The 124472-nt window shown below is 50.8% G+C and overlaps 6 protein-coding genes across 10 annotated transcripts; 3 read left to right on the plus strand and 3 right to left on the minus strand.

The window, feature by feature from the left end:
* Positions 1–18541: 18541 nt before the first annotated feature.
* Positions 18542–34504, minus strand: ANAPC2 (anaphase promoting complex subunit 2). Its single transcript, XM_014600102.3, has 13 exons — positions 34402–34504; positions 32967–33589; positions 29436–29568; positions 27593–27767; positions 27283–27402; positions 26582–26699; positions 26317–26498; positions 25961–26102; positions 24890–24965; positions 23693–23896; positions 21497–21626; positions 20470–20705; positions 18542–19082 (listed from the first exon to the last, which is right to left on the minus strand). The coding sequence occupies exons 1-13, from the start codon at positions 34486–34488 to the stop codon at positions 18870–18872; spliced, it is 2439 nt and encodes an 812-aa protein (XP_014455588.2). The 5' UTR covers positions 34489–34504; the 3' UTR covers positions 18542–18869.
* Positions 34505–34524: 20 nt separating this feature from the next.
* On the plus strand, positions 34525–38699 carry SSNA1 (SS nuclear autoantigen 1). The gene is made up of 3 exons (XM_014600117.2): positions 34525–34631; positions 34729–34928; positions 38485–38699. The coding sequence occupies exons 1-3, from the start codon at positions 34580–34582 to the stop codon at positions 38584–38586; spliced, it is 354 nt and encodes a 117-aa protein (XP_014455603.1). The 5' UTR covers positions 34525–34579; the 3' UTR covers positions 38587–38699.
* A 3736-nt stretch (positions 38700–42435) lies between these two features.
* Positions 42436–60786, minus strand: TPRN (taperin). Its single transcript, XM_019475722.2, has 4 exons — positions 58969–60786; positions 45127–45316; positions 44665–44792; positions 42436–43977 (listed from the first exon to the last, which is right to left on the minus strand). The coding sequence occupies exons 1-4, from the start codon at positions 60742–60744 to the stop codon at positions 43915–43917; spliced, it is 2157 nt and encodes a 718-aa protein (XP_019331267.2). The 5' UTR covers positions 60745–60786; the 3' UTR covers positions 42436–43914.
* Positions 60787–65066: 4280 nt separating this feature from the next.
* Positions 65067–69172, minus strand: TMEM203 (transmembrane protein 203). The gene has a single exon (XM_059715434.1). It carries the CDS (start codon positions 69097–69099, stop codon positions 68683–68685), a length of 417 nt encoding a protein of 138 aa, XP_059571417.1. The 5' UTR covers positions 69100–69172; the 3' UTR covers positions 65067–68682.
* Positions 69173–69215: 43 nt separating this feature from the next.
* On the plus strand, positions 69216–100064 carry NDOR1 (NADPH dependent diflavin oxidoreductase 1). Of its 5 annotated transcripts, none has more exons than XM_014600151.3 (15): positions 69217–69298; positions 71898–72032; positions 73482–73559; positions 76486–76583; positions 78507–78605; positions 79470–79571; positions 80859–81059; positions 82236–82357; positions 86134–86354; positions 88081–88188; positions 89311–89425; positions 90389–90535; positions 91985–92103; positions 97789–97883; positions 99291–100064. In XM_014600151.3, exons 1-15 carry the CDS (start codon positions 69284–69286, stop codon positions 99433–99435), a joined length of 1800 nt encoding a protein of 599 aa, XP_014455637.1. In that variant the 5' UTR covers positions 69217–69283; the 3' UTR covers positions 99436–100064. The 5 variants fall into 5 exon arrangements, with proteins under 5 accessions (XP_019331446.1, XP_014455637.1, XP_014455638.1 ...); XM_014600152.3 differs by lacking the exon at positions 69217–69298 and adding an exon at positions 69305–69458; XM_006269107.4 differs by lacking the exon at positions 69217–69298 and adding an exon at positions 69305–69443.
* Positions 100065–102715: 2651 nt separating this feature from the next.
* On the plus strand, positions 102716–105499 carry LOC132244464 (uncharacterized). The gene has a single exon (XM_059715433.1). The coding sequence runs from the start codon at positions 103312–103314 to the stop codon at positions 104362–104364; it is 1053 nt and encodes a 350-aa protein (XP_059571416.1). The 5' UTR covers positions 102716–103311; the 3' UTR covers positions 104365–105499.
* The last annotated feature ends 18973 nt before the right edge of the window (positions 105500–124472 follow it).

Genomic DNA, 124472 nt, shown 5'->3' on the forward strand with positions numbered 1-124472 from the left:
GGATCACTGCCGACTCGCACAGGCCTAGTAACTAAGGGACCACTTTCTCCCTTATCTCTCATGATAATCCCTAAGGTTAGCTAAGAGCGATCTCTTGCAAATACCTTCAATGAGCCAAGCTTTCTTGGCAAAAACATGTGGGATGTCATTCTTAGTAGTCACCCCTCAGCTCTGGAACTCCCTTCCCTTTGAGGCCTGCCAGAGGCTGACCCTGATTATCTTCAGGAAGACCTTCCTGTTGAGGCAAGCATGTAGCAGGCAAGGTTCAACTGTGATATAGGTTTGGGGAGTTGCTATGTAGTTTATCTTAGTGCTCTGTTGGCTTTTATAAGTTGCTTTATCTTGCTTGCTTGTTTTCTCAGTTGTTTCACTTCCTTTTGTTTGGGCAGCAAATACATCAAATCAATAAACAAACAAACCCATAAAAGCAGATAAACGAATTGTGAAACTTCCTAATTGTACACACCCTCTACTTCGCCACTCAAGGTACCAAGCCATGTCTTGGCTTCTTGTACAAAATTCAAACTATGAAATGACACGGACATCGTTGGGTTCCAAATCATGCAGTATAGCTATGTGTGCATAGAGCTGCTCCGGTGGCTTCTGCAATAGTAAACCAAGGGCTGCTATAGGGCTCCCAAACTATGAACACTACATGGTTTTACCACGTCAAATTTTACCCAAAATACAACTGCCAGGCACAGATCTACAGAACTGTTCATACCTTGAATTAAAATTGTTTCAGCCAAAACACCTTGGGATTAAGGAAGTGGGGTCCTGAGAGACTGCCCCATGGCCAAGGACCCAGCAACTTCAGAGGTCAAGACTCTGGGATAGACCCACCAAATGAACTGCCCCAGGACTGCTGCTTAAAGAGCAGCCCACCACCAGGGCAGCCAGCCATGCCCAGGATCCCTGGATCTCCTTCATGCAACTGGAAGTTTAAAAGCTGCAAGAGTCCTGTCTCAAACTAGAGGAACAGGGCCTGGGATCCCTGGCCTCTGCTCTGTGAAGTTAATATTCACTGAAACTGTGAAATTGAGATGAATATGTTTTTGAATGAGCTACCACAGGGTTGGGGACCATATTTTGCCTCAGAAACTCTGTGCTTCAGTGTTTCCAAAACTTTTTTTTTTAATTTCCACTTCCTCAGGGATTGCAAACATTGCTGGTTTCTCCTGGATTCAGAATAAAACCTAATTTAAAAAAAAGAGATTCCCCATAAAACGGAAATCCTGTTTCTCAGCCAGCTCTGACTATGCAGGACAGACCAGCTATCAGACTTGCCTCTGCCCCTTTCACCTGTCTGAACACACCCCTTCCCAAATCATTTCCCCTCACTGCTGGCAGGTGAAGATGCAGGTCCTGGGAAAAGAAAGGATTTTCCTCTCCCTTCTCCAGTTATACTTACTGCCAAAAACATTTTGACACTTACGGGATTGGGGGAGCTTCTTTCTTTTTCTTGTGAAATAGCCTTAACAATAAGAAAAATTTGTTAGCAGAAGGGCTACAGGGAGAGGGCAATGCTCTTTCCCACAGGAACGTGGGTCTTGCTGGTGTGAAGGAAGCATCCAGCCTGGGGATGACTCTGGGCTATCAACCACTTTCTTTTCAGGTTGGCCTGGGACTCCAGCTCCTCTAAGGGGCATGTGTGTTGGCTGGGGCGGGGGGCTGGCGGGACTGTTATTAGGGATTTTCTGTCTTGCCTTGTGAAGGAGCTTTCAGCTGCTGCAACATCAAGCATCATATCAAATGTCCCCGAGCTCCAGCCTCCCCCATCCTCCCAAGTACCCCAAGGAGAGGAAGGAGGGTATCTTTAACAGCTCTGCCCTTCTGCTAGAGAAGTCCCAAACTATGAACACTACACCATGGGTTTTAACCTAAATACAGCTGCCATGCACAGAGCTGCAGAATTTTTCATCCCTTGAATTCAAATTGTTTAGCCAAAACACCTTGGCCTTGAGGAAGGGGTCTCCAGATAGACTGCCCCATGGGCAAGGACCCAGCAATTTCAGATGTTGAGACTCTGGGAGAGACTCAGCAGGTGGACTGCCCCAGGACCGCTGCTTCCAGAGCAGCCCACCACCAGGGCAGCCAGCCATGCCCAAACTCCCTGGCTCTGTCATGGAAATGGAGGTTTAAAAGCCGTGGGATCCCTCATCCTAACCAGACAGAGCAACAGGGCCTGGGATTTTTGGCCTCTGCTCTGTGAAGTTAATGTTCCTGTCATCTTCACTGATGCTCTGAAACTGAGATGAATATATTTTTCACTGTGCCACCTCCAAATCAGGGACAATTTTTGCCTTAGAAACTCTGTGCTTTAGTGTTTTCAAAACAATTTTTAAAAAAATCCACTTCTTCAGGATGGCAAACATTACTGGTTTCTCACGGGTTCAGAATAAAACCAAATTTCAAAAAAGGAGATTCCCCATAAAATGGAAATCCTGTTTCTCAGCCAGTTCTGACTATGCAGGACAGACAAGCTTTCAGACTTGCCTCTGCCCCTTTCCCCTGTCTGAGCACACCCCTCCCTAATTATTTCCTCTCAGTGCTAGCAATAGAAGATGCAAATCCTGGACAATCAAAGGATTCTCCTTTCCCTGTCCCAGTTATCTTTACAGCTAAAAACACTGATTCTGTGACACTTACTGGAAGGGATTGGCTTCTTTTACTTTCTTTTTAAATTTCCTTAAAAAAATAAGAAAAGTTTGTTAGCAGAGGGACTGCAGGGAGGGAATGATGCTCTTTTCCACAGGAACATGCATCTTGCTGGTGTAAAGGAAGCACCCAGCCTGGGGATGGCTCTGGGTTACCAACCATTTTCCTTTCAGGTTGGCCTGGGAGTCCAGCCCCTCCAAGGGATGTGTGTGTGTGGCGGGGGGATGGACGGACCATCAGGAATTGTCATTAGTGACCCTCTGTCTTAACCATCAGGCAACAAACAGATCAACTCTCCTTGGGATTCAGCCTCCCCCATCTTCCCCAATGACCCCAAGGAGGGGAAGGAGTGTACCTGGCTTTATCAGCTCTGCCCTCCTTCTGCAATAGTAAACCAGGAAGCTGCTTGAGGGCTCCCAAACTATGAGCACCACACCACAAGTTTTACCCTACATACAGCTGCCACACAGAGCTGCAGAAATGTTCACCCATTGAATTCAAATTGTTTCAGTCAGAACACCTCGGCCGTGAGGAAGGGGGCTCCTTAGAGACTGCCCCATGGCCAAGGACCTAGCAATTTCAGAGGTCAAGTGCACTGTCAGGTGGCCTGGCTCTGGGGACCAACTCTGGGGCAGCCAACTCTGACTGCACAGGACAGACCAGCTACCAGACTTACCCCTGCCCCTTTCACCCATCTGAATGAACACACCCCATCCCACAGCATTTCCCTCAATGCTGACAATTGAAGATACAGATCCTGGGCAAAGAGAGGATTCTCCTTTTCCTGCTCCAGCTACGCTTACTGCCAAAAATATTGTGACACTTACGGGATAGAAGCAGCTGCTTTTGCTTTCTTTCCATTTAGCCTTAAAATAAGAAAAGGTTGTTAGCAAAGGGGCTGCAGGGAGGGGATGATGCTCTTTCTCACAGGAACATGGGTCTTGAAAGAAGCACCCAGCTTGGGGATGGTTCTGGGTCATCGACCGCTTTCCTTGCAGGTAGGCAAAGGAGTCCAGCTCCTTTAAGGGATGTGAACGTATTGCGGGTGGGGGCAGCACAGGGGGATTGTTGTTAGGGACCTTCTAATCTGCCTTACTTTGAGAAGGAGCTTTCATCTGCTGCCACATCAGGCATCAGACAAACTCTCCTTTGGATACAGCCTCCCCCATCTTCTCTAATCACCCCAGAAAGTGAGGGAGGGTACCTGGGTTTATTACCTCTGCTCTTGCTCGGGGGCGGGGCAGGAGTATTGCATCTGTTACTCACTTTTTCCACCAGTCTCTGCACCAGAAAAAAGCTGCTACAAGCAGGAGGGCAGTGAGAGAACACACATTGAGGATGGCCAAGGCGATCATGAACACTGCTAAAGATCCCTGGATCACCACACCGGGGCTGTTGCATTCCTCTAACGTTGCACAAAAACACAGGACTCATATCACCTTCCAGGTAGGTGCCGTGCAGCCAGCACCCATTTCGCACAGAGGAGGATAAACCATGTAGGCTCCACAGCACGCTCAGCCTGACACCCATAATAAACCCTCCTTGCATGGAGCCCAGGAAGGAACTTCATAGTCCCTCTACTCTTCCACATGTGAATTATATCTGGCTTGTCCTGAAGATAACCCCCACCCCCTCCCATGATAAACCATCCCACCTCCATGCAATGTAGCCAGATGAGTCCCTCACAACAACAGGTCCCCAGCCTCTCTCCTTGCCTGCCTGGCCCCTTTAGTCAACCCTCTTATCCCATGCATTGTACACAATCTAGCGACAACTATTCCGTGTCCCTTGCCCCATACCCTCCCAGCAGCCCTGCACACCATCCCTACTGTACCCTCCTGGCATTTCACAACACACTGTTGATGAATTTGTGATTTTGTCCTAACCATTCAAGGGACCTTTTCAGTTCCTACCAGAATTAAGCGCTAAGGATTTACTAGCTTTAAAGATGCAGGTCACTTTACTATGTTGAATATTTGCTTAATTGTCTAATGACTTTTCAGACAGTTCTGTAAGGTCTCTCTAAAGACATCTAGCAGCTTCCTGATGTTTATTTGGCAAATTTCTAGTCTTAAGGCTTGGCTACACTGAATACCCCTCTATGTATCCTGTACTATACCAAGCCTGGGCTTTCACAAACCCCTCCCTGCCCCTGCCCACACTCAACCTGACACCTCATGAGAACTCAGGTCCTTTACAGTGGCAGTAGAGACCTCACAGTAACCAACGCTTGGTGAATATACGGTGACTGAATCTGCCCCAGGCATTCACCTGCAGAGGACATCTCAGAATAACACACTCCATACACCTACCCCAGGGCTCCCACACTCCACACTGATGCCATCACTTGCATACAGTAACACTACCTCCTTTCACCATTTTTCAGATGCACAAACTGACACTGGGCACAGACAGAAGTGCAGCTCCCCTCCCCACTGTAACTGAGAGCGCTTTGCAGGAAATGCTATGAGGGTTACAACAGACACAACCATCCCCTGGAACAAACAGAAGTTCACTGTTGGTTTCGGGGGGGGGAAGATGGCTGTTGGCTGCAGCCTGCAGCTAGTTTCCCCTAGCAATGTCCCCTCCTCTCTCCCAGCTAGTCCTTGTTTCAGAATGGGGGGGTGGGGAGGGGGCAGGGGGAGCTCATTCTAGGGGTTTCCCAGCCAGCATTGGAGGGTGGGGTGGGTGAATTTGAGCCCCTCCCCACCTCATGGTGGGGGGGGGGGGGAACGACTCCAATACAGCCACCCAGAGATGACCGTAGGGTGTGGGCCCTGGGGCAAATCAGCCTGTGCAGGACCTGAACGTGGCAGTGGGGGGTGGTGGTGAGCATCTAGATGCAAAGCCAGCCTGACTCCCTGGGCCCCACAAAGCGCACGGCCTGGGGCAGTGCCCCGATTCGTACCCCCTTAGGGATGGCCCTAGAGCCACCCCACCCTTCAGAAAGGGCTGAACTCCCTCCCCCCCCCCCCCAACTGAACTCCCTCCACTCCTTTTCCCCCCTCCCATTCTGAGAACAGCCACAGACTGCCAGGCAGCACAGACAGAAGTTACAGAACATGCTCTGTTTTGAAATGTCTTCATCTACCCAGCATGCAGATTTTCACCCAATTGGCCATTTTTAAAGCTATATGCAGCTGTGCACTTATGTTTGATCATGCCTATAGGTCACTTTTTGTGGCCCAATTGGGTGAAAATTGTCACTTCTACCAACATGTCCCACAACAAAACTGATGCACTGGCACTGACTACTTGCATGATCCCCCACTTCCCCACTCCTGCTCAACTCCCATAGTCACCCACATGGTGGTAACAACGTGGAAAACAATAGGAACCAAGTGACACAGCTGTGTCTCATGCCACACACAGCACATGGGCACTTCCCAATGACCCTGGACACACAAATACACCAACATCTTGCACTAACCCTCCATACGCAGATTCTGGCACACCTTATCCCACAATGAATATCTCCAGGGACACAGACATGTACACTGATAAACTATCTCAGAATACTTCTTATATGCAGTGACATAGTGATATGTCACAATAAACTTCTCCCCACTCATGTTGCCATGTCATAATGTCCTCCTCCTCCCCCACCCATTGGCATGTATCACAATAATCCTGGTTTCCTGGCCACACACTCCCTCCTGCCCCATGTCATAATAACCCCCTCCCTCTACACACCAACCACAGCACCATGTCAGTAGACACCACTCTGGCACACATGCACCCCAAAGATAGGGTTTTTAGGCTATTCTATAGTGCCTCTCATATCCTTCTAATATCTATACTCCTTCTAGTTATGCACTGAATGGCATAACTATAATACCTGTGCTATGTAGTTTATTTTGCTCATCTCCCTGGGAGGTAATTGTGTCTGTGGGGCAGTGTTTGGGCAAGGGCTATTGTTGCTGTCATTTAGAAATACACCTGTGCTGCTCTGTGTTTCTGTTACCGAAGGCAGATTGGAAAAGTATACCTGCCAACTGTAGAGGCAGAGTAAAGTCTGTGGTAGCCATACAATCCCAGGCAGGTTCATTGCTCAATCTGGGACCAGCCCCTAGGGGAAAATGGACTTACCTTACAGTGCCTAATGTTCTTTGAGATGTGCTGCCGTATACAGGCACTGCAGGGGCACCTGCACCTCATGCCCCAGGCCTTAAAGATCTGTCAGTCAGCTGTGCTGTACCTTGCCCCTGCTTGGGCTTCAACTTTTCCTAGAGTGCAGAATGCAGGTGTGCAGGACACATGAGAAAGAGGAGACGGGAGGGTGAGCTGTGGAATTTGAACACAAGCAGTCCGTCTGTGTAGGAGGCCACACGCACACAAAAACTACAGACAGGCAGATATGAATCATAGAATCATAGAAAATTAGGGTTGGAAGGGACGTCAGGAGGCCATCTAGTACAACTCCCTGCTCAAAGCAGGACCAGCCTCAACTAAATCATCCCACCCAAGACTTTGTCTACCCAGGTATTAAAAACCTCCAAGGATGCAGATTCCACCACCTCTCCCAGTGCTTTACTACTCAGCACTTTACTACTGTCCCAGTGAGAAAGTTCTTCCTAATATCTAACCTAAACTTCCCTTACTGCAACTGGAGACCACTGCTCTTTGTTCTGTCATCTGTCACCACAGAGAACAGTCTAGCTCCATCCTCTTTGAAACCCCCCTTCAGGTAGTCGAAGGCTGTTTAAATCCCCCCTCAGTCTTCCCTTCTCTAGACTAAAGAAGCTCAGTTCCCCCAGCCTCTTCTCAGAAGTCATGTGCCTCAGCCCCTGGACCATTTTCGTTGCCCTCCGCTGGACTCTCTCCAATTTGTCCACATTTTTTCTGTAGTTGGGGGCCCAGAACTAGATACAGTACTTCAAATGTGGCCTCACCTATGCTGAATAGAGAGGAGTAAATACTTCCCTCGATCTGCTAGCAACCATTCTACCAGTGCAGCCCGGTATGCTGATAGCCTTCTTCACAACAAGGGCACACTGTTGGCTCATATTGAGGTTATTGTGCATTGTAACTCCCAGGTCCTTTTCTGTAGGGCTGCTGCTTAGCCTGTTGGCCCCAGCCTGTACCAGTGCATGGGATTGTTCCATCCTAAACACAGGACTTTGCACTTCTCCTTATGCGGTTTCTTTTAGTCCAATCCTCTGATTTGTCTAGGTCTCTCTGAATCCTAGCCCTACCCTCCAGCATATTTACTACTTTCTCCAGCTTTGTGTCATCTGCAAACCTGCTGAGGGTGCACTCCATCCCATCTTCCAAGTCATTGTTGAAAATGTGATGTACCAGTTCCACAATGTGATCCTTTCCCAGTACGTGGGGTCAGGGGGAGACTTTCCCCTATTTACTGATGTAAAAAATGGCTGTGCTGCTGTCCATCATGTTTTATAAAGGGCTGTTTAGAAATCTGCTTCAGGAAGGAGTCACAAGCTTTACAGAGCACCCTGAGTTACATGATATCAAAAAGCATCTGCGTCTCTTCCTGGGACCACAGACCTTGGATACACAGACAGAATATTCTATCCTACTTGCTTAGGGCTCCTCAATTTGGCAAGGTAAGGGACTGGAAGTATAATGTGACACTTCTTCTTCTTCTTCTTCTTCTGTCCTTGTCACAAACTAGATGTTTTTCCAGAATCATGTACAAGTAACAACCCTTTCAGTTGCTGCAGTGAGGTCCTCCTTCATACAGGTCTCATTCACCAAGGAGTTGGCAAATGAGCATATGCTCAATAGTTTGTACTTCACTGCACTTGCATATGTTCATGTCGTTAGAGCAGCTTCATGTTTGTTTCTGATTTTCCAGTTTGTGTGTGCAGGTGATCCATGCACCACCATGTTGGCCAATCTAGATCTGCCCCTCTTGGAAGGTCCTCCTGGGGCTCCAGGTCCATTTCAGAACACCTGATTGCATATAATCTTCCCTACCATAACCTCAGTCGTGCCCCGTCAGCCATCGTGTCCCACTTCACAACATTGGTCACAAAACTTGTTCATGTTTTAAACCATTTAGTTACTTCTGTGTAACCACAGAGTGGATGCAGGGGGTCTTCCATCTGCTGTGATCTTTCTTTTTGGCTTGTTACCTTTCTTCTGATATCAGATAGTGCAATGCCAGCTAGTAAGTATAAGCAATCCTTTGCTGTTGGCTTTAGACATCCTGTTATTTCATGACAGCTGTCATTTAGAATAGGATCTATTTTCTTGGCATGAACTGATCGTACCCATACTGGACATGCATACTCCACAGTGGAGTAATGCAAGGCAATAGCAGTGGTTCATAATGTAGCTGGGTTTGCTCCCCATTTTGAGGTGACCAACTTCTGAAGTATGTTGTTGCAAGCGCTGACTTTCCCTTTCGTCTTCTCTACATGTGCTTTGCAAGTAAGTCTCTGAGGACATCAAGAGGATGGGTGTGTAGGGTTAAAAGCTACTTCAGCAAAATGCTTATGTAGCAAGCTCACTTTTCAGAGTTTGGGTTGAGTCCCAGGCTTGAGAGCCTGCTGTTTTGATTGGTGGAGCCCATCCACCCATCAGGAGGCAGCAGGAGAAATAAAGTCACACCCCTTTCCTAAGGGGAGGGGGAGAACAGCCCTCCTGGACCTGATTGAAGACTGTAAACTGTCAGGTCCAGAAGACTTCAGGGGCGGAGCCCTGGAGCGTATAAAAGGAGCAGCATGCCCAGCAGGAGGGGAGATGCAGGAGGGACTCAAGAAAAGTGGTGTTAAGAAAAGCTGGGGAGCTTTCCCCCAGCTGTTGATGGCACACAGGGCGGTGCACAGAGACTTGGCTCTGGGAGTGGTGTGAGACCGTTCAGGCCCATCATGGTGTGCGGTTCAGTGCACGGAGCCTAGGCTTTGGGAGCCGCAAATGGCAGCTCGAGCCTACAAACCCGGGAGGGCCAGCGGGCCCCACAGTGCATGGGACAAAGGCCTTGGGGCTGCAGTGAGGCGGCTCAGGTCCCACTGTTTGGGCTAGCCACCCGGCGTGAGGATGGCTGGCTGGAGCCTGAAGGGCCTGGCCTCTGCTAAGAGAGCCCTCAGTGCCAAGCCAGGGCATGGGGAAATAGTAATGCTGCAGCGTGAGGCCCAGCACCCAGGAGCCAGCAGCAGTGGTGCAGCAGCTGAGAGGAGCTGAGCCCTTGGTGCCCAGAGTGGGACACAGGGTGGGGAGGAAACCAGCAGCACGGGAGAGGCCTGGAGAGGTGCTCCAGCAGAGGAGACCCCATTGAGCTGCGCTCGGAGCACCACCACGTGAGGGAGCGAGAGTCATTGGGCCCTTGGGTCCCACAGGGGAAAGACATTTGGGGCAGGCAAACCCAGAGAAGGGGCTGGGTGAGCAGTCCCCTGCCTAGTGAAGGCCCTAAGGGTCCGGGCCCTAAGGGTCAAGCCCCAAGGCCTGGTGCTTCCTGGACACCACTCAAGGGACCCCATTGGAAGAAGGACTGTCTCTTGCCATGGGTCAGGGACTATATTAAGGAATAGATATTAAGATTGTTCATGTTTGCGCCTTATATTTTGTAATTGATGTGTTGTATTGTGATTGTACATAGTGTTATTTAGGGTTTGACCTTGGTTAGTGGTTAGTGTTCACTGTAAATATATGTATGTGATATTTAGTTTTATGTTTATGTATATTATAACTTAATAAACTGTATATAGTTAAGAACTTTGGGCTTGGGTAACTCTATAGAGAAAAGAGGGACCTGCTTGAAATTCTGGCATCCCTCTCACGACACCCCCCTCCTGCCTATCCATCCCATTCAATTAAGAATAGAGCACACTCTTGGGTGCACCTGGGTTACACTTAGCATACGCAATGCTATTCTGTGCCTCAATATAATTATAGGAAACTGAAAACTGAGGTGCCCCATTTTGTGACCTATGTAATGCCTGGCAGTGAGCAGGTTGTAAGAGGATGTGGTTTGACACTTTAGACCTTAGCGAACAGTGTGAGGCAGGAGGATGCAGTTAATACGTAAATAAGCAAAATGACTGGATGCTGGTAAAGTACAGCTGGCTGCTGCAATGGTATGTTTTTTCAGGCCAGTAAACCACACACAAAATTCAGCTGTATCAAGAATAAGTTGTAAAACATGACTGGTTCACTCTCGAAACCACAGTAACACTCCTCTGATACAGTGCCTAAGCAACTACAGCAAATTTGAAGTGTCAGTCATCTGACAGCACTTAACACCTTGCCAAACGTTTCTCACAGGACCTCTGGGATGCCTGGCCAGCGGATTCTGGGGATCTTGACACTGAAGTCCTCCACAGCTTGCAACTGTGCATCTGCAGTATATTACATTATGTGTAAGTGAAGCAAGCTTGTAGTTTGGTAATAAGTCAAGCCAATTACTGCAATGGTTCCTTGGTCTTAATCACCACCTCACCCATCAATTCCAAAATTATTCCCAATAATCCCAACAGGTGGACTGGAAGGAATGAGCTTTACCATCATGACTGTCATCCCCACCATCACCTGGGATCTGAGGACCCACCATAAGACTACTGGCCTTTCCTCATCCAGATCCTATAATGTCCCAATAAGATGACATTGAAACCTGCAACCCACAGCAGGGCCAGTAGAAGAACAATATCAGCAGCTCCATTCTTAAGACAGGTGTTGGGGAGTGGGGAAGCACAATGGTCAAGTGTTTAGCTTTGGCAGTCAAATGCCAGGGGGTGGAGATGTGCTGGGTGGAAATCAGTTTAGACTGAACTGAAACTTAAACTATGTTGTATTTTCTTGCTGTATCAAAAAACCCAACAAACCCAAAACAACCCCCCCTCCCCCCACCCCACACACACACACTCCCCCTCTTCCCCCTTTGGAAGTTTTGCTTGGTTTAACATCCACAAGGGAAACCAGAAGCCATTTCTCCTGCTGCCTGCCTCCGTTATTTTGTGTACAAACCTTCCAAAGGCTGTGGAGGAGAAGCTGATCTCTATCCCCACAGCACTAACATTTTGATGAGGATGAGAAAGAAAGGACTCTGAGACACACATTGCTTTAATTTCTAGACCCAAAAGCTTTCCATTCTGTATCACATGGGGTGCTGCTCTCACAGACACCCTGATGAAGGCTTTCCTGGCAGTTGTACCGCAGTGCTCTGTTCAGTCTGTTGAGTTCACTGTCATTTCATTTTTTCATAAATGGGTTCTTCTTTCACACTGGGGAAAAAATACACATCACTTGCCCCCAGCACTCTGCAACATGCCTGCCCTCTGCTACAGTGGGTGGTTAGCACTTACAGAAAAGCCCCTTCAACCTAGTAACCAAACTCAGGATATGACGCACTTCGAGGCCAGCATGAGGCAAGGTACAGAACCAGCAGGCATAGAGCCAGGTCAGAAACCTCTAATCATTTCTGCAGAATCATCTATGATGTAAGCCTCCTACATATGGCTCCCTCCTCCTCACAAAGGTCTGCAAGGCAGGGGTGCAGGCATCCTGCTGATATACCCTCCGCACCTGTAAGGGTGAAACCTTGCAGAGCCACAGATGGAGATCAGTCCTCTGTGTACACTACCTTCCATTTTGGAGCTGTAGCGAGTGGCATGGACTCAGTGACCCCATAAGACAATGGTAAAGGGACTCAAAGGGCAAAAGTGCTCCTCCAAAACAGGGGGACAAAATGCCTTTTCTAGACTAAAAGAAAACAGGATATTACCAAGAAATAAGGGAAGCTAAGAAGAATGAAGGCCATTCTGAGACATGAAATTCATGCTGAAATGCTGCCAGAAGCCTAGTAGCTTTGGAGCTTATAAGAAAGATTGGTTCTGTCTGTCTCCGGCACAGGGAATGGTGCCTGCCAGAAAAACTATCTAGCCCAGTAAGTTTGTACAGCCCCATGTTAAATACACTTGGACTTTTATTTAACATACCCATGAAGGGGTCTGTTGCTCGGTACAAGGTACACGTCACTAGGATTCTCAGACACTGACTTACGAAGGGCTCCAAACCTGATGGGAAAAGGAGAGAGGACCACATCAAACTCCACTCTGGTGGCACTGGAAATCCAGGAACAGGAAAGCTCCACACCTCCCCCAGGGAATCAGCAGCACTGCACTCTAACACCCAGAGCTTTCTCCGTGGTACCAACTCTGAGTGTGACAGACTGGAAGAACATATGGGGACCTCGCTGCAATGCAGGAGCAGGCACAGCTGAATCACCACCCGCTCAAATGTACCATGGAAGCCACAGAAAGCCCCTGCGAGACACTATGAGGGGCGGTGTTTACACTGTTATCTGGAGAATTAATTGTGATAACCCAGCAGTGTGAATGGATACCACAGCATGACTGGTAAAGAAATGAGAAGCACAGCTGTAGTGCTGCATGAACAGGGACCAACTTCCTGTGATGATCACCAATGGATTAGATCAGTGGTTTTCAACCTTTTGAGACTCAAGGCACCCCTCACTACACCAAGAAACACCCTGGAAAATGCCAGCTCTTAGTTCTCACTTGATTTTGGACTACAGAAAAATAATAGAGCATCGTTCTGTCCTACAGAACTCAGAAAGACCAGCAGAGCATTACCACTATGGATTCCTGTTTCCAATCCCTTGTAAATCATACACTGAACAGCACTAATACTGTGTGGCACTGTGGCACCCCTGAAAAGATCTTAAGGCAACTCAGGGTGCAGCAGATCCCAGGTTGAGAATCACTGGTCTAAAAAGGTTTCTCCCTCCTTTCTGTCAGATACATCACACAACAACTGGCAGGGGAAGGATCTAAGGGAATGGGCACTTCTGTAGCTTCCTCTTAAGAAGCTCTACTTTGGGACCAGAAGAGTTGCCATTTGCTACAATGCCTGACCCTCCACAGTACAGGCCACCTGCCTCTCCTCAATACCCCCTGCTTGTCCCAAATGTACAGGCCACCTTCCCCTCTTCAGTCCCTCCCCTTCCCTGCCACCATGCCTATTTCTGTAGCCCTGTCTGGGCGAGCTGAAAGCAGTGAAGCCTTTAGTCAGAAGGAACGTATGGTGAAATAATTCAGTAACAAACTTAGCTCAGCACCAGCTGGAAGTAATTTGAGAGGTCCTGAATCAAATGTTAGGCCTGAACTGCCTGATTGACTAGATACCAGACAGGATAATTTAGGAGAGTGATTAATAAGTTCTGTTAATGATACATTAGAATGTGGGAAGTGAAAACAGTTTAGGTATTGGGTATAGCCTAGTTACCTATGCATGCAGTAGCCCACAACTGGATTAGTCAATGAGCACTGCCTGTATAAAGCATGCATCCTTTTAAAGAAATTTGAATCTGTCTGCCCCTGCACCTATTCCCTCTGTCGGTTGGCTCGATTAACTGGCCAATAGCATATAATGGGCGTCCCGGTGTAGATGTGCAGTGCATGTGTTCAAGTCTGCCATAGTGAGATGGAAAAAAGTGCCCCTGGGGGCTACAACATCACTCCCAGTTCCTCCTATCCCCAAGTGAATGGTCCCTGTGCACCCTGTTCCCAATTCACAAGGATGCAGGTTTTGCTCATTCTGTTGGCTGCTGTAGGCTACTTTCCCTGCTCCAACTATACTTACTGCCAACAACAGTGAATCTGTGACACTTACGGGATGGGAAGGGCATCTTCCTCTTTCTTTCCAAAAAGCCTTAAAAATAAGAAACACTGCTTAGCAGAGAGGGACTGCAGGAAGGGGATGATGGTGTGTACAACTGGAGCATGCATCTTGCTGATGGGACAGAAGCACCCACCCGGCTCTGAGGAATTGACTGGGTACTTTTCAGGTTGGCTGAGGGGTCCAGGCCCTCTAAGGCAGTGGTTCACAACCATTTTTGTACCAGGACCCATTTGTAAACGTTGATGGCCAGTCCTGACCCAGTGCCCCCCACCCCTAACATGTGGGGCTGGGGGTGGGGGGCAGCCTGCAAGGGAAAAGCCACAGTTTCCCACATTTTTCTCCTTTAAAGGAAAATCCATTTTTCAAGTTTGTTCGTGACCTTTTCATAGATTCTTGCAATGCACTTTTGGGTCGCAACTTATGCGTTGAGAAATGTTGCTCTAAGGGATGTTAGTGGGGATTATTATTAGAAACCCACCTGCCTTAACCTATAAAGAAGCTTTCAGCTGCTGCCAAATTGGGCATCAGACCAGCTCTCCCAGGGATTCAGCCTCCCCCATCTTCCCTAGTGACCCCAAGGAGGGGAGGGAGGATACATGGCTTTATCAACTCTGCCCTTCCTCTGGGGGACAGGAGTATTGCACTTGTCACTCACCTTTGCCCCCAGTCTGTACATCGGATAAGGGCTGCTGCAAGCAGGAGAGCAATGATGGAGAACACATTGAGGATGGCCAGGGTGATGTTGATTGCTGCCACAGATCCGTGGCTCGGCCCATCTGGGCATTTGCATTCCCCTGACATTGCACAGAAATAAGGCTTGTATCACCCACCAGGTAAACCATACAGAGAGAACCCATCACAATGGGGGATAAATGTGTAGGATCTACAGCATACTCAAACTGACACCCCATAACCCATGGAGCGCAGGAAGGAACCTCAAAATCTCTCGCACTCCTCCTTACATCAAACATATTCAGCCCAGCCTCAAGATAACTCTCAACCCTCTCCATGTGCCCAGTCCTGCCTCCCATGATAGATCATCCCAACCCCATGCAGTATGGCCAGACCAGCCCCACACCTAAACAGTGGACGTAGCACTTCTCACACTAACCCGCCATACACGACCACTGACACACTGCAGCGAATGACACACCCAAAGACTGCACTCTCTAAGGCATCGATGCATACACTGGCCAAGTCCCATCTCAGAATACACCCCTCATCTGCACAGTGACGCTACAATATGTCACAATACACTTCTCCCCATTCACACTGCCATGTCATAATGACCTCCTCCCTGACCCACTGCCATGTGTCAGAATAACCCTGCTTCCCTGGGCACACACTCCCTTGTGTTGCCATGTCACAACAACCCCCTCCCTCTGCACACAACCACAGCACCATGTCACAGTAGACATTGTGCTGACACACGTGGGACTCCAAGATGAGGTATCTAGGCTGCTCAGTAGAGGTTCTTGTTCCACTCTTATCCCTAAAGTAGCTGAACTCCTGCTAGTCATGCACTGAGTGGCATGACTAATCCCTGTCCTGTGTGGTTCCCTTCTCTTCTTATCTCCCCAAGGGGAACTGTGTCTACAGGGTAGTGTTTGGGCAGGGAGTGCTCAATTGTTGCTGTCATTTAGAAAAACACTTGTGCTGCTCTGTGTCTCTGAAATTAAAGGCAGGTCAGAAATATGCATCTGGCAGTAGAGAGGCAGTTAGGCCTGTGGTGGATCATCCAGTGTCCTGAGCAGGTTTATTTCACAGTCTGGGACCAACTGACAATGGACTTACCTTACAGTGCCTAACTTTTTTTGTGATATTCTGCCATTGCAGGGGCATCTATGCTTCATGCCCCCAGCCACAAAGACCTATCAGTCAGCTGTGCCTGTACAGCATGCATGCACCCTGCACCTGCTTGGACCACAACTCCTTCACAAGTGCAGAATACAAATGTGCAGGGCACCTTCATTTGGCAAGGCTAGCAAATGGAAGTATAATGTGACACTGATGCTAGGATGGGTGGATTGGAAGGAACCAATTTACCATCCTAACTGCCAATGCCTCCCCAGCACATGGACTTTAGGACTCACCATAACATCAGCAGCCCTTCATCATCCTGATCCAAAGATGTCTCTATTAGGTGACACCTCCTGTAGGTTAGCCCACACAACCACCGAACTGTGAGATTCATGTTCCTGTTGTCACTCCAGCCCTTGAATATTCTTTTCCTTCCACAGCTTCCTTCTTTTTATTTCTATTGCTCTTTTGGCCTTCTGTTTAAAAGTCTGGCTTAGCCAGCCATGGCTATGTCTTATGCAACTATGGATGAGCCAATGACCAGAAGGGATGCCTGAGAAGACTGGTAAGCAGTCAACTTGGTTTAGCATAAGGCATCTGGTAATAGTCCTCAGGATGCTGTTTTAAGGCTGTACTCCACTAACTTAATGTGTGCGCTCCAGCCCCACACTGGTGCACAGTACTCAGCAGGAGCATACACAAGTGGCAAAATGGAGATGCAAAGTGTTTGGAAATTTGCACCCCAGATGGTGCCAGCAAGACAAGGGCTAAGAGCTCCCCTGCTGTTAACCAGAAGAGCTTACACTGTGAAACTATGGTATAAAATACCTAGAAAACAGCAGCCCTGGTACCCTTAAAGGAGCATGCCAAATCACTGTTGCACATGCTGAGAGACCCAGTACCTTGGCAGACAAGTCTTCTTAATGTATTCTGCATTTCCTTGAAGAACATCAGAGACCTGGAGCCATAATGCCCTTCCCAGAGTTACTGCAGTGGTAATGGATTTAGTGTCTAAGCAAGGTGCATCCACAACTGCGTATAAAAACGTTTTTAGCAACAGTTCTTTGAGGACAATGGTACCTGAGGAAGCACAGGTAGAAGGGGGGATATCTTTCCTGGAGATGAGGAAGTTCAGCTACAGAGAGTTGCAAGATGTTGCAAGGTGGACACTGTGTTAAGATAGGGCTGAAAATCACCATTTTAAAGTTAAAGCACTCAGGATAGTGTTGTGGCTGGGTGTGGGTGTCTGATTTTGCAAAAAAATTAAAATAAAAAAGATTTGTTGTGACAAATCTGAATAAATACATGAGGAACTTGCAAGATGTTTCCACTAGGGGGCAGCAGGCAGACATCATTCCATCAGTCTGTCATGGGTAGTTAGGAGTGAAGGGACTTATTTATTTTAAGGAAAATTTGTCATGTTCCAAGTCAAATCAGCCAAATCAATGCCAAATCCGTGAGTCATTCAAGAACCATTAGTGACCATACTACTGGTAAACATTTTCTACCCACACCTGGGGCTTCAGATGCTTCCAAATCCTTTGGCATGTGTCTTATGTGCAGACCCAAGCCTGGAGGCTTGGGGTTCAGACACCCCCGAGTTTCGCTTGCCCTCAGCTGTATGGCCGCAGAAGCAAACTAGGAAGGAGTCTCGCATTTCCATAAAGTGGACATAAAGCCAAGACCTTCCCACTGGAAGTGAAAGTGGGAGGCTAACTATCCCTTACTTCAGGTACTACCCCCTGCCAAGGAAGTGGCTTTCCCCTGTAACTAGGAAAATCGCCTTAGTGGTCATGGTATTTCCCCTGCCAGATGCACCTGTCCCAATTTTTGTTCTTGAATGAGGGGCATGAGGACATGCCTGGCTCAGGTGCAGCCCAGTGGACAACCCCTTCAAAGACTGCCATCTTACAGGCTTGCACACACCTGCAGTGGGATCCATGCACACTGTGCAGGATTCCAAGCAGCTATTTTAACGGCTTGAGGTTTGCTTCTCCCCCTAAAGGATCAGCACTGCTAGGCCTGCAGAGACTAGTCTGGCTTATTATTGCCTGGCCCTTGAGCCTGGCCTTGAGGTTCAACAGCTGGTGGAGACTGAAAAGGCCATATCCCTCTGAATGGTCAGCTCCACATCTGAGAGAGGCCTGTACAGGGGTGAGCAGGGCCTATGGCTTTTCCTGTACTTTTGCCAAGGTGAGCATAGCATAAAGAATCCTCTACCTCTGGCCATCTGCAAAAGACTGTTTTGTCCATGCTGCAGGGACCTGACTAGTACTTGCAGCCAGGAGCCTCCTCCCTGAACACAGCTCCAGCATCTCTGCTTGTTAGTACAGGCTGTGTGGAGGTCCTGGAAGGGCACCTTGCCCTGCCTGTAGACACTGGAATCTAGGCCCTTGCTGATATTTCAAACTAGGAAGAGCTGATCCCAGAGTGCTCTGCTGAGGACAGTAGATGGAAAAGAAAGGAAATCAATTCAGCCTGAGAAACAAGGCTGTTTTTATTGACCAGCAAAATGCACATGGACATGCAAGACCCAAAACTTTACCAGGACCAGCCCTCTGCTTGCTGCAGCACCACCATGCTCTCCAGGGTGCTCTGTTCTACAGCTCAGAGAGCTATGGGGCTATCTCCATGCGGGAATGGGAAGACAATGGAGAGAAGATGCACTCCAGAACCATGATTTCCTAGTGATGAGATGGGGACTATGTTTATCAGGGCTGGCAGATGCCACCTGAAGGAAGTATGACTGAAGATCTGAATGCAGGCAGGAAGGAAGCAGTGCCAAGGGATCAGGGAGTGCTCCTTCTTTAGCTGCAGTTCTTGGGCAGGCGATAGACACCCCCAGAATAGATTAGCTGCTGGTCCCGGACTTTCTTTTGGAGGAAGCCCTGCAGTTCCTGGATGTCAATCTCTGTCACCACTGGGCCCGTCATCACAAACATCTTCAGCATGCTGTGAATCCGCTCCAAAGACAGGCTCTCCAGGTTAGTCAGCATTGCTTGGATATATGTCCAGAACAGCTGCAGGGGGACACACAAAGGCATGGTTAAATTCCAGCCCCTCCCCTGACCCCTAGCAGCCACATTCTTACAAAAAACAAAGGGAAACTTTGGGAGTACCAAAGACTGACATAGAACCCCAAGGGGCTCTGTCAGTGTCAGCTGAGGTGTACACACCCAGCCTCTGCACACTAGATGCCTAACAGGACCACTGGGCATTGGGGACAGGCTGGAGGGCAGGCTCTGCCATGTAGTGCATTAACAACTCCCTATGGCTAAGCTCCTTCACACTGCACTGCAGTGCTACATGCTTTACCAGTCCCCATCTGCCCTTGGCTGGTTGTGTTACTAACTCAGTGATTAGAAGAGAATAGCCACATTCAGAGAAGGCATTTACCAAAAAAAGGCAGTTTCAGTCAACCCTGAATAACCTGTAAATTCATAGCATCATAGTGCTTAGGGCTGGAAGGGACCTAAACAGATCATCAGGTCCGACCTCCTGCCCTGGCAGGAATGGGTGCTGGGGTCATATCACCCCAGCCAAATATCTGTCCAGCCTCCTCTTGAAGACCCCCAGGGTAGGAGAGAGTACCATCTCACTTGGAAGCCCATTCCAGAGCCTGGCAGCCCTAACTGTAAAGTAATGTCCCCTGATGTCCAGCCTGAACCTTCTAACAATTTGTGGCCATTATTCCTAGTAACCCCGGGTGGTGTCTGGGGGAACGGAGCCTCCCCCAATTCCTTCTGGTCCCCCTGGTGAGTTTGTAAATTCAGTTCAAATTCAGAAACCACCTTTAGCCAAACAAAAAGAACAACTAAAAAATGCTCAAACTGTTTGTGGGGATGAGCACAGCTCACAAGGACAACTCTGCAAGGCTGCAGGTGGGGCACTCTCCTGAGAGGAGGAAGGCAGTGGTTCTAGTCCAATGGTAGAAACATCAACCAGGGAGATGGAGATATTACCCTTTCAGAGGGTTTTACTGCCTGGATTCAGGTATTCTTCCAGGACAGGGGAGATTTCAGATTAAGGCCCTCCGTGGAATCAGCCACAGCCAAGATGGGAACTCAGCTCTTCCATATCCTAGACAAGGGTCTGTCCTGCTGGGCTCCTGGGTGAAGAGGGGGAGTGTCGCAACTGCTTGCCTCATGAATGGCACCTCAGGCCCCTGGCAAAGCCCTCCGTGTCTACTGAAAATACCCCCAAATCAAGCTATTTATTTTGTCCAACTCCAAATGACTTTTTTCAATGTCCCTTCTACAATTCAGAGCAGGTTCAAAAAAAACAAAAAACATAAACCAACCCTAAAACTAAAGGTTGCTTCCTCGTCTACCTGCCAAGCCAGAACTGTTGTTTTTTTGCCCAACTCTCCTTGCTGTTCCATAGGCACCCAAAGCACATGGCAAGTACCTGCAGCTCTTCCTCTTTCTGGTCAGCCTGAGAAGCCATGGCAGAGTCACCCTCTTCGTCACTGTCTATCAGAACGACCTTCTCTGCCTGATCCTTCTGCTCCTCCTCGATCACTGTGAATGTACCCTGTGGTTCCTCGCGGAGAACGCCCTGCTGCAGCCACAGTGTCATCTTACGCCTGAGCGACATCACAGGCACTTTGAGCACTTCACTCAGCTCTGTCAGTGTCCATGTACCTGTAGGATCCCACATAAAAAAAACCCACCCGGGGAGGCACAGTCAGGTCTTGGTGTAGCAGCTGGACCCTCAGCACAACCCATGTCCAGACCAGTCCAGCCAGTAATGATACAGCCTGTGTGCTGGCTCTTCTTACTGAACCTCCACACTAATAGCTCAGGGATAATCGGGTTCATACCCATGCTTCACCTTATCCAGTGTCCTACCTCTAAGACCAGCTTCTGTTGGAGGAAAGACAAGACTCCCCCATGCTGGGAGTGAACCTGCAAGTGAGGGGTAGCTTTGGGACTTGGGTACAAAGGTTCTAGCCCTTCTCTTCTAGCCCATCTAATGAACCCTGAATGTTCCTCTTATACAAGCAGCCAGACCCTTCCTGAGCCTGCTTAGCTACTGGCTTCTAGGTCATTATTTACTGATGAGCTCCTTGAGCTATTGGGTGAGGCAAGAAAAGGATTTTTCTTTTGCCCCTGCCAACTCAGCAGTTGCAATGAATCACCTCCTGTATCATGTGCCAGTAAGTGCCAAGCATCCAAGCATCTGCCGCTTCAGAATGGGCTACTCTGAGGAACTACTGTAGGATCATTTTGATCTCAAGATAGACCTGAATGGGAGCTAGTGGTGGGAACAAGCAGGGAAGGGGGAAAAAGGTTGGGACTGAAGGAGAGACAGGCTTCCCAGGGCTATTGAATGGCTGTATACCAGAAATGGTGGAGGCAGCTAGTCATGCCAAGAACAAGGAAAAGCCAGCAGGCAAGAGCAACATCCAGCTGGGCTGCATGGTCCCACTCACTCTTGGTCTGGAAGTGCAGGATGATGGCAGCATGCACAGGAGTGACAGAGAGGGAGAGTGTGCGGTCTGCCAGCTCCACATCCAAGTTCACCAGGCCCAGGTGATATTTCCAGTTCAGAGTCCTCATGGCCTGAAAAGAGAGAGGCAGGTGCTTACACCCCATATACAGGGCAGGGCCTTCACCTGACAGACCCCACCCCAAATGCCACCCCCACTCACAGCTGGAACAGTCACTCTTGATGGCCAGCACTGTACTCAACCCCCCCAGTACACACCATTTTCCCCAGACACAAGCCATCACCCAGGCCCCAGGCACTGCCCCACCCATAGGTGCTAACTTTTATTCTTTTTTTTTTGCTAGTAGGTGCTTGCAGATGTAAAAAACAAAACAAAACAAAACAAAAAAATGGCACATTACTTTTAAGTCAGCTGTTCCCATGCTGAGCTCCATGCATGCCTGGAAGAGCCAGCATGCTACTTCTGGCTCTGCAGCATCTGTAAAGATCGGGCACTTTAGTGGGGCTTTTTTGGCACTTATCTAATAGCTGATTGAATCAGTTTTAGCCAACAGCACCAAAAAGCCCCACTGAAGTGCCCAGTCTTTACAGATGCTGTAGAGCTGGGCTGAAGTCACATGCTGCTTCCTCTGGTAAAGTATTTTTTGGTGTTTTTTTTAAACATCTGCAAGTGTGGCTCCATGGGTGCTGAGCCCCAAAGCATCCATGGAGTTGGCACCTATGTCCCCATCTGACACAGCCTAACCCCAGCTGCAGGGCTACTGTCCCACCATCATAACAGGTTGCCCAGAACCACCCTCCTCCTATGCAGTAAGGCCAATCTAGGAAGGAAGCTTTGTAGGCAAATGGGGGTAGAGGGTGATGGGGAAAAGTGAAAAGACTCCTTTTTCCCTAGGAGCAATGTTCAGTCTGGAGCAGGGTTACCACAGGAGAGAAGCAGCCTCTAAATGCAGAGGTAGGATCAGGTGTCGCCCACAAAAGATAAGAGCCCTCTGCTCACTGGGTCAGCAGGTTAAATGATTAAATGGAAGCTTCTGGTATTCCCTCCCTACCCAATGTCATGGAGGTGAAAAGATTAACTGGTGTCCCACACTTTGTGCCCATATCTATGAATAGATGTCTTCCAGGGGAAAAGGTGGGACACAGACATGGGCTGCTTGGCCTGCAAGAGTCCTGGAAACCCTCAGGATTGGGAAAGGACATGGTAATCCCCGGTCCCAGACAGATGAGGAGACTTGGACAGCAGGGCAGAGGGCACTGATTTTAAGAGATGCCAGGTTTATAATTTGCTGAGGATCCTAGGTTAAGGTTAACATTTGGGAACCACCTGTGCTTGCCAGCAGAGACTTTGTACTAGTTTGCCCTTGATTACTTTGGTTGGTCTGCTGAAGCGTCTGAGTGTGAGGACTTTCAAACTGGTTCTACTGGCCTGGCTTGCACCTGCACATTTATTGACATAAGCTACCTGGCTGCAAGCCAGGGTGAAACCAATATGGAAGCATCCAGAACTGCCTCAGGTTAACCAAACATGTATCAAATCACCCCTCTGGCTAAACAGGCCTCAGCCAGGTGTCCTGCAAATTAGCTCACTATCTCACTAACATCTACCCCTCTCTCCCACACAGAGTAGACCAGGCCAGGAAATCCATGCTGCCTGCCCCACTCTGACATGAACCTCTCACTGGTGAGGGGAAAAGCCTTCTGGAGCTTCATCCTCCAGGCATGGTTTAGCCAAAAGGCAGGGACAGAGGTGTCCTCTGCCACTGAAGCATGCTGCAAAGGAGCACAACCAGGCAAAAATGAGGAGCAAAGTCTAAGAGTCAATGAGAGGATGTAAATTGGAAGGGATGAAGGGGTATGACTGCAACCAGACAAGAAGCTAGAGTACCTTGGGAGGGCTGAGATCATGGGTCTGGCAGCAACAGGAAGTCTCTCTCCTGCTGTCCAGGCGCCAATTCTCCCTCTTGCTCCCTGACTACAAGCCCTTGCTAGAGCACAGCAAATGGGGCTCTCCCAAGGCAGGAGTTGTGGGGAGGGAGTGGGGCAGGGGGAGCGCGGCAGGGGGAGCCCCCATGTTTCACTGCTTTTCACTTCCTCTGCTGGCTACAGTTGATTCTATGCCAATTCCAAGGAGGCCCCTACCCCCACCCTTACGAGATGGACACCAGAGATACCTCACCTTCAGTTTCTCATACTTCTTGGAGTAGGCATCCATAGCTTCCTTAACCTGGTCTGGGAGCTCCAGCTTCTCCTCTTTCAGTGGGGGCCAAAACTCGCTGGACAGGATAACAGCAACAAGACTGAAAGGGGGTTTCTCCTCCTCTGGGAGCTTCTCCTCCTCATCACGGATGTTGGTATTAATGCGTCGTGAGTCAGCCATATCCTAGCAAGAGAGGCAGGATATGGCATCCAGTGTGAAGTGCCTGCTCTTCTCCCAGGCAAGCCCCTAGAGCAGGACCAATACCAACCCCCTGCAGGGCTGGAGAGCTCCCAGGGCACATCCCAAAGGAGAACAGGCTCAAGCTGCAGAAGGGGTCATGACAACAGTTTGCAGGGGAAGATGAGGCTACAACCTCTAGTCATCACCAAGCACCCAAAAGGAGAGCCAGAGTGATGTTGAGAAAGGATCTGAGAACACCAGCAACAAAAGAGAAGCTGAGATGGCTCTGTGCCTAGAGACATGCAAAAGGAGACTGGGTTTCATCTAGCAGAGGGGGTCAGAAATCAGGAGAATCTCTTGTGCTGGGACCCAGGTGTGGCACTGATCAGCCTGAGGAAAGGCCCCTACATGGCTTCTCCTGCCCTAGGTAGAAGGCAGGACAGGAAAGGCCTACAGGCCCAACCTGTACACCCATGCATCAGACCATCAGACTGCTGAGCAGGGAGAAGGGGGTGGCTCTGGCTGAAATGTCAAGCAATTAGGGGACCAGAAGTGCTCGGGAAACAGCTGATCAGGAAGACTGGAAACAGGCAAGGCAATCCACTCCTAGAGGGCCCTGGATCCAACCTGGTAGTGTCTATCACCTGCCCTAAATACGCCGAGGCAGAGCCCAAAGCACTGTTGCTCATGGTCTTCATAGAGACTTCTGGGGATGCAGCTCCTGCTCCAGAAGGAGCTTAGCCCAGTGGCAGGCAGAGCTGGCCAGATAGCTGTGAGGACAACAGCTCCAGAGCCAAGGCAGCCCTACCTCAGATCAAATGGCCAACCCACAGGATTCAGAACAGGGAAGGATTTTGAGCATGGTTACGGTAGCTTTTGACTACCCTCACAAGGCCCCTTTCCCACAGCCCTGCAGGGTCTTCTGTCCCCTCCCACCAAAGCTCCAATCTCTCTGGCACACCCAAACCACTGGGGCTGGAAAAACCAAGAGCCTACCTTTAACATGACCTCACAATAGTGCATCTGGGCTTCTCCAAATCGCAGCTTCAGCAGCTCCACATTGCGAATTTCCCTAATGCCAAGAGACAGAGAATAGGATACAAATCCTGGCAAGGGGTAGCCCTTCCATCCTAGCAGAGCAAAGTAGGGATGGCAGCAGCCCTGGAGGCGCACTTACTTGAGCATGCTGCCCTGCAGTCTACACTCCCCAAGGGAAGCTACAGGATCCCAGGGAGAAGGGATCCAGATGCATCTCCTGCACTCTCCTGGCCAGGCAGTGCTGGAGCCGTGTAAGCCATTTGCACCACTTCCAGGTGGGATAGCAGTTTGCCCAACTACTCCATCCACTCCCCCTGCTAAGCCAAGAGTAGCCCCCAGTGTCCTTGCCAACCACTCATGCCAAACTACCCAGAAAGGGGGCAGGTTTAATTAGCCCCATGTCAGATATGGAAAACCATCATCTGGCTTGTGGTCAGCAAGTAAGTTAGAAACAGAGATGGGTCTCATGACTCCCCAATCCTGAACCCTAGTTCCTGTCACAGGCTGTTCTCCCACACGAAGCAACCTGGAGGGTGTCAGTACCACCAGAACAGGCATGACTGAGCCCAGGGGGTACCTGGGGAACTGCAAAGCTACTTGGCTAGTAGAGGCCTACTTTCTTCCACTGTTTCTTCACTTAGTCGGCAGACAGCAGTGTGTCACTGCCTCAGAGCCCCACAGCACAAGCCAGGTCTGCAAGATTCCTAATTCAGCTCTGTGGCTCAAATTACCCCAAATCCCTTTGAATTACCCAAGCCCAAAGAACTAGGTCCCCTGCCTTTGATGGCCCCTGCTACCTTCCTGGCCCATGCCAAATGAAGCCAGGAGCTATTTGACTTCATTCTCCCCAGAGAGTGCCCAAGTCCATAGCAATGGGCCAAAGGGGTTGGCATGTGGATCTCAGGCTGTGAGCACAGAGATGCAGAGGAAACAAAGCAAGGCAAACCCTTTCTAGGACTGTCTGGGCCCAAGGCAAAGCCTTGCCAAGGGACTTCCTCTACACAGCCTCAGGGCTTGGGCTGGCCTCACCTTTCCGCGCTGTAGTTGAATTGGTGCAGCAGCCGGTCAGCAAGCAATGTGCGATATTCATTGATGAACAGGTCTTTGCTGCCATAGATGCTCACCAGCAGGCTGATAATGTCTGAGGAGCGGCGTTTGGAGCTCGACTTCCCTAACAAGACATGTCAGACCACACTGTGAGGGAGATGCCCAATTGTCTCATCCCTGGCAATTGGGAGATGCCCAACTGTCTCATCTCAAGCTCTGGCTCATTTAGGGCTGGGGACTACCAGCACTCACAGAGCATCCCAAAGGGGAAATAACAGGTAGTGGGACATTTGTGGAAGGATGCTTGCAGCTAGGGCCTCCTGATCCTCATGTCTAACCTGGGTCTGCATCAACTGGATCAGGCACCCAATCTTCTGGCTCTGAGATGTCATCATCACTCTCCTGGCCATTTTCCAGCGTCACTGGGTCAGCTTTGGAGAGCTCGTTTGCTAAGTCACCAGATCCTTCAGCATCACCTGTGAGACCTGCCACAATCTGTCGTACTGTGTCCTCCCTGGTCCTGTCCGAAAGCAGAAAATAAATTGTGAGCAGGATGGATGGGAGAGGAAGTAAACATGGCAGAGCCACCTCAGAGCTCCTTACCTCAGGTACTTCCTGATAGGCTCACAAGCCACCTCCAGAATAACCATGGAAGGGTCCAGCTCCCTCAATGCCTTGATGGCCGAGATGTAGAGAGTAATGATGTCTGAGGTGTTGACCCCTGGAGCAAAAGGGGAAGGGCAGGTAGAATCTCAGAGAAGAGGACAAATACTTGGATGTAAAAAGGGCCCAAAGGGAGTCTCCCAGGGCTTGTCCACACTGCGGAGGTGGAGTGTATCAGCCAGACTGGACCTGAATATACCTTGCCCATCCATACGCAGGCACATTTCACACGTGAAAAATACATTGGTGAGGCTGCTTGGGGATCTCTCTCCATTACCTGAAGCAAGAGAGACCTGTGGGCTCAAGCCACGCAGCACTTTGGAGAGGTCCTCACTCAGACAAGCACAGTTGGGCTGGAGCTGGGCCACCCTTCTAGCTCCAATTCCTTACCACAGTGCAGAGTATATGTAAGAAGCAGAGATGCTTGGGCTCAATGTTTGGGACAAGAAACACCCGCAACACAGCACTGAGCACCAGGAAGAACATAGCATGGCAGGGACCTGACAGCATGCTGCCCCACTCTCACATTGTCATGCTCCTCTGCACAGTGCCAGAGCTGCTCTGCAGAAGATACCTACTCACTTGTACAAAGCCCCGTCACAGTCCCTTCATAGAGACTCATATGAGGTGGAAATACCTACCTGGGTGAAGAAGTCGCATTTCCAGAGCACTTTTCAGGGAACTGAGCAGTTGCTGCCTCTGATTAGTCCTTTCCAAGCAGAACTTGAGATCCTCCACAGCTGGCTTTGACTCTGGAAAATCTACAGGCAAATAAGCAATCAGAAAGGTGCCAGACTGCATAAAGAAGAGGAGTGGAAGACATGGCATCATGGACAGCACCTTGTGCATTCCAGGGAGGGGTAAGTGGGGCCTGCACAACCAAGGAGAAGGCATGGGCTGGTAAACAAGGGGAGAGCAAGCTAGCATGGTATGGGCAGAGATCACCATTACCTCGTATAATGCTGAAGAGCTCTTCAATACGCATGCTGGCATAGATACGGTAGAAGAACCTCTGGACATGGCACCGCCAGCGCTTCAGGGTACTGCTGGCCTCCAGGTCAGGGTGGGCAACAGGGTTGTCCTGGAGGAACACTCTGCTGAGCCAGCCAATCACCTTCTCAATCCACTACAAGAGACAGAAAATAAAGAGGATAAGAATGTAATTAATGCCAATCATCGTGGTTTTAGGGAAAACATCTCCCATCCAACACATTATATTTCATTTTTTTTGGTAAGATTACAGGCTTGGTTGATACTATACCTAGGCAGATACCTTTAAATAAAGTGCATGTTACATGTCGTACGAACCGAGTCACCAACAGATAGCACTGAGTTATTGTCATTTGGGAATCACCATTGAAAAAAGGTGCTTCTAGTGAGGTTCAAAAAGGCTGGTACCTCGACCTGGTGCTATAAAACATTTTCATCAGTTACTTGTAAGCAAATAATAATAACATATCACTGCTGATAATATTTGCAGATTATGCAAAGATTGGAGGGGTGGTAATGAGAAGGCCACAGCAGTCATGCAGAGCCAGGCCCATTCAAACAACATGCTTTTTAATACAAGAAAATTCAAGATCATTCATCTAGGAATAAGGAATGCAGGTCCTGCCAACAGAACAGGGAGTCTGTGTTCTGGAAAGCAGTGACTCGGAAAAGGATTTAGAGCTGACAATAGATAAACAACTCCACATGTGTTCCCCATAAGCTGCTGGCAAAAATGGCTAGCATGATCCTTGCAGCCAGGGAAGCCATGAGGTGATTTCGCTTCTGTGTATGGCACCGGTGAGACAGACACTGGACTAAAGCAGCATCCAGCCTGGGATAGGGCCAGCATTTGTAAAAAGATGCTGAAAAACTGGAAAAGGTACAAAAAAACGATGAAAGTTATTTGAGAGCTGGAGAAAATGCCTGTCAAGAGAGCCTTAAAAACTCAGTCTTTATATTGACAAAGCCAGCAGATTGCCATGTGACTCCGCAGGGCTGCTTCAGTACATTTCTTGAGGCGTTGGATAATGGATACTAAAGGGCTCCTTACTCTCATAGAGAAAAACATAACAGGACATGATGACTGAGAGTGGAACCTAAGCAATGAGGGTGAGCAACCATTGGAATAAACCACCAAAAGACATGGTAGATTCTCCATCCTTAGTTGCCTTCAAATCCAAGACTGCCAGCTCCTGGGAAGATATGCTTTATCCCAACATGTTCCTGGATTCTTTCCTTAGATTCAGTGACAAAAGAAGGGGCAGCTGGGATCACCCTGTATAACCTGGGCTGTCCCTGAATGAATTCTTAATTAATATGGGTGAAACCGAGTGAAATATTATTACTTCCTGTAATACACAGGGAATCAGGTTAGATCAGGGATCAGCAATGGTTTTTGGCAGAGTGCCAAAAATAGTTTCAACCTCAACTTGTAAGATGTTGGTGTGCCAGGAGTGGACGTCAGGGAACTGCAAGGGGCTCAATCTTTGTTGTGGTAGTACAGCCCTGGCTACTTCCCTACCATCCACCCCAAGATGTGCATGCCAAGCAAAATGCCTTCACAAGCCACACTGGCACATGTGCTGGGGGCTGCCTACCCCTGGGTTAGATAATCTAATGGTGCTTTCTGGCTTTAAACAGAAATGCAGAGCTTTCGCTATCTCTTCTACCAGCCACTGGGGATCCTGGATGATCAGACAAGGCCTTTTCCAAATAAGCTGATATGAAAATAAGCCTCTTTAACTTGCAACTGAAGTGGGCACATGTTGCCTTAGTGACAGTCCCTAGTCAGTGTGGGGCTTACCTCCTGGAACTCGTTCAGAAAAGAGCGCTCGTATTCACCCCTGCATCTCCGCTCCATCCTCTCCTCAATCATCTTGTGCAGGATAGTTGTCACAGCATCAGAACTCACCCTTTCCAACAGGTTCAGCCTGTGGCTGCAGATATAGAGAGGGGGCTTCGTTTACAGCACACAGAGAAAAGCACAAAGCAAATGCCTAATAATGGAGCCTGGGAAGAAGGGAAGATGATCCCCACCTAGAAGAGGGTAAAATTGTGTGTCTACTTCAGGGCAACCGTCATGGTGTACATTTCTAGCTGGATCACCTGGCTTCTAGTCTGTGAAGAGAATTGGTTTTTCTCAGTCAGCAGGATGGCTATTTGGGGAGGATTGTCATCCAATAGGAAGCAAAAATAAAAATGAGGCAACTGGACCCAAATTTATATCATCAATAATTAATCAGCTAGGACTAATTAAAGAGCATAAGCATTTTGCAAGATCTAGGCAGGAAAGAAACTCCTTTCCAAAAACTTACAAACACACTGCTTTTTCAAAGATTTTTCAAGCAGTGCAGAGGAAGTAAGGAGTCATAGCTTTAAACATTTCATTTATTTCTAACATATGATATTGTAAAGAGCTAAATGTTTAACAGTTCCAGGTACATTTTAATTTCGGCTATTTGTGTTACGTGTTCATAGCACATGCTACTATTGGGCCCCAGATTGCAGCTATGCAAGAAGGAAAAAAAACCTAGGAGTCAAACATCACCTGCAAAGCAAGTGCATAAACAGGTTTACTCTTTAGGAGTAATCTTCAGGACATACAAAATCATAAGCCATTGCTTCCAGTCCATGCTGATGGATTGGAGAACTGGAGAGATAGCTCTCACCCCTCAAGTAAAGAGAGGAGGGCTAGATTTTCAGCAAAGGGACTATCTGGAGCTTGTATAAAGTTGATATAAAAAATAAAAAGCCAGAGGTTTTAAACAGAATAGGAATCCCTGAACCTTTCCAGAGTTCAGGATCCACTTTTGCTTGCTGTTTTATATCCAGGGATCCTGGTTTTCCCCAATAAAAAAACCTGCAAATTGTCTGATAAAAAACCCGCAAAATTTCTTATTAAAACTCCATGATTAAAATGAAAGGGCACTAATAGAGAGAGAGAGAGAGAGAGCGAGAGAGAGGTATCAGTTGAACACAATACTTTCTTGATAATATTTATCATTTAAAGGAATTTGGAAGCCTACCTGTGCCTCAATCATTATAATTAAATAAGTTCTAAACACCTATAAATTTTGGTATTTGATTTTGGGTTATCATGGAAAATCAGAGCTCCCTCTGCCCCCTTAGCTCACAGAACACAGGTCCAGGTCCCTCACTCCCAAGCCACAGCCCCCCCAGCCCTGCTGGTGCTCCTCAATGCTCACCCACAGCCCGCTGGACCTTGCCAGTGCCCCTCACTCCTCCGCACAGCTCCCCCAGCCCTGCTGGTGTCCCTCACCCCCCACCCACAGCCCCCTGCCCCCCTAGCCATACCAGAGTGGGCCCCCAGCTGGCAGGGTTACAGGGCCAGGGGTCCAGGTCCGCAGCGCTCTGCCCCTTGCAGCAGCTCCACAGCCCCAGCTGCCACCCACAGGAGGTGGCAGCTGCTGCAGCGGAGTGAAGCGGAGCACACCCCCTCCCCTGCCAGCTGTGGGCTTGGGTGGGGCCAGCTACCCATCGCTGCGCTCACTCGTGCCCCCTGATCTGTGCATGGCGCAGGGATGGGCTGCCTGCTGCGGGCTTGGGCTCCCCACCCTACTGCCCCCCCCCAGGCTCTCCGCAGCCCAGCAGGTGTGACCCAGTGTGGCAAAAAAGAGCGGGGCTACACACGGAAGCTCACTGCTGCTGCAAGCTCTGGGCTGCCCTGGCAAGGCACCCCCTGCCTGCATGGCAGCAACGAGGGCAGTGGTGTAGGGTTGTACCCCTCTTTGCTGCCATGTGGGCAGGGGATGCCTTGCCAGGGCAGTGTGGAGCTCTCAGCAGCAACGAACTTCCCCACGAGGCCCTGCTCTGCCCTGCCCTGCCCTGCTGGATCACACCCACCAGGCTGTGGAGGTCCCAGGGGAGGGCAGCAGGGTGGGGAACCCAAGCCCACAGCAGGCAGCCCGCCCCTGCCCAAATCCCCTACCCTGAGCACAGATCTGGGGGGTATGGGAGCCTCCTGTCTTGCAAGGAGCGCGCACAGTGGTGGGGAGCTGGCCCCACCCCCTGAACGAAGTGCCCACAGGCCCTGTCCCGCTTCTCGCCAGGGCCCTGAAGCTGCGCGTTCTGACCCCAGGCCACACACCCCACACACCCTCCTGGCTGGGCAACAGCTTCAGCCCCAGCCTCACCCCCACCCAACTCCCCCCTTCCCTATGGGGGCTTCAATCCCCCTCCGCTCTTCCCTGCCCCTGCTGCTGCCAGACCTACCTGCAGAGCAGCTCTCCAGGCTGCCTGGTGGCCATGTGTGTATACATACACATGACACCCCCTGCCTGAGCACCCTCCTGCTGCTCCCCCCAGCCCCTTGCAGGCTGGAACTCTACCAGCCTGCAGAGAGCTCTTTGCAAAAGTGCAAAATCTGTGGGTTTCTCCATTAAAATGAAAAATCCATGTTTTCCTTGGGTAAAGGGGGAAACTGCATTTTTCTGTTTTTCCATGGGAAACGGAAAACCCGGATCCCTGGTTATATTCACACGAGCTCTCCAGTTGCTTGTAATATCCTCTAGCTAACACACTGCAGATAAGAACTGCTTTCTAATGGAAAAACAAGCAAATATTTTCTAAACTCCTGTTCAGGCCTTATGTAGTGCCTCTTACATATCATCCTTAAGGTCCCAACAGAAGCATTAACGAGGCCACACTACACACGCAGGGTATGTGTGCACTATTTAGTACCTTGAAATTTGGCCAACTTCTTCAAGATCTTTAGTAGGCAAACGTGGACCCTTCTGGATCCCAGTGTATGCGCAAGAGGTCACAAGGACCTTCAATGCATTTGGCTACAAGTATGGAGAAGTGGGGGGGTGCCCAGACCTTCTATTCCCCCTTTAGCCCATTGAGACAGTATCCAAAGGCCAGACAGTATGGACATTTGGTGCCTCGACAGCTGTAGTTATAGGTGCATCCAAGAATCAAATCCAGGTCTCTCATGTGGCAGACAAGGATTCAACCACTGAACCACAACAGCAGGTTCAAGATCTTTAGCATCTGGGGAAAAGAAAATATTTCGCCTAGAATCATTGTCCCCAAAGGGAATACAAGCCTAAAGGGAGGTGATAATCTCACAGCAGTTACCAGGACCACTCTCCTGTTTGTCAAAGATCTGCTGTAGCTCAGCCACAGGTTATGGGCTAGATGCAGAAATCACTGGGCAAGATTTTCTGGACAATGCCTTGCAAGAAGCAGACTAGGTTAGGATGGACCTTTCTGACTTTCATACCCATGACAGGCCTGTAGACAGTCTACTTTCTAAATGGTATATTGATTCTGTCCAACAAATCCCTTTCCTCCCTCCCTCCAGGATACATACAGGATCTCACTGAGCTGCTGAAATTGCTCCATGGCTGTGGGACACCAGCACTGGTCTTTCTTACTGTTGCAGCCTGCACACTGCTGGCTGTCTCCTCCTCCCTCTTCTGTATCACTCTCTTGATCATTTTCACTCATACTGCTCTCACACTCATTCATTCCATCTTCTCCTTTCTTCCACTGCTGCATATATATCCTGAAGGTGCGGCTGTAGAACTGCTGGATCATCTCCTGGAAGGTCTTTGTAGTGGAGAAGAAGAGGATGGCTTTAAACATGGTGTACACTTTCTCTCGTAGCATCTGGGAACCCGTTCCAAGGAGCAAGCCTGCTTTGGTCCATTTTTCCAGAAGATCTAGACTGTTTAGATAAGGGTCTAGGCGGCACTTGAGCAGACAAAAAGCATCCAGGAGGAGTAAGGAGCACTGGGGCTCCTCAGCTGTGTTTTCATACTGGCCAATGCAGTTCCAGAATTCAGGAGCTATATTTGTCTGAAGATCTGTCTGTAAAACTTGAATGAACCATTCCTCTATGACACAGTGCAAGTCATAGCTCCGCAGCACTTCCAAAGCGGCCTGCAAGTCGCTGTCCTTCAGCGGTTCCACTGGTCCAGACCTGGGTGCTGCCTAGAGAGAGACACCAAGGTAAACGAAAGCAGGGACTCCTGAAGGGTGACTGAGGCTGGAGAGACAACCGGACTCAGGGGGCAGTCTACAGATGGAGCCACTCACCAGCCGACCCTTTGCTCTTGTCCACAGTAGGGCATAGCAGGGACTGAAAGCTACCAACTAACTGGCATCCGGCATCCCTCCTGGGCAGAGGGGCGGAGGTCTCAGCCCCACTCCTAATGGGTCGCTGTTCACATCACAAGGGCGACTGCTGTTGTGGTATTAATGCCGACTGCATCCCCAGCTGACATGGGAGCCGTGACCCGAACGGGCCCCGCTCCATCCCCTCTGCGGGTCACGGGCCACTGCCAGGCTCTCTCCAGCCTGAGCCAGCACACGAGGATGTCCTGCGCCAGGGCCGTCAGGGCGAGGCCTTCCACGGCATCGCTGCACTTCGAGGGCGATTACAGAGCACAAGGAGTGGGGCACCCTCCTTACGTACCCGTGAGCAGGAGGCCGGAACGGCGGCCACGTCGGAGACGACCGCGCGCGCACCTGCTACGCGCCCCCCTCGCGCCCCCGCGGAAATCCCGTGACAAATGTCAACGCTGGGAGCTGTGACTTGCCGCAAGGGGCCTTTTCCTAAGACATCCCCAGGCCCCAAGAGACTGCGCCCCCCCGCCCCCTCGAGGCCTGCGGGCCCGCTCGCCCCTCTCTGGGAGCCGGGGCATCGCCCCACAGCCGCCCGGCGGGGCTCAAAACAAAACCCCCGAGACCAGGCGCGGGGAAGGAGCGGGGCTGCGCTCCGCCGCCCCCCGGCCCGCACTCACCAGCCCCAGCGCGGCGGGCGGCACGAGGCCGGCGCCCAGCGCGTGCCAGCCCGCCGAGAGCCCCGCGCCGGGGGCCGCCGCCGCCATGGGCCGAGCGGAGCGGGGCGGGACGGGGCGGGGCGGCGCGGGCGCAGGAGGCCGTTGGTGGCGCGGGGCCGGGGCCGGGGCCGGGGCGGCGATGGCGCAGCAGGGGGCGGCGCTGCAGAGCTACAACAACGAGCTGGTCAAGTGTGAGGGCCGGGTGCGGGGCTGGGGCTGGGGCCGGGGCGCGGCGCGGCGGTGGCGGGGGCCGCGGGCGCTGAGCGCCGTGCCCCCCGTGTGGCGCAGGCATCGAGGAGCTGTGCGCGCGGCGGGACGAGCTGGGCCGGCAGATCGCGCGCGAGGAGGAGGAGAAGGGCAAGCTGCAGAGCGACATCCGGCTGCTGACCGAGCGCCTGGCCCGCCTCAACGAGGGGCTGGCCCGCAAGATGGCCACGCGCAACGAGTTCGAGCGCACCATCGCCGAGACCGAGGCGGCCTACGGCAAGGTAGCGCCTCGGCCCCGCGGGGCGCGGGAAACCGCCCTGAGCCGGCTGCAAACACGCCTCCTCCTGCAGAAGCGGCACCTGGGGACTTTCCCTTTGCAGCCCGCCCCGCACGCCGGGGTCCCGGCCTGGGGAGAGGGCGCCGGGTCGGGACGGGCCACTGATGTTTACAAATGGGGCCTGGTACAAAAAAGGTTGAGAAGCACCGTGATATTCTGGGGGGGCTGCAGCATGTAGTTTTGGGGCCCCCCCATCCGTGGGAAAATCACAGCTGCGGTAGAAACTGGCTGAAATGAAATGGGCCGGGCTGCGAGGTGGGTGCGGGGGGCTGGGGCGGGAGTGGGGCTGGGCGGGGAAGGGGCTCCCTGCCTGCATGGAGCCCTTTCAGGGTGGCGCAGGCGGCAAGCGGGCACGGCCCCTTGGCCGCAGGGTAGGACAGGCCGGCCTGGAGAGCCGCTGCTCTAGAGTAGTGCGGGGCCAACCTTTCTTATGCCGCAGATTAGCCCCGTGCCCTCCCTGGGTGTCACTGATCCCCTTTCCCTGCCCTATCTGCAGCTCTGCCTTCTGCTCCCTGCCCTTTGCTCCCAGTGCCCAGTCTCTTCCTCTGCTTTCAGCCAGCTCTCTGCTTTGTGATCCCAGTCTGATCTGCTCCCTGCTCCATCTACTGCTGTGCTGCCTGACCCCTCCGCCGGCACAGGCCGCACAAAGGATGCCCATGCAACTTGCAGTACTCGTGCCGTAGGTTGGCCACCCCCGCTGTAGATAGCCATAATTCGGCACACTGTCAAGAAGAGCTGGCAGCAGCAAGTGTAGCTGTGCATCCCTTCTTTAGCCTTGTGCACCAAATGGCTCAGTCAGCTAAAGGGTACTTGGGCATCTTGTAATGGACAGGGCTTAGAGGAGGATCTTGTGAGCTCACCCTAGGGAGTGCTGTCTCACAACTGTGAATGTAGAGAGTCAATTCTTGAAGACCCACAGTTACCAGGAATTAATGGTTCTGTCTAGCCCAGGGTACAAGCATGGATCATGGTCAATAATAAGGGTTGTGAAGGAAATCAAAATAGTGGAGGAAGAAGAAACTTGAACTTGTCTTCACTGCTGTGGGATTTTGTGCTGGGGTCTGTCTTTCTCTCTATGTTTGCCTCGCCCCTCTCCCAGTGGCCTTCCAGGCACGACTCTTAGTAGCTTACCCATTCTTAATCTCTTATCTCCTCTGAGCCTTCCCCTCTTTAGATGAGGACTACTGATCATAGTGACCTTCACTGTGCTCAAGGCAGCATTATGGCTTCAGAGAGCATTTGCTGCTGATTGTCCTAGATCAGTGTTTCTCACTCTGTTGGTTGTGACCCAAAAGTTGGTCACAAGACTATATAAAAGGGTTGTGAACAAACTTTAAAAATTGATCAACAAACTTAAAAAATGGATTCTCTTTTAGAGGAGAAAAACGTGGAAAACCGAGGCTCTTCCCTTGCAGACTGGCAGAGTTCCAGCTTCCAAGGGGCTACTTAGGGGCCCCCATGCCCCACGTACTGGGGGCCTGGGGGTGGGGGGCAGTGGGTTGGGCCTGGCCATTGATGTTTACAAATGGGTCCTTGTCCAAAAAAGGTAGAGAACCACTGTCCTAGATCACAAGGGACAAAGAGCTTTGGGAGGAGTAAGCTCTGTGTTGTCCCCAGGGGAACCCTTAAGGCTGTTGCGTTGTCATGGCAGAAGCGCTGCCTTGCATTGTTTCTCCAGTGTTGCCATGTTTGAGTTATGGGAAGACTGGAAGGGTGTGAAAAGCTCATGGCACTTGCAGTTGTCACGGCACAATCATGTTGTGGCTTGTGTGTGAACTGTGCTTTAGTCCCTTAGTACTTAGTGTATGAGTGTAACGAATGGAGCTTGGAAAAACTATGTAGCAGGGCAAGGAGACATTTCCCTTTCCAGATATGTGGGTTGTGGGGCAAAGAGGATAGTGTCTGCAGAAAGTGGGTCAAGCAGGTACTGCTACTCTGGCAGGAAGGAGGGATAAGTAAACTGCAAAATCCCATGGGGGTCCAAGACCCATGCAGCTGCCAGATACAAGTTTATTTATGTAGAAATTAAAAAACAGGTCTCACTGGCAAGCCATGAAAGAGCATTCGTTATTGGCCATTAGGCCTGTGTGAAGTGGCCAGCATTCGCTTCGGATTTGGCCAATTCGGGGGACAGTGTTTCGATTTGGTGATTTGAATCACTGTCCCGAATTGATTTGCCCGAAATCGATTCAGAGATTTGGCTCCTGTCAAATCTCTGAATGGCCCAGGCCCATCCCCTGTCCGCTCTCCCAGCCCACCCCAGCTCCCGGCATTTTGAAAAAAAAGAAGCCCCGACTCAGCAGGTGCTGCCAGTTGGGGAAGCAATCCCCACTGCTCCCCACTGCCCCGTGGGGGGCTCTGCACGAAACCTCTGCCCCCCTTTGCCCCCCAGCTTCCCTGTGGCTGCTCTACTCGCTGTGGTTCTGGCCCTTTAAGAAGAAAAAAAAAAATGAGAAAAACCCCAGACTCACCTTCCTGCTGGCGGGGCAATCCCTGCTGCCCTATGCCACGTGGGGGGGCTCTTCCAAGGAGATTTGGAGAGCTTTGAATTGATTCAGACCTTTAATGTTAATTGGTCCCCTGATTCAATTCAGATTCAGTGATTGGGCCACTGAATCGGGCCAAATCTCCTCTGAATCAAATCACCACCCGAAGCTTTGCACAGCCCTATTGGCCACGGTGGGAACTGGCTGAATGTGTACTAGCCCAGTGCTGTGCCTAACAGATCTAATGCAAGCCTTAGCCATATGTTCCTGTGAAAGCTGAGTTGAGGTAGAGATGGTATTGCCCTTGTGTACAGCATCAGTGAGACAACTACTGAGTATTGCCTCCTCCGTACCAAGAAAAAAATGTCCACGTACAGGAAAGTCATCAGAAGAGAGTTACAAGAATGATCCAAGCTCTGGAAATCCTAGCTTGCAAAAGACTAAGGAACTTATAATAAAGAGAAAAGTGAGAGAGAACTTGAGACAAAATATCTGGCTAGGGAAAAGATTTAGCAGAGTGCCCTTCACTGGAGCAGACAAGGCGGAACATAATCCAAAAGCCTGGTACACTTTTTTTAGTAGTGAGAGTACTTAGCAGCTGACCATGGGATGTGACAGATTCTGTCACTTGGCATCCTTAAATCAAGGATTTGTGCATCTTTCTAAAAAACCTCCTGTTCATCCCCTTGTTGCTGGTTTAATGCAGGAGTCACAGGGGGAGGTTCTCCGGTAGGAAGCCACAATGGTCCCTCCCAGCCTTAACATCTGTGAATATTAATAAATGGCCATTGCAATCATTCCATTTGACTTCCTCCAAAACACAGGCAAAATAACCCTTCCCTAACAATTCCAGCATCAAACCACTAGCTTGCTCTTCCTAGAAGTTTTAAAGACTGCAGTGGTAGAAAATTCCTCTTGACTATAAAGGACTCAGTTGAATGGTTAATTTAAGAGCAGCCTGTGATGAGAGAGTTTGTGTAGGAGGTAAGTAACTTCTTTTTCTTTCCCCCTTAGATCCTGGAAAGTTCCCAGACACTGCTAAATGTCCTAAAGAAGGAAGCGGGGAATCTGAGCAGAGCCACAGAGCCAAAAGGCAGTGTTGTAAAAGAGAGCTGAGCACATGGACTCACACATTCCTAAAGTCTCTCTCTTCTTGGACTGAGAGGAGCTGCTATCATTTTGGTATATGTAGAGGAAACAATGTCCAGTAAAATCTTCATTTTGCACAAGTGTGTTTTCCTTTCAGAAGGGCCTTGGCACAAGGTGAAGAAAAGTAAAATTTGACCTTCACTTAGCAAAGGTCAGTAGCAAATGCCATTAGAGTTCAGCCAGAATGCCAAGCAGCAGCTGTGCACAGCCCAGCCTGAGGGAGAAAGGAAACTCAGCAATTTAGTGCTTTCCCCTTCTGAGAGAAAGATGCTTCATTTTGGCAAGAGCAGTTTGAAGCCTATATGCTTACCCAATGTAGAGAAGAGCTCATCTCCCAGGAGCCAGTGTAGTGCAGTAGCACTCATTAGGAAACAAGGTGCAGAAACCTGGTCCTTGTGCTGTTTGTAGTCAACTCTGCCAAGGGAGCAGTAGAGCAGATAGAAAGGACTTCTTTGTACAGGAGTGGTTTATCTCCATGGAAGTGCCTGCCTGGCTGGGTAGAGGCAGAAGAGAAAAAGTGTGGGAGGCACAAGTTGCTTGTGTGCATATGTGATGGAAGAGGGGCAGGGGACTAAGGAGAGGTACCAGCAGCAGAGCTGGGCTTTGGCATAGAGTACACGGAGCTTTTGCCCTTGACTACCACACACCCCTTTGCTGATAAGGAGTGAAGACTACTGCTAGGGAAGGCTAGTAGTCCATGCAAGCTGCATATTGAGACAAAATCTACTCTGAATTGACTCTGAATCTAATTGACTCTGAATTGTAGCCCTACCCTCCAATGTCTCTACTGCTTCCTCCAGCTTCGTGTCATCTGCAGACTTGCCAAGGGTGCACTCTATGCCATCTTCCAGGTCATTGATGAAGACATTGAACAAAACCAGCCCCAGGACCAACCCCTGCGGCACTCCACTTGATACTGGCTGTCAACCAGACATTGAGCCATTGATTACTACCCTCCAAGCCTGATGCTCCAGCCAGTTTTCTATCCCCCTTACAGTCCATTTATCCAACCTATGCTTCCTTAGCTTGCCTGTGAGGATGTTGGAAAAAGTACCAAAAAACCTTGCTAAAATCAAGATATATCACATCCACCCGTCTCCCCACATCCACAGAGCCAGTCACCTCATCGCAGAAGGTAATCAGGTTGGTCATGCCTGACTTTCCCCTGATGAATCCTGACTGTTCCTAATCACCATTTTCTCCAAGTGCTTAGGAATGGATTTCTTGAGGTTCTTCTCCATGATTTTTCCAGGGACTGAGATGAGGCTGACTGGTGTGTAGTTCCCTGGATTCTCCTTTTTCCCTTTCTTAAATATGGGCACTATGTTTGCCCCTTTCCAATCTGGGACCTCTCCTGATTGCCATGAGTTTTCAAAGATGATGGTCAGTGGCTCTGCAATCACATCAGCCCACTTCACCACTGAGGGAAGAGGTGAGCAGCCTTCAATGGTGAAAGAACAGGTAAGGGACTGTTTAGAAAATATGGACATGTATAAGTCCATGGGGCAGGATGGGATGTACCCGAGGGTGCTGGGTGGGCTGATGTGATTGCAGAGCCACTGGCCATCATCTTTGAAAACTTACGGCAATCAGGAGAGGTCCCAGATGACTGAAAAGGGGCAAACATAGTGCCCATATTTAAGAAAGGGAAAAAGGAGGATCCAGGGAACTACAGACCAGTAAGCCTCATCTCAGTCCCTGGCAATATCATGGAGGAGGTCCTCCTCAAGGAATCCATTCCTAAGCACTTGGAGGACAAAATGGTGATTAGGAACAGTCAGCATGGATTCACCAGGGGAAAGTCATGCCTGACCAACCTGACTGCCTTCTATAATGAAATGACTGGCTCTGCTGGGAGACCGGTGGATGTGATACCTTGATTTTAGTAAGGCTTTTGATGCAGTCTCCCACAATATTCTCAAAGGAAAGCTAAGGAAATATAGGTTGGATGAATGGACTGTAAGGCGGATAGAAAACTGGCTGGAACATCAGGCTCAGAGGGTAGTAATTAATGGCTCAATGTCTAGTTGGCAGCCGGTATCAAGTATACTGCCCCAGGAATCAGTCCTGGGGCCAGTTTTGTTCACTATCTTCATCTACAATTTGGAAGATGGCATAGAGTGCACCCTCAGCAAGTTTGCAGATGACATCAAGCTTGTAGGGGGAGTAGTAGATATGCTGGAGAGTGGGGCTAGGATTCAGAGAGACCTAGACACATTGGAGGATTGGGCCAAAAGGAAGCTCGTGAGGTTCAAAAAGAACAAGTGCAAAGCCTTGCACTTAGGACAGAGCAATCCCATACACAGGTACAGCCTGGGGGCTGACTGACTGGACAGCAGCTCTGCAGAAAAAGACCTGGGGGTTACAGTGGACAAGAAGCTTGAATATGAGCCATCAGTCTGCCCCTTTTTGCCAAGAAGGCTAACAGCATAATGAGCTGCATTGGTAGGTGTGTGGCCAGTAGGTCAAGGGAAGTAATTATTCCCCTCTATTCAGCACTGCTGAGGTCACATCTGGAGTACTGTGTTCAGTTTTGGGCTCCCCACTACAGAAAGGATGTAGACAAATTGGAGAGTCCAGTGGAGGGCAACAACAATGGTGAGGGGGCTGGGGGACATGACTTAGGAGAGGCTGAGGGAACTGGGCTTTTTTAGTGTAGAGAATAGGAGACTGAGAGGGAATTTAATAGCAGCCTTCAGCTACCTTAAGTGGGATTCCAAGGAGGATGGAGCTATACTGTTCTCACTGGTGGCAGATGATAAAGAACAATGGTCTGAAGTTGCAGCAAGGGAAGTTTAAGTTAGATATTAGGAAGAATTTTCTCACTTAGAGGGTAGTAAAGCACTGGAACAGGTTACCCAGAGAGGTGGAATTTCCATCCTTGGAGGTTTTCAATACCTGGCTAGATAAAACTTTGGCTGGGATGATCTAGTTGGGATGGTCCTGCTCTGAGCAGGGGGTTGAAGTAGATGACTTCCTGAGGTCCCTTACAACCCTAATTTTCTATGATTTTTCTAAAACTTTGGGGGATGGATAGCTAGACATGGAGACTGTCAGTCTGCTCTCACATGCACATTAGTCAATGACAATTGTCACCACAAAGGAACAAGCCTATTTCACAAGCCTTTGGTTTTTCTTGTTCTGTTCTCTAAGAGCTCTGACTGCATTCACCGATCATCTTCCACCTTTACCAATCACCCCAGTGGGGGATGGATCATAATTCCTGTTCTGCTTCCCCTAAATGCAGGGGTGGAGGGTGGTTTTAGCAGTCATTCTCTATCTTGCACACACATGCTGGGGATAAATACAAGTCTCAGATTGGGTCTTAAATACTCTTCTAGGTTTGTTTCATGGAATGTCTCCTTAGTGCTGGCAGAAACATCAGCACAGAGGATTAATTGCCACACTATTAATGGCTCCCATTCAAAGTTATCTTGAATCAGCTGTAATTCTCCAGTACCGTGAATCACTAGCCAAACACCACTCCTGGGAGATCACATGGGTACTTTAATCAGCTTTGAAAGCACAAAGCAGTATAGTTGCAGAGTAGAGATGTGGTGCGTGTCTGTGGTTGGCCCCTCCAGCCAGGTCAAGTGAACATTTGAGTTTATGGGTCATGTTTTAAGAAGTTTGCAGCAGCTCCCACCTCAGTCACTGGTGCCAGGGGGCACTGGACACCTCCCAAAGTCTTTCCATAAAGTATGTCATGTATAGAAAACTTCTCCTTTTGCTTTTTCTGTATTCGTATTAAGGTAAGTGCAGGAGATGCAGAACATTTTCAGTTCACACACAGCAAAACTGACACATTCAGACAAATGAACAAATGCACCAGGTTTAATCAGAAATAGGACAGGTTGAGCCTCTAGAGGCAGCCACGATGTGGTATCTCTCCCATTCACAACACCCAAGAGGCCATCTGTTTCAGCTACATGTTTAATCCCTGGAGTACAAATCACATGAGCAGCAACATACAATTCCAAAACATTAGTCTTCTCCAGAGTGAAGTATTGATCCAAGTCTACAGTACTAGTAACATCCATGATCAGTGAGAAAACCTAGCAGATTCCTTTCTGTATTGGCTACATTAATTACAAAAGAGAATTATAAAAACCTAGAAAAAACAGCATATTCCTTGCTTAGGTTGCTGTTAAAGAAGGGAGTGAGAAATGGCCCTTTTGCATCTTGAAATTGAAGCAAGAAAGCCCAGGTGCAAGTATTCTGACCCAAAGCAAGCGAGCTCTCCAATTCAAGGGCAGCCATGGGGCAGGGAGTGCAGCTAGTGGATAAGTCTGGGCCAGCTGGATCAAACTCTAGGATAAAGACCAGCTACAGCAATGTTCAGAATAGGGACAACCATGACATGAGTGATAGTGATTGGAGACAGATCAAGAGACAAAAGGTAGGACTTGTTACACCTATTGCCAGTGCATTGGAACTACTTCAAAGAGAGGCCTAGTCAGGTAGCTCCAGTTGCCCAGAGGGAGCAACCAGCATCAATCTGGGGACCCTCCAGCTTTCCTTCTCCTACTGATCTGCCACAGAGGATGAGTCATTTATTTCCCCTCCCATCATCCTTCACCCCTCTAGTGCATCCCACCCCAGGGAATCCCTTCCCAGCCAACACAGCCTTGACTGAATGATTCATCAGCTTTACAGGAGCAGAAACTAGTCAGACCCCAAAGTGTGCCTCGGTTTGGACTTGGACCTGAGATAGCCCCCCATCCTGAGCACAAGAAGTGGACCCCATTATAGTGCAGTTATCAAACCACAGCCACCTTCCCTGGACCTGGCCTGCCAAGCTCTAGGCTGATTCACCAGATGGTCCTGGAGATCCCTCAATGCTCAAACTGCAGATATATTTTTCAATGGGAGCCTCCACGAGAGGCTTTTGAGACTCTCTTTCCTTGAGTCCACCATCAGTGGATTCAGCTGAGCACCCTCAGTCTGTGCCCCTGGCAGACTTCAGATTTGCTCTTATTTAATCAGACAGCTGTTCTAGAACAAGGAACACGTGAAGGTCACAAACCAAACAGTTCTGCCTGCTACTGTAAAAAGGTGGCTGGTCCCAGAATCCATTGCTAACATCCAAGATGTCCAACAACAGTAGTGCCTCAGGCACAGGATCCAGCTCAGGGTTTGTGTTAAGGCAGAGCTGGAAGCCCATTTCTGTAGCACTTCAGAGACGCTCCATCCCAGGAAGTGCATCCAAGGACGTTCAGAGAGCAGGATGGATGGCATGCCAAGCTTCCTGCTCGGCTGTAGCTGCTGCAGGCTGGAGGCTGCAGGGTTCGGTGATCAGAAATACAAGGCAGGCTCGCTGCTGAAGTCAGAAAGACAACTCCTATCTGCTGGGGTAAGCTGTGGGGAGAGAAAAGGGAGTTGGAACAGAAGCCACACAGGGTTTAAGTGAGCTTTGAGAAGGTAAGGGCTGCACTGGGACCTTGCCAGGGGCTGACTGCACCTCCATATTCATACTGAATGTGCCTGCAGTGCACACAGGACAACTTGAAACTAGCAGCTGTCTGGAGAGATGTCCACACTCGGGCAGCAGCACATCCTGGCATTAGAAGGGGACCTCACACATGCCCCCTCCCTCCTGCCCAAGTGCACAAGCAAACTCCAAACTGGAAATACGTTAGTGAAGTTTCTCTAGTCTTGCCAGTCTACACCCACTCGATCCCCGTCTCTCGTGGGCCTGAAAGCAGGCACTGAGGATGAGCCTGGTGAAGACACTGCCATCTTTCTGGTGCAGTGTGGCTACTAAATTGGAGGCCAAAGCATGTCCTATCCCTCCATCTCCTGGTGCCAGGACTCATTACTGTTGCAGTATAGACAAGTCCTTAATCTCCTCCTCAAAGAAGGATGCTGGCTGCAGTGGAGGCTTCTCTTAGCCCCCAGGGTCCAGGCAGATGCCCTGCTCCCTTCAAGTGTGGCATTCTACTATGGAAAGACTCTCCTCACTTCAGGTCTCAGTATTTCCACACTAGCCTGAAGATCAGAGCAGAGTGAAAAGGAAATAAGCAAGGCACTGCTGTAAAGACTCACCATGACCTGGTTCCCCAGGGTATCCACCTCCTTTGGAACGGTCCCCATTGCACCAGGCTGATCCTCATATTTCTGTTCCTGCCACTTGCCAAACTCCACAGAGTGCTTTGGTGTATAGCTGGACAAGCCTGAAGAGAGGACACATGCAGATACAGAGCAGGACCCCAGCCGGTGGCCGACTTGTCCCAGCAGGACTGCATGCTTTACCAGCTACAGCCATTCCTCTGGGCCGTGTCACTTAGCCCAGGGAGGGGCTCACAGAAGCAAATTGTCCCCACTGCCCATTTCCTAAATCGGCCTTGGACCGAGCTAACATCCCTCCCAAGTGCTTGCTGAGGATTCAGTATCAAACAACCGCTGCCAGAAACCCTTCATAGAACCAAGTACCAGCAGTCCTTGCCTAGCCCTTCTGTAGGATGACTTTGGAGTAGAAAGAGACCAGCAGCAGATCAAGCAGCTCACCTGGGTTGGGCACGTTAGGGTGCAAGGTGCTGTTTGGGTGTGGAATGAAGAAGGAGGAAGGCTTGTCATCCTCCATTTCTGAGCTAAATTCTTCTTCTTCCTCCTCCTCCTCATCTTCCTCTGCCAGGGAGCTCTCAGAGGGGTACTCGAACATGGTCTGCAGGCTCATCTCGTTGAAAGAGATTTTCATCTAGAGGACAGCAAGGAGAGTCAGTGGAAGCCATGGACACCAACCCTCCCTCTTCCACCGCTCCCTCCCCCAACAGGGACTCCAGTAACTGATAGCAAGTGTCAGGACACATTACCAACCTCAATCCACTGTAAGTTGCACCTGCCCATCACACCATCTCACCAACACAGTACCTCAGACCTCAACATTGCCTGGTGGGCTTTGCTGGCCACCAGTTGTTTCTAGTACTCATTTGCCCCTCATCCTACCTGAGGCCAGTCTATCATTACCATATTTATTTACGTATCACAGGCACCCCCCCCCCCCCAAAAAAAAAAAAAGTTCTCTAAAACTGGGGTGCATGTCTTAAGTGGAGAGGCTGATTTCTGCACTGGAAGAGAAGTGTGGAGATGCTGTAATGTCTACCAGGGGCCGTCCTTTTCTCTAGCCAGCATACAGCGGGTACAGAGTCCACTCTTCAGTGAGAGCAAGACTTAACCCCCTCACAGCTACTGCCAAATTTATAGCACCTTCTGGCTGAGCAGCAAGCTTGCTGTGGGTGTGAGAGCTGCTCCATGCAGTTAATCTGCAGCCAGGACTCTGGAAAAACAAGTTTTTCCTTCATTCTGCCTTTCCAAAACAAACGTCTCATTTGTTGGTATACTATACGCAAGAAAATACAGTATTTATTCTACTGCCTGTTCTAACTTGCAGACTGCCCCCAAAGTAGGGCTTATACCAAGACAGGTAATTTTCATCTAGTAACACACTGAAGTTAGTTGTCCTGGTACACATCCGTCTCTAGCTAGTGCAGTCAGGAGTGAGGGCCGACACCAAGTAACTGCAGCCATGTGCTTACACCAATGAGAGACATAAGGCTGACTCCACTTGACACTGGGTTCATTCCCACCTGGTTTACAGCAAACAGTAGCTGAGCTATGAGCAGGGAGGAGCCCTGCAGCTCACAGAAGGAACAAGCAAGCTGCAATAAAGTGCTCCAGGACTCACCCATGCAAGACAAACACTAGAAGAATAGCCCCTTGGTTGCAAAGGCCTGGGCTTCTGGGAACCAGCAGCTTACCGGATACAGGACTAGTATAAACAGGCTCTTCCTCTTTTGCTCAGCAATCTCCATGAGATCAGCCTCCCTAGCTACACTGGGAAACAGTGCTGTAATCCTTGACCTGCTTACTCCAGCCGCCATGAGGGAAATGCAGGAAAGATTTATCGGCTTCACACACATACAAGCATTTTTCCCCTTGGCAACTGTGGGGCTGTCTCAGCAGTAGCACAGAGGCAGAGAGCACTGCCCAAACAGGAACTAAAGGACAGTTACCAACAGCACAATAACACAAGATGGCGTTTGGCCAAGGCACCTGGTTAACGCCCGAGGAAGAATGCCAGGGAATCGTAGCCACCACAGGGAGCCAGGCCCACAGAGAGATGGCACTTCTGGCAAGCACATCACAAAGCATACCAACTCCCAACATCTACAAGTCTGCCTAGCTGTTTTCCTTTGATGCTTCTCTTCCCAGCCCTTCCCTTGCCCTATTCAGGGGATAAGAGCCTAAATGGACCATCCATTAAAGATGGGCCTGCAGGAACGCTGCTCACTACCGGGGTCTATTTGGTGCCTGACAGGATGCTCCAGGAATCCTGCAGGAAGCCGATGGGCATTTGTGAGCAACCTGCAACTGAGGGAAATATGGATTCTTTGCAGTTGTGATCAAAGGATGCTGGGAGGGTTGGTTCAGGTCATGCTGAACCCAGTCAAAGCACTGCCAAAATCCCCATATAGCGTAATCCAACCAAAACAGCAACACAGGAATCAGGCTCCAACTTGTACAGTCAGAAGGAAGGAAGCCAGCTCCTCTTAGCCAGTGCCTAAGCTCTGTGCGGGTTTTGGCAGGAAAGCACTGAAAGCACCAGCAGCCCATTAGCCCTAGCAGATTTCTTCGTTCCACAGAGTGAGTATGCTTGAGACCAAGACAAAAAGGATTTGCCTGCCTGACGCTGGCCGACCATAACTGACCCTTCTCCCCGCAACGCCAAGATGCCATTAGCAGTGAGAAAACAGCCACGCCACACTGGCTGCATCTTGAATGCTTAGACTGACTTCTCGTTGTTTTATTCAACCAACTTGCTTTAGCTAAAGCCATCCCATGCAAAACACTGCATCCAAGCCAAGAAACATGCCCAGGCATTCATGCTTTGCCCTGCAACCCACAGAGAGGGGAGAACGAAGGCACACTGTGTGCTCTTGAGCCACATGATGCCTGTCACCATGGTAAACATCCTCTGTTTATGTGCAATGGTTTACAGAGGAGAACACCCTAGTCTAACGCAAAGGGAGGAAAGACCAGGATGCAGATTAGACCCCCCAGGCAGCAGCAACAGCTGCCATATGTGGATCACTCAGATAAGATTCTTGATTTCTGTACCAAGCCCCTGGTATCGGGCTGCATGGAATGAATGGCAACACCCAGTACAAAGTACAGGCCGTGCCTCACTGCAAATTGTAGACAGAGTAAGTCACAGAGGCCCTGCCAAGACCCAGCTATATGGGGCTATGCTAGCATTCCCCAGCACACACGGCTGCCACAAAGTGCAAGCCTCCAGTACATTAATGATACAAGCCACATTTCCAGGAAGTATTCTGTCTCTAAGCCAGAGCAGGAGCTGGTCTGTTGCAGACAGGGAACTACAAAGATTCCCTTATACCTGAACAGCCTTCAGTGTTGTTTTGAACCACAGTCAGCTAGATTGCTTATTTCCAGTCTGTACCCATAGCTCAAATATGGGGTTTAAGCTAAACTACTTACTACAGCGAGCCAGCTGAACTTTGCAGGCAGCCTTACTTTTGAGGAACCATGTAGGGAAATTCAAGAGAGATTTCTGAAGTCATGAACTGTACTGTTCCCTGAACTGTTCTTCCCGCACAGATCACATCTTCTTGGCCTCCACATTGTGGGGAGAGGATGTCAGTGTCTCCTGAAAGCACTGTGAGCACACCCTCAGCTTCAGAGGAACCATCTTCTTTACTGATGGGCTGGGATGGAACAAAACCATATTCATCTCACAGTGTGCTGGGAGCAGGGGAGCTCATGCCAGGCAGGAGAAGATGCAACAGAACTAGCCAGAGGCATTTCACACGAAGGCTGCTAAAGCATCTCCATCAGCTGAATTCCTCCCTTCCCTTAACCCCAGTCAGTTGATCTGCACTGAATCTAGAGGCAAGAAAGAGACTGTACCACCGTGCATGAATCGGTTTGACAGTGAGCAGAGATGGGGATGATAGCAATTCACCAGCAGCCTTAGTTGCTGATCACTATGAAGTTCAGATGAGGTCAGTGGTAGCTGGACTTCCTCATGTGCCAACGATGCAGCAGTGACCCAAAGTTCTCCTCTGACGCAGACCTGGCAAGTTACCGACAGCTGCCTAATAATCCTGAAGATCCAGCCACAGGGCCATACTGAAGCCAAGGCTTATGCAGAATGGCACGGCTCTGTGGCCCATACGGGATACAAGCTGACTTCTGGGTGCACCTTCATGGTGTGTTTTACCCTCTATAGTGCCCTCCATGGTTTCAGGCCAAGAAAGAGAGAAATCAGTTGACCACCTCCTCATGAAACCCATCACCGTGAGCACAAATAACAGGATACGTGGGAGGTGTCCACCTGAAGCCAACAAACTCTGCCAAGCCTTCTTCATTCATTTCTAAGGGGTTATAACCTTACTGAACCAAATTCCAAGCTTTTTCACCAGCTTCTAACCAGAAGACTGGCAACCTGAACAGCAGGTAAAATAATGGCAGGCTGTAGGCCTCAGCACTAGCAGCTTTATCACGGAGCTGACTGGACAAATGCCCACATGGGAACTTTCACTAACTAGTCCAGAGCCAGCAATCTATACCACTTGCATGCACTACAGCCACTTCCAGTGCAAGGATTTTCATGCAGCCTAAAGGCAGTGTGATTAGTCCCACTAGGGTTATTAGCTGAAAGCTGGCAATGAGCTTATCCTTAGGTGAGAGGTGTTGGGCAGAGTCATGTTGCTCAGGGCACATTCCTGGGTGGCCAAGGACTGAAAATATCATGCTTGGGAGCCAGCACAGCCCTAGGGAAGCTGGGGGTTTACAACCCTAGATCAGCATTGTGATAGAGAATTTAACAGGGTCCTGAGAGACCCTGTCCAGACAGTGATCCAACAGATCTTCTGAACAGGGCATTTTACCAGAAAAAAAAAGCACAAGAGCTTTCATAATCCTGGAGTCCTTCTTCTCCGATGCGGGCATCTCATGACAGTTTGATGTATTTAGACAAAAAGGCTCTCTGTCATGGGTAGCAGAAGCTACCAAAACAAAGGAACCTGTTAGTCACTCCATCACAGAGGTGATGTATTGCAACATAAGGGCTACATCTACAGCAGAGGTCTTATGGGTGCCAGGAGGGCCTCATGCAGGATTTGACCCATCATGCTGGGTAATGTCTAAATTCCTGCTGTACTTTTTGCTGAAGCAGGGGAAAACACTGTGGATGTGGACACTAGTTACTTCATGCTGCACTTATCTGATGCCCTTCCAAGGGCAACACTGAGTTTTTTTCAGCAGCAGTTGCCATTGGTTGAGCCTCCACTTCTGTTTGCCTTTGGTAACTCCATGGGTTTGCACTGGATGGAGTACACTAGGGAATGCCGCACTACCGGAAGGAGACTGATCACCTTCAGGATTGCACTGCCGCTCCCATGTCATGCAACTGAACAAGAAAGTCTCCCCTTACAAAGGCAACCCATGAAGCCTGCTCTGTGTAATCAATACACCAAAGCACATGGTAGATGGGAGCGATGCATGGGGACTCGAAATATTAAACTCCATGTACAAGACACAGGGAAGAGTTTCAAATTCCTGGTGAGCAGAGATGGTGTAGCGAGAAGTGCACCGAGCACAGCAGGAAGCAGAGAAGTCTCCCTGTGCCCTGTACTATCGATGTTGCCAAGGAAGCGATCCAACAGCCTAACTCCACAAGTTCATTAGAGCTTATGTCATTGGTTCAGAGTGACATAGCTCTCCCAGCATCAGGACAGTGATTACGCTCCCTGCAGATATGCAAGAGGGATTCTGCTCCAGCAGTTTACTTAGTAAACCATGATTAATTTATGTAGAGTATAAGAGTTGAACTCGCCTCATTTCCCAGCCTCCTTGCAACAGATCTCACCTAGATGCATGCAGACCAGAGGCACGTCCAAGGGAGAGGTCATTATGTCCAAAACCCTTAACACTACAGACAAACCCAGAGAGAACTGCACTGGTAGAGGACCCTAAGCAGACATTTGGTAGACAGAAGACTAGAAGGAAATCTGCTAATCAAACTGAAATACAAATCACTTCTGTATCATCCGGGGGAGGGGGAGGAGAGGGGTGTCTCCATTTTCAGATCTGACAGACAGGTGCATTTAACTCTTCTCAGACTTAGAGTGGGATAGAAACCTCATTTTCTGGAAAAAAGGACATACTAGACAGAAAAAATCTCCTATACTGCAGATGGAGGTAGTGTTAGTTTGAAGTCAGGCAGAAGGCAGAGCAGGGTGGCACCTTTGCGACTACCTGGTTCAGAACGGCATAAGCTTTTGTAGGCAATGAACTACTTTGTCACATGCATGACACAGAAGAGCTTCTCCTTCTGTTCAGTGCTGAAAGACCATTGTCAATATCCCCAACAAAGAATTTTACAAGAAGTTTTCTGAAGAGAAATGAGGAAGTCTTAGGAGCAACATCAACAGAAAGCTTCTTGGGAGATACCCACATAGCTTTGTCTTTGTAGGTACACTAATTCTCCATTAAAGAAGTTTCACAAATATTTCCTCTACATAGCTTGGTGGCACGTGCTGACTGACCACTCCCACTTGCTACTTCCGAGTCCATTTTGGGAAGGCCACGACCCTACACTGGAGAAAGTAACTGTTAAAGTAAGTCCAAGTGAACACTTAGAGGCAGAAGGGAGTGACCAGCCACCTTCGACACTGAGAGTCTGTTCCAGCCCACAGATTAAGGGGATAGACTAAAGATATTTTTATATTTAATTCACACTCTCAGATTCCAGAAGCACAAAGTCCTTTAAATCTCAAGCTTAGCTCTTGCGTCAAGAGCTTACTGAGCCACAGAGGACAGCGCAAGCTGCCTCCAGAGGCCTCCCCTTCTGTTTGTGTAATAGCATCTACTTTAATTCTTCTGTCCAGCTCTTATACCGTGGAAGCCATAGGCAGAGAGAGAAAAAAAAAAAAAGTGGGGGGGAAGTACTAACATGCCTGCAGCTATTAGAGAGCACGCACATGAGAAAGGTTGCTCACACCTCCATGACCATGACTGTCTCTGCCAGAACCAAGCTCAGTGCCGCCTAAATGATCACTCAGAGCCGTGTGCTTCAGTACAGTGCCATGGATACCTTCTCCTTTCCTCTCTACCCTCTAACACATCAAGAACATAAGAACGTGCCACTTCTGTGTGCCCATGCCCAGCCAACATACTAGGTTAAAGAACATAACAGGATCCAGGTACAGCTGCTTTATGGCCCTTCTCCTCTCCCCCACGCCCCAAACTAGACACAGCAGCATTGTGGCAGAGCAGTGAAAGGACCACTCCCGAGAGCAGTTCAGGGCACTACCTGAGCCACTGAAGATCAGCTAACCAGGAGGCTGACCAGGACTGGTACTGACCATCCAAGACTGGATCTTGTCTGACATAGGACTTTGGCCACAGAGCTCACTCAACAATACACTTTATGCTCCAGTGTGTATTACTGCCTGTTCTTGCAGACTCTGGGTATTTTCCTCCTAGGAGCAAGGCAAACATTAGCCCGCTGTACCACAGACTGGAATTGAGCAGAACGACAGGAACCTGTTCCTGGGACACAAGCACTAAGCTAACCATGCCTCCTCACTTTGTCTCCAGCCTGCTGAAGAAGGAGTGCGCTATATTCCTGTGTTGCTCCCAGCAGTTCAGCTCCACTGTTGGCAGAAGCTGCAGAACGGACTCCAGGCAGCCATCTGCAGTCCAAGCTGCATGCCTCCTTGGAGCTGTTCTGAGCTGATCTAAGCAGAGCTTAAGAGGCTTTGCCTGCCTGCCGGGCAATGGCTCCCACAGGAGCTACCTCCAGCAGAACCTGAATCAGTTGGAAGTTACAGAGAACCAAGTCCAACCCTCCCAGAACCAACAACTGCTGGTCCATCCTGTCCCTCGTTCTGAGGAAGAGTTTAGAAACAACTGTGTTTTTGTTGAGTGCAGCAGGTTGGCACCATCTCTTATCTGATGCATGCGCCAAGATCTCCCAAGTTAGCTCCGTCAAATGCTGGGAAATCACTGGGTTCAGACTGCTATTCCTGGGATGTGATGCTCTCTTCGATCTGTATCTACAGGTTGCTGTATGCAGCAAGCTGCCAACTGTACAAAACAGCACAGGAACAAGGCACACTAATGCTATGACTTCCATAGGTTCTCCAGCACATTCAAGGCCTACTCATCATTCATAAAACTTCAAGTGCCCTAGGTTCGAGCTACAGACCTCTCCTAGTACAGCACCCCTCCCAGTTATCACTGAGGACAAAGTATGCATCAAGGTTTGAGGTGAAGCCCAAATCTGAAGACACAGGACATTATGTTGAGCATAAGCCTTGCTGCTTCCAGACATCATATAGAACCTGCATGATAACAGTTCAGCCTACAGGCCACCTCACAACAAGAGGCAATTTAAAGCTTTCACACAAACTGGAACTCCTCAGAGCCCTCCTTCATTAGTCAGCCTCCACACCCTGTTGTAGCCTAGCACCAAACGGCCAGTGATCATCGAGTTTAATTTGCATGTTGGCAAGACCACGTATTTTTGGCAGCTGATCAGGCTCAATAAACCAGCTTCAGAGCGTTCATGTGTGACAGATTTTAGCTAACCTGTACCAAATGCTCAATGAGCTCCAGCACAAGACTCCCATACACTCTGGGGTCCAGTTTCCTCCCCCTCCCCTAATCACTAGCTCTCCTTCCCAAAGTTGCTCTTCTTCCCCAAAGTCAGGCCCATGAATCATCTATCACCTTAATATGCAGAGATGCCTTCACCTGAAGGACAAACCATCTGAATGCAGAACAGGACTGTGCTTCTCCAGTCCTGCCCCCACCCGCTAAGTACCAGAACAACACGATTTGTTAATTCCCTCCTATACCCTGCGCACATCCTTCCCTCAGCAGCATTTGACAAACCGGACAGTGCTTAGCTGCCCGAGTAGGGGATGCTGGACTCATGTAGCCCAGCTCCCATGGATAGGGCAGTGGGTATGCCAGAGCCTGCAGCCAGGGGAATAATACTATACATTTGTCATAGGGTTAGTTTGCATCATGTCATGGCTGCAGTACACATATTAGAAGCCAGGCTTTTGTAGAATCAGGAAAAGAAACAGAATTTCAGGCCAAGTCTTGAGCTTCCCATATGTCTCATCACTTTTATGTCAGGTACTAGAGCAGGATGAGGGGCCCTGGTCCTGTCATCTCATTCTCAGTCAAACACAGTACTATGGCTCTTTGGGGAATGGAGAAGATCAGGGCAATAGCAAGGGATGGGTGCTTGCCCAGTCTGCATAGGATCAGCAACTGGAATGGGGCCAGTTGAAGTTATGGATGGCTTTAAGATCAGGGTCTAAAGCAGATGGTGCATCTCCCACACAGGCTTAAGAGTGTCTGCACATTCCACAGGTGGCAGAGCCTGCTGTTCTGTATGCAAACACAGAATGTAATTCAAAACAGAACCAGTCAGATTTTGTGCTATCCACAACCAAGGCACACTGATGGACAAGATTATCAGGATGAGTGGTACTCCAACTGACCACTGTGTAGACTGCGCACAAGTGAATCTCATGGAGAAGGGATATCCTCACAGAAACCCTTCACTAGGACAGGGAAGAATTTCCGTGACCAGGTTCATGGGCAGAACTGCCTTACCTGCATCACTAGGCAATAGCTTGTTTACATCCCTGCAGTACCAACACTAGTGGCTCACATAGGAGGGGAATGAGTGGAAACTGAGTCTATAATGTAGAAGCAGCCCCTCCCCACCCAACCCCTTGGGGTTCCAGTTCTTTCTCTCCCCATACCAGCTTCTTCCCTCTCCTGAATATGTAGCCGATACTGACACCTCCAGCCCCGAGGTAGCCAGCTGCCTCTTCCTATTGAACTGTAGCTCCTGGAAGTGACAGCTGAGCTGGTTCTCTCTTTTTAATATATATTTTATTTATTTGCAGACTTCATGAAATGCCCCGACACCTGCAATAGCAGCAAGAAGCCAGCTCTCCTTGGAGCACTGGTATAACTGGTTCCCAGAAATACCTCTCTCCCTTGTGACACACTGCCCTGCAGAAATCACAGGCTGCAGTGTCAGTGAAGATCAACTGGTGGAAGGGCACTGGAATTTTGGAACTGGCCCCTAGCCACAGCCTGCATCTGTTACTTGTACCAGCACAGTGCAAAGCCATTCCTTGCCCTTGTCCTTCAGGACTGCTAGGAAGGGTGTGACTGAGGTGACTCTAGTTTGCTGATGTTTATGATACGGATTTCCCATTACTGAACAGTGGCCCAGAGCACTGGGCCACAGAGCTGGAAGTGGATTTTAAATGTCTGAGGAAAATAAAGTTTGCGTTTTATAGAACAAGTAACATGTCTGCCACAACTGCTTTGCAAACAACCTCTCTTCACTGCAATATTTTTAATGAGGATGTTTGCAGAAGGGAGGAGCTCTTCTGGTTCAAACACTGAAAACTAGGCCACACCAGAACTCAGATAACAGTATCAGCCTACATGCCACATATCCCCACAGGAACGTGGGGTGGCCAGTCCACAACACATTAACAGCCTATCATCCCAGCGTACAAGGCCAGAACCTCAGGGCATGCTGAAAACTGTGGGGTCCCCAGGCTCAGGGCAGGCTTAGGTGGCAGCTCTGCCATGCAAGTCCCTGCACAAAGTCAATCTCAAGGCTGGCCTTACTGGGGAAACTAACAGGAGAATCAGTTTCACTGAATAGCTAGAGTCCAGGGCACTTCCCATTAGCTGAAGCTTGAGTTTCAGGTCTCACTGGGTCTACACGTTCATTAATGCACTTTTGCTACTGAGCATTAAATTTAGTACCTCTAATGTGAGGTACTAACAAAATGTGCATTGGGCTGCCCTAATGAGCAGTAGCAAAAGCATATGCGCAGTAGCTTAATTTTACTGTGCATTAACACATTAGCACGGTTTTTACCATGATGCTCTAATGCGCAGTAAAATAGGTTACGGTGTGTTAAAATGCATGTGTACATACGCCCACTCAGACCAAAAGGAGGGGAAATCCCCTGAAGTTCCCTGTGCACTAGAAGAGCTGTTTGAAAAGCAGGGTTGCTTCAGAAGAACTTACATGAGACCCTCCCCACTCTTACAAGGAAAAACGTATGAGAGCAAATTCCACACCAACTCCTGACATATCAGTCATTAACCATAGACAGTATCAATGGTCCAAATATGACGCCTCTTCAACATCCTGCGTGCTAAGAAGAAACAAATATTTTTTTTTTAATTGTGCATCAGGCCAAATCAGCCAAATCAGTTCTGAATTCCATTGGCTGAGCAGAACTCAGGTGTTCAAGTCTGTGTGGCACTACAACTGGCAAGTATCCTCCCTCCCAGACTCTTCAGCCTGGAGCTTCAGATACTTCCAAATCCATGGCAGGCATCCTATGCGCAGGCTCCAAGTCTGAAGGTCTTACAGTACAGATGCCCCCCGAGTCTTGCTTGCCCTTAGCCTAAAGGCCAAAGAAGCAAACTAGGGAGAAATCCCACATCAGTTTCTCCGCACTCTTAATTACTCCTTTATCACCCTGTAGCCAGTAACCCACTGGTTCTCTCAGGCTACCACCCATGATACAAGACGTTATCTTATCTCCTCTTCACATTTTTCTCTTCTTCCTCATTCCCATCTTACATTCCTGAATATTTCAAGCTGCTCTGCTGGTTTTGTGCACACTGCAGTTCACTGGCTAGATGTTCCTATTTAGCTCCAAGCTGCCTTTTGAACTTTAGCAGTTAACCACTCACTGCTTTCCCTGCTCTGCTGGTTCTCATTTGGCAATACTCACACTTCCAGACTCCTATGACTGCTGATGAAGCCTCTGGGATGAATCTAAGCATTTAACCCTTCCTCATCTTTGGCTTTAGGGCCTTTCTGATGAGCTTCCGAACTTGAAGTTGCTCTTTGCAGAACTTAGTGTCACCCAGACTTTTTCATGCCTCCCACCAAAAAAGTCAGGTCCACAGAAGCAATGTGACTATTGCTTACTGGCCACATTATTGAAAATTTATGAACCAACTCCTTCATTCAGATTTAGAACTAAGCCATGACACCTGCCATCCCTGCGGCCTCTTGAACTAGCCACGACCCATTCCTAGGTTTTTTTGTTTTTAACTTGTGGAGAAACTGCTCCTCAAACCATGTCCCCATGCAACTCCCACTGATCATCTTGGTAAGCAAGTTACTTATGATGATGAAATTACATTTAGTTACTTCATTAACATCCCTCCACAGGGCACATAACTTTCCACAATCTGGAAGCCCATGTCAGAACCCTTCCAGATTCTTTGTAGCCTCATGACCCAGGTGTGTACTACCTATACTGGTTTGATAGTATGATCTCCCACTCCTCAAACTGAATCTCTGTGGGACAGATTCTCACGCATGAGATTTCTCCCCACCTCTACAGCCATCAATGGTTCTTAGCTGACCCTCATTGCTTTATTTGAAGTCTCCAAGAGTCTTGCAGTCTTCAAGGTAGTCATCATTACAATGCCCCATTACATAGCTGGAAAGCTGAGGCAAAGAATGCTATATCACATGCCCAACCTGACACAAGGAGTCTGGGGCAAGTCCAAGTCAGATAAGTCCCAGGTGGCACCTGCCACACTACACCATCCTTCTTGACCACCTTCTCCCTCTTATCTGATGTGGGGATGGGGGGACAACTGTTGTGCACAATTTCTTGATAGCTCTGGTGTTGGCTTTCTTTTGGGGGAAGCCAATATTCTATCCAACCATCCAGGGTACATGAAGAACACAGCCTCCTTTACTTCAGCCTGAAGGTGGGGGCCATCTATGGGAGTTTGCCTATCCCCATATTCTGCCTTGGTCCTTTCTCCATCCAATCACAGGCCCAACTTCCTCAACTGAGGGAGGATTCTTAGGAGGGCCTATTCCAAAGGGTCTTTACTTCTCAAAAACTTCAGCCACATGCCCTACAGTCAATGCTTGCCCACTCTGCATTAATATAATCCAACCTAAATCCTAAATTCCAAGCAGCAGCAGAAACCAAGACGCTAGCCAAAACTAGTCCTTCTGAGAAAAGATTTAAAGACACAGAACACTCTTGGCTAAGCCAAGCCCCATCCTGCTCCTCTGGACAACCACACAAGTTAAGACGGGCATATGGCAACAGTTGTGCCAACCTGCTTATTCCAGCACATGGTCCTTCCACTAGCACTTTCATTAGATGTCACCCTCGGCTTCATGGAGCACACAAAAACCAACTTATAACCAGTGACACTTGCTACTTTTCCAAGTGCAATTCATCCAATTCAGAAGATTCCTCAAAAAAAAAAATTTCACACCTACAGCTACCCTATAAACTCCTTACAAAGTCTTCAGTTCAGCTACTGTGATGTGGAACCCCCTTCCCACTTTAGTTTGGGAAAGGCAAAAAGCAGCTGGCAACATTTCACTTGCATTAGTCAGTGACATAAGTCTTTAGCTACAATGAATTTTGGTACTAGATGAGCAATTCAAGCCAGCAATTCTGTCTCAGCAATAGCCCATTATCACAAAATGACTGTGTCTTTGTCACAAGACATGCACAGCATCAATATGCACAAAGCACAATTCTTCATCCAGCCCCTAAAGCTGCTCCTCAACTGGTGAGAAAATCTGGCACTTATTGAGCGAGCCTTTCAAAGGCCTCTGGCTGCAGGCCACAGAAGCGTTGTTTCCTCTCAATTCTTCAGAGCTGCCTGTGAATTCCACCACTGCCACAAAGAGCAGGTGATGTTGTCACATCAAGGAGTGTTAAGCTGGTGCCACCCCCTCCCTGCTTACAAAGAAGCTGACTTCTGAGCCACTCAGACACAAAAAGTGACATTTACGTTGGATCCTACAGGGTGTGGTAGTGAGTACAGAGTCAAGTTCACTGTTGGAGCACAGGTTTTAACACAGCACGTGGCAACAGAGAAGAGGAATGAGATTCCCTTCCCCACTCCCTTCGACATCTTCCTTTCTAGACTCATTCCCAGGGCACATATGATTTAAAAAGGCAATGTGGTAGAAAACTCTAAATACAACTCTGCTCTGAAAAATTTGCTTCAGAAAGAAAACTGTCCATACCACCAGGGACCACCTCCCATCCTGATGAGAATTTGTATAACCCAGCAGAATCAGTCTCAGCCTCCCAACAGATGTGCCACCTCTGCAGGGCTGACAGGACAGAAGCAGTGAAATCCACCCAACACCTTTCTACCCAGCCACACTCAGGACAACCCTGACTACACCCCCCTGATGCATGCTGCTTTGAAAAGAGCCATTTTTAGTCACTTTTCAGACAGAGCTGCTGGGCAACTAACCTTTTTGCGACGGGAGCCCTTCTTGCTGATACAGGACCTCTCCAAGGACAGGTAGCCACCGATCACCTCAATCTCGTGTGCCTTGGGGTAGCGTGTTTTCAGCAGGGGCCCTGGTGAGGAAGCATCAGCGCTCCTGCAGGGTTTGGGCCTTCCTCGAATCTCCTCATCCTCCACTCCCTCATTTTGCTGGACTCTGCTGCCATCAGTGAAGGTTGCCAGACCAGAAACAGGAGGCTTCCTTTTGGGTACTACAGTGAATGTGTAGCCCCCTCTCTGAGCAAAGCCTGGGGAGGCAGGGTGGGGTTGGTAGAAGGGCACCGCAGAAACCTCCATCTCCGTACCCATACCCGAGGCAGCGTCTCGAGGCACAAGTAAGTCCTTAGTCTCTGCAGCTGCACCAGGCACTGAAGCCAAGTCTCCAGGCTCTGGCTCAACAATGTCATCATCAATGTAAGTCACCGGCACCAGAGGCTCTGGAGATGCTTTTGGGGGAGTGACAGGCTCCCTCTGGGCCTCGAAGGCAGCTGGCGAGGGCTCTTCCTGCTGCCCACGCTCAGGCTCCGAGGACAGTGGGATGCCCGTCCTCAAGCTCTCAGCAGGAGCCGGCGGACATGGGGCCTTTGCCCGAGAGGGCACGACTAGGAAAGAGTTGCGTGAGTTGAGGCGTAGGTTGGCCAGGGCCTGCGCCTGGAGGTCATGGGCAGGGATGGCGGCCAGGTCCGGTTTGGGAGATGGGCGGATCTCGAAGGAGCCGCTGCTGGCCTTGGGCGCGGAGGCAGAGAGCGGCTGGAGGGCGCCGGGGGTGGCACTGGAGGGGGCCAGGCTGGCACAGGGTCGAGTGGACTGGGTCCCTTCAGCCCCCTCGGGCTTTGGCCGCTGCATCTTGGCTCGGGCAATGGGGGCGCTGGGCGATGGCACCGGGGGCACCTTGGCCACGGGCACGTGGGCACGGGGGCTAGGCTCCGAGGGGCCATTGGCGAGCAGTACCGGAGGGCGGCCGCGCGGGGTCACGGTGAAGGAGTTGGAGCCGATCTTGTGCAGGAAGCAGCGGGGTGGGGGTGAGCCAGGGGTGGCCGGGCTGAGGGGCGGCTCGGGGGCCGCCGGGCTGGGGGGCGGCTCGGGGGCGCTGGCGGGCGCGGCCAGGTCCCCGGCCCGGCGCCGCCTCGGCCGCGGGCGCTGGTCGAACTTCTGCAGCAGGCGGCTGACGGTGCCGGGCTGCGCGGCGGGCGGCGGCTCCGCGCCCTCCGCCGCCTCGTAGATGAAGACCTGCGCGGCGCGGATCTCGGCCACGGCGGGGCCCGGCCCCGCCAGCAGCTCGCGGAGCGGGTCGCGGCCGCCGGGCGAGGCGGGGGCGGGGGCCTCCCAGGCGCGCTCCCCACCGCCGAAGCAGCCGGAGGCGTCGGGCTGCGACTCGATGATGAGGATGTTGTCGGCGCGGATGGTGCGGATGCCGGGCACGGCGCTGTACAGCTCCAGCAGCTGCTGCAGCGGCCGCGCCGCGGGGCCGGGCCCGGGCGAAGGGCGGCCGGTGCGGGGCGGCCCGTGGCGCAGGCGGCGCCGCTCGCTCTCCAGCCGCATGAAGGGGTTGTCGCGCAGCGGGCCCAGGCTCTCGGCCAGCACCATCCGCTCGCCCTCGGGCGCCGCCCGCGCGCGCTCCGCCGGCCCCGGCCTCGGCCCCGCGCCCTGCGCAGCCAGCTTGGCCCGCTTGCGCTCCAGGATCTCGAGCTGCCAGGAGGGCAGCGCGCGCGGCCCCGGCCCCGGCCCCGAGCCGCTCATGGCGCCGCCGCACCGGGACCTGCCGCTGCCGCAGCCACCGGCCGCGCCGCCCGCGCACCTGAGCCAGCCGGCCGGGCGGCCCCGCCCCCGCGGACCCATTGGGCCGCGCCGGGGCCCCGCCCCTCCGCCTCAGCCATTGGGCGCACGCTGGGCAGCCCTGTCTGGGGCGGGGCCGCCAGCCCTGGGGGAGGGAGGGAGCGGGTCCCGTGGGACCCCGGCGGCAAGCAGCGCCACCCTCAGCGGCATCGGCCCAGCCCAGGCTTTGTCTGCACGGGTCTTAAACCCTCCAGGGATGGAGAGCGAGTCCGCCAGCTCTCCGGGTAACCTGGTCCTGTGCTTTACTACCTTCCCAGTGAGCAAGTTGTTCCTAATATCTGACCTCAACTTCCCTGGCTGCAGCGCGAGACCGTTGCTGCCCTGTTCTGTCATCTGCCACCCCTGAGAACAGGCCAGCTCCACCCTCGTCCAACCTCCCTGCAGGTAGTTGAAGGCTGCTGTTAAAGCCCCTTCCGTCCTCTCTTCCCTAGACTAAATTAGCTCAGTTCCCTCAGCCTCTCAGCAGTCATGTCCCAGCCCCTCACCATTTCTGTTGCCCTCTGCTGGACTCTCTCCAACTTGTCCACATCCTTTCTGTAGTGGGGGCCCACAGCTGGACACAGCACTGCAGATGTGGTCTTGCCAGTGCTGAATAGAGAACAATCACTTCCCTTGACCTGCTGGCAACACATCTACCAATGCCACCCAGGATGCTGTTAGCCTTCTTGGCATCGAGGGCATGCTGCTGGCTCCAGTTCAGCTTATTGTTCATGGTAACCTCCATGTGTTATATGAAATGATGATCCTCACCATCTGTACCCCTCTTTTCAAAATCCCAAATCCACCCATGCACTCAGAGCCATGAGGAAGGGCCCCAGTCAGAGAAGAGGTTGAGCTCACCTGTTAGATTTATGCCAAAGTGTTTTGTTGCAAAGAAATATGTGAGGCCCAAGAAAAGAGCAGAAATCAGGCTCTGGGCAGGCATCAACCCTTGCTGAGCTGGAGGGACCAGCCAGCAGCTCACCCCAGGGAACAGATTTCTTTAGGAGCTGCTGGGAAAGGCTGACAAATGAGCAATAAACTGTTATTATCTTTCAAGGAAACAATTGCATGGGCATCACTTTCTGGTAGAAAGGTAAGTTTCAGGGGAGATAAAACTGCTTTGTGCCCTGTGACAACACAGCCATTCATTCTCAATGGCCATGTGTGGAACGTGACTCCAGTCCAGGTGTGCTTTTGTAGCCAAACTCCTGTCCTTTGCCGTAAGCACACATCACAGGTCTCAGTGGTGACTCCGCACAGTCTCTGTGCCAGGAATCTAAAGAGGAAATAGTTCTTGCTTGGAGCTCCCCTGACATCACCCACTGTACAGTTATTCAGCATTAGTAAGATATCAGCTCTGCAAGTTACCTTGCCTGGAACCACCTGTATCGCCAGGAGGAAGTTCTGGGACTCACGATTGTGGGTCTGTTCCCCCGCTCCTTTGGTCACATGCCCCTGGACAAATTACTGGACAGTGTCCACAGTCTCCTAAGACCCATGCAAGGAGCAGTGGGGGAACCGTCAGAGACTCTCTGTTCCGCTTTCCCTTAGAGAAAGGCCTTATTTTAACCCTTGGACTTGTGCTCTTTCATGTCCTTTTTTCTCTTTTCCCAAGAATCAGCTGTAGCCAGATCTGGGGCTCTCTTCTCATATCAGGGCTTTGGACTTTAGCTTTGAGCCAGGACATAAAGCCACCCCCTACCCCAGGGCTATAAATATTGTAGCTTAGGTCCATGGCCCCCCAACACAGCCTCCTGGCTATGGGAGAGACTTTCAATTTCTGATAGGCCCCAAAGCCTCCCTTATCAATGCAGTTCTAGAACTACAATAGATACTTGGCCTGGAAATGCCCTTTTAACCAGTGAGAATAACTTACAGGGTCAGGTGCTAAAATCTGCCCTTTGTTCCACTTCTCAATGCTCTAGCTCCTGCTACTGATGGGAAGCTTCCCCACACACCCTGCACATGCAGATTTTAGCCACCTTGCTGATAAAGATGATTATTTCTTTGGGGGCTCCACCACACCATCTCCCAAGACTAAAGGAGGAGGGGAACTAATGGACCTTTTAACAGCTAGGGTTAAACCTTGCTAAAACTGGTAGGTTTAACTGCCATACTTACTTAAGGTGGCCATACCTTTACATATCCAGATGTGGAATGGCTAAGCCTGGGGGATACAGAACCAGGGTCCAAGTGACTTTTTGGGACTGAACGAACAGGGATGAGAGTAAAGTCAAAACAAGAGTTCCAGAGGAGAACACCAAGTAGAGAGCCCTAGGTCTCAAAGATAACCAGGGAGCTAGTATACTTTAGACAGACTCTGCCAGGAGCTGAGGAAACCAGGAACCAGAAACAAGCCTCGCTGTTGCAGAACACCCCACTGCATCCAGCTTCTTCCTGATGGTCCCAAGGAACATTTTTTTCCACAAGGCAAATGCAAAGCTGTTCAGGAATGGGAATGATCTAGGAGTATTGGGATGGAGGGAAAGAGAGTGTGGGTAGAGAACTGGCAGCTCTTCTGGGGAGGAAGATGACACACTGAAACATGAGAAGCTAGCTTCAGTGCTGCCTGAACACTGGTGCATGGCTCCTGAAAAAGTTCTTGAAATGGGGGGAGTGGGTTTAGGGTTGAGTATGAGCAAAAAGAGTCTTCAGGCCAAGAATAAGAAAACAGTCTCTGGTTATTTGATTCCTCCGTGTCTGAGAAAGTGGGACTTAGCCCATTTTAAAAAATAAAAAACAGAGCTGTCAGTTTCTCACCTATTTCTCCTCCTAACTGGAGTAACCTACAAGGTGCTGCATTTTGGTGAGCTGGCCACTGGGCCAGATTTAGCAGCCATAAAAACCTACAAAACTATGAGGGAAGTTGCTTTGTCCAACCACCGTTTAGAAAGTGGTTCATGACAACACGTTCCACCCTCAATGCCTAAGAATAGCAGGGAAGACCTAAGGTGGAATCTTCAAAAGCACCCAAAGCATTAGGCTTACAAATTCCACAGAAAGTCAACTGGATCCCTGTTTAGATACCCAATTTATCATTAAAATCAATGGCGAATTAAGTGCCTAAACAGCAGCAAGACCCCACTGTGCAAGCCACTGTACAAGCAGAACAAAAAGCCAGGCTGTGCCCCAGAGAGCTGGCAGTCTAAGACAAGCAGACTGGGGAGTACAAGGAACAAATGACATATTCTTGGTCAGCACGATGGGCAGTGATCTCAGCAGAACAGTAGTCCAACCATTGTCAGTAGCCCAGCAAAAGCACATTTTTCAGAGGGTTTGGAGGGAGAACAACAAACTTATTGTAGATGTTGACAGGTTGTTTGCAGTGATAGCAGAGAGGGTAGCCTCTCTGGCCAGTGATTCTCAACCAGGGTTCTGAGACACTGGGGTGCCTTGAGATCCTTTCAAGGGTACCACGGTATGCCATACAATATTAGCACTGTGAGGTGTGCAAACGTGATTCACAAATAAACCCAGAGGTTTCAAATAGGAATCTAGTGTTAAAAACATTCTGACATGCTGTGGTCTTTCTGAATTCTTTGCAACAGAATTGCTCTAGTATTTTTGTAAAAAAAAAAAGAGTAAAAAGTAAGAACTGACATGTTTTAAGGGGCGCCTTGAATCTATTGAGGGGTGCCTCAAGTCTAAAAAGGTTAAGAACCACTGCTCTGGGAGCTGGGCTGGAATGGCTGGGGTAGAGTTAAGTCTTACTGCAGCTGTGACTTTAGAATGCTGCTAGAAATTGAAGAAAATATTTTCCTGCAACACTGTGATTCTTTGAAAGGATGGTGCTATTCATGCAGCTGCAGAACACACAGCTTCTCCCTTTGCTTATAGTATAGTAAAGTCCAGAGTTTGAATTACACTGACTCAGGGGGGTCTGCAAAAAAAAATTGGGCTGCCCCATCATGATGCCCTAATAAAATTGAAGACCCCCCCCAGGTTATGATTTTCAAATTTTAGGGGGGGCAGAGGGGGTGGGGCTCATTTGTGATGGGGGGGCTCAGCCCCCCCCCCCCCGGGCTCCCCCATAATTCAAACCCTGATAAAGCTGGATTACCCCTGACACCAGATGTCTTTGGATAATCAGTAATCAGGAGTCAATAGGCAGGAAGCATTCTTAAATCCTACTCATGTGTTGCCCTGCAAGGGAGTACTGTTAGCACACGCTGGCATATGGTTACATAAGTGACCTTTGGGCAGGTACCTGCAGTCCTTAATGAACCACTCCCAGGCACAACTCATAGCTTCAACAAGAGCAGTTTCACTTAGGTGTCATATCACAAACGTTAAGATACAGACCTTTGTTTACTAAGAGACACTTCATCTTGGTGATAAATCTCTGATACAGGGACTTTTGCACTCTTGGCACAAAATAATAGCACCCTGCTCCAAGGGACCTTCTGCAAAGAATGACGAGTATTGTTCACTGTCAATAACACTCTAGTGTACTAGAGGCTGTGCAAATGCAAAAGAGCTGGCCTCTGCTCTAACAAGCTTATGCTTGGAGGGAAACAAAGCATGTAGAGACAGTGCATTGAGTAAGGAAGCAGCTAGGAGCCTGATAGCTGACTGCCTTTTCACAATGTAGAAGTAGTAAGGTGCTTTTGGGTTCAGCTTATACAGAGATGGAACAACTCCCCCACATTACCCAATGGCCTGGCTGTTAGGAGCTGGTCAATTCTTTCAGGCATCCCAGAACTGGGGACTAATTACAATCTTTGAGAATGCTACGGCATTGAAACCATATTTGCCAAATAAGCAGTTAGTGTGACAGTGCTGTAAACTGGAACATGCTCTCTGGATCCTGCTGGCTACTACTGATTGCAATTCATGGAAAACCCCAGGTCAGACTGGCATAAAGCAGAAGCAATCATCCATACACCAAAGTGGTTATGCTGCACTCACCCTCAGAGTCTCTGAGCCTGAGCACTATCACAAAGGGATATCTCTGGATTTCATTCAACGCTGATGTATTAGTATAAAAGACTGAGGACACAGTGGTGTGACAGCACAAGCATAATGGCACACACTAGTGTGAGAGCACAAGCCCAATGGCAATGACAGCAGATTCTCAGATTCTCACTACATACAGTCCTGGTTTGTACTGAATTATGCTAGACTACATGAGACTCCTTGCTTTGGTGAATGTACCTCTTGCATAGAAGAGTCCTCAAACTCTCTAGGTCACTGTTCCACTGCAGAATTTTTTTCTTTTTTAATGAGAACATTCATTCCATTAACAATTAGGTTAACAGCCCCACCAATGTTGCAACATGAAGCACTGTAAAATCAAGAATAACCAAAAGTTATTCTTCCCCTGCACAATCTTAGTTCTGCCCTTTCTATGCATGCTTTCAAGAAAATCTTTTAAGTTCTGCTTTCCTGAAGGAACCCTAAGTATATCTGCTATACAGTACTCAGTAAGAGACAAGGGTCCTGCAGAGCCCTGTGTCACAGCCCTGTGTCACAGCCCTGCCTCCCTCCCTTGTGGACAGTCACCAGAGCTCTGGTATTTAACCCAATCCCTGGATCTCACTTCCCTTGAAGTGTACCAAGTCTGAGCAGCATCCAGATGATGTCATTAAATCTGACCTCCTGGGCAGACGCCGCTAAGGTATGCTGTTGTTCTCAAGCTAGTACCTCTTTCTGGGAGGTGAGGTCATTTAGCCTAAGATCAGGGCTGACCCAGCAAGTCTCCTCAATACCAAGGCATGCTCTCTCCTGAGCTTCATTCCTGTGGGCATTTTGATTTTCAGTTTAACACATTGAGGACCATGAGACAGTTAAAGCAAAAACAAGATCTAAATAACAGACTATAGTAACCAGCAGTAGCTTAAAAATGGGTGGGCAAGCAGGGCATTTGGCACTGCCTAAAGGGGAAAGGTGCAGGGGGAGGGAACACTAGAGTGGAGTGGGAAGGGCTTCACTCTCCCATCCTCCCTTCCTCATAGCTCCTTCAGCAGGAAGGCACAGCAGTGGCAGCAACACAGGCCCCTGTGTCAGTGAAGGGCATTCTGGGAAATGCAGTTTCTGCTGTTGGGGGGATATATTAACCTCTTATTTTTACTGCTGAAAACTGTTGGGGTTTTTTGGTTGCTGGACATACATGTCTTCAGCAAAAAAAACAATTAAGTAGACATCTTATTAAGCCAATTTAAGTCCATTATTTCATATCATTTGAGAGACACCATAACAGCTTAGTACACGGATGGCTAACCTGTGGCACAAGCAGCCTCTGTGCAGCATGCAACAGATCAGAGAGGGGATAGACATTACAGTAGTAGGTAAGGCAGGAAGCAGAAGGCACAGGACAGGAAGCAGAAAGCAGAGCAGGAGATTGGGCAGGGAGCACCAAGTAGGAAGCAAAAAGAAGAACGGAAGATTGGGCAGAATAGGACTGGAGTGGCACTCGGAGTGCAGGACTAATTTGTAGTATGCTTGCCAATATGGTTGGCCTCCACTGGCTTACTAGAACATGACTAAATCCACTACCCCACCTTCCCAATAGAAACAAGTACTATAATTATAACAATAGCAACAACAAGATTTATGAGAAAAGGATGAAAGAGCTAGTTATCTAGTCTGGAGAAGACCGAGGAGAATTTGACAACAGTCTTCAAATAACTGAAAAGTGATAATAAAAAGGATGGAGATGGGTTTTTCTCTGTGACTATACGGACTAGGAGCAATAGCCTCAAACTGCAGCAGAGGAAATTAATCTTGGAAATTAGGAAGAACTTCCTCACTATAAGGGTGGTCAAGCATTGGAACAGGCTTCCTAGAGAAGTTGTGGAAACTCCATCCATGGAAGTTTGGAGAGCAGATCGGACAGAGACTTGGCTGGATGGTTTAGCCAGGGATGATTTTGCCAAGCAGGAGGCTGGACTAGATGACCTCATGTTCCCTTCCCAGCCCTACTTTCCTAGGATCCTAACAATAAATAACAACATTTAAAATGCCAAAGAGGGACCGTCTAAAATTGACAGCGAAAGGAAAACAGCCCATTGAGCCTGGCCCTGAAGTAGGTATAAGTTAGGGGAATCAGATTGCTGCTGTCTTCAGTCGTTTCAACAAATCTGTAGTTCAGCTACCCAGGCTCACTGACAATTTGCACTGCATTGTAACTGGGAGCCTTTGCCTGACCTGCACTGAACATACTATTCTTTCTACACAGAATACATTCTTGTCCTGCTGCTTTGAAGCTTGTTCTGGACGGATCAGACAAGCCCCACTTGAGGCCACAACTGGAGCTTACATCACGAGCTCTGCATCCTCAGCATGCGTAGGGCAGATAAGTCAGCAGCTGCCTTCATGAAGGCAACATCCTCCCAACCGTGGGCACAGAAGTCCAAGGCAGGCTTCCCTCACCCTGGATTCGCCCACCTTCCTCAGGCAACAGCAGCACATAGCAACATCCTCAGACAAAGCTTCACAAATGAGCCCACCCGTTGGTGATGCGGCGCATGCGCATCTTTATTACAAAACACCCAATTCAAGCTATCAGCATCAGCCCTTCCTGACATTCATACGCTGCCCCCAAAATTCAGGACACGCTGTGGGGCTGCCATGAGACCCCTTGGGGGCATGGTGCTGATGGGCAACTGCTTGAGGCAACTGAAAGTTTCTCAGCCTGGAGCTATGATGCCAACACATGGTGACTGGAGGGAACACAAAATGTCTCAGCCCAGAGCCATGACGCTGATGGGCGGCAACTGGATGGAACCCAAAACGTCTTGGCCCGGAGCCACGAGGCTGCTGGGTGGCGACCGGAGGGAACCCGAAACGTCTCAGCTCAGAGCAACAGGTCGGGGCCCGGTCCAGGGAGCAGGACAGTGGCGTCAGCCCTGGCCAGCGGGGTCAGTTGACGCGGCAGGCGCGAATCATGAGCAGCTGCAGCAGGATGAAGACAGGCGACATGATGAGGCCGTACCAGAGCTCGCGCGTCTGCTCTGCCAGCTTCTGGCACAGCAGCATCTCGAAGACGAACTTGAGGCTGAGCAGGGTGAGGATCCAGAAGAGGCGCAGCACGGCCAGGCGCTTCTCGCCGTCCTGGAACAGGCGCACCGACACGATGGCCGTGAAGTAGGTGCTCAGCCCGTCAGCCGCAAAGAAGGGCACGAAGACCACCCACCACGACAGCGCCGCGCCCGCGCCCGCGCCGTCCACCTTCAGCACGAGCAGCACGGAGGCGGCCAGCAGCGCCAGCCCGTGCAGCAGCAGCTCGAAGGGCGCGAAGCCGAGCCATTGCACCAGCTCCCGCAGCGAGAACAGCATCGCCGCGACTCGCGGCGCGCTGCGGCGCCGCCCCCCGAGCACTTCCGGCGCGCGCCGGTGTCCTTACCGGAAGCGGAAGTAGCGCGATGTTGGCTTGTGCAGGGAAGTCGGACGTTTTCTCCGGTAGCCGATAGCCACACTTCCGGCGCACGGTGTTGTCGTCACAGGAAGCGGAAGCAGCCCGATGCCGGTAGTGCAGGTGTGTTCGGCGTTCTTGGCTGTCGGGCTGGGGTTATGAGTCCCGGTCCCGAGCGAGCGGAGCGGTGCTTTCCATCCCTTGTATCTCTTTGAGGAAGCGTCTATTATTGCCTCTTAACGTGCCAGATACAGTTATACCAGCTCCAGTGAGTCCCACCGCGGTAATGGCAACCAGATAGAAAGGGAGGGTTGAAGGATCCCACCCTCATGATCTCATCTCTTTCAAGGTCAGGGAGAAAGGTCGGAAATGTAGAGCCCCTCATTTCAAGTGCCCTGTCAGCCGCTCCCTCCTATTTACATAGAGGCTGTAATTCGGGCACCGTGCTGCCTACGGCTGCAGGAGACTATTGCAGGGAGGGAGGAGTGTTTCTCAAAGGCAGATCACGTGGTAAGATTACTTCAGGAGCAGGTGCCCATGTTCTGTGCTACGTCTTGTTTCCAAAAGGCCTTCCCTCGAGAGCATGTTGCAGAAATCTGGTTTTGCGAGCAGACTCAGCCATAGTAAGAGTCTCAACCAAATGAACGAGCGCAATCTCCTAGCCACACAAGCGGGTGGTGGGGGGGAGCTGTCTGTCTGTCACTGCTGCTCTTTCAGATGACCAGAAACCCAAGTTACAGAAAGCAGGCACCCACCTTTAGTAAAAAAGACAAGTGTCATCCTTGCCACGTCTTCATCTGCTTGCTTTCCAAACAGCATCAATTTCCAAGGATGTAAAATGTTAAGTGCAAATATTAACAGTGTTGGAACCAGAAGGTACACAAAAAAGTTACACTTGCCTGTTAGAGCTTTTTTCTCTGTCTGAAATGTCTTCAGTTTTTGGGGGTTTTTAATCAAAATTTATATCAAAGTTCTGTTCAAGGAGGTAGCAGTGAAAAATGATTGACACAGGTCTAGGTTGCCTTAGCACTTGACTTCTAATGGAACACAGGTTGTAGCCTTTCCTTCTCAAACGTTTCAAAATTTTGTGTGCAAAGCTTGTGACACCCAAGGCTTGGGCGTGTTTAGTTAATGCTGCACCATGTGCCTCTGGGACAGGCTTTTCCATGAGTGATTGTTCAGTTTCCCCAATCTCTGTTGCCAGTGCCCTTTAAGGCTCCCTGCAGAAGATGCACCAAAAATTGGTACAAGCGATTTTGCCTCTTCCCTGAGAAACAGCTCCCCCCTGGCTGTTTGATGTATTACGGGAGGAAGCCAAGTAGCACTGGTTGCTCCATTGCTTGCCTTTCTGTTGGGCTATGGGAACCCCAGGGGGAGCAAGATAGGGCTTGAGTGGCTCTGCCTGAGGCTAGGGCAGCCTTAGGGCTGAGTGCCTTCCCATCCCTTAACAACCCCTTGTAGGCAGGGGCTGAGAGGTGAGCAGCCAGTAGGGATTGCTCCTGGGTCTCTGCCCTATGCATGGGGCCTGCTGCAACTTGCACTAGCTGCTTGCAGTACCCTATAGACAGTCCTTCCCTTATGGATGGTTAGAGCACCATGCACACCAGCCACTTCCCCTTTCCACTTTGTACTTCACGTATCAAGTTGCCAAACATGGCTAAGGCTACGGGGGCAGTGGGGTAGGAACTAAACATATTGCCTGTGTGCCTGCTGGGTACTGCCCTCCACTTTTTCCAGGATAGTTCCTAGCAGAGACTGGTGGGAGAAAGTTATGTTTCTGCTCTATTTGTTGGCTGAGCAGCATGTACCCAAAAGACTTTCCCAAAGTTCTGGTTGGGTCCATTTGAATTTTGGAATAAGCCTTATGGTTCTGGGGCTGAAAGGAACCACACTGATATCAGGCAGGGATATTATGTGCCAGTGGGCACCTTTTTAAGAATCCCAGGACTGCTCTCATGGGAGCCATCAGGCCTTTTACTTTCCCCATGGCTGGAATTAGTGGTGAGTCATACCTTGTCATTGAGACACCAGTGATTTACAGCTCTCCCTTGGGTCTGGGTTGGATTTGCCATGGGCTTTTGTCACTGGGAGTGTCCAGGACTCCTGCAATTAAAAAGGATCAGAGAGGAAAATAACCCAGTTGTACAACATTCTTGCTGTTTCTCCAGGTAGTTATTCACCCCTGCTGGTTACGTGACTCCTTCAATCAGCTACAGGAGTGATAAGGAAAATGGAACTATAAATTTGCAAACATAGGCAAAAAATTTTGGGTCAATGCCTACTTCTAACACATTTCTAAAATTAGCCAGTGTTTGAGTCAGCATTATCCCCTCACTTTGGAATACACCAGAGATGCACAGCTCTTTACAAATGTAAATTATATCTCAAAATTTGTCCCTTCAACCTGTGTGGTTGGAACTGATGCCACCCCTATTTTACAGACGAGGAAATTGAGGTACAGGGGTGAGACTAGACAGCAAATCAGCCAGAGTTGGAAATCCAGGAGCCCTGATTTCTAGTGTTTCATTTAACCATGTTGCCTTTCTGTATCTTTATATATCCTTTATGTTAAAGCATTCTGCATTCCTCCTTCAAAATACATAGGAACCAAGTCCTGCTAGTGCTTTTTTTGAGTCCTAGCTTGACTTTGAGCAAGGATTCACCTTGGCTCACATTTTGCCTTGTTGTCGTGTAATTCCTTGGCTGGTTTTGTCTCCTCCAGATGTCAGAACGGAAACTCCTCATTCTCTTTGGTAGCCAGACAGGGACAGCTCAAGATGCAGCTGAGAGAATCAGCAGAGAAGCCAAGCGGCGCCACTTCTGCTGTAGGGTGGAAGCCCTGGACAATTACAGTGTGGTGAGTTTTGGGGTGTGGGGGGGCAATGAATACTGATGCAGAGAAACATTTGTGCAGCTTCTGTGTAGGTCATCCTGAACTGAATTTCTCTCAGGGCATTTTGGACAGCATCTGTCACTTTGACCTCTGCTTTGATAAGTCCTGGTTCTCATGCTGTCCCTAGAGTCATCTTGCAGGCCTGCATGCTTAACACTGCTGTAAGAGAGAGCAAGTGCAGGAGATCAATCAGAGATCAATATGATCTTATCCAGGTCATCTTACATTGATCTGACTAATCTGATTACTTAGAACTGGTTTCTATAAGATAAGGAGGATGAGCTTGTTCTGCAAAAGTAGGTGGGTGTCCTGAGTCAGAATTCTAATATTATAAAAGCCTTAATCTGTCTGTCTGTAGGTCTGTAACGCTTTATTCGCATTCTGATTGGCTGAGGCCGGCACAGATGGCCTCGCCCCCCCTGCCCTGCTCCCCGTACATGGCAATGATGGGGGCAAGACCACCAGAGCTGGCTTGCCCCCCCCCACCCCCCACATTGCTCCTTGGAGGTGCAAGCAGCGGCAGCGCAGGGGGAGCGGGGTCAGGATGCTGCAGGGGGTGAGAGTGGCACTGGCCTCAGCCCACCCCTCCCCCCTTCCGTCGTTGCCACCTGCAGGGCCAACGCATCAGCGGTAGGGGGAGGAGCAGGCCCGATGGGGGAGGGGGCGGGGGGAGAGGAGGAGTGAGTGTGCTGTGGGGGGAGGGGAGGAGTGGGCCTGGGCCCAGGGGAGGGGGGAGCAGGCCTGGACCCCCAAGCAGCAGGAGGGAAATGGGGAGTGGGCCCGGACAGGAGGGGGGGTTGGGGGGTGTCACGGGGCTCCCCCCCATCATTCTTGACAGGCAGTTGGCTAGTGATTATAGAAAGAGCTAGATGCTTTTACTGTTTCCATACAAAATGAAAAGGCTCTTGTTGTCAGCCCTGTCACTGCACTGCACAGGGACTGGAGCAAAGCAAAATACCTGGGTGTGGCTGCATGGCTACTTTGGGGCAGTGCTGCTAAGTGATACCCTGCTAGCAGCAGATGGTGGGAATGGAGTAAGAGCCTTAGTGTGCTCGTTTCTTTGCCTGTACCTAGTTCCCCTCCCTCCCTTTCATTTAGGACAGGCCTCTGGCATAGCTGGTTTCTGAGCTCTGGTGCCATGTGCAAGTGTGGGGCTTGCCATTGCATACCTATGGCTCATTGCAGTGCTAACTGTGGTGTGTAGTGGTAGCATATTCACAGTGCTGTGGCTTCATCTGGCTGGTGATGCATCTGGCATGGTGATGCATGGTGGGGTGTTCAGGGCTATGGTGAGGTGCAGACAGCAGCCTGTACTGTGGTGGGTTGGGCTGCAGCTGTACATGGGATGCTGTGTCCTGTGGTCACAGCTTGCTAACCCTACATTTGTGTTTCCATGTTTGTTTTTGCATGTAGGCAAACCTCATCACTGAGACATTAGTGGTATTTGTGTGTGCAACGACAGGCCAAGGGGACCCGCCTGACAACATGATGGTAGGCTATGCAACTGTCTACACCATTTTTGGTTGTGAACATGGCTTTCACTCTTGAATTTGCCTCCTCAAGCTCCTCCCCATGTATTTTTGAGACAGGTGAAAGGGAGCGACATTAATATTCTGTGAACAATGGCTGTGGAGGGGTCATTTCATTTAGGACAGACCTTTGGTGACCCTGTGTGACCTCATGCCATTCTTATGGGACATTAGGCACCAAGGCCTTGCCAAGAGCTCTCTAAGGATATGTCCACACATGCAGGCACGTGCACTTGCAGCAGCTCAAATAGAAGCGGCTCAAATTTGAGCGAGGGCTTTTTGCCTCACTGGGGCAAATTGTGCCACTTGGGGCAAAATAACCCGGCCTGGCTTCTTCTGAATCTGCAGCTACGGGGAGCTAGAGGTTGGGGCCAGCACCTGTGCTGGCCTTAGCACCATAAAAACCTGCCCTGTGCTGGCCCCAGTAGAATAAAAAGCTGCCCTGGTTCAGGGCTACTCACTTTCAGGAGCTTCTGGGACCTGGCCAGTTGGTATCTGGGGACACTACCCCTTGTGTCAGCTGGACTGCTGAAGCAGCCCTGAGAGTTCCCTGCACCCTTTACCTACTGCAGCAGTCTGGCAGTGGGGGCTGCTGCCTGGCTGTGACCTGTGACAGCATGTGGCCCCAAGACTGCACACCTGTCAGACCTGGATGGGGACTGCATAGCCATTAGAGGTATCTGCACCTCTGGTCCAGCTGCCAGTGGACTGTGGCAACACAGTTGGCCTTTGTGCAGCACTACTGCCATGTGTGTCACCCCCAGCCATCTGGGCAGCTATCACCCAGAAGATGTTCTCAGTGTGCTGGCCTGTTCTGACCTGTCAAAGCACGTCTTCCTGGCCCCAAGTGGCCAGGAGGTCAGCCACCTCTAGCAGGGTCCTGGGTGCCAGCTCTGAACAGGCTCGTTTGCCTGGGTCCTGCCACTTGCCTCACAAGCAGGAATTCTGGTGTTGCCTATTTAAAAACTGCAAAATCCCTGATAAAAAAAATCCCCAAGTCACTCTTTAAAATACCCCCAAATCTATGTTCTTCCACAAGTAAAACAAAATACTACTAGACATACATATATGTAGAGAGAGAGATCAAATCAGCTGGGCAATGTTTTATTGATATATTCACAATTTTAAAGTAATTTGGAAGCCTGTCAGTGCCTCTATCATCATAATAAAATAAATTATAAATATCCATAGTTTGGCATTGACTTTTGGCTTTTTTGTCATAGAAAAATCAGAGCCGCCCCTACCTCCTTCGCTTACCAGGATGTGCAGCGCTGAGCAGCACTGATATGCTAGTGTCCTGCCCCTGCCCTTGCCCCTCACTGTCAACCAACAGCCTGGCCCCCACCCCAGTCTTTTTCCTCCTAACCCACAGGGCCAGGTTTGTGGGTGAGGGGTTTGTGGGGGTCGCTTGGGGGTATAGGGTTTGCGGGTTGATTGTGGAGGGGGCTGTGGGTGTGGGGGGTTTATAGGAGGGCTGCTCAGGATGGGTGGGTCCCTTGCCTCCTGCAGGGAGCAGCCCCCTCCACACAGTTCACTTACTGCTCCCCCCACAGGGCCATAGCCCCCCAACAGGGGCCCACAGCTGTCCGCAGAGCCCATATGCCCCCTACCTGGCCCCAGCCTCCGTTTGCTACCCCAACCTCCCTGATCATTTTCCTGCCCGGCCCCGGTATCCACCACTCACTAGTGACCGTTGGGGCCTCATAGCACAGCACCCCTGCACAGCATGGGGCAGTGGGGATTGGCCCTGGCTGCCTGACACCCACGCTGCCGCACCTGCCTTGTGCACCACTGGGGCTGAGTGGCACCAGTCCCAGGTGACAGCCGGAGTAGTCCTGAACTGCCAGACAATTCACACTGCCACGCAGTGCCTTGCCGAGCTGAGCCGCACCAGCACAATGAGGCAGCAGGGGTGCCAGGCAGCCAGGGCTGAACCCCGCTGCCCCACTCCATACCGGGAGCTGTGCCACAAGGTTCTGAGTGCCCTGATTGCCACTGCCAGTAGCTTGGCCATTCAGGGGAGTGGGGACGGGTGGGGAAGCGACTGGGGAAAGCAGGGGAAATGATCGGAGAGCAGGGAAAACGATTGGGGAGGAGAGGAAACGAGGGGAGAGCTGGGGAAAGGAGGAGGGAGCTGAGGAAACAAGGGAAGAGCTGAGGGAGTGAGTGGGGTGCCGTGGCCAGGCAGGGTCCTGTCCCTCCCCCCCAACGGCTCCTCCCCACCTCCTCCAGCCCCCCACCAGCCCCTACTTACCTGACACGAAGCCAGGTCCAGGTCCCTGCAGCCTGCACCACAGCTTGTTTCACATGGGCAGGCAGCATGCTTCAGTACCTGGGCAACAACCAGCCATAGAGACCCTCTGGCTGGCTACCCGAGCGGCTCTGTGGAGGACCAGCCCTCCAGTACCCTGCCCTGCTTTTTTCACCTGGGTTTTTTTTTTTGACCCCTGGATATCCAGGTATCTAATTTTGCCCCTGTGCTGCAAATTTGCAGTGCTGGAAACGGTTGTTTGTTCCCGCATGTGCGCCTTGCAGTATCTCAAAGGGCTATGAGACACTGCAAGAGGCATATGTGCGCTCATGTAGATGTGCCCTAAGGGTGCTCTCCCAGACGGCTCACATGGGAGGCTGACTGCCACTTGTTTTGTGGCTCTGGTTTTCTGAATAACCAGAGAAAATACTGCGTTCCTAGTCTCTGGTAGTTGGGCTGACCAGATGCTTCTATCTGAAGGGGTCCAACTGACTATGGTTGATCGCTGTCTGTCTCATGGTCTCTTTAATAGGACCAGGCTTAGGTCTCGGAGAGCTGAGCACTTAACCAGTGCTGGTGATTTGAGTGACTGGTATCCATAATAGAGCCATGAAATCTCTTGACTGTTTTGTTGTAGAATTTTTGGCGATTTATATTCCGCAAGAACCTGCCCCCCAGCTCCCTGTGCCAAATGGACTATGCAGTGCTGGGCCTTGGAGACTCCTCCTATCCCAAGTAAGTGATTTTTCCCACCCCTAGCCCTGAGGGGGGTATAAGACCAGGAGCTCTTTGTGGCCCTCGGCTTATGGTTTGAACCATTTGGTTCCTGAAAGCTGTTTACCATTGGACTCCCAACTCTCAGGTTGTCAGGAAGGGACAGTTTTTCCCAGAGTCTCTCCTCCATAAGTCAGACAGTGGCGTTTTATAATCATGCCATGTAGGGCTTTGTTTTGTTCAACCACAAAGGAATTTACGTAATGAGTGCATGCTGCTGTTGGTGAATCGCTGGCAGTGAGGGATGGGTCTGTGACAGTCCCCCTTCTTCCTTATTTGAGTGTGAGCAACACCTGGGGAAGCCAGCTAAGGATCAGGCCGTACTTGTGCTAGGTGCCGCAGGCATGCTGGGAGTCTGGTCTCTGTTGAAGTTTTGCCTGAGCAAAATGATGGAACAGTTAATATAGGACTGCAAGGGATTTATGAATGTAGGCGCACTGAGCAGGAGCCAGGGAGATGTTATTCCATCTGTATATGGTGTTAGTGAGATCATGAGAGGCTTAGGGCTTGGAAGGGACCTCCTGCGTCATCAAGTCCAGTACCCTGCTACTACATGCAACCACATCATTTAATCCCCTTAATGAGCGTATCAAACACCATCTGGCTGAGTTTGTTCCTGGGCACTCAGTCAAGTCCTGACGTTTCCATTTTGAGAAGGGAGTTGAACAATTGGAAGAAGTGCCTTAAAGAGCCACAAGAATGATCTGAGGTTTGAAAAACCTGCTTTACAGTTAGAGATAAAAGGAGTTCAGTCTGTTTAATTGATCTACACAGTGGTGAAGGAGCACAGTGATAAGTCTGCACAAATACCTAAATTAGGAGAAGATGGATGATATATCTAAGGTGTCTTTTATCCAGCAAACAAAGTTATAACATGGTCCAGGAGCTGGAAGTTGACATTAGAAAAATACAAATGAGCAAGAGGACGAAGGTGGTTGAATTGGAGTGGGGGTTATTGACCATTGGGATGCATTATCAAGAGAAATAGCAAGTTCTCTTACCACCTGACAGTTTTCAGTTAAGCTTGGACGTGTCTTTCCAATAGACCTGTTCTAACTCAACCCTGGGCTGAACCTGATGAACCGATCACAAGTGGATCTGATGTAGGAATTGTTAGGTAAAGGTCTCTGGACTGTGCCCTGTAGCAGATCAGACTTACCATAACAAATTTTGGGATTGATGAACCTCTGTCCCCAGTAAACACCCAGAATTAGACTGTTGCCTGTGTTCTTCTTTCCTGACTTGAACCAGTTACTTGAATGACCAGACAGGAAATATCATGACCTGGCATAGACTTAGACTGCAGCAATGGGGGTCCTACAGAGGAACCCAGAGAGGGAGAATTCCCCCAAACCTACCTAAGCTGTTGCTTTCCTTTTGACTTTTGAGTCTAGAGAGCACTACCTGGGCCCCACATACTGCTTCCAGGTGAACTGCTTGGGGGCAGTTTGCAGACAGAATGGCTTTTAGGAAGAAGCTGAGCATGGAGCAGCCCATTGTTCCAGGGCCTGACGGGAGGGTGGGACAGCTCTATTGGGAGTGGAGGTGTTTTTCTGTATTGATAAAACCCACCTTCAAAAAGACAGACACATCTTCCCAGAGAGAAAGTAAAGCAGGTTGCAATGTACTGTATTCCTGAGCTCTATACCTTCTTCTGCCTTGGAGACCTGCAGACCTGCTCTCAGCAGTGTGTGCATGGATCAGAGCAACCAGGGCTGTGAACCATTAGGCTCGTATCTGTGCTGAGGTCTGGTAATCCTGTCCCTGCAGTGAGCTGGGGCACATATTAGCCCTAGTATTCTGCTGCAGTGCAGACTCTTCTGAATCTTGTTCCTGCCCACAGTGTCTGCCAATTGCATCTTCTTCTGATCCTTCTTGACCTAGGTTTAATTTTGTTGCCAAGAAACTGCACAAGCGTTTGCTCCAGCTGGGTGGCAACCCCCTTCTGCCAGTGGCTTTGGGAGATGACCAGCATGACTTGGGGTAAGAACCTCCAATGGGGGAGGGCTGGCTGGAGGGAATCCACATCAGCTATCTTTGCAGGCTGCACCTCCAGGACCCTAGAGACTCTCCCTGTCTTTCTAGCTCTGGCCCATACCCCTAACATCTGGCCAGCTTCTGACTGGCTGCACTCCATGCTATTCCAGGCTCAGAGCCTCACACAGCTCAGCTTGGGTCTGCTTTTCTGTCCTTTACCCCTCCACCCACAGCTAGGTTTGTATTTCAGGCCTTTCCTGTTGAACCTCCAGCTTCCAGTCCCACCTGCCTCTTCCCCCTACAAACTGGTTCACTGAGAATAGACCCCAGAGCCTCAGAGTTACCCTGAGTTTTCTTTGCATATGTCAGAGATTTCCTGGGGCCACAGCTCTTGGACCCAAAGAGACTCTCATCTCTGACCTCAGAACTGATTGGAGAGCCCTTTCTGCCATGCTGTTACCAGGCCTCCCACAGTGCTAAGTTGGGCAGCCACTGCCTGCCTGTACTGAAACTTCTACATGTTGCCAATCCCCAAAATGTAAATAAATGGAATCTCCAGCTTAAAGATCAGCCCTCTGTTCTGGGAGAAGCAGAACTCATACTTCTCTCTAGATGGGAGCCTCAGATGGTGTCAAAGCCAGTTGTTATGCACTGGGCAGCCCCAGTTCACCTGGGTTATTAGGGGTGCTAGCATTGCAGAGTGGTACCTGGCTTTTCCCTAGTGCCCTCTCTCTAGCTAATAGAAGGAACTGTGCTTGAGGGACTTTCACAGGGTTGCAGTAATATGCATCTTTTGGGGTTTGGAGCGGGGGTCAGGGGAGTTGGGATCCAGGTGATATGAACTCTGCTGTTTGAATTTGCCATCTGCAGACCAGATGCAGTGATTGATCCATGGCTTCTGGACTTATGGGAAAAGGTCCTGGCTTTGTACCCTCTTCCTCCTGGCCTTGGCATCATCAGCCCTGATGTCCTGTGAGTACAAAGCCTGGACAGGGACCACCACAGAAAGAGCAAGCTGGTTGTCTGTACCTGCTCCTTTGAGAGGCTGTTTCCCCAGATGAAGATAATCCTTTTGGGGACAGAAATGTGTCCAACTCTCTGTCAGGAACCCACCTTTCTGTAGTTTGTGGAGCCCCACCCTGTGTTGTAGGCTAGTTCATCTGCCTTGGCAAACAGCAGAACAGCAAGACCCTCACCAGTATAGAGCTGAAAGAGATATGGTCCATGCTGAAACCAGTCTCAGTATGGCTTCCCCCACCTCCAGGATTTGGGTGTTACGATAGTGGAGCTCCCCAGTGCACAGCCAAGGCAGCCTGCAGATTCTGGAAGTCTTGTTGTTGTTCTGGAGACTCCCACATGAAAAGGGGGCTCAATGAGGTACTGCCCTCCCTCCTGCAGTGGTATAAGGAAGTAGTGGGCTGAGCCAAGTCACGAGGAAACACCTCATTCACCCAAAGATCTCAGACAGCCCAAAGCTAAACTACTGTTTCATGGCCCTTCTGGGGAAGAAATGTATCCAGTGTCCTGTCAGGAAACCTCCTCCTTACTGCTTTGTGGGCAGTGTGCATTGGGGCCCTGCCCTTTGATCATAAACTGTTCTTTACTCCTTGGGTATCATTCATCTCTGTCACAACCATGCTCCCAACATGAGTACCTGCTCTGTGGTGTGTAGTTCCACTGAAGCAACAAAGGGGGAGTTTGGAAGATTTGAAGGGGAGAAAGGAGGAGGAGTTTCCTTTCTGATTCATGGCAAATTTCCCTCCAGCAGGAGAGAGAAGAGCTTATTTTGCTGCCCCATGAGGAACCCAAGGGAGAAGCTGCATCTGGCAGGACCTGGGTGGTCTCTTGCTGTGGGTGTTTCCACACTGCCCCATCCATGTGCTGGCTGTTCTAGAAGGGCTGTCTGCACCTCATCTGCCTGCCTCTGCTGTTGCACTTAGCCCAGTAGATTTACTACAGCCTCTCCAGGACCATCTGTCACTCAGGGTGGATCTAGTTGCCATGACTGTTTCAGAGCTAATCTCTTCTTTCAGGGTCTCTGGCAGCTGTGTAGATGGGCTGGATGGTGCTCTCTTTCCACATGTTAACACCTAAGGTCCTGTTGTCCCTTCAGTTTGTGGGACATTCCTGTCCCCTGCATGTGGGGCCAGCCTGTAAAGCAGTGCACAGAAGATTCTCTGGGCTGCTTGCCATAACTCAGTAACACCAAAAAAAGCCACAAGGTGAAGCTGACTGTGCCATATTACTCTCTCCCTGCAGGCTTCCCCCAAGGTATGCTCTGCATTTCCTGGATGAGAATGCTGACGATGGAGACCAGCCCCAGCAGGAGGCAGCCAGAGACACCCCCTCGGAGCTGCACCCCTTTGCTGCCCTGATGGTGTGCAATCAGAGGGTCACTGCGGAGTCGCACTTCCAGGATGTCCGGCTGATCGAGTTTGATATTACTGGCTCGGGAATGGAGTGAGCAGCACTCAGTCACCCCTCCAAGCCCCTGCCCTCTGTGTGGGAAAACAGGGGGCTGCACTGGCTCCTCTTCATTGAGCTATCAGTGCATCTAGGTGGATGCCCTTTTTTCTATAAGGGTAATTTCTGTGGCTGCCGTGCTTTCTCCCATGACTACAGGCTGCACAGACACCCTGAGGAAGAGCCTTTCTTTTTTCCAGGGGGCTCTTGCTGAAGTAAAACAGTGGTTTGATCTGCATGGCCTTGTCTGCACCATGCTTAGCTGGGCTGTTCCTAAGTAATTCCTTCCACCCCTCTCCCATTCAGGGCTGGGAATGCTCCAATAAGGCTGCTCCAGGTTCGTTCCCAGCAGCTGCTCTCTAGCATGCTGGAGACAAAGGTCTCAGAAGCAGCCTCTCTGACTTATTTCTGAGTTTGGACCTTGCCTGCAGGGATGAGCAGATGGAGAGCACTTGGGTCTATCCCAGCTGGGACACAGTGCTGCCACGGTGTAGACAAGCCCTTATGTTTGCCAGTCTGACCAGGGCAGTAGTGTTTGGATTTCTGCAGCCCTCCTCTGTGCCCCTGGAGCAGGCCTGAGTACATCTGGGAGCCCCACAGTACAGACTACTGGGCTTCAGCTGATGCTGCATACAGGCCCTGGTAGGGCGGTGGGCATGGAGAGCCATCCTGAATCCACAGGAAAGGGTGAATGTGTCTCCCTAGGCTCATGCCTTTCAAGGGCTCTCCCAGCTCTCCACCCTTCTCCTCCTTCCCATTTGTAGGCAGGTGTACTGGGCCCTGGAATTTACAGAGTAGCATCTGTTTTTTGGCCTCTTGGCCCTGCGGAGCCAGGTCTGGAGGCTGCAGAGCTGGTAGAAAGTTTGATTGTATTCCAGCCCAAGTCTAGGGCCTCAACTTACCAGCCTCCCATTGTGGGGCACTCTTACACTGCTTCCTTGTACTTGTTTGGGAGCAAACTGATGGAGGTAGAAGAAGCAGGAAGTTTAGCTACAGGATTCCATGTATGGGAAGGGGGCTCAAGGGGAAGAAAAGGCCCCTGGCTTACTGATAATCACTCTTGCTGTCCCCTCTCACTGCAGAGGCCCTTGGATGCCTTCCAGCCCACCTCCCCTGGCCAGCAGTGCTGCCTGGGGTTTCTCTCAGCTGGTGTGTGTGCCGTGTGTCCTGCAGGTACAGCGCAGGAGATGTGGTGATGATCCAGCCCCGGAACTCTCCTGAGGATGTGCAGCAGTTCTGCCAGCTGCTTCGCCTGGATCCAGACAGACGCTTTGTGCTGAAGCCCTCTGAGCCTGGTATGCCCTGCTCACTGCTCTTCCTTTCTGTCCCTGCCTGGATGGGGCCAACTGCTCAGCAGTTCCATTCTAGCTCCAATCTGGGCTTTCATTTCACTTTGGCCCTTGGCAAGCTACAGGATGGTCATTAGCTCTTGGCTGTCTGCCTGTCTCATTTGCCAGGAGGGTGTCACTCATGACAGCTAGAAGTGGCTCCTGCTCCCCGTTGGAGGTTTGAATGTTTCCTTTTGTCCTTCAGATCTCCAAATATGTGGTCCCACTCTGGGGGCACAATCATATGACCAGTGGCCGTACCTGTGCCTTGTATGTCCAGTCAGCAGCCACCTGAGGGCAGTCTGGGTCCTGCTGCTTCGTAGCAGCTTCTCATAGTGTCACAGAGAACACTTCTGCCCTCTGGCAGTGCCTTACTTTGATTAATTTAGTACTTCTGTCACCGTTTGGCTGCCAGGAATTCAATCTGTGGACCACACAGAGGTCTGTCGCCCCATCCCTCCAGGACAGCCAGAGAAGCCTCTCTTTAGTACCTGCAGTGCCCTGGTAGATGTGACCTTGTGACTTTGTACCCATCTGGGTGGAGCCATCCCTTTGACCCATCAGCTTGGCCCTGCCAGGCACCATGGGCTTCACAAATCTGTTGAGATACCCAAGGGGGCATTCTTCCTTTTGTTTCTCCTGTAAGTCCCACTGGTTAGATCCACTGTTAACTGCAGTGGGAAGAAGGAACCAGAGATCAAGAAGAGGCCACTGAGGAGAGAAGAGAGGAACATAAAGAGGAAACAGAAGAATATAACTCTGCGTGATCTTATTCCAGCTTCTCCACCCTGAGATGGTCCTTCTTCCTCAGCTGACAAAGCTGTCATGCCTTCTCCTGTGCTAATTCCCTGTGGCTTCAAGCCCTTGCAGGAGTTGTAAGGAAGAATGCAGATACCCTGAATACTGGGTTCTCCCCAACATGGGAGAAGGCATATACATCATTTGATATCCTCCCCTCCAACCTGGGCAGACTGCCAGCACTAGCAACAGAGGAATCCTAGACCCTGCAAAGGATGTGTGGCAAACCCCAATCTCTATACTCTCGACCCCAGGCTAAGCTGCTGAGAGCTATCAGATTCCTCTAAAGTGATACGAGTACTGCTTTCACTCAGCTGCAGGCTCCTTTGTGGTATCTGCTGCACAGGAAGAATCTAAATAATCAGAATCGATGGAGGATAAAGATCTCAGAAAGCTACATCTCCTGGGTGTTGAAGCCTATTACTCAGCATCACTCCATCTCCATGTGCAGTTACCAGGCCAAGTACAAGCACTCTCTGATGTGAGATATAAAGTGTCTTTTATTGACATATTATCAACATTCATTACCGACTCCTGCCCTGGAGGTGACCTTAGGCAACACCCTTGTCTCTAGAGATCAGGGTTGGTTTGCAGCTCTTGACCTTCAGGACTCTTGAATTCCCAGCAAGGCTCAGTCACTAGGGCTGTGTGACGCTTCGGGTGGTGATTCGATTTGGAGGAGATTCAGCCCAATTCAGTGGCCAAATCTCTGAATCCAAATCAAATCGGGACCAATTTGAAGGTCCAAATCGATTCAAAGCTCTCTGAATCTTCAGAGCTGGTAATTACTGGGGGGCAGGGGTGGCAGGGGGAGGGGACCACTGGGGGGACCTGTGCCAGCCCCCCCTGCTCCTCCAGTGCCATCCCGACCCCTGCCTACTCCCCCAGCGCCCCCCCCCCATGACTGCCCCCGCCCGCCACAGCTCGGTACTTTAAAAAGCCCCCCATGCTGCATGGGGGGCTCTGCCATGAGCCCCCCAACCCTCCCTGCTCCCACAGCCCCCCTGTGGGTGCCCCACTCACCGGGGCTCTGGCCCTTTAAGAAAAAAACAAGCCAAGACAAGCCCTGGGACTCGCCTCTCCTGCAATGGCCTTGGGGCTTTGGGGGCTACCTACGTGGTGGGGGGCAGCTGGGATTGCCCCCCGCCGGCAGGAGCGGTGAGTCTGGGGGATTTTTTGTTGTTTTTTTTTTTTTCATAAAGGGCTGGAGCTGGCCTGGGTGGGGCACCCGTGGTGGGGCTGGGGGAGTGAGGTGGGGGTCAGGGGGCTCGTGCAGAGCTCCCCGTGCAGGGGGGGGCAGCAGGCATCACCCCCCTGCTTGGCAGTACCCGGTGATCTGGGGCTTTTTTTTTCCAAACAGCCGGGAGCTGGGGCAGGCGAAGCAGCCATTGCCAGGCTGGGAGAGCAGGTGGAGGATGGGCCTGGCCTAGCTGATTCGGCAGTAGCCGAATCTCCAAATCGGATTTGGCCAAATCGAATTGGGACAGTGATTCAAATTGTCGAATCAAATCACTGTCGCCTGAATCAACCGAATCTGAACCCGAAGCAAATACTAGCTGCTTCACCCAGGCCTATCAGTCACTACCTATATGAGTGCTCCCTTTTGATTTGGTTTCATCCCCAAGAGAATTCAGGAAGTGCTTGGCAGTGGCAGCCCATCTGAGATGATGGAGAACACATCTGCCCTTACTTGGACAACTGGCTTGAGATGGACTTAAAGGAGTATTCCTAAGAGATCTCCAGCACTCTATTCATAGTCCTCAACCTGCTCCAGACTAAGTGTGTTTTACAGCATATCAGCTCTTGCTCCCACCCCACTGAGGTCTTGCAGGTTACTGACTGGCAAAGCCAGACTTTCCTTGAGGCAGGTGTCAGATAGTTGTATCTCTAATGCCCACCCTCAGGGAAAACCCTGTTACAGCAGCAAGAGCTGACCTCACACCTAGATTCTATGTTACTGTGCCCATGCCAGACTCCATTTCCATTCCACCACCACCACCGAACACTATGTGCATATTTATGTCACTGTCCCGGTTTCTGTAATCTCCAGAGGTGCACTCCCACACGATCTGCAGAGGGGGTACTACCTCACACACCTCCCATAAGTGGTTCCTTAGCAGTTTATGGTTTAATTGAAACCAGCTCTGAACTTAAGGTATTTGGCTCTGGAAGGAGCCGTTGATCCTCCTTATAAGTGTGCTTGAACTCTGGATATTTCACCTGCTCTACAGTTTTTATGCTGTTTGGGTACTTCCCTGTCCCTAGGTGCTATGCCCTCTGGAGCTTCCTGTTAAAGTGCTTGTTGCACAGTCATGCCTTTAAAGCATCCATCTAGTAGTTCTTGCCTCAGCCAGGAGGGCTGGTGAGGTCAAAGAAGTGGTGTGTTCTGTGGAATTCCTAAAGGGGAGAGGAAGGTGGTGAGACCAAGGTGGGTCTGACTTTCATTTAAGTTGAACCATCACACTCCTGATTTTCCTCCCCCAAGCCAATCAGGTTCCAAGGAAGCCAGACACACTCAGGGCTGTTCTTGGAGAGCGGGAAGGAGTGGAATCTACCGCCTGGCCTGGGAGGGCAGGAGGGGAGGGCAGTAGGGGTTTTATGGGCGTATAAGGGAGAAAGCAAGACTTTGGAGGTTAGGGGAGCTTCTATGGGAGCCTGAATGGGATTGCCCATATGAATGGCATGTGAGCAAAGCTGCCTTCTGTGACAGGGCAGTAAAACAGTGCCTCTGCTTCCATATGGAGCCTCACCAGCCCTATGCTTGTTTCAAAGCATTTCCTGCTCCAGTCAGACTGAAGCAAAGCCTAAGACCAGTATGGGGTGGGCTGGGAGGGAGAGCTCTTTCAGCAAACAAAGGGCTGCTGTGCAGCCTGGGCATCTTGCCCCTCACTTAGGTCAATGCCAACCCCCAGGGCTTTCTTTGATATTTGTATTTTGCCTTGCAGACATGGCCCTTCCTGCCCACTTACCCCAGCCCTGCACCATCCGGCATCTGGTCACCCATTACCTGGATATTTCTTGTGTCCCTCGTCGCTCCTTCTTCGAGCTTTTGTCCTATTTGTCACCAGATGAATTGGAGCAGGAAAAGCTGCAGGAATTTAGCTCTGCGCAAGGTCAGGAGGAGCTGTACAGTTACTGCAACCGGCCTCGCAGGACTACCCTCGAGGTAGGGCAGCTGAGTAAGTAATGGGGGCTGGGAGACCTACTCAGTAGGTTTTTCTGGGGTTTGTCTTTGAGCTTTTGCCTCTGTTTGCCCTTATCTGCTCAGTGAAGCTAAAGCAACTCAGATTGGAAGCAAGTCTGAGTAAGTAAGTTGTGGGGCTTCTGGGGCCATCAAGCCCAGTCCGAAGTCATAGATACTTCTACAATGAGAGCCGTTGTCCCTGGGAACAGTTTATGTATAGGTGCAGAGGACTGTCCATCCCTTGGAATAGTTCAGTCAAAACTGAAAAACTCTCATTCTAAAATAAGTGCTCTTGCTCAGCCATGAGAGATGGGCCAAGTTGAGGCTTGTTGGATCAGATTGATTGTACTAGCTCCTTCTGGCCTTACTGTCTCTGAATTATTGCTTTGTGCCATGACTTTTACTTGCTGCTGCACAGCAGATCTGGGCCTTGTGTTCTGCTCTGGTGCCTTCCCCTGGGATGAACAGCAGCATTATATTTTGCTGAAAAGGGAGCCCCTTATGTGCCTCTGGAGTCCCCCACCCCAGTGAGTAAGCAAAGTGTAGAGCCCCTTGCAGCTCTTTGAGATGAAGGCTGTTTATTATGGGGATGCAGTAAAGCTAGCTGGGCTCTTCTTGGTGGAGCTACAATGTAGGAAAAAGCACAAGGAAACTTTGTGGTGGCTCCTCTAGAATGGATTAGAATCTTCTCGAATGGCAGACCAGGCCATCTGTCTCCTCTGCAGTGCCCCAGCTGCCCTGCTCATTGCTGAGGGATAGCTTTCCTTGCTCCCTCACTAACACAGTATGTGCTGAGTGTCACCAAAAAGTATAACCAGTGCCAATGGAGAACGGTTAATTTGACAATGGGGGTGAATGGAGCTGCAAAGGGGTACAAGTGCCCAGCCCTTGGCACAGAGCAGAGAAGGCTGGGGTGGCAGCTGGCAGCTTGAGAATGTGGCACCTTTAAGGCCCTAGTGTACACACTTCCTCATGTAACCAGTTTCCCTCTCCAGAGGTTGCCAATCTCTGCCCTAAAGTGATGGAGGGAGCAGGCCCTGCCATTGCCATTTACTGCAGGTGTGTTTGCTCTCTCTCCCATACCTGATCGTTCAGCCTCTTCTCCCTGGTACACACTTCCAGCCCTATCCTCTACTTTACCAGGGGCGAAGGAACCAGGAATCCCAGCTTCACTAACTACCCGGTGTCAAAGCAAGAAAAGCATGGAAATGTGTGTGATCAGGTGTTTAAAGATCTGTCTTGTAGTGCTCCCTTTCAAGGGGACCAAGTAAAGTCACCCAGGTGACCTTAACTGGAATGTTTCCTTGCTCCAGGAGTTAATTTGCCCTGTTACCACACCCCTCACACAGCTTTGTACACGGCGCTTCTCGGATTCTTTTTTTTTAAAGTATTGATGTTGTGGGAAACTGGCCAAGCTGCACTAGCCGCTGCCAGCAGGTTTGCTTGTCTCACTGCCTGAAATACGGCCAGGTGATGCAAGCCTGTCCTGCTGCCTATAGAGCTCTGTACAGCACAGGCCCCCTCCACCTCACAGACTGCTGTGCTCTAAGGTGCTCTCCTGCTGAGTAGTGTGGGTGGGAGCCAGCATTCAACAGCAGAACAAAGGGCAGTGCCTGCTAGGCTTGAGGATTTCTTCTCCATGGGGACCTCCCAAGGCAAAGACTCTCTCCATGGGAACTGCCTTCTCTTATGCTTCTGTTGTTCCCAGGCCCTGTGGGATTTCCCTCATACCACCTGTGTCATCCCACCCGCATACCTGCTGGACCTCATCCCTCGGATCAGGCCCCGGGCCTTTTCCATTGCCTCCTCCTTGTTGGTAAGCATCCCAGACCCTCCTGCTCTCGTGTGAGGCACACTGAGTTGACATCACTGTTGCTAAAGCTCATGGCGTAGGTTCCCTGGCTCAGGCAGCTCTTCTCTCAGAAACCCAGCGTGGCATGTAGATGAGAGCAGGCTACTTCTTTACCTTGTGGCTGTCTAGACCATGTCTAGGGCTCCACTACTTGTCTTGGAGACAGTAACATGGTTAGTGCTGTAGGTTTTGATATCTGCATCCTAGCTAGGTCACTCCCGCTCCTGCTTCCCTTTAAATCATGGGACTTTGACACTGGATATAGCAAGAGGTTTAGGCCATGAAGTTTAACTGGTCCCTGTGAGCAGTGGGGTGTCATGCTCTGGGATAGGGATGGGCCTGGTTTCTCTATTATGCAGTTGGGGGACCATGGTACCCTGCACATGTCTGTGGCAGTGGTAGAAACAGGGATAGTTAGTGTAAAGGTGGGGAAACCACTTCCCTTTGTGACCAGTAGATGGCATTGAAGCCCCAGCCCTGGAGGAGGTTTGCTAGCTAGCGAAGATGCCCAAGGGCTGTTAGGATTTTTCCCAGTCTTTTAAGGTTCAGGTTTCTGGGGTTTGACTATCTCTTCCCCCTTTCAGCTATTCAGGGAGGGCTTCTCCTGTCCCTGGGAGTGCTGACAGTTGGCCAGCACCATATTCCCTCCCCTGCCCCTTGCCCCCCCAACTGAGGGGGTCAAAGAGGCAGCTTCAGGTAAAAAAGAGCCTGGGCATGCAGGTAGCTAGAGGAACTACTCCCCTGAGCAGGCTGTGAGTCCACTCCTGCAGACCAGCATCCTATCCACCCTGGTACCTTGTCTCCTGCTGCTTCACATTAGTCCATGGGACCTCTGTTTATACATTCCAGCCCACCCTTTGTCCCCTCTGGTTTCCGCTCGGCTCTGGCTGAGAGAGATATGCAATGCCCTCTGGCCAGAGGATCTCCTGCTGCCTGCTGTGCAGGGCTGCATGGAGGGGACTCACTTCTTTGCCCATTCCTTTCACCACATGAACAGGGAAGGGTCTGCTGGCTTCCCTAGCCCACAGCCATAGCCCAGGGAATTCTACATTTGAACTCCACCTCATCTGAAACCTTTCTCCACAGGCTCACCCCAACAGGATCCAGATTCTCATGGCTGTGGTGCAGTACAAGACACGCCTTAGCAAGCCACGACGGGGCCTGTGCTCCACCTGGCTGGCATCCCTCAGGCCTCAGCATGGTACCTGATTACATTGGACCTCAGTTTGGGCCTCCAAGCCATATTGGTTAGCAGGAGCCTGGATGGAACATGTGCATATTAGTTGGCAAGAGGCAGGCCTGGGGGTCTGTCATCAGTCTGAACTTCCCAGCTAGAAGTGCCTTGCTACCCCATGACATACAGCCCCTTTCTCAGCTGCCAGCCCCAGCTGCTGCACATCCAGCCCGTACCCTAAGGACCCGAGCCATCTCCTGCTTTGGAACCTTTCTTCCTCAGTCCAGCTGCCAAAACCATCCCTAGCTGCCTGCTTTGTGCCACAATAGGCTGCTTCCAGTTTCCTGAGCACCTCCCTCAGTGTTTTGAGGGCCAGCAGTGTAGTCCCAGCCCCTCATGGCACTAATGCTGGGCAGGAGAATACTTCTAAGTGTACCCACTTCATCCATCTAAAGAGACCCCCACAGCATGGCCTCCTACAGAAGAGATGGTGATCTGGGTGACTGTTAGAGTGAAGTGTGGTTCCGTATGTACTTTATAGGCTGTGGTCGCAACGCTCTTTACAAGCTAAGTAGGATTGGGCATGGTTTCAGTACCTGGCTGGGGCCTTTCCCACCCAGCTTGCAGTCTAGGTGAGTCCTGCTATCCGTACCACCACAGTTGGGGGTACCGGTCTCCAGCAATTCCTTCAGATAAAGACCTTTATAACCCAACCCCCCTCACCTCCCACAACCAGTGTTCAAGTCAAGTCTGTTCTACCATGTGGATCCTGCTTTCAGGGCAGCCCTCCATGGGCAAGGGGTGTTTTACCATTAGGTAGTTCTCTTATATCTATCATGGGTATTGGTTGGCTGGAACCAGGTTGAGCAGCCCCAGAACCAGACATGGGGTGGGGGAGCGAACATCTGCTGTGCTTATGCTCCAGTTCCAGTTCTAATTCCAAGATCTGTGGTAGTCAAGGCATGACCTGTTGATCTGTTCCTTTTGCAGGTGATGTCTGGGTGCCTCTCTGGGTAAAGAAAGGAGGAATGAAGTTCCCTGCCAAGCCAGATACCCCCGTGATCATGATTGGCCCTGGCACAGGAGTGGCACCTTTCAGAGCAGCTGTCCAGGAGCGTGTTGCTCAGGGCAGGAAAGGTGAGGTCCTCAGTTGGGAATAATCCTGCAGAGAATATGGGCATGATTGCGTGTCCATTGTGGAGGAAAAAGTGTGGCTGGGTGGAGGTGAGATTGCAAAGAGCTGAAGAGAAACAGGGCACAGAGAAACCTTGGCCTATACAAGCCTTCCCAGCCACTCTGCTGAACAGCAGCTTCACCCTAAGCCAGGGCTCAAGGGTGAGGGATTCTAGAGGTCAGGTCCTGTCAGGTGAGTATCACGGGAGGCGGGGGCAGAATCTTTAGTTTGTGGGAGGAGCTGGGAGAACCAGGAAATTCTGTCATCTGGGCCCCTTGGGTTATGGGGGGCAAATCTTTGATGTTTCGGCTCTTCAAAGCGGGATGTGCACACCCACAGGGTATATCTTTGGCATTTGGATTGATTTGATTGAAAGGCATGAGGGGCAGGTCCTCCAGAGTTGGAAATGGGGGCACAGAGAGGTGAATTAGGGTCTGAGTTGGCACCTCATGGCCTGGGTTAACACCTTTTGGCCATTATTTCCAATCCAGCTGTGCAGAGGGGCTCTTTCTGTGCCACCTCTCTGGATCAAGTTGGAGTCTCATCCCCCTTTCTGGCCTGATGGTGCTCCCAGGGGAGTTTCAGCAGAGAGGCCAAGAACAGGCTGACCCTGGGGAGTAGGCTGTCCCTTCTGGGAGGGCTGAGGCAGTCTACCTGCTTAAGTTGCTCATACGTACAGGTCTCAGGGCTCCTGATCTAGCACAGCTACCATGCACAAGCCTATGCTCTCTCTCAAAGGGAGCAATGGCTCTGCTCCCACCTCTGCCTCATCTGGGCCATTGTCCAAGGCTTGGGACTTGCTTGCAGTTTCCTGGCTGTGGGTGATTGTGGCCTTGGCATATCCTGCAAAAACCCAGCTCCAGTTCTGATGCAAACAGCTGAAGGCTGCCAGTGAGAGGCTATTAGACTCCCAGGAGCCAGTCATCCTTCCTGGGGCCATCTACCTTGTTAGTGTGGCAGGCAGATGCCACTTTCAGGGAATGGCATTTCTCTTATCTCTTACCCACTGCACCTTAGCAGAAAGCAGGGCTGGCCAAAATATGGGTCAGCTTGGCACATGAACTTGTCAAAGGCTGTCCATGGAGTCTGCAGGACCTGGCAGGCACTACTGTGTTTAGGGGCCAGGGCACCTGGCTAGAGTGTGGGTATAGCAGGTTGGAACCAGTTGTCACCACAGGCTGCCTCTGAGTTAAAGATGAAGGTGCCTGTCACCTGCTCCAGTTCATACTACTCCTAGTTCCTGGCTAGATACCTGTGAGGCACTGCCTTGTCTATGGTTGCTTTCAAGGAGTGTCTTTGAGGCAGTCCCTTCACCTGCAGGCCTGGCCCAAGTGCATTCCGTGGGTGCCTGTCTCAGAGCACTTCCCTTGGAGAGTTGGGTTCCCTCCAACACGCTCCTTATTTCTTGGCAGGGAACTGTTTATTTTTTGGCTGCCGCCAGAAATCCAAGGACTTCTACTGCCAGGCTGAATGGGAGGAGCTGGTGAAAAAGGGCTTCCTGACTGTCTTTACAGCCTTCTCCAGGGACCAGGTTAGTGAACAGGCTGGAGCATTGGAAGGAGAGATGGAGCACTTCAGTGCTGCTTCTCTCATAAAGTGATTGATGGGTGCCATGGGACTAATGAAAAGGGGGTGGGAATCCCACAAGAGGGGAAGATAATGCCGGGTATTTTCCTGTACACGGAGTCAGTACAGTTTTGGGAACATAAGAGAGATCTTCCCATTTACAAAACCAACAGGAGTCTGGGCACAAGAAGACAAGACGGGTGACAATGGTGATGCCAGCAGATAGTGGTATGTGCTCATCTGGGTCAGCAGCATTCACCCAAAAGGCAGAGAATGAGAAGGCCCAATAAGATGTGTAGTGTGGTGGGAAGACTACAACTGAGCAATGCATGTAGCAACCAGAATTCTTTCCCTGGGTGGGAGAATGGCTGGGGAGACATAGGGGACCTGAGGCAGGTCACCCTGTCTCACAGGGGTGGTTCACATTTGTCCAGAACCAGCTGGGGATTCTGGCTGCCAGGCAGGAGGGCTGTGCTTTTCCCACCTTGCTGTGGGGGCTTCACCTCTCTCTTTCAGCATCTGCCCCAAGCAAGAGGTTGAGGCCCTGCTGGCCTGTGTTGCAGGGCTGGCTGTTACAGCTGTAGAGTCCACTGTCAAGCTGCCTGTAGAGCAATTTCCCCCTCCTGATGACATGACAGCCTTCCTAAGGTTGGCTTACAGCAGGAAAGGATGAACACGTGACGGGCCACTCACTTCCCAGTCTGGGCACTGTCTGTTTCCCAGTCATTCTAAGCCTGTAGACACCAAAGCTGCAGGTCTCCCCTGGGGCAGGTTTCAGAAAGATAGAGTGAAGCACCAGCACTGTGGTCCCAAGATGGGGATGTTGCTATTGAGCGTATGGGCCATGCCAGTATCCCTGAAGGACTAGGATGCTGCCGTGCTGGTGTGGTCATGGCCATGCCTGGCCCCGATAGTGCTTGCTCTACGTTTCTGTACCTGACTCCTAGCCCAGTGCATGCTGTTGTACAGCTGACTTGCACAAGTCAGTTATACATGGCAAGATTGTTTCAGCTGCCTGGCTTAAAACTGTGGAGGCTGTTGGTCACCAAACCCAGTCTCCACATAAGCTGCGTTATGTTCCCCATACTGCTCTGGCCTGTCCAAGCGCCTTTCTGAACAGGACTGTTTCTTTTCCACCACTTTCACTTCCAGTGCAGTAATTACTGGGGTGCAAGACCTCCATGCAGTGACCAGGTGGGGTAACAGAGTTAGCCAACTCCATTGACTCCCTCCAAATAAACCTGGTATGTTCAGTTTCTAGTGTAACCCAGTGGTTAAAGGCCAGACTCTGTGGAGGGGGCTGGGCTCTGGGAAGGGGAGCCTCTGCCAGGAGCTCAGTGTTACCATCCAGCTGGGTACACAAATGTGCTTGAAATGTGCTGAAAACAGGAAAGGTCATTTGAATGGGGCCTCTGAAAGAAGTGTGAGCACAACACGGGTCATTAATCAGCTTTGTTTGAGTGGAGCATGTGACAGATAAAGGCTCCAAGATCCTGAAAGGTTGCCATGGTAGTAAACTTGGGGGAAAAAAAGTGACAACCCCCACCCCTTCTGCCCCTCCAACCCCATCTATAATTACCAGAGATCCTGGTTTTCTCTGATTTAAAAAAAAAAAAAATCCCCAATTTTCAGATTTAAAAAAGTAGCCCAAAATCCACATTTTTTTTCCATGGTTAAAATGAAACACCATGACAGACAGATAGACAGACAGTGATGTTTCATTTTAATTGATTGCTTTTTTTAATCTGAAAGTTGGGGATATTTTTTATCAGAGAAAACCAGGATCCCTGATAATTACTCACTGACAACTCAAACTCCCACCTCAGTCCGTCAGTTGCTTTAAAACCAGGTCTCCCCCTAGCTGCCTTCTGTTCTTTGTAAGGTGGTGGCACTGGGGAATTGAGTGGCAGGGCCCTGAGGTAAGCAGAGGTGCCTGCCACCCTATCTCCAGGGTACCACGTCACCTTATTCTGCTTCTCCATTCTCCTCTGCTGCACCATCTGTGCAGCTGACTCTTCTTCCATTCATCTATAATCAGCACAGCTGCTGTTTCCAGGTGTAAAAGCAGCCTTGAAGCCCAAAGCAGACCAGGCAGGCACAAAGCCCCAACAAGCTGTGGAACAGCCCCTGTGCCCTGTCTGCTGTGCAATGCTCCAGCTCCCAGCAGCTGAAAAACACCCTGCACTGTCCCCTCTCCATCAGGCTCCTTTTACTTGCTGCTGATGTGCAGCCTGCTAACGTGTCTCTTAAAAACAAACTAGTTTTATTGAAAATAACTCGTATGCAGATATTCTTCATTTTACTGGCTCTTTCTGCCCCTAGAATGGTCCCACAATGCCCATTGCAACTCGAATATGGATGTTTTCCAGAAAAGGTGTGAATGGGAACTTATTTCCAGTTAGTTTAACTAAATTTTTTTCTCTTCCTTAATGCTTGTCATTGATTTTTCACAGACATCTTTTATCTGGGTGCTCATAATGCATCAGTTTAATCTCTTTGCAAAATCTCCCCAGCCCTTTGCCTAACTGTATAATTGCAGAGTTTGGTTGGGTATTTGCTACTATTTTCCTGTTTAATTGACCGCAACAGAAGCAAGTGAGCTGGAAAGCTTACACAGCACCCAGTCCTGCTCCCACAGGCTCTGGAAGGAATGGGAGAAAGGCCCAAAGCAACCAGGTGTTGTCAGTGTCCCTCACCCACTTGCTGTCAGCTTCTTCCACACTGAGAATGAATAGATGAGAGCAGCCAGCCCAGAGCCACTCTGCTTTGCACTGCAGGCTCTTGCCTTCCTGTCACAGCCACTCTGAGGCAAAATAAGAATTTGCTGTTCACCTCTGCCCAACAGTTTTCCTCAGCAACCTCTAAGGAGCAGCTGGATTAAAATCTTTTTTGAAATCCAGGTCATTTCTGATAATCCAGCCACCTTTACGTACATTTTAAGTCCCACCATGTTGGGCTCAGCCTGAGGCTTGCTGGCCTTGATGTTCCTCTTCAGCTAGACATTTGATAACTCCTTTCAAGAGGTGATAGAAATTGTGCTGTGTCCATGTCTGTGTGATGCTGTCCTGTTTTGTGCACTCATGATGCTAGGTCTGGCTGCCTGTGTTGTTTGCCTTCTTTCCTGAATAAGAAGACATTGAGAAATAACTCTGGAGAGCTGGGAAACAAAGTACCTATGCATTCAGTGCAGACCTAGAGAATGGTAATGGCACCACTTCTTGACAGTTTCTAAGGAAACATGGTTTGAAAGAACCTTTTGGCCAAAATGCAGTGATGATATATCATGCAGGCACTTGGGTTCTTCCCTCGACAGAGGGCTGGCAAGCCTGTTGACTTGTACAAGTGCTCATGCTCCAAGATCCTGGCCTGAACCAAGACTCAGGAACTGCCTGGAATTCCCTCCCCCAGCCTGAGTCACCATCTCAATCCCCTCATTCTCCTGACCTTTCCCTGATAGGAAAGAGGGAGACTGAGCCCTGTTTTAAGATCTCCCCTTGCATGTTTCCAGCACATCACATTCAGGTTTTGAAGAGCCATAGTACATAGAGTGTTTGCTGGCCATGCAACTAGCCGTGGGTCATTTAAGGATTTGAGCAGAGTCCCAGCCTCACGGGCAGAACCACTGTCAGCACTTAGCTGATTAACGTTAACGATGCTGATGCTGAGCTGTGGGCGGCCATGGCTGGCTGTCAGTGCCTGCAACGTACTTGCTCACCTATGATGGCCACCTCAGCCAAACTCTGACTGGGGGGAGCTGTGCACCTCAGATGACTTTGCTGCCTCCTATCCAGTATGACTGCTTCCTGGGACAAATGCATGGAATGACTTTAGCTTGGGAGACTGATACCTGTGCCAGTGGCAGCCCATGTCAAGAGCTGCTTTGGGGATTTCTACCAGGGAGGTGGTGTGGTCCACAGGTCCACATTGCATCTCATAGTGGCCTGGAATGGTTGAAATCCAGTCACAGTCTCCTGAGCTTCAGCTGTTGATGGGGAAGGGCCAGGTTTCCAGGGTAGATATTCACTGGCCCATAACAAGCAATGTTTTAAGAGCCTGGCTCAGTGGGAGGGTAGAAGTGAGCTCTGTCAGGCACTCTGCCACAGTGTCTGTGCTGGGTTGCTCCATGTTACTGGTATGTTTATCAATAGTTTATACAGGGTTGATCAATGATTCATGGGTGTTATAAGCAAGTTACAGACACAAGCAGGCTGTTAGGTAGCAGTAAGTACAATGGTCAATGGTGTTGCAGGAAACCAGAAGGTAGTGGTAGGAGCAATGTGTTGGACTCTAATAGTTTTTACAACTGTTTCGTCATTTGATAAAGCACCTCGGACCCTCTTCTGAGCTACGTTTACGTGACTCCTCACCAGAGAGCATGACCCTGCAGGGCATTCCACAGTGGGTAACTGCATGCATTTGAACCAGGGCACCTGGGAGGGGATCCAGGCTTTGTGCAGAGAGCAGAATCCACTGAGTATAAAATGGCACTTCTTCACTCCAGGCCTGATTGAAAGGGGCAAAGTGCAGCAGTCTCATTTGCCTGCTGCTGGTTCACTAATGGCAAAGACGATGGACAGGGTTGAGAGGTACACCTAGTGCCCACCCAGCTCCACCGGTGGCAGAGATGGGTCTTCCCTATTTTCATGCTCACTGTGGTGTATCTGTAGCACTCAAGCCAATCATTTCCAATGGACCTAGCAGTGAAGAGCCTGGACCAGTTCACTGCTGCTGGCCTAGCTGCATTAGAGGGGCAGGTGGTGAGAGCTGCCCTCTCTGAGGGATCCTGCTACAGTAGGACAGCTTTACTACTCTGCCAGACCCCAGAAGGAAGCTGCTTGGAGATGCAATGAACTGGTCACCACCTGTCTGCCTGGCCCCCTCTTTTCAGGCTAGCCCTGCTGTGTTTCTGAGCTGCAGGAGTAGGTCTTAGGCCCACACAGGGGTAGGGTTCCAATGTTGGGCCGATGGCAGGAGGAGCAGTCTGAAGCTTTGGCACTTGGTGTAAGGTGGAAAGTCTTCATTCAGAGCAGGGCCAGGGCATGGCATGGCAAGCCTCTCACTGGCACGGCTGCAGTCTTGGAATGGTCTGAGGACAAGTAGTGTCATAGTTGTATTTCAGTGCTAGTCTGAGGGTGTGGGGATGGTTGGAGATGGCCAGAAGGAGCATTTCTAGGGAATCTGTAGCTTGCAGCTTCTCTAGGTCATGGCCCAGCAGTGCACCAACTGTTACCTACAGCTGCTGGCAGGGCAGGTGTAAAGAAGGGATCCCCATCTATTTACTGTAGCCACTCAGTTCCAGATGTGGCTTTGTCGTGCAGCGATTGCCCTGCTGTGTTCATGTCACAGTGGCTTGTCCTCCCAATTTTGTCCCAATGAGGATGAGGATCTGTCTCCAAGGAGCTTGCAGTGCAAGAGATGGTTGTATGGTCTAGGTCTGCGGGCCCTGTGAAGCACCTGGATCAGTTCTGCCTGCTTCTTGATGGGGTTGGTACAAACTGGGCTGTCCAGAACACTAACAAATGAGTAATAGGGGAGGAATCCTACCATTTGCCCCTCTCTATCGTCTCTAGCAAGATGAGCAGCACTGGTGTCTGTCTGTGCTGGCAGCTGGAATCCACTGCTGTTTATCATGGTGTGTACTTCCCCACAGGAGGACAAGGTTTATGTCCAGCACCGAATCAGAGAAAACAAAGGGCTGGTGTGGGATCTGCTGAGCCGTGACAATGCTCACATCTACGTGGCTGGGTGAGTACTGTCTGCCTCAGGGTGCTGCCATCCCAGGGTGTATCTGAATATTGTTAGGGGGAGGGGCATCTTCATTCTTCCCATCATCCAGGTAGGAATCAGAGTGGTTAGTCCTGCTATGGCACAGCCTGCTGATTTGATAGTTGGCAGGGTGTTATACTGTGGGGGAACTGTCTGTACGTTTTCCAGAGTTAGAATTGCAGCCAGGTTGGGGTTAGCAGCACTGCACTCTTGTCCCTATGGGACGGCATTATTTCATGTGCCTGGTGCATCCACTTCAATGCTCAGGGTACCTGAGCACTCAGAATTCCAGTGGTTTCCTAGAACAGACCATGCCCTAGGTCCATTATTTGCCAACAGGACAGTCACTTGTCTTCCAAGTGACTGCTTTCAGGGATCAGTTGCAAACAGGATCCCAACGATCTCTCTAGGGGAAATCTTGAATAGAGCACCTACAAGCAGGGAGGCATGCAGCTCTATAGGTCATGTGATCGTGAAGTGTAGAGAATTTTAGAATGCTCTCACTCCTCTCCCCCTACCCCTGCTTTCTGTGAGTTTCAGCTGCAGCACCACAGCCCAGGGAAACTATTTGATAAGGCAAAAAGTGGAGGCAGCGTCTGGGATAATGGCAGCCTAGACCTTATAGGGCTTTATAGCCATCCAGTATCATGATTTGCATTCAGAAATTGGTCCTCAGCCAGAGCAGAGCGTGGCATGAGCCCCATCATGTGCTGCTTCTCCATTTGTCCCAACCACATTATGCGCCAGAAAGTGCAGTCTGGCATTAGAGGGTCTGTGCTCATAAGACTGGAGCCTTATTCCTAGCTCTGCCAGTTACTCAGCGGGTGGTCTTGAGTAAATCATTTAATCTGTGTGCTACTGCCTCCTAATCTCAGAAAGGAGTATAGGGCTAGTTCGGCTCCCACAAAGACGTTTAGGGCTTTCCTGGTGTCTCTAAAGTGCTTTGGGCTCCTTGGGAGGAAGGGGCCATGGAAGGGTGGAGCATAGTCTTTGTCCAGCATCTTGCACACATAAAGCATTAGGTAATCACTGAGTATGATCATTGCTATCATCATTAATAGTAAGAGCAAGAGGGCTTTTTTCTCCTCTGCTTCCTGCCAATCCAGCTCAAGAGCAGGAACTTCACTGCCAATTCTCAGAGTGACACTGACCTCCCTCACATTCTTGGAAGTACCAGCTCAAGTTTTGTTTACAAGCCAGGAAATGATTGGGCTGAGCCTCGGGCTCTGTGACTGCTTGGCCTTGTCTGCCCTGAATGTGCAGTGTCACTAAAGCTAGAATGCCATGTACCAGGGTCCAAAGGGTGCAGCAGATGCTTTAAAGTAGAGAGCCTGGACCATGTTCTCCTGTCTTGGGCACACAATAGTGGCACTTTTTCTCTTCCAGGAATGCCAAGGAGATGCCGGCCGGCGTGGCAGAGGCCCTAAAAACAGTGTTCCACCTGGAAGGAGGCCTGTCTTCTTCAGAAGCTGAGGAGTACCTTGCAGCCTTAGAGCGATCCCATCGCTTCCAGTCAGAAACCTGGTCATAATCCCAGCCCCGAGCTGGGCCTGCTGTTCTCTCCACAGCTGAGTGCATGTAAGCACAGAGGAGCGAGCCTGCAGGAATCATGTCTAATAAACCCCCAGGCACCTGACTTCAACCTCAGTATAAGGGTGTCTCAGTCAGCATGGCTGCCCTGCTGGTGATGGGCTTCGGCCTGGCGGCTGTTAAGTTTCCCCAAGCCAGGCCTTGCAATTTTGGCTGCAGCTAACCCTTGTCTTTCATAGCTGTCTGGAGTGTGATGGACACTCACTGTCCTTACCAAATTCACTTCTATTCTTGCCTGTTGTCCTCTGGGGTTGTGAACACCACCTCCTTAGTATGGACCAAGACCCCAGACTCAGCTCTTCTGTGGCCTAAGGTACTAGATGGACACAACCTGCTGCCCCTGGAGCCAGGGTTCTAGGGTACATGTGATCTAGGCGCAATTCCTAGGTAGAGCACATGGAACAACAGCTATGGGTTGGGAGGTTGCGAGTATGTTTCCCTTGATCCCTTGCCCACAAGTATGGAGGAGTTCCGTTATTCCCACTCTGTGCAGGTCAGAGAGTTCAACTGTGACTTGCTTCAGGCCCAAGCGGGTGCGTGGCAAAGTCATGAATAAACCAGGTCTCTGAACTCCCAGTGTGTTGTCTGTGCAATCAGAGCCCTTTGTGTTCTGTAAATGTGTTCTGCTGCCTAGGGGCCCCTGGAGTACTTGAAGCAGGAGTCCCTGGTGCCCTGTTGCCTTTTGGAGTTTACCAACCCCCTAAACCCACCTCTCAAAGTGTGAACTTTCCCCTTTCCTCAAGGGCTGCCATGGAACCTCAGCAGGATAATTAAAATGTTGCATTTTTAGCCATTTTTATACCCCCTCCCAGAGCCCAGCAGCCAGCCCTGCTGCTCCCACCAGCCTGTAGCACCTGCACTGCAGTTCTGAGTGACTAGAGTCCATATGAGCTGGGCACCGAACTGAAAGTGTGCACAAGGGTCTGGGGATGCTGTTTGACCAGGCCACAGGCCCAGGGAGGTTGTACAGAGCCTGCTTTTGGAATATGCCCCAGGTGGGGCAGAGGCCAAGGATCCAGGTTCAAGTGCAGCTGCACAGTGAAGGAAGGGCTTCCATTACACTTCTCACCAGGTAGCCAGTCCCCAGTACAGGTAGCAGCAGATTCCTGGCTCCCCTTGCCTTGGCATGAGATGTCAGGTGCGACAGCTGGGAGCCCAAGTCCAGTGTGGGTCTTTTCCCTGAGCCTTACTGTCATGGGCCTCTTTGAGAGGCAAAAGTGGGGCTGGAACTTGCCCTAGGGTGGCCAGTGCAATTCCCCAGCTTCGAATGACCACCCACCACTCAACTGCTGGGAGTGGGATGTGCATGTACTAAAGCCCCCCTGGCTCCACAGTGCAGTTTTCCCTGGTTTGGGCAGGCACAGGTTACTGTTTTCCTCTACATGCGTCGTCACCAGTAACAAGTGGTGTGAGGATTGCATTTAGCATCTGCTGCCTCTGTGCTATTATCCCCCTTTCCCTCTTCCCGCTCCTCTGGGCCTGTGGTTTCCCCATCCAGCCCCTTTCCTGGCTTACGTGCATCTGCAGTGCCCCTATGCAATTGCCTCTTTGCCCAGTGTCTTGGGCTTGTGGAGCTCAGGTCATCACTCTTATCTGGCTCTTTGTAGCCACTGTGTAAATAGTAATTAGTGTCCTGGATGTGAGTCAGCCCACAGGCCACTCTCCCAGCTGGGAGCAGATGTCTGTGCTGCCCCAGGCCAGGATGGGAATACTCTCAGGCAGGAAGGGGAAGTGCACATGCATGCCAGCAGTGTGACTGTGATGGCCCCCACCCTGAATCAGCAGATGGGCCTTTGCAGGTGGTTGGGCAGCTTACATATGTGGGACTGTTAAAGCTTTAGCTTCTGCATCACTCTCTAGCTGGACTGATTTTATAGGTAGGGTGTAGATAAAATGAAGTGTAGCTTGGTGTCTCCCCACTTTAATTAGCCAGTGGTGGCCTTACACTGAAAGGGGCTGAGCTGGAAGACCTGTTCTCCCACATCCCGTGAGCAGGCTCAGGAAGGGCAGGGCACACCAGGCTTCCTTCCCTGCTAGGACTTTTTCATGTCCACTCCAACCTGGGTGGAGGACTGCTTGCTGTGGTAGCACATTTCCCTTCTTGCACTGGTGTAATCTTCATCCCTGGTCCTTGTTGCCTGTGGACACTGGGCTGCATGTACACTGTGGGGAGGAGCCAGGCTGTGTAGCAGAGCTTTTCAGACCAGAACACCAACTCTGGTTACTTGAGGGGCCCAGGCAGCCTCCAATTCCTTGAGGGAGGGCAGTGCCTGGGTGGAAATCTTTCCAGCAGGCTCAGGATGGCCTGGGTTAGAGCCCTGAGTCTGATGCCTGGTTAGAACCTGATGCCTGGTGAGGGTCAGGAACAAAAGGGGGTAGCTGATATATGTTGAGTGGGCTGGCCAAATTTCTTCTCCAAGGGTTTCCTGAGCGCTGTGGGAGGAGGGCTGTGATTGTCAACCATTGGGAAGGGGCTGTCAGTGCCACTGAGGAAAAAGCAAACCAAGGATCTTCAGAGGCTACAAATGTATGAATCAAATAAAAGGGGTCACCACGAATAAGTGCAACTGTATCTGCTGAGGCCCATGGCTCATGGAAAATGTGAAAGTCAAAGGAGGCTTGGGGCTGACAGGAGATGGCTGGGTTGGATGTCGCCAGAAGATGAGTACCAAACTGAAGCTGGGCCAACAGAAATGCCAGTGCATGTAGTACTGGGGGGGGGCTACAGGCTTGGAGGCTTGAGGTTGCATTGAAGGCAGGAGGAACCTTGGGAAACACCTGGGTGAGGAGGCACTTGCCCTTCAAAGTCTTAGGCACAGAAGCACCAGGAAAGTGATGATAAAAAAAACAGGGAGTGCAGGGAGCAGCGGGGACTTTACAGCAGGACAGGGGCTGCAAGCCAAACTTGCAGCAGCAGTGTGACTATCACGGTACCATCCCATGCAGCCCTCAGGGGAACAAAGCAGGGCTCAGGGCAGTGGGCACCAGACCTGAATGAAGAGTGCAAGGCCCGGGTGTGAAGCGGATCCTGGCCCTGGAGGGGGGGAGCAGTGATGCATTAGCTGCAGATGGGAACACAGACCTTGCTAAGGTGAGCTGAAGGAAACTTGTTGAATGAGGAAGAATGGAACTTGAGCGAGCTCCACCCCGTGAGCTCTGATTGGAGCTGGCAGGAGGCTGGCTGGGCCTGGTACAGGCTGGCTGCTCTTCCCAGAGTTGATTACAGAAGCTGACAAACCAGACTGTCTACACTTGGCCTCCCGGCTGCTGACAGCCTCCCTCTGGAGGGAGCTCCCCAGAGCAGCTGGGGTTGGGAAGGAACCAGGCAAAGCTCTGGGGCTCCTGCTGTGACGTGAAGGACTGGACAAGGGAACGCTGTGGGAGCAGCCCTTCCCAATCGCCCTACGGGCTGCCTGCTCTGCTGGCACTGGACTCATCTGCCCCGGGGCTGGTCAGTATCTGCACTGAAACGGGAAGAGGGGAGCAGCAGCTCTTGTGGGGTGACAGGTTTGTCCGGCCAGACTGGAGTGCCATCCTTGGAGCGTGGGATGGGAGCTCTCTTCCCCATGGTACCTCAGCCTGTCTGCCTGGGGGTCAGCATAAGGATGAATCCACAGGGCACCAGGACAGAGAACAGATACAGGTGCTGTTAATTCCCCTCAGTGCCAGCCCAGGACGGCTGTCCTGTAGGCAGAGCCTGCTCCCTGCCCCAGGCCCTTGGACACATCCTGCTGCAGCCTGACTCTTCACCACCATCCTGGAAGAAGGGGGAACACAAGCACAGCCAGCCCCCGCTGGGAGTCTCCCTGCCGCTGCTATGATGAAGCAGCTGCAAGCGTGTCAGGAATCAGCCACAGAGGAGAACGACTCTGCCTTCAGGCCCCTGTGCAGGTCAGAGGGGGAAGATGATGCTGTGGGATGTGGCACGAGCTCCTGGATCTGTGGTCAGAGCGATACAGCAGCATCGCCTGAGCACAGAGGGGGTGCTCAGCCCTCAGGTGAGGTTCCCAGCACTCAGCTGGACCAGTGGGACCTGGGGGATGTGCCGGAGCCTCTGCTGGAGACCCCCAAATCACTATCCATCTGCAGCTGCCCCAGTACATCGCTGCTGGGGGTACACCTGCCTGATGGCCCCACTCCCCTGGACAGCACCCCCCAGACACAAGAACCCAGCAGTAGCCAGAGTCCTGTACCTCCACAAGGGCTCCCCAGCCTGGAAGGGGCTGCCTGCCAGAGCCTGTCCTTGATCCTGCCCTGCAGGGAGGAAGGGGAGCAGGCTCCCAGTGATGGGGCAGGGGTGGTTGCATCCTGCTGCATTGAGGCGGAAGAAGGCAGTGGTGGTGAGGACGAGTGTCCCATCTGCACGGAGCCGTATGATGGCACACGGCACAAGCAGGCCCTGCTCAATTGTAACCATGTGCTGTGCAACAACTGTCTAAACGCTATCATGGAGGCGGCAGATGCTGCTGAGATTGGGCGCGTGCGCTGCCCCATTTGCCGCCAGAAGACACCCATGCTGGAGTGGGAGATCTGCAAGCTGCAGGAGGAGATGCTGCTGCTGCATACCCAGCCATCCTCACCCTTGCCCCTGGCTGTGCCACACACACTTCCCGTGCGGCAGCCAGGCCTCTGGGGGGCCCTGGAGCACCACTTCCAGGTGCGCTTCCACACAGGCCGCATGGTGGGCTGCCTGCCCTGTGTGCGCTACCCGCTGTGCCTGATCCGTCGCCTGGGACATCTGGAGCAGCGTTGTCGCTGCTGCTACTTGCTGGCACTGATGATGCTGCTGTTGGCTGAGATGCTCAGCCTGCTGCTCGTATTCCTGCCCATTGTGCTCCTGGTGCTGCTTTTCCTTATCCTGGATAAGTAGTTGCCTGATGGCAAGGAAAGGAAAGACGTGCTCCAAAAGGAGACACTGGCCTGGAAGGGCCTCCTGTTCCCCATCATTGCAGGAGGACCAGGTTGGAGTGTCGGGCAGCACAGAGCAGCAGGAACTAGGTGTCCTGGCCAGCAACCCCACCCAGTGAGCCCAGTTCAGCCAGCCGTGCTGCAGCCCCCTGTGGGTTGCTGCTGCTCCCCTCAGCAGAGCAAAGCCCTTCTTGCTGAGCTGGACTGGGCTGCTGGCACAGAAGCAGCTGGTAGAGCACCCAGGGAGCCACCCCTGGGTCTCCTGGATCTCCTGGAAAGGCTCATAGCCCTTCTGGAGGCAGCACATTTCCTGAGGTATAGGCATGAGCTTCAGGCAAGGGGATGCCCAGAGCTGACAAGTTCGGAGTGGGAATGGGGCAGCGGACCCAGCCAGTCCAATGCAGAATTTATACTCTGCATTGAAGGTTATACTCCCAGCAGTGCCCAGGGAGTCCCAGAGCCAAAACCAATACTTCTGTCACCCAGTTACTTTATGACCCAGCTAGTGGCAGTGGAGCAGCGCTGGGGCAGAAGTGTGAAGCAGGACAGAGGAGAGGCTGCTGGTACCATGCTCCAGCTCAAGCTTCTCCATCGCAGATGGCATGTGCTTCAGAAAGGCTGGCTGAGTTCAGAGCCAGGTCATGCAGCCCAGCACCCTGGCTGAAGGCAGGCCGCCTCCATCACTCCCTCAGCATGTGCACAGCTCTGCCATTGCCCTCCCCTCCAGATCTACAGCTGCCCGCTATCCCAGCCTGGGGGTTGTCTCTCAGCTCTGTGCCATCCCTGGCGCCTCAGTCCAGTGAACTACATGAGGCTTTTGTGACATGCAACTGGGAGCAGTGAGACCCACCAAACTCACTGAACTTGTGACTGAGTGGATGTAAGCCCAGTCTGCCAGGACCGAGCCATAGCCTCAGACAATGGCTCTCACAGTAGGACTGAGCTGCCTGCCAGGAGGCAGCGGGTAACAATGTGTTCCATGTGTCCTACAGCCTTGTGACTCGGCAAGCAAAGACACCCTCTGTTCCAGCCATCCTGCGCTGTGTTTGATGCTCTTGGGCTATAAAGGCACTGGCAGAGCAGCTTGCCACTCCATATTCATGATCTATCTCCATTTGCATGGGGCCAGCTCAGCTCCACACTGCATGCAGCAGCAGGCAGCAGAGGGGTGCTGTCCTCTGTATGCCCTGATGCTGTGTCCCCAGTGTTCCCAGCAGTGCAGCATCAGGCCTCAGCAGCCTCCTGTCATACAAGGCTGTGGTACACTTTGTGGGTGAGGGGCATTGCTGATCCTGATGACTCATGAGCTGGAGGTGGAGCTGGAGGTGGGGTAGGTCATAGCTCTGACCCTAGTCTACCCAATGGGGGCAGCAGTGCTGAGCAAGGGCCCCTTTTTACAGCTATTCTCAGATCAAGAAGCTCCTGGCATTTTGCTGAGCTGAAGAAAAGCCTGGGCTCCCATGAGCTTGGACAGAGTCCCTAGGTTTAAACCTTTGTTGCTAGTAGGCAGGACCCTTCCCCCATTGCAGCAGCTCAGGATGGGCACTCAGCCCTTTACAGTTTAGAGCCAGTGCCAGGGCAGCTGTGCTCCCCACCCCTAGCACTTGCACCCTGCTCACAGACCTCATGCTCTGCCCCCTCCCTCCCCATGGGTGCCAGGCACCAGCTGTTCTTCACTGTTTGCCCTTACTTACAGATAAGGGAGCAAACAATGCCTTGCTGCCCCCAAGGGCAGAGGAATGTCAGACATCGTTCCCAGCACCTGCACCAGCACTACCCCATGGCCAAGACATGTTAGTGTGAGGGCAACAGCACAGGACCCTTCCCAAGGGTCTGACCCACAGCCCATGCCATACCCCACTGCAGTGCTAAGTGCTTGCAATGGGTTGTGCTAGGTGCTCCCTGTACAGCCCTGGTGCCGGAAGAGTCACCTGTCACCCTGGAGATGGGGTGGGTCAAGCAGGAGGAAGAGTTGTGGGAGCACAGAGGACAGAGGTGTAACAGGCAATGTGGGCAGCAGGGGCCAGGCCAGCAGCTGCAGCAGCTGATGATCTTGTGCCCCCTCTATGTGGGCACCTAAGGTTGGAATCCCAGGGGCTTACTCCTCATTAGCTCCAGCTGGTTTGGCTTGCAAAGCAGTCCTCAGGCAAGGCTGCCACAATCAACTGCAGCCCCAGCCAGGGTCTCTGACATCTTCCTGAGCCCAGTATGTGGGGAATGTCCCTCCCGAAGAAAGGAGCTAGTTCCCCATCACCAGGCCCATGCTCTAAAACTGCAGGTAACTGTGGTCCCTGCAGCCTCACCCTTGACCCTTGCAGCCCAGGCCATAATGGTGATACTGGGAGCAACCCCTGCCTCCTTCATCCCTGCGTGTCCAGGCCTGGGAGCTGGGGCAGGAGGGGCTACGCAGAGGCAGGGGAAGGGGATCTTGGACAAACCAAACTGCTTCCCGTTGGTGCCCCCTGCCAGTATGATGGGGCCTGGCACAGGCCAAGCCTTCCCAGCAGAGCTACAGCCCAGGACAGCCACAGAGTCAAGCCCTTCTGTGGCCCCTTCGAGCCAAGCTTTGTGAGTGTGTGTGTCTGTGCCCATGCCTGTGCCTGCATGGGGGAAGGGGGGTGGGGGAGTGTGTTAGGCCTGAGTTCTGCCAGGGCAGCCGAGCTGGCTTTGCAGGGCTGTGCTATGACCTGTAGTTTCCAGAAGGCCCCAGGCACCAGCTAGTACCCAAGACTGCCCAAGCTGAGATGTGTCAGCCTCTGCAGCTGCCCTGACCCAGGAGAATGGGCTGGCTGCTCCTTCATCAGTGCATTGCATCCTGTGCATTGACATTGGTCCTGACCTGACAGCTTGGGACCTCTACCAAGCTCTCACCATCCCTACAAGACACCAACACCACCTCATCTCCTGCCCCCCTCCAGGTAGGACTTCATTCCCCACACATGGAGAACTGTGCACCAACTTCATGGGGCATCAATTAAACCAGCACTGGCTTCTCCCAAAGTAGGGCCCAAAGGGCTGGGCAAACAGCCTACAGCCCTGCAGCTTTAAGATGGCAGGTGCCAGTACACAGTACAACCAGGCAGTGCTTGCAAATGCACTGTTGTATCTTCTTCTGGCAGCTCTTGGGTGCATCTACATGTGCAATTAATGCAAAGCAATAAACTCCAGAGCTTATTGCTCCGGAGTTTATTGCTACTGGGTGCATTATTTGCGTGTGCGTCTGGGGCTGCAGCACGTTGCACAAGGTCAAAGCAGCACTGCCTGGCAGGGGTCCTGGGGGTCAGCCTGCCAGCCCAGCTCTGCTCTCTGCTGGCTCAACAAGCTTCAAAGGGGCTGGCTGGGACATGAGTGTCAGGCTAGCCAGCAGGCAACCTCAGCACTAAAGCACCCTCATGCCCCAGCTGGCTCAGGCAGTATAGTACTTGTACTTGAGCAGGATAGTACTTGTAAATCGTAAAAGTTAATTACTTTACTCCAGCCTAATAGGGGTGCACGAATAGATGTGCAATATTTACTGTGGAGCTAATTTATCTACTCCACAGTAAACGTCTTGTATAGACCTATAGCCCTCGAGTGCTGATCTACTCTTGCAAACCAGGAGCTGCCCCAGACTACCAAGGCACTCTCGTCACAAGCACACAGCATTGTTGGGCACTGACCAGCTCACTCCTGGCCATCACAGAGGTGTGTGCACATTATCACAGGCAGCAACATCTTCTTTGCATCCATGCAACTCTCCTGACCTAGCTGCAAATCCCCATGAAGCCCCAACTACACTGGAGCATAGGTGTGAATACAGGGCTGTGGCATGGGAAGCTACAGGGGTCTGACAGCTCAGAGCTAACACAGCCCTGCTGAGCCCTTGCACTACCCATGTCTGGGGGGCCTAGCAGCTAGGGAAGCCCTAAGCCCTCACGCTCTGGAAGATCATCTAATTTCCACAGCACTGGGGTGCACCACAGGAGTGCCCCCCCACATCCGATAAGGCATTCAGAGCGAGGCTCAGCACCAGGCAACATCTATACAGAAGAGGGGCTGGGAGTGGGACCAGCCTTGAATCATGACATGAGTTCAGGTGGCCTAGCCTTGGTTTGGGAAAGGTCTCGGCCGCCATCCATCTTCCCCATGGCCAGGGCTCCCAAACGCTGGCAGCAGGCAATTGCATATACTCCCTTCCACAGGGCCAGCTGCCAGACACTGACCATGCAGCTGTGGGGGGAGTTATGCCCGTTGTGAGGAAAAGGGGAAGCAGTGGAGAGGCCTGAGGGAGAGACGCAGGCAGGCAGAGAGAGCTGGGCTCAGGGCGGGCAGGGAGAGGTAAACACGTGGGGGAAGCAGGCTGGTGAGAGGGAGAACAGGAGGAGGACAGATGACTAGCCAGGGTCAGATACTGCCCCATCTTGGCAGGAGATGACCCTGTGTGACCCTGGCCCCTGCCAGGGGATAGGAGCCAGGGAAACAAGAGTCGCTGCATCCTGCCATCACTCCTGGCTTGCGTGGGGTGGGTGTGAGCAGGTGGGGGGGCTGGCGTGGCAATGAACATGGCCAGGCCCCTGTGCAGGCCCACCCGGGAGGTGGTAGAGTTAGTGAGCTGCCAAGCTCCCTGCTCCACCCCTACGCGCAGTCTTCTTCAGATCAGGATACTTCCACTCGCGCAGGCCCCTCAGCGCCACCTATGGCAGCAAAGCCAAGCAGGGCAAGACTTGGCAGCCATAAAATTGCACGCTGTAAAGCGGAGGTGGTGGTAAATACCCAGCCTAGTGCATCTGGACTGGTGTGCTGGGCCCAGCCCGTGGTGCCAGGGTAGGGCTGGGAGCTTGTGGGGTCCCCTGGGCTTGCAAGCGGCCCCAACAGCACAGGTCACAGGGGAGCCTGGTGCTTGCTGCTCTGTACTGGTCACTCCAGCCAGTGGCTCCTAAGGACAGGCCTGGGATAGGCAAGAGCAGGCTGCACCTAGCTGCGGGGAGGGGGCTGCTCATTAGCAACTGCGTCTAATTCGATTAGCCAGCTGCAGTGGCGGCGGATTGTGCTTTCCCTGCACAAGGCTCCTGGCAGCAGCAGCTGCTGCCAAGGGAGGGGGCAGGGAGGGCTTCACCAGCCATGAATATTTCAGCAGCGAGGAGGGATGCAGGATTCAGTGTCTGCAGAGCTGTTGCCTAGCAACGGGCCTCTCCTCCGGCGGGGGAGCAAGCAGGATATTTTCCAGCTGGATTCTGCATCTTGAGCAGGGTGGTCTGGGCATGGAGCGCCGGCCTGAGGAACTGGGTAGTGCTGTGGGCCGGGGGCAGTGCCCATCTCTGCAGTGTATAAGCTCCCGTCCCTGCTCGTCCTGCAACTCTTGGGCCGTTGTGCTCAGGAAATTCAACGGGGCCTTGCTTCCAGCGGGGCTGGGCACGGCTGTGGGCTTGCTTGGCACTGTGCTTGTTCCTGGAGCTCTCAGGGATTCATTCTCCCAGTGAGCTCCTTGGGGTAACAGCCAGGCTGATGCCAATGCTAGTGGCCTCGGTAAGGCAAGAGCCCTGCCTGAGATCCATGAGAGGCAGGGCAGGGCAGGGCAAGGGGAGCAACCACCTCAGCCTCGTTTGCTATTCCTGGTCCCTGACCTCCATTGCAGGAGCACCCAGCTGGGAGGGACTAGGTATGGGGCAGGAGCCCCAGCATGCCTGACCCTGCCTCCCAGCCAGCTGGGCCTCCCACGTACAACAGGTGAAGCAGCACGTGCATGGCTGCTAAGCAAACAATCCTCTTTGAGGCCGCCAAGCCACCCACGTGCCCCTGTGCCCTGGTACACGGACCTGACACCTCCCAGAACTTCCCCACTTCCTGCAAGTGCTCTTTTCCCACCTGCCCGCCATTGGGCAGGGGGCCAGGGCCCTGCTTTGCCTTGCTCCAGGTGTGGGCACGGGCCTGAAAGGACATAGCAAGTCCTCACTGCCTGGCTGGGAACGCCATGCTCTATGGGAAAGACAAATGACTGGAGAAGTTTAATGAGACGTCCCAAGAGCCTGTACTCCCAAGTCCTGCCCGTCCACAGCCCTGGGGTTACAGCTCTTCCCAAGAGCAAAGCCAGCAGCATTGTGCAAGTGACCAGTTGCCCTACCTTTGAACCCGGGGGGAGGGGGAGGGAGCCTGACCACAGTGCCCAGGAAGTGAGCCATATGCTGTTTCCTCCAGGGGCTGGCCGGCAGCTTGGTTTTTGTCTCTGTGTGTAGTAGTGACTGAGACTCTGCTCCAGGAACTGCTGGGTGCATGGTGCTGTCACCCCCTCGTGCTGATTGCTATCTCCCATGGTCCAGCCACACCCTGCCCAGGCACTGCATTCATCCCAGGTCAGCTGCCAGCTTAGTCACAGGCAACACTTCCTCATTCCACTTTGCAGGGTGAACAAACAGGGCAGGGAAGGGATGAGGAGGAGTTTCTATTAAGGCGGTGGAGGTGGGGGATTGCTCTGTCACAACCAGGATACTCCTCTAGCTGCCAGGTGATTTCTGGCCTCCTTGGCCCTGAGCACCCAGGGCTGCCCTACAATAGCAAAGATGTCCTCCCAGACAGCTCTGGCACTCCTGGGCGCTCCTTGGAAGCTGGAGGTGGAGGGGCAGAGCCTCCATCCTATGGAGAGTTGTGTGGCATTTGTCAGTGTAGCTGTAGTGTTTCAGCAGAAAAGGCGCAGAGCTGGGCTCTCGCACCCACAGGACCCAGGTGCTTCTGACACATGAGAAATTTTGCACTCATTTAATTAAGGCCTGAGTTCACAAAAGGACCAGTGTGTCAAGGGCTTGACTAGCTTCTTCTGTGAGCATCTAAGCCCAAAGTACAGTTCCTCAGAACTCCTGCCCATCTTCTGGCCCTTCCTGGAAGTACCTACATTTCCATTAGGATTCTCTACATGCCTAAACTTTGTCTCTGGTCCTGACCTGAACTACCTATTTTGGCAGCATGGAGCAGGTGGGTTTCTATCCCCTGCTGAAACCCTGGCATGGCCCAGAAACTGGGTGCTCTCCTGCTTGTAGAGTCCAATGGAGTAGGCATTCTCAAAACATCAGGCCCTTACAACGCAGTTATGAGGTGGTGGTCCCCTCTTTACCCAACACTTCAGGCTAAATCAATCAGGCAGCATGTGGTGGGAGACCAAGATCCACTTCCTCAAGTGACCTGAGAAGAATTGAATCTGTAGGAAGGCTCGTTCAGTCTTTCCACTGGCAGTTGTTTCTCTTTTCAGGGAATAATTAAATGTTCATCGAGCCAGTGAAAGGGAGGGAACATGACTTTGGCACCTAGTGGTTAAGGCACTCATCAGAGACAGAGAAGAATCAGTATCCAATGACTATACAACTATTTTATATGATAGTGTTAGAGTGGTGTAGCCTTGATGATCCAGGAATAATGTGAGAGGTAAAGATTTTTGCGGGTTATACCTTTTATTGGACCAACTGCATGGTTGAGAGGAAATCAGACAAGCTTTTGAATGCAAAGCATTCTTCTTTGGATTACCTATTCAGGTTTAACTTTATCCCAGCTATGCATTTGGTTCAGTAAAAGGTATCCCCCACAGAAATCCTTGCGTATTTTATATGAACTATTCATGGCAGCAGGGACTAGAAAACCAGTTGTCCCCTTTCTCAGAGAAGTCAAGCCACCAAGTTATAGGTCTAGCATTATGCTTAATCTTTCCCTTTCCTGGGCCAATGAATATTTATTAACTCCCTGTAAAGCGGAGAAGCTTCAGCAGAAGGGGATGAGAGAGCACCAAACTAAGGGAAACCACAGGTAAGGGGTCGGGGCACTCATAAGAAACACATATTCAAATCCCCTCAGGCAGGGGACGCATTTAGATCCAGACATCAAGGTCCCTGGGATTTGAACCTAGACAGTTGGCACCGCTGGGCAGAAACCTAGTGTCCTGTCCAGCTTGCTTGTACTGGACCTGATGATCTAGCGAGGTCCTTTCCAGCCCTAATGTATAATGTCTATGAAATCAGACGCCAGCCTCGGCTCAGGCTGGACCCCCTCATAAGGTCTCCAAAGGGTGGGGGACAAGTGACCTAGGGGATGAATGAGAGCCATAAGTCCCTGATTGAAAGAGTATAAAAATCTCCGGCTTCCTGCAGGGTCTTGTCCCAGAAATAGCACTGCTGTCTTGGACTTTCCTGCTCTGTCTCTGATTAATCTTGTTCCTGTCTTGAACCTCCTGGCCTCAACTGTCTTGCTCTGACCATGGCCATGGCCCTCTCTTGACCCTGATCACAATATCCTGGAACCTGGACTGACATCTGGCTTTGACCTCAGCCACTTCCACTATGTTAAACCCCTGACTCTGATCTTGGGTGAATCACTAGGCTTATGCCTATGCCTGCCTTATACCAGGTCTCCCACAGCCTGGCAAGTGCTCTAACCACAGGCTGGGGTACAAGGAGGAGGCTGCTGTCTCCCCAGCAGACTTTTCTAAAAAAGGGTTGCAGCAGGTGTCAAACCTCAGGAGAGGATTCTGAGTTGTGAATCCCAGTTGAAGATAGAGGCTACTCTGTAGCCCAGGGCAAGTCTCTAAATATTTGTGTTTGTGGGAGGGACAGCTGCCATTCTTGATTCACCTCTAAATAGGTGCCTGGGGCTGGTGCCCTTACTCATTGTTACAGTAGTGCTGGAACATACCACCTGGATCATCAAGTCTACTCTCCTGTGATTGCAGGCATCCACACAGCAGACACATGTCCAAAGGGGTCCACAAGAACATCCACTTCAGCCCCAACTTCAGACCCCCCTAGCAAACCTAGGAACCTTAGTCCAAAAAGAAAGAAAAAGCCCTACAAGAATCCCAATCCCTATATTTGTCAGGAAGAGGGTAAGAGAGAGGGCATTACCAATGCATCAAACTCTTGCAGGTGAAGAGCATTAGTTAGGTAAAATATTCCCAACTGATTCTAGGAACTGAACAATGCACTGAAATGACAGAGGACGGCAAAAGAAGCCTTACCATTCTTTGTCAGCCTCAGTGGGGTGATGGGGAAATTCCTTCCTAAAAGTTAGGCATTGCAGTGTCTAAGTCAATGCTACCAGTGTCCAAAGCCCAGCACATGTGGACCACTTTCTGATGGGAAAATACATGTCAACGGATGTCCATGTGTGCAACTGAATGGAGAGGGCTTAACTAAACAGGAGGAACTAAAGACATTGTCAGGCGTAATTAAAGCAGAAATGATACAGACCTAACAGTGGGTTTGTAGGCAAGAGAGAAAGGAATTTGAATTCCGTAATGCGTCCTGGGCATGCCATGAAGAAGGTTACCCACCCAGCCACCATTCATCACTGGCTTGAGACCATTCCAACAGAAAAATCACCACTCCGTTCTTCTAAACCTACTTATCACCAGCATCCTTGGGCTCTGCTGAGGAGGGTGTAAGCATGTAGGATTATTAGGCCTTTTTCTGGTACCACCTCAGATCCCAAATTTCTGGTCTAATCTCTGTAATAGCTTTAACAACTGCTTGACTCCAAACCAACTACCTACATTCCTGGACGATATCCAGCAGACCTTCAAGCCAATGAAAAACATCTCTTCAAATCTGAGTGGCACCTATTAGGATATCCATCCAGGGGCTCACGACAGAGTAAAGTTCAACTGTGGGGGAGAGAACTCTCTTGGGAGTCAATTCCAAATAGGGAGATAAATTGCCCCAAGAAATAAGGGTCATCACAGACCATCATCCACCACACCAAGTGCCAGATGCACTCCACCAACCTGCCTTCACTAACAGAAGCACAGACCAATTTTCTGAACAACAGCAATAAAAAAGGCCACCAGAATACTGCCTTGTGCCCGCTTGGGGTAAGAGCAAACCACACAAGGCAGATGTTTATCATGTTTAATTCAAAAACAAAAGATGCTCAGATACTGAGGCAAGATGGATGAGATAAGAACCTGGAGAGAACAAAAGAGAACAGAATAGGAACTCTGTAAATACCACATGGCCAGTAAAATACAAGAGCAGCAAACTATGGGGGATAGCTTTGTAGAGCTATGCAGTCCCTAGACCCCCTGCAAGGCCTCAGAGAGCTAGGGCTTAGCACACGTGGAAGTGTGACAACAAACCCAACACACACCCAGAGCCTGCACTACATGGTTCGGACAACAGCAACTCCAAAACCTTCCAGCCTTCTAGGGAAATGTGACAGCCACACCAGATGACTTTCATTCTTCCTCTTGAGTGAGGAGATCACCCCTTTTAGGAAATTAAGTCACGTCTTCATCTGATTGTTGCCTGTTTACACATTGATTTATGTTGCCAAAAACCAGCTTGACTTCCTCTCAGCACAGCAAGCAGGGTGGCTAATAGTTGTGTAGAAGTTTCTGTTTACATTGCCCCCTGGCATGGAAGGACAATCATGGATGCCTCACTGCCTACCTGCTCATTCAGTACAGTGTCCCTACCTCTACTTGTTTTTAGACAAAATTCCTGTTGTCCTGCATGCACCATGGCCCCAGGCACCCCTCCATCCTCCCCCACAAGCCATCTTTCCTCCCCCACTCTGTTTCCAATACTCTCTTCAACCCTCTGTCCTCTCCCTCATTCCTGGGGCTGTGTGTGTCCCTCTTCCCCATGCCCAGAGCAAAGTGCCCCCCTTCTTCCTCTTCCCCCATCATGCAAGGAATTCATTTCCCCCTGCCACCATCCAATGCTGGGGTTTTCATTCTCTCCCCACCATGGCAGATGCCACTATGTGTAGCTAGGCAATCTTCTTTTTTTTTTTTTTGGTGAGTGGTTTATTGGTTGTAGCCCACCTGAAATTGCAAAAAGTTTTGGCTGAAAATAAGTTTTCATGCTAGGTTCACACAACTTGAGGAAGAAGTTTGGCTTTTACTCTATACCCCAATGGTTAGAGCACCAACCCGAGATGGAAACCCCAGTCAAATCCTGCCTCTGCCTCAGGGGATGTCAACCTATATTGCCCACTTCCTAGTACAGTATCCTAAGGCCCAAGCTCTTGGGTATTTGTCAACACAGGGGCTGTAGCTACGTGTCCCATTTCCGAACAGTACTCAAACCACCAGCCTATGGAGTCCTACGGAGCCCCTGATTCTGTGATTATTCATGTATTCCATGAAAAGTGGAAGACCATCAAGGAAGATAGAGCAAGCCCTTCTTTAACATACCCTGGAACATTGTAGTAAGGACATGTGCATGAGAGCCATGGGCTCAGATCCCATCAGGCGGTAGAAGGAACTGAGCATGGATCTTCCCCATCCTGGACTACTGAACCCACTGGGCTATGGAATAACAAAGGGCACCTCTTCTTCCTGTTTTGTGAAGGCTGCTCAGAGCAAGTCCTTCATCTCCACTTTTTTGGCCCCCATAGTTCAAAGGCATCCAAAGAGTCAGTTTGAATATCATGGGAAAATCACCCTGAACATCTCTTATGCCATTTCCTTCCTTATAATCAGCTCTCTTTCAAAGTGTAATATGTGGCCTCTGGCAGGCCAGAGATCCCAGTGAAAGAGGAAGGACAGCCACATGATTTCTTGAGAGGAAACAAGCCCACACTGCAACATCTAGCAGCATGCAGCCCCAAGAGTGGTACCATCTAGGCTAGGCAGAGCAGGGGAGTTCTTAGCATAGGGAAGGGGAGGCTCACAGGAGCAAGTGTGGACAGGAATCCAGTAGGTCTGGGTTGCAGCAGGGGGTGGTGCAGATTAATGGCAGACCCAAATAGGACCAGAGATCCCAGCACTATAGGCCGCTGACAGTACTCCATCACACTTTGTGTTTGAAAGCCCTGGTCAAACAGCTAATTCAAACATCTGAGAGACAGGTGAGCCTTATCTCCATGCTACAGAGGGGAAACTGAGGTACAGAGCAGAGATGTCACTTGCCTAAGGACACCTAGGAAGTCACTTGCTGAACTCAGAAGCCACTAGCTAAGCCTACTGCTGCTGCTCCTTCTCAGAGACAGTGACAGTGCAGATGCCGAGCACAGGGCCAAGTCACCCCATTCTTGGAATTGAGGCGCTGGATGCTGGAGACATATATGCAGTCCTGGCCTGGCCAACTCCCTCCAATACCAAAAGCCCACCTTGTTTCAAACAGGTGGGATTTTCCTAAATCAGGCAAAGAATGGAGTTTGTATCACTTCCAGTTCCTGCTGTTGAAGACACCGGAGTGTGGCCTGTGGCTTCCTCCCCATCTGGAAGCAGCATAGCCATGTTTATACAGCACTAAGCCCAGGCTAGTTAGCCCTGCCTCTCAGCAGAGCTAGTAAGTGTAGCTCTATCCTTGCAGATGGGGCACAGTGCCACTTGAATGCGGTGGTAGGCAGCATCGTGTTGTCTCCTCTCAGCGGAGGTAGCAGGATGGCACGTGGCACTAATACAAGGCCATTTTTTTAAATTCAGGACAAAAGTCCCAGTTCAAGGAGTTCTCAGGGACATGGACACACAGGCCCAGTATCTAGGATGGTCAGTCCCAGAGAACAACACTCAGCACAAGGTCAACTCTAGGTACTCAGTGGAATCCACAGCCCTGAATGAAGCACCTGGGCTCCCTGCACACACTGCATGGAGGTAGCTAGGTCCCCTCAGAACAGATCCACAGCAGCCAGCGCCTTGATCAGGGGGGCATATAAGCTGGTCTGCAGGAAATGCCAAGGAAATGGGTAGGGCTGAAACCTCCCCTTACCTCACCCAGGGAGATGGGTACCTAACTCTGAGCTGGAGGTGTGGTGTGAGGGAGAGACATGTTCAGCCGTAGTGTGGGTTTAATCTGGCCTCTCTGTAGGGGCTGTCTGACCTTTATTATTATCTTCTCTAGTATTGCCCCCTAGTCCTCTCTAGTGGGTGTGGAGGACTGGGACTCTCATCACTCCACAAACAGAAGGGCTTGTGTCCATTCATTCTGGATTCCCATGCATGACGCCTCTACTGGAATTAGGCACCTAAACCAAGTCAGGTCTTTCTAACAAGCCAAGAGGAACTCCCCCTCCCATCCCCAGATTTAAACCCAGGTATCTCACGTCTGAGGAAGCCTCCAGATCCATCAGACTGCAGAGTCAGCCATCGGCTTGCTCTCTCTCTCTTGGCCAATGAATATTTCAGGGCTGAGGCACACTGCTGTTCAACACTGCCAGGACTGAAGCTGCCCTGAGCAGGCCTACTGGCATGAATGTAGGCATTTTGTAGGCATTTTGCTGGCAGAAAATACAGAGTTAGTTGGCAGCTGAGAGAGGGCAAAGAATCTCAGTTGCACCTAGCTAGGCTCGAATCTCTGGGGAAGGATGCTGAAGCTGGATATTGGTCATGATGAAAGGCAGAGTTCAGATGGTGAGAATGAGGAAAAGTCCTGTAAAAACTGCTCAAATGTGGATCAAATGTCACGGGCACCATCTTAGCTGACATAGCTGGACTAAATTAGCAACTGCTGCGGATAAGACTCTGCATCTCTACATCTTGGGCTGAAGACCGGGCTCTGCCAGTCCAGACCCACTTCCCTATGGGTCAGACAGATGAGGACATACAGCACATTGACCCAGATTACTTGGCCACTAGAACAAGGGCCATAACCTGGTGTGCAGGAAGGGCTGGGCTGCCAGGAATCTGACTGGAATGTCTGTTTGGAAGAACAGGTTTATATTTAGCCAGTGCTATGCTCCCCAGGGCAGAAATAGCAACAAGCAGCTAGGCAGGGTTCAGAAAGCAGCAAGCAAAGACTCAGGATGGAAACATCCCTGGGGCAGCTGACAGCACAAAATGAGTGCAAGGAGACCAACCTGCTTGGGCTCCTTTCTGCCAGGTATGGCCCCCCTGTCCAAGAAGTGTTAAGCTGTGAGTGGGCCTTGGGCAAAGTCTAAAAGGGAGTCCCTCTCTCCACCATTGCACACTCTCTCCTGGAATTGGAGTGCTTCACAAAAGGGCACTCTGGGATCTTCTCGTGAGTTTGCCTTCTAATCTTTCCCAAGGCCCATCAAGCCACCAGGAGCCTAACTGAACCCATCCTGCGTGTCCTGCATGGCTCCCACAGGCTTCATGGCAGAAGCATTGCCAAAGTGGGGAGTTCTTTGTATCACACTCATTGCAGACATCTGTCTGCTGGGGGCTTCATCTACAGACACTGCATTCTCTGGTTCTGAATCCTCTATGGAGTCTGGCTCTTTCTCTTTCTGGTTTCTGTCTGGTGGTGAGCTATGAGTAGTCCTAGCTGGGCTTGGCTGTGGCAGGCTCAAAGCAGGGCTCACAGTTCCTTAGGCAGCCATGACACCTGCTCCTCCAGCTTTTCAGGTGTTGGCCAGCAAAGCAGTGTCTCTAATGAATGTTTTGGTTTGCTGACTGCACCAAAGACCTGAAAAGACTTGTTTCTTAAACTTTCAGTGACCAAAAAGTAAAAAAAAAAAAAAAATCCGGTTGAGCAAAATACTTTGATTTCAAGCATTTTTAAATGGAAAGTGATTTCAAAACAATAAGCCAAAAAAATAAATAATTAAATTGCTGTGTTTGAAAAATGGGCACTTCCAGATCCACGATGCCAACATACTTGCCTGGCAGAGCTCCTGGGGTCCAACCAGACACCCCCCCACTACATCTTACTCACCCCTCTTGGCCAGGACAACACGTGCTGCTATCTCCCATCTCTGTGCCTGGGCCTTGGACAATGGCAGCTGTCAGTGCTTGAAGCTGTTTGTCAGGCCCTGAATCTTCATTCAAATCTGCCTTAGACTGCTTCTCCTGTTGCTTGCAGTCAGGGTTGAGGTGCCCTCCCCAAATAAAGTTGTACTGTGGCCAGTTGCAGATTCATCTGCATTTTCAGATACAAAACAGCATTTGGGACTTCAGGTTGAGAGCAAAAATAAGTAATGTGAGGTGAAACGTTGCAGGGATGCTGGAATTATCCCCCAAACAGGCATTACAAGTCTGGGAAATTCAGTTATGGCTGCACTTAAAAGGAACCTCGGCATGCTTAGAGCTTGAAATGCACCATTAAGGCACCCACACAGTCTTATCTCTGCTGTACTGTGACACCAGGCAATCGCTATATGGGTATTGCTGTCTAAATAATCCAGAGTTAAGGTACCCAGTACTGTTTTGGGTCTTTCCAGAACAAGGAGCATCTAAACATAAACATCTGAACGGCAGAACATAGAGCAGGGGCAGGCAAAGTCCAGCTGGATCAGGCCCATGGCAGACTCCATTCCCAGCAGCCCCTGCCCATGTCGCTGCGCCCATGGAGACCCCAGCAGCTGTGGTGCTCTGACAGCACGGGGCCAGGGTTTCCATGGAGACCAGCCCTAGCAGTGCTGGCAGGGTGCATGGCGGGATGGGGAGCTGCTCCAGGGCGGGGATCTTGCGGCGGTGACAGCATGGTCTGGAACCGGGGCAAAGCTGTGATCCGCTGCCTGCACACTCTGGGCAGGGGTGTGCAGGCAGTGGATCACAGCTCGACCTCGGCTCCAAACCACATTGTCACCAAGATCCCAGCCCAGGCCACAGAGAAGCTGTGCACCCTGCCAGAGCTGCTGGGCCCAGTCTCCGTGGAAACCCTGTCATGGCACCACTGTGCTGTCATGGCATCACTGCTGGGTTTGGATGGAAACTGGCCCACAGCATGGCAGGGGCTGCTGGGGAATGGAGTCCAGCTGCCATCTGGATCCACCATTTTTACCACCCCTGACAAAGAGAAGTACAGTCGGGATTGTCAGCCATCCCTATTCCCTTCCCCCATCATCACCCTGTCCCTCACCCAGCGCTGGCATTGGCCCAATAGAGCTGCATTAGGCATACAGAAAGTGATGAACATTTGCATATTTTAGAGGTTGCATATTTTGTGGGAGACAGATCTCAAAAGCCTTTTGGTCAAATGATCCCAAATCTACTCCAGGCCCTGCTGCAGCCTACTAATTTTCAAGACAATGTGGAATTTAGAGCACTTTAACATTTAAAATCAGGGCAGTTGGGGAGGGCCCTTCCTCAGGATCTCTGTGATGAAACACTGCTAATTTTAAACCACTAAGTTCATCCCAATGTGGCACATTAATTTCTAGGCCGATCTGGGTCTTTCTGTGAATTTTAGAGCACTCTGAAATTCTATATTTACTGAGAATTTGTGCAGCTGTTTATCCTTCCCCTGAGGGAGCTCCCAAATACATACTAGTTTTTGTAGCTCAGATCAGTACGTGTGCTACCTTCTGGAGCAAGAGTAAAGATCTAATAATGTTTTAATTATCAGGTCTGAAAGCCCAATCCCGGTACCATGCTGTAGATGAACCATGGGGTTCTCCGGTGCTGGGAGTCTGATGTATATATTGCCTAGGATGTTATCCCTTGCCACGGACAAAGAAAAATAATAATATCCAAGTACATTTTTAAGCGATGTCATGGGGTTGGGGTGGAATGGGTTGACAGATGCAAGGTTGCAAGTTTGAGGCCATAGCAGAAGCGTTCACAGCGTGGCCCTGTCTGATTCAACAAATCTGCCAATTCTGTTAAATACCTTGTCACAGGACACGAAAAAGGAAGGAATAACATCATTTTGGGAATGCTTTATCTCAGCAACCTCTTGACTGAATTGGTACCACAAACTTTCCATCAGCCCCTTGAAGGGCATAGCAATTTTCAGGACAACCTCCATGCAGTCATGGCTTGCAGAAGGCTTTGAAAAACTGAGATTTCAAATAGAAAACTTGACTCAGCATTACTATAGAAATCACTACTCTTCCTCCAGAACAACTCAGGCTTCTCAGAGCTTGTGGTCACACAGTAAATTCAGCTGATTTTTAAAGACAGTTTGGATTCTTTCTTTCTTTTTCCCCCCTGTGGCATCACATCACAGAGCAGAGTCATTGTGTTGATCTTGTACATCCCCATAGCAACCAAGATGGCCAATGCCTCTCTTATTGTTCCCAGTGTGAGTGAAACCTAGCTGACCTCAGGAATGAGGACAGTAACTCTGTATTGTCAAGCCGTAGAGGGGTCACTATGGGGAACAGAGAAACTGAAATGGTGACCATCATTGCTAAGGGCAGCCTGTGCCGTTAGTCCCTTTGAGAACAACAGGAGATGGTCATTTTGAAAAAGTTTCTACATAGAAAAGTGTTATTCTCCAGTTTCTAATGAAGAAAGAACTTCCAATTATGCAGAATAACATGGAAATGCTTTCCAATTGTCTTTCAAAGAACCTCCTGTTGTCCCAGATCTTATTCAGCATTCACCTTAGGCCAGTTATGTGTGAACAGACAAAACCAGAATGGAGAGCAACAGGGAACAAAAAACGGGCTGGCCTGGGGTACAGCATTTCTGAAAGGGCCTGCTTCCTAATTACTTTTAACTCAGAGTCAAACTATTATGTTTAAACATGTGTTGTGGCCACAGGGTGTTGCAGAGTTGTGGGGGACATGCTACACCCCTCACATGTATTAACAACGGTGAATCCCTGCCTCAAGTGCAAAACTCAGCCCAGTCGTACCCATGGAGCTGTGACGAGTGCCTCCAACATGGCTTCTTAGTTTGGCTGTGTCTTTGTCCCGGTTCCAAGCAAGGCCCACACACTACTGGAGAGATGAAATGTCAGAATCTGGAAGGACTGTTCCTCAGTGACACCAAATGAACCATGCACCCAGCCTTCTCCCCAGGCTCTGCTGCTCTCAGCTTCCTGCCCCTGGGATCAGACCGTGTCAGAGCTCCCTAGCATGCTGTGAGCCCCTGAGTGCCCCAGTGAGTGCTAATAACTAGCTGCAGGGCTCTGACACCTGTAGCAGGATGAGGTGCTGTCATTGTGGGGCAGGAAGCCACAGTTCCTTGAGTCTGGAGTCCCATGACTCTAAGTATAGCTGAGGCAGACACTGCAGGGTCACCCAATGCCACAACAAGGCAGAGGGTGACCCTGCTGCCAAAGGTCCTGTCCTTTGATTGCCAGCTTTGCAAAAGGTGGTGTCATACCAGCGATTCCTTTAATCAGAGGCTCTTTTCCAGAGAGTCCCTCTTTTCCAGAGAGAAAGCCAGCGGGCCAGATTTGCTCATTACTCATGCCAATGTCATTCTGGAAAAGCTCCCCTGCAGGTAACAGTGTCCCAGCTGGATTTCACTGGTTCAGGGCCTGGATCCCTGGCGTGTTCTTTAAACTATTTGACCTGTGTCATAATTGTAATGAAAAATGCATTGTTCTCCAAAGAGAACCTGCTAGACCTGGCTTGAAAGGACTGTCTTTGAGCCAAGGCCACAAACTGCTCATGGTGATGGAAGAGGTCCAGTTCCAGGATATGGCCAGTAGAAGTGCTATCTCCTGCTATGTGCCTATCCCATAATGGCACCTGGTTTGCAGATGGCCTGGTGACTGTGGGTGCTTCTCAAGCCTTTACCCTCCGCCTGTTATACTTCACCACCACCTGTTTCTCAGAGTTGTGGTCAGCTCTGCTTCTGGAAGTCCCCCACTACAAACCCAGTGGAGATAGGAGTTCTGTAATACTTGGGGAGCTTTTATTGTTTTCTTAACATCTCCAAATCAAAGGCCCCTTTGCATTAAGTGTGCCAGAACAGAGGCAATCTGAGCTGTAAGTGCCCTAGGTGGCACCTTCGCACAGTCAGAGCCAGCTCAGAGACCCTCAGCAGGACCAGCACCTCAGTGCAGTGACAGAAGCATGGGTGTGTTGAGGCTGGCCAGAGCCAGGAAGGTGCATGGGAGTTACTTGCTTAGGTCTCAGGTGCTGTAAAGCCCAAGCAGACAGTGTCCAGACAGGGAGGCAAAGCTGCTTCCCTTTGATAAAGCTGACCACACAAACCCCATTCCCATATGTTTTGTCCCAGTGCTTATGGTTCTGAATGAAGAGGAGCAGGTAGCTAGTGCGATCCCTAGGAAGGACATGGGGGTCACCCCACCCCTTCACACTGCCCTGCCCTGTGCCATAGTACATGACCTGAACAGAGCACTGTTCCTTGGAGAGATGGATTTGCTCAAACGGGGACTGGCATTTCCAGATCACTATGTTCTTTATCCTTGCACCTGACTTGTGTCCCTCTTTGAGTACTAGCTGGGATTGCCTTGCTGTAGAATTAGAGCCAAGTACCTGGAGCTGCTTGGATCGGTCCCTCCAGGAGTCCTTGAGAAGAATATCCTTTCCCTGTCTAGTGTGCTGAGCAGCGGCCCTCTGAATATGTATCAGAGCCTTTCACGGCCGCCCTCATGTTTGCTGGGGAACCGGTGCTGCTTTGGCACTAATGAGTGACCTGGGCTGACCCAGCAGGGAGGGTGGAAGCAGAAGAAGGCAGTAATAGGAACCAAGTGCCTTGCAGGGCTGCCAAGGGAAGTGAGTGCTACCCAAGTGCATTATGCCATGACAGGATTTCAGGCAGCTGAGGCCTGAAGAATCTGTGGTCCCCTCCCTTGCCAGGGACAGCAGCTCCTTCTACCTCAGATTCTCCATCTGTAAACCAATGGCATTAGATGCATTGCTGATGCTGTAATTCAGCACCAACAGGCTTTGAAGTGGTTTAGTTTTCACAGGAAATAAGGCTCCTGAAGCAGTGTGTGCGCCCTGGCAGTGCCAAGGGGCGATGACACACAAATAGCTCCCTTGTTTTTTGAAGAGATTTCACAGGACTAGATCCCCCACACCACTGGTGCCAGGTCCCTTTTGTCTTCCAGCTTTGCAAAGTTAGTATTTGGGCCACTAGGAGCTGGCAGTGCTTGGGGATACGACTGAATTGGGTTACATGGAATATAAAAGCTGCTCGCTCATTCCTGGCCAATAAATGGCTCTACCTCACTCCAGGAGGGTGGGCCTGTCCACCATAGCCTCTCCACAGTCACATTTAGTGTCCCCTAGGGAGAAGTGCAGCTCACTAGGGGGTCCATCCCATTCACTTTACACTCAGTCTCATGGGCTGTCTGCAGGTGTTTTCTTCTTTTCAGTTATTTGAGGGTCCTCAGACCTGCTGGTCCTTTGAAAGCAAAAAAGCCTAAATAATGCAATATTTAGGCCACACAGCTTCAATCATGGAGTGTCAGGAACATGGAAATGTAAGATTCCAACATCATTGGATTACACTAGACACATGCACCCCACCCCTATGCATATTCACAGGGAAAGACACATGCT

Source organism: Alligator mississippiensis, chromosome 12 (genome assembly GCF_030867095.1).
Source record: "Alligator mississippiensis isolate rAllMis1 chromosome 12, rAllMis1, whole genome shotgun sequence".
In the NCBI taxonomy this organism is placed as follows: domain Eukaryota; kingdom Metazoa; phylum Chordata; order Crocodylia; family Alligatoridae; genus Alligator; species Alligator mississippiensis.

Excerpts from the sequence above, each read along its gene's own strand:
- TMEM203 (XM_059715434.1), bottom strand. The coding sequence starts at position 69,099 with ATGCTGTTCTCGCTGCGGGAGCTGGTGCAATGGCTCGGCTTCGCGCCC.
- LOC132244464 (XM_059715433.1), top strand. The coding sequence starts at position 103,312 with ATGATGAAGCAGCTGCAAGCGTGTCAGGAATCAGCCACAGAGGAGAAC.
- NDOR1 (XM_014600151.3), top strand. Across the intron at positions 73,560-76,485 it reads ACCCGCCTGACAACATGATG|AATTTTTGGCGATTTATATT; the intron begins GTAGGCTATGCA and ends GTTTTGTTGTAG. Across the intron at positions 79,572-80,858 it reads ATCATCAGCCCTGATGTCCT|GCTTCCCCCAAGGTATGCTC; the intron begins GTGAGTACAAAG and ends CTCTCCCTGCAG.
- TPRN (XM_019475722.2), bottom strand. The coding sequence starts at position 60,744 with ATGAGCGGCTCGGGGCCGGGGCCGGGGCCGCGCGCGCTGCCCTCCTGG. Across the intron at positions 44,793-45,126 it reads CCCTAACGTGCCCAACCCAG|GCTTGTCCAGCTATACACCA; the intron begins GTGAGCTGCTTG and ends TCCTCTCTTCAG. Across the intron at positions 43,978-44,664 it reads CCCTGGGGAACCAGGTCATG|CTTACCCCAGCAGATAGGAG; the intron begins GTGAGTCTTTAC and ends CTCTCCCCACAG.
- ANAPC2 (XM_014600102.3), bottom strand. The coding sequence starts at position 34,488 with ATGGCGGCGGCGGCCCCCGGCGCGGGGCTCTCGGCGGGCTGGCACGCG. Across the intron at positions 29,569-32,966 it reads CAGCAGCTCAGTGAGATCCT|CCACAGGCTGAACCTGTTGG; the intron begins GTATGTATCCTG and ends CTATATCTGCAG. Across the intron at positions 27,768-29,435 it reads TTCTGAACGAGTTCCAGGAG|TGGATTGAGAAGGTGATTGG; the intron begins GTAAGCCCCACA and ends TGTCTCTTGTAG.
- SSNA1 (XM_014600117.2), top strand. The coding sequence starts at position 34,580 with ATGGCGCAGCAGGGGGCGGCGCTGCAGAGCTACAACAACGAGCTGGTC. Across the intron at positions 34,632-34,728 it reads CAACAACGAGCTGGTCAAGT|GCATCGAGGAGCTGTGCGCG; the intron begins GTGAGGGCCGGG and ends CGTGTGGCGCAG. Across the intron at positions 34,929-38,484 it reads CCGAGGCGGCCTACGGCAAG|ATCCTGGAAAGTTCCCAGAC; the intron begins GTAGCGCCTCGG and ends TTTCCCCCTTAG.